The sequence below is a fragment of the Alligator mississippiensis genome, chromosome 7 (genome assembly GCF_030867095.1).
Source record: "Alligator mississippiensis isolate rAllMis1 chromosome 7, rAllMis1, whole genome shotgun sequence".
Classification (NCBI taxonomy): Eukaryota; Metazoa; Chordata; order Crocodylia; family Alligatoridae; genus Alligator; species Alligator mississippiensis.
The window spans coordinates 41,060,802-41,201,984 of NC_081830.1; the positions used below are offsets into that span (position 1 = coordinate 41,060,802).

The window sequence follows — 141,183 nt, forward strand, 5'->3', positions numbered from 1 at the left end:
CTGCTGCTTTTTTGTTGCTTAGTCTGAAGGTGAAGACGAAGTTGCATTACAAAGTGTTGACATGTGGAGGGTTTTGCAGGGACTCAAGCAGAGTGAAACAGGATCACACTAAGGTGCCTTAGAGGTGAAGCTGTGTTTGGTCCTGAGTGAACAGCTCACAATGAATAATTTAGATCTGAGCTATCACGTGTCTCTTGTTTGTTAAAAATCATATCAGGTTTATTGTTTAATTAAGTATATTCCAGAATACCAGTTTTTGTCTGAAGGCTTCTGATAAGCAGTTAATTTTGAGTATTTATGATTTGAAATACTTGATGCATTGGGCCATGTGTAGACAAAATGAGAGGCGTGTGTGCACGACACTTTAAAGTGGACTAAATGCTTTTGCCCCACTTTAATGGTGTTGGTGTTTGCACTCCTCAGCAGTGTATTGTGCATTAATTCCAGCCACCGTAGGAAATTCGGTGGCGTAATGTGCCTTAAATGACTTGGGGCGCAGCAAACTAAAACTCCTTAGAGTAGTTTTAGTTTGCTGCCCCTATAGCCGCGGAGTAAAGCGCCAAGCTCCGTGCAGCTCAGGGGCTCTGCAGGCAGCCCTGCAGGCAGCCTGGCAACAGCCCAGGAAAACAGCCTTGCCCAAGAAAAGCAGAAAGCTTGATCCCCACTGCCCTGCCAACCCTGCCCAAACTGTGCGGGGACCTGCTGCTTCCTTCCACGGCTGCAGTGCCCCCCTGGGACCACCTGAGCTGGGTGCCTGCAGGCAGGTGCTGTTTGGGGGGCCCTACAGCTGCCACGGAGGGAAGCACCAGGCTCCCTACCCCCGGAGTCCAGGGACTAGTTTGCCCGCCAGCAGCTTGCCCTCCCCTCCCTGCCAGAGAGGCAGGTAAGTCAGTGCGGTGCATGACTCAGCTGTTTAATCAGCCCTAAATCGAAGCAGTGGTTGTTTTTTTTAAACCCACTGCTTCAATTTAGGGCCCCCGTATCATCTACACATGCCTTTGGTTGTTTCTGTAGGTCATGTGGTATTTTTTTCTCTTCTTTGATAAAATGTTGTGCTGCAATTTGAAATTGCATGTAATATTTCTCATTTGTGCTGCGTTGACTGATTGTATGTCAGCTAGTCAGCAAGATGAAACTACGCCACGTGACATATATAAGCAACAAGGCCTGAAATAGGAATTTTGCATTTGGATTTATTTATTATTTTGTATCATAGAAATGCTAAGAACAACACAAGTCAGTATATTTAATCCAATATGGTTTCATTTGGTTTGTATTTAAATCAACTAATGCACTGTAAGGCACGCCAACAGTGTCTCAAATCAATTTATTTGCTCCTCATCATTATCTCAAACAAGCTACTTTTCAAAACGCTTTGATGATTTTTGAGGGTGTCAATTGCTTCAACTATGGTTTTGCCCTTGCAAGCTTTTCTGATGAAGAAGAAGAGCAAGACAGATCTTATAAAGTAACACTTGCGCTTTGGAGTGAAAACACTTACCTATAAGCCATAAGCAGAAAGTTCACTTATCTGTTCCTTTTCCTATGCTTTCTGGCTTTCTTCAGGATCAGAGTTGAAGTTCCGAGTCCTGTGGAGGGGAGAGTGAAATACAAATTAAATTATCTTCAGCTTCTATAATTCAGTGCATCTCCATTTTCTTCACTAGAGCTACTCCAGTTGGGGATGTAGCTCTTTAAAAGTAAAGTATATCTGACTCAAACAGAAACTGTTGTGTCTCAGAATTAGAGATAAGCATTTTCTCACAACATCTCTTTACCAATTTCTTCACTGAAGAGTTTCAGAGAAATTCTGATAAATGTAGGAGTGGATGAACTTTAAAAAATATGTTGTCTATCCAGAGCTTAACCAGAAATGCCCCTGAAGCCATACTCTAAATCCTAATATCTACAAACAGGAGAGTGGAGAATGAAGATTGGAGAGTGCTCTTATAAATGACCTCTTCCTTCCTTATGGTATCTGAGTGCCCTCCAGAGTTTAAAAAATGAAATCACTAATGAGACCGATATCTATTAAGGGATGTTTACTTTTCCATTATCTCCTCCAAGAGAACAACAATGACATATCTGGAAACATTTAATAATATGAGTAGGAGTTAATGAATAACTGCGGAGAGGAGAAGGGGGTTGTTTTGAGGTGATGGTCGGGTGTTTGGTATGGTCAAATAAAACAAGAAACAAAAAATTGATTTCAGGTCAACTAACACTGAAAATTTTTTGGATTTTTTAGCAAATCAAAAATGAAAGTGTTGAACCAAAACAGTTGGTTTCTACACATTTTTCACAGCAAAGGACTAGATTCACAACAGGTTTATGGGGCTAGTCATAACTCCCCCGCTCCCAGAGTGAGGAGGCAATAGTAGTGACATAGCCCAAATTACCCCACCGCCCAGTAGTTAGATGCTCCCCAGAGATTTAGGAGACTGGGGTTCATAAACCCTTTCTTCCTGAAAGAGAAGTTGCCCATCTCCCAAGACTTATCACAAGGCTATTGTGTATGTTGAGACAGCTCACTCACCCACCCTTTTCTACTGAAGCTGTTCCAGTTGTACAAAGTACTTGGCATTCATTGGAACAGAGTGTGAGAATGACTATCTAGTTGGATATCAACAGCACTACAAATTGTCCTCCATTTTGTCAATCCAGCATGAAAACCTGAATGCTTCAGAATTAGCCAAACAACCCTTTAAATATTTTAAAAGTGGTTTTATTGTTGCTTTTTTAAAAAAATTCAGCCAAAGTAATTCACCAGATTCAACCCAATTACACAGATGCTCTTCCATGGCCCCAATCTGCATTTTTTCAGCAAACAAACTGTTTACTAAGACAAAATTTGTGCAACTCTGGGCATGCTAGCGTCCTAGATGCCTTTAAAGCTAGATGTAGCATGTGCTACATGCTTTTAAAGCAAGGTAAAATGAGTACATTTTGTGCGTGGATTGGGATTTGCTGAACCCTTTCAAACTATTTTCCTTTTGGAGAGAATTGCAGTTTTTCACTGGCCAACAAGAACACCCATTCCCCTGTATTTACAAATTTCCATCTAGCAGCAAATTGTTCCATTTTTCTTGGGCTTTAAAGCCCAGTACCTCTACAGTTCACTGAACCTTTTTTGGACTGCACCTACCAAAATCCATTCAGATTACTAAATTCATACAGAGAAGTGAAACTATGGCATGTTGTGAGGAAGTCTGCATGCTAACACATAACACACCAAATCTGGCAGGAGATATATTAACTATAAGACCTGACAGAAGAGTTTGTTTTACAGTACCAACAGTTACAAGTTACTGTACCCAATTTAATTAGAGACACAATACTGTATTACATAAAGATTCAGAAGAACACAGCTTGTTACACCATACCGCCAACTACAAGTTAGTAAAACAAATAAAAAATGATGTCGCTATTTGGATAAGAGAGCATTCAGATATTGAACAACCCCCCCACCCCCCACCCCCTCACCGGGTGCTGCCAGGCAGAGGGATGATCCCCGCTGCCTCCCACTGCCCAATGCTGCATGGGGGGCTCTGCCATGAGCCCCCTGACCCCCGCCTGCTCTCCTAGCCCCCCCATGGCTGCCCCGCCCGTCCCAGCTCCCGACCTTTAAAAAACAAAACAAAAAACAAACGACTCTGACTCACCAGCTCCTACCTGGCTGGGGGGGAGGTGATCCCCACTACCCCACATTGCATAGGGGGCTCTTCCATGAGCTCCCCAGAAGTCCCAAGGCCACTGCACCAGCTGGTCAGTCGAGGGTATTTTTGTTGGTTTTTTTTTTAAAGGGCCAGGAGCTAGACCAGGCGGAGCAGCCACGGGGGGGGGGGCGGGGGGGGCTGGGACAATGGGCAGGGGGTGGGGTGCACTTGGGGGGGCTGGAGGAGAAGGCAGAGGATGGGGCCTGGCAGGGGTCCCCCCATGGTCCCTTCCCCCTCTCGTCCCACTTCCCCTCCCCCAGCCCTACTTACCAGCATGGAGTCCGGGTCCAGCTCCATGCTGCAGCCAGCGGATACTGCCTGAATCACTGAAGCTCTCTGAATCTTTTCCAAATCAATTTGGAGAGCTTCAAATCAATTCGGACCTTTTAACTGATCCCCTGTTTCAATCCAGTTTTGGAGATTCAGCCACCGAATCGGGCTGAATCTCCTCTGAACTGAATCAGCACCTGAAGCTTCTCACAGCCCTATAGCAGAGATGTAAGAAGCAGAGTTGGCAACCTTGGAAAATTCTGCAGGAGAATACAGGGTGTGCTTCTGAGAGGGTGGGGTTGAACACAAGCTCCAGGGTTTTGGGGAAGGTGCCACACAAATCTTACCCATTGTCAGGAACTCCTAAACAGCTGCCAACTAGGCTGCTCTGCCTGCTAGCTTTTGCTCTTAAAGCAATAGCAGAAGCTGAGGATAGTTTTGGAGTTCACAGCATGGGTAGGTCATGGGGCTGCTCTTGCTGGGGCATGGACTCTGTGAGGGTGGGTATGATTGTAGTACCCCTCCTAACTTGGCACCCAGGGCAGGTGCTTCTCTTGCCCACCCCTAGTTATACTACTGGTGGCTAGGCCTACATGTTGTAGACTGTGGGCCTTGTTGCACATTATACACAGGACATGTTTTATTTGGATTGTAGAAAGCATTATTACAAGTTAGGAAATGTTCTGAGCAGCTGCAGGATAGTGCTTACTACCAGGGGTGTCTCCAGAGGGCAGTGCGCTGGTGCACTTGCACTCCCCTTTGATTTGTGGTCCACCCAAATTTTAAAACCAACTGCCTGACTTCATGGCTCATGATAATCTAACTGTTCCTTCTAAACTCATCATTCTACAGGTGTTAACAAACCTCTTTTCTTTTTAATGGTCTTGATGTTCTACCAGTGAAGCTATTCCTTTGTTCTGCAATTCTGCTGTATGTTAGTGGCTCTTGGTAATGAAGCTCCTATTTCACAGCCCTGCAGATTGTTTTTAAGTCATTCCAATAAAGTTATACTTGTTTTTGCGTCAACCTAAAACTGAATAATATAGTCCTGGACCCCCATGTATTAGTAAAGGTCTTAGTTTATTTTTAACTAGACAAAAATATGTTGTTTTTCTGGTGTAGTGCCAGGTTTGTCCATCCTAGTACCACCACCACACTAGAATCTCCTGATTGTATTACCTCCACGGAGCAGTTGGACATTAGGGCTAAGTACAGATATTCTGGGGCATTAGGGGGAGGTTAAATTGATTCAGAATGGCTGCCCAATATCAGGTAAGTCATGATGAGGGGGTACCTTGGGGGGCTGGGGGTCCAGCAGGCTGGAGGGCATTAGGGGTCCACCAGGGGATGGGAGAGAAGGTGGAACCAATGGGTGGGGGGGGTGTAGACACAATTCACTAGGGGTAAAGGGAGCAGGCATGACCCACAGGTGGGGTAGGGGGAGCAACACAACCTGTGAGGGGTAAGGAGAGCAGGCAAAACTCATGGGTTGGGGAGGGGGCAGGCATGACCCATGAGGGGTAGGGAGAGCAGGTGCAACCCACAGTTGGGATTGAGGGCGGCAGGTGCAACCCACAGATGAGGTAGGGGAGGTGGGATTGGGTCCCCCAATGAACCAACACCCCCCCCCCCCGATAAACCTACACCCTCATCCACCCTCCCTCCCCCGGGACTGACTTACTCTGCTTCAGTAGTGGCAAATGCTGATAAAAGTGGCTGCACCTGGAGTAGCTTGTGGGATGAGGGTTGGAGTGCTGGCAGGGGAGGTGGGGCAGAGGGACTGGGGTGGGGAGCTGTGGGGGAAGGGGGGAATGATAAGGGTTGACCCGGGGCTGGGGCCAGTGACTGGGTTTTCTGAGCCCTGGGGCTGCACAGTGAAAGTGGACAGAAGTTCCATGCACTAGTTTGACCTAAATCACTCGAGTCTGATACTACAAAAATCCAGGTTTATCTTAAAACGGGTTCTGCAATTTTTAAACTGGTTTGTGTGCATGGAACTTCTTCACAATTACAGGTAAATATAAGGTAAGTAAGTAAGTGAGTGTAAGGTCAGCACTGGGATGAGATAAGTTTAAATTGGGCAGCCATTTAAAACCTAATCTAACCTCCTGAATGCCTGTATTTAGCCCAGCTTGACACATATTCAGTAACACAATCTGGAGATACTCTTCACCAGAAAAATTCTAACTTTGCTCTATGATGATGGCACATATTGGAGTGTTAAGAAATTGTGTTAATGCCTTTATTAACAAACAGAGCAAGATGTAAGAAACACAGAAAAAATAACAAACTGATAAAAATTCTTCTACAGTCATTAGTTTTCCATTAGGTACTACACAATCTAGATGAAATGTGCTCAGGCTGCAGTGTGGACAACATCTTCAGTGTTTTCAAAAGTGTCTTAAAGGAACACATGGATTTACTAGGCAATTCTTATTTATGGTTAGTTGTGTTTTTTGTTATACTTGATATCAGTGTGGTTTTACAGAGGGTTAAAAAAGGACTAATAACTATTATCACCAGGCTACAGACAGGCGATGATATCCCAGTTAGATGGTTGAAGCACGAAGTGTAACAGGTAACCAAGCAACCTTCTGATGGTTTGTATTCTTATAATGCATTAATCCTTTGTGAGGAGAACCTTAATGTATTGTGACTTTTAAAAAATTATCTTTGGTTTTATACAATATTCAATTTCTGTATCGTCCTTCGTACTGTCACACCTTTCAGTTCATTGGGGAAGGCTGTGTGCAACTCCCAACCTACAGCGGTTTCACTGGTGTCCTCTGACTGGTAGCAGTGTCCTGAAGCTTCTGTCACTTTGAAAGATCACCTATCCTTCTTCAAGTGAAAGGAGCACTTATTCATGTCCATAACACATAGGCTTTAGTAAAGCTTGAGCCAGTTGTCTAAGCAGAAGGTCAGATTCTACCTTCCTCATGTGACTGAACCTTCTGGTAAACTACAGACATCCCCTCGCTCATATTCACAACAGAAAAATCCCACTTGCTTTTTTGTGTGTGTAAACCTAGGAAATACCAGATTCTGCTCCTTGCAGAAACAATTGCATAATTCCCAAAGAAGCATGATCAGTCTCATATTTCTTAAGGTCTTCACAAAGAGCTGTAGAATATGACATGAAGAATGAATAAATAGTTGTTGCAAATAAACTCTCCCTCTGCTGTGTATAAGATGTGCATATAGGGTAATATATCAATTTGCTTTATTATCATTAGTGTCATTCTATCATATCTTGTACATTAACAGTACCAAGCCACAATCCTAAGGATGAAAACCTTACTCTCAGCCATGTCTCTTGTTTCAACAGGAAAGCTTACTCAAGGAGGACTAATGAAAATTATAGCTATTTATCCACCACAGCTATGAAATCATACATTATTATTCCCAAAGTGCTGGGTTACTGTACTGTGACAAATAGAATAGTTTCCTAAGTACCCTTGAATGAGAACAAACACGCAAAAGGAAACTAAGACTAAGATTTATTTTTTTTTAAACCACTTAGTTGCCAATAGGAGGAGTTATAAACAAAGTTTAAAAATATTTGTTAGGTTTTTTCTTGTAGTGTTGTTGTAGTTGGTCCAGGGATATGGAGAAGCAAGGTTTGTGAGGGAAGTAATATCTTATTTTGGCACGGGTAAAGTAAAGATTGTTAAATATTGGCAGAACAATTAAATTCCACACACAGTTGGAAAAATAAACAGGAACTGATTAGACTTTATTGGGGTTTAATGAGGGAAAGAAAAATGATATCTCCTTCCAACTGCAGTTTGGAATAATTACGTATACAACTGTAGATACAAACAGTGGGACTTCCCCTGTGAACAATGGGCTCCTATACACGTACAGGGAGGCTGCTCCTATGCGCTGTAATTACAACGCATTGGAGCAGACTCGATTAATTGAGTCTGCTGGAGCATAGTAATTACCATAGTCCAGCAGACTCCAGCATCACATGTATCAGTGTCCCTGCACTAAAAAATGGTGGTGGGGGTGCCTTAACTAAAGTTAATTCAATGAGCTTTAGTTAAAGCACCCCTGCTGCCATTTTTCAGTGCAGGGACACTGATATGCGTGACATTCCAGGTGCTTTAATTAAAGCACTCCCCATCCCCCTGTCTCCTGGAGTACGTCTATAAACGTCCAGTGACACTAGAATTCCCACTGACCTGCGTGGGGGAAAGATCACACCTGCAGTGACTGTCACTGCCTTGGCTGCTGAATTCCTGTCACTTTGCTGACCACCATGACTACAGAGTTAAGAAAATGTCCTGTTGTTACTGTTGTTCATTTTCCAATGTCATCTCTTTATTTATCCTGCCCCTGCATCTTGTCAGACTCCTAGACTGCACTGGGAGCCATCTTTGTTATATGTGGATCTGTCCCTGAGGCCTTTAGATGTCACTGCTTTGACAGGTGTCCCTATAGATCGAGGGCTTAACACCCACCCCATTATACAATTTTGTACTAACTGCCACAGGGCTGTCCAACTCAGAGCCTGGGAGCTGCATGTGGTCCATGAGGGGTTAATTTGTGACCCCAGGTTCCCACCCAGATGCTGCTCCCTCATTGCTTTGGCTGCAGCAGCAGTTAGGAGCTCTGGGCTCCCTGTCCCTCCTCCAGCTCCTCCTTCCTATTGTCCACCCCAGGGGGCATGGTATGGTGCAGTCTGCAGTGCAGGGGTAGCACGCAGCTTGTGGCTGTGCAATTCATGCAGTGCAATGCATGCAGTGGGCAGGGAGGGGCTGTGGCCAGGGAGCTAAGGGCTGGGGGCATGGGCATGTGCATGGCACAGTGCAGCAGGGACGGGGTGCCTGCCTGGCATGCAGCCTGGGAGTTCCATGGCTCCCGCTGCTGTAGCCCATGTGGAATGCAGCCTTGTAGCCCCATGCAGCCCCAAGCCACTTACAAGTTGAGCAGTCCTATACTAGCATAAATCCTCTTAAGCCAAGTCAATCCAGTACAACCTAGAGCAGGGATGTGGAATCTGAGGCCTCTCTTGTTTTGTACTCAGTTCATTTAAGTTGTCAAACTCAACCCATGGGGCCAGCAGCAGGTATAGTGGATCCAGCTGCAGTGACAGTGAGGGTCCAGTGGCTGCAAGATGACTAGGGGCTGTATCTGCATAACGCTCATTCATCTCCTGCAACAAAGGCCCCAGGGCCCAGAATTCTGCAGCAGTTTGAGTTGCCCATCAGGCCAAATAGAATGGCTCTGTGGGCCATATATTTGATGCCCTTAATTTAGGCTAATAAACAATTCCTGGTACATTTCTGTAGCTTTCACATAAAATGTCACCTTCAAATAGGTTCTAAGGCGGGGTGGGCAAAATGCAGCCCAGAGACTGGATGCAGCCTGCCAGGCCATTCTATCTGGCCCACGGGCCCCTAAAAAATTTAGAAAATTAATATTTATCTGCCACTGGCTGCTTATCATGTGGTCCTCGATGGCTTGCCAAAACTCAGTAAGCATCCCCCTGCCCAAATAATTGTCCACCCCTGCTCTAAGGTCTTTCTTAAAGCAGGAATCTTACTTGTGAGATCTTCCTAAAGAGAGAGCTTACTAAAACAAGATTTCCAGTCTTCATAGCAGTGTAGGAGAGAAGTATATCTTGTTATAAAGAATTTTCAAACCATTAATTCATAAAGCAAATTACCTCTGCTGTGATTCTTAGAAAACACTTGAAAAGGCCTTGACAGCTGCTATAGTGAGACTGCTGATTACATTAATCTTGTTTATGTGACTGTTACCTTCTCTTCTCCCCACCTGGTATTTCATCATATGTTAAGATATTGTACGTGCTTAGAGGCAGAGACTTGGGAAGGAGGAGGAGGGAGGATTATAACGTGAATATGGTGCTTAGTATAGCTCAGTACTGATGTCAGATTGGGTGCCTCTAGAAATTACCGCAATGCAAATAAATATAATGAAAACCAGTTTAATAAGGAGAATGAAATACTGCATCTGCAGTGCATAGGGAATAAGAATTTCAGCACATTGCTGTTAGGCAAATCAAAGGAATAGGCCTTCTTCAACATCTTGCCTTAATAGCATTTATAAATAAGGTCCTAGTTAAAAGCAGTGGGGAAGGAAAACAAATACTTGTAAGACTGTTACTTCTGGTTCTCTGTCTCTAGTGCAAGACACCCACCCACTGGTCACGATAAAATTATGTTATACTTGTTGCCAGTGCAATTGTAGCTGACAATGAGTTATGGTGTTTGCGTCTTGTGCAGACAGGCTGTAAGCTACAAACAATGTGATTCATAGAAAAGAAACATGTTCTATTGGCTAAGCATAAAAATGGAACTCAAGCTATGGGTCTTATCTCTAGACTATGAGTTCTCTAGGGGCATCAACGGTCTTTGTGATGGCTACTAGTATACAATGGCTAGTAAAATGGGGCTCAGTTCCGTTTATGGTCCTTCCTAATACAAATAAGCAGTATTCCTGGCTTTGCTATGGATTTTTTGCATTGCTGTATGCAATTTATTTAAAATCAGTACAAGGCAACCTTCAGCCAGAGCAAGCTACCATACTAGTTTGCTGCCACCACCTGCATGATGGATACTTTTGCTAATATTCTTGAACCATTTTAATGCTGTGTTTTGTTTTTTTGTTGCAGTTGTTCATTGAGCAGGTGATCTCATTGAGCTGTCCACAGTGGTATCTTTGATGTTTTCCCACGGTTGTTTCAGTTAATTTGTAACCTGTCAAACTGTCTACATAGTTCAGCTTGTTCCTTGCTGTGTGTGTTACCTTCCAAAAACAAGAAGCAAAATCAGTTGACAGATTAAAAGATGCTCAGAGAAGGGAACCTGTGAAGGACATTGATAATTGTACTTTGAACTTGGATTTCTAGTTATCACCTCACCTCCTTTGCGATGTCTGCAAAATGTGTAACAGCAATTTGGTAAGTGGTGTGTTGTGGCTGCTACTCATTTGTTAACCATAGTCTCATCCTTATACTGTTGTTTTTGTTTGTTGTGCCCCTTTTGTTCACATCTTATACTTACTTAGTCTTCTTTTTGTGAACTCTGCTGTCCAGCCCAATGGCGATCTGGTTCTTGTTTGAATTACAATGAAAAGCAATAATAATAATTTGAGAATCACACTGTAGTTCAGCAAACATTAAATGGTGGCTTTGGTCATAATTCAGTGCCACACACTGAAGGAGCTTTAGCGAAATAACGGAGCTCAATCTACTATATTCTTTTGCATACAGCATACGCCAAATAAGGCCTTGTTTTTGAAAGGCAGAATGAGGCGGAAAAAGGTCTTTCCTTGAACTTTCTGGTAAGTAGCAGTAAGTAAGTGAGTGAGCAGCTTTTGTACCAGGAGCCTCTACCAGAGGGAAAGAAAAAATGTCCAGAGCCAGAAGGTAGGGAGCTCCACATGCAGGCACAGCAGCTTTACTTTTGCTTTCTCATAGCAAAGGCAAAACTTAATATAAATGTGCACTGTAATTTCCACTGACTAAATTTGTCAGGGAAATGTGCATCCTGTATGCAGGAAAGTTTGGTATTTAGCATAAACAGTTTAGAGATTATTTTACTGCAGTCTACAAGTACCTACATCTTAGAGAATTTCTGGCAGAGGCATTTGTCACGGCGGGGTCCTCGCGGAGGGCCGTGATCTCCTTGAGGCCCTCTCACCGCGCTACTCCGGCCCGAGGGCACCCTCCATTCTCGCCCACCACGTCTTGATGGAATATATGTAATAGGGAGGCTGCCTTGTGTTTCCTCGGGCCTGTCAGCTCCTGGACCCCTCGTGGGTCTCCCCGTATAATGGGCGCTGCCCAAGCGCCCTAGCCTTATGGGCTATGCGTGGCTCCTACCTCCCCTGATACCACGCCCCAAGCCTCGCAGATGTAATTGACGTTGTTCGGTCTTTACGCCCGCTTCCCGGGCCTCCTCTCTAATGTGGCCCACTCTGGGCTCCCTCTCATGCCCAGCCTCTTGCTGGGACTCTCGTCTGGCCCACTCTGGGCCTCCCCTGCCGGTGTGGTTCCGCCTCGGGACTCTCTAGTGGGCCTCCGGTCCTATGGGCCAACTGCACGGATACCCTCCCTGACTCTGGCTCCCCGCACTGCTACTCCCTGTCTTCTCAGGGGCAACCGCAGCGCCCTGCCTTGGTCTGAGGGGGATTGCCGCACTAGCCTGCGGCTGGGCTCGCTATGCCCGTGCGCCCACACTGGGCTACTCCACAAAGCACAATGGCGTTCCCCCTTTCTGGGGCTCGCCGCGCCCACACTGGGCTACTCAATAACGTACAAGGGCGTTCCCCTTCTCTGGGGGCTCGCCGCGCCCACACTGGGCTACTCAATAAAACACAATGGCGTTCCCCCTCTCTGGGGCTCGCCGCGCCCACACTGGGCTACCCAATAACGTACAAGGGCGTTCCCCCTCTCTGGGGGCTCGCCGCGCCCACACTGGGCTACTCAGTATGGCCCCGCTCTCTAGGGCTGCTCAGTATGGCGCTCCCCCCTTCTCTGGGGCTCGCCGTGCCCACACTGGGCTACTCAGTAACACCGCCCCTTTCCTGGGGCCGGGGGCTATGTTCCCCCCACACTCAATCTGGGGTCTCGGTCCCCATCCACAACCTACGGGTTGCGCCCGCGACCCACTGGCCGCGCTTCTCGCCGCCAGTTGCTCACGCACTGGCGTGCGAGTAATTGAGGCCTCCTCCAACCCCTACAGCCTCACCCAAGCCTCCAGGTGTAATAACACAAACACAAAGCAAAACCACAAGCCCCTAGGCTGTAACACAAATGCAAGCCGCATGGCCATAACTCATCATCATAGCTCAAGCCTCCAGGGCTATCATGAGCTGTACTTGCTACTTAGGCTCCTTCCCATATTTCAGCCAAGGGAGCTCCTGCCTCTCCGGCTGCTGGCAGAGAACTGCCAGCCTGGCCTCAGCCCTGAGCTTTATAAGGGCCAGGCCCTGCCCCCTACAGGCAGCTGGCTCCGCTTGGTTGCTCCGGCAACCCACAGCTGCGCTCATTACCTGAGCCAGCCTCAGCTGGGCTCATCATGTCAGGCCAGGGCGCGCTCACTCGCTCCCTGGTAGTTTTTCCTCTATAGGAGCAGGGGTACTGAGGTGCCCTGCGACAGCATTTATCGTACAAAATAAAATGGCTGGAAATTAAAGCAAGTAAAGTCAAACTGGAAATAAGATGCAAGGTTTTCATAATAAAGAAATCAGTAAAAGAAAATATTTAGTGTTAAGGCAGGTAAAATAATCACTTTAATACCAGAGGGTTTTCTAAGAGGCACAGGCGACTGGTACATGCCTCCCCAATATTGGCCTTCGACTCGGCACTGCTCAGGATGGGGCAGTTTTTTTGCCAAGTGGGCCAGCAGCATGTTGCGGGAGGTGGGGAGGGGGGAGGGCACTAAGCCAGTGGCACAGAAATATAGGAGTGGATGTGGGGCTTTTGGCCTGCCCCCAAGCCCGCCCCCAAAATGTGCCCCTCCAGACTCAGGAGGCACCAGTCACCCCTGCTAAGAGGGATGCTCTAAATCAGTTACTGGACTTGATGTAGAAATACGTGCTGAAATTGTTATGCAGTGTAACACAGCAGTCACCTTCTGACCTTAAAATCTGGAAGTGAAAGCCTGTCTCCATTGAAGTCAATGGAAAATCTTCCATTGTCTTCAGTGAAGCCAATATTTCACCTTATAAATCAGTGATGGGTTTATCAGAACAAAGACCAGCAAAAAGACTGAGATTAGGGTATTTGATAATGAATGTCTCCTTTGTCTAACTTTTCCCTGTATGTAACTTTGATGATTAATAGCCGTGACATATAGCCCGAGTTTTCATTCTTACTAAAATTAAGAAAACAATTATGCATTAATTTTGGGTTATGAATGTTGCTCCAAGTTTAAAATGAAACCAACAGTTTGCTAGTGAACCTGCCTGATACAAAGTCATTTTAGGAGAAAAAAAGTATTCATTGCAACAATGTGGTGATAAATTATATGTTAAACTGTGAAGCAGTTCCCATGGTATTGCATACTTCATCCTCTTTAATGACTAAAGAGTTCATCATGATTAATGTTATTAAAATAAGTACCCAAGGAATTAAATGTAATGCACTGCTTCCTGAACTGAGTGACTTCAGATTGCTTCAATTCTCTTAACTCTTGCTGCATTACCTTTTCCATGGTCACTGTTCACTTACACTTTTTAAAAGGGAGTTAAAAAAATAAATTTTGTCTGAAGAAAGATTACATAATTAACAAATAGAGAAATGAGTGGCATTCAAAGCTTCCTAGTGACTATAAAATGAATGTTGCTTTTACACAAGTGGCGTTATTTTGAAATGTCAGATCTGGATTTATTTTTTCCCCTTTTAGCATAAATGTCAGTGGCATTTTGCTGGAAAACCTTTTTATTTTTATTTTCCACTCTGATGAATTCAGAGTAGCTTTCAATCTTCCCATCTACCCTCATATATCAATAACTCAGGTAGCCAGAGTACTATATTAATTCCTTCCCAGGAGCCATGAATAAAACACAAGATTAAGAAGAGGAGAAGACTGTTTTCCTTGAGATGAGGTAGTGAGGAGCAAAAAACCCAAACCCAAGTTGAGGTGATCATTCAGTACTGAGGTCATTGATTGATTGGATTATGCAGAGGTGCATGGTTTGTGAATGGATTACAGATAACTCCCACTGCAATTCTGTTAGGACACAGGATAAAGAAGTAATAAGCAAAGTTATACCACAGGGAACCAAGAAATCTGGAATGGTAAAAACTACCCCTCTGCCTTAGCCCTCCTGGAAACTTGTAGGCATTCAAGAGAATCACTGTGGGCATCAAAAAAATCTTATCATGATAAGATTTATATTTTATATTTACACTTCCAGATACTGTTCACCCCCCCCCCCCCTTAAATTGTCACCTTCGCCCATCCTTAATGCCTTATTTTTCCCTGGTTGTATGGAATTGCTTATGGGCTTTGTTACTCTGCCTTCCTCTTTCCCCTGTTTTGTTCATTTGTTTTTTTCTCCATGTACAACATATTATCATATGGCTGGACTCTACATGCATGGATCCCTATGTCCATGTAGTAGCCAATACTTTTGAGGCTGATACTGCCTCTTTAATGTGAGCATTACAGCACTTAATACAGTGATGCCCTAACTCCAGTAGGCACCTCTGAGCATCACTCTAATACAAATAATTAACAACAGCTTGATACATCCAGCACTACCCTGCACTATGACGGTGATACATTCAATAGAAATTGTGCATCTAAATCCCTTAGGTGCCTTTTTAAATCAGAGTTAGAAAAGCATCACTTCATCACAGTCAGTACAAATACATTCATACATAGCATAACAGAAATTAAATCCTTAGCTACTGATAGTTAGCCTCACTGTAAAAATCCAGCAGGAAAATCATGACAAAGGGCTGCAGTTACCATAGCAAAAATATCTGCGCATCCCTGATAATATCAACTTGCTCACACTCAGAGACATCTGATCCTTCCTGATATCACCTGAAACATCCCTAAATGTTACCCAAACTTCCCAAAGCTTTTGCATTTCATTTTTCTTCACATAGTTGGCTACCAGCAAGTCTAGATGAAAGTACAGCTTTTTGAAACTTTAAGTAGCAGAACATCAGCTGCAATGATGCATAAACTAATATGCGACTTCCTAAGAACTTGGATAAAGAACTGTGTTCATGGTATATTATATCTGAATTACAAGAGCTATTATAAGATTTTTAAGTATATTTAAACATGCCATTCCCAGGGCAGTACATCAGAGTAATTTTGGCATGTAAAACCACTCTGGTTTTCCATATTCCAGATAACCCATCACTCCACAATTCAAAAAGGATGTGGAGAAGCTTGAGAGAGTCCAGAGAAGAGCCACGCGCATGATCAGAGGTCAGGGAAGCAGACCCTATGATGACAGGCTGAGAGCCCTGGGGCTCTTTAGCCTGGAAAAGCGCAGGCTCAGGGGTGATCTGATGGCCACCTATAAGTTTATCAGGGGTGACCACCAGTATCTGGGGGAACGTTTGTTCACCAGAGCACCCCTAGGGATGGTGACTAGGTCGAACGGTCATAAACTACTACAAGACCGTTTCAGGCTGGACATAAATAAGGAAGAATTTTTTTACTGTCTGAGCCCCCAAGGTCTGGAACAGCCTGCCACCAGAGGTGGTTCAAGCGCCTACATTGAACACCTTCAAGAGCAAACTGGATGCTTATCTTGCTGGGATCCTATGACCCCAGCTGACTTCCTGCCCTTTGGGCAGGGGGCTGGACTCGATGATCTTCCAAGGTCCCTTCCAGCCCTAATGTCTATGAAATCTATGAAATCCTGGAGAGTCATTTTTATTCCTAAATCCATAGGCTGTTCATGACAATATTTGGCTTACTATTGTTTGAAGTATAATTATTATAACTCTGATGCCAGCATTTTCAAAATGGAAGACTAGCTGTGGTATAGTGGGGCTTTTACATTAGGGACAGACATTCAAAAGCCTGAGCCTAAATTGATTCAATCTTTGCAGGTTGGTCTAACCTGGCTAGGCTAAATCAGTTTTGTAACCAGACAGACATCCCAGAAATGCAGACACATGCTTGCAGTGGCTCAGGCTAGAAGCTGGCGGGGCGGCGCTAGAGCAGTCCCTTCCTTTGCACAGCAGTGAGCTGCGGGGAGAGGGGGCATGGCCAGGCCCCATCAGGACACTCTGATTAGCTCAGCAGGGAATTGATAACAGTGTTTATCACCCCCTAACTCAGTGTTTATCACCACATTAAGAAAACAAGGGACATTACCAGCTACCTGTTGATTCTGCCTGGTGATTCAGCACAAACCATAGCCAGCATGTGGTCTGCTACCTAATACACAAACACCTCCTCAGCAAAACAGAGAGGAGGGGGAAACTCCTACTTAGCAGGGAGTGGTGAGGAGGAGAAGGGGAGCAGCCTACAGTCTTGCTGGAGCTGCAGCTAGAGAGCAGGGGGGAAGGGGCCAGCCCTGCTGTGGAGCAGAGAGCCACATCCAGCCCAGAGAGCATGCCAGGATGCTGAGGGAGTCTGATTTATCTTAAACCAGCAAGGGGTCTGGGACAGACATTGCATAAACTGGTTTGAGCCAAATCAGTTAAGTCTGATAGTACATTCAACCAGGTTTATCTCAAACTGGTTTCAGCCATTTTCAAACTGCTTTACGTGCACTGAACATCTGTTCTCTTACAGATGTTTTAAACCAGTTTCTGATCACTTAAACTGGTGTATGTGCAATGTCTGTCCCTAGCTTTACTGGTAGTGAAACCTCTCAGGTGGTTGGCTGGTGGGTCTTGCTCATTTGCTTAGGGTAAAACAGATCACCACATTTAGAGTCGGGGGAAATTGCCTGCAGATTAGCCTTGCAAAGACTACTTTGAAGTTTTCTTGCCTTTCTCTATCTTTCTACTTGCAGCTTTGTCTCTCCTGTGCATGTTAAGGCATTATTTTGCACATAAGATCCTAAATGTATTATGAGGTGCTTTGTGACTGGCATGTGTGGATGTCATCTTGTGGACTCTTTTGGATGTGTTTGTGACATAGTTGTCATTGCAGGGGTACTGGACTCTTTGAACCAGTTTAGCCCTTCAAGTTCCTCTGGTCCCAGTCCAGCAAAGCAGAGTCATAAACATGTAACTTTAAAGCATGTGAACACACTGAGCATGTCCAGACCTTATGCCACTGCTACTTGTCTCCAGGGAACGCCCATGCCACGCATGCTCTGGTACATGACAGGTTACCCTAGGTGGGGTAGGGAAGGCTGGGGCAAGCAACTGTGCTGGCCCCAGCAGCCATGCTGGCTCCAGGAGTCTTACCCGGAATCCTGGGGTCACAACAGGCTCCAGTTTTGGCCAGCACACATTTCTGACATATGTGCTGCCCTGCATGTTTTTGGTGTGGGTGTTTTTTCTCTTGGGGTCAACCCTCTCCTTCCCCCTCCCCCCCCCATGTCGTAGATGGGTCTGTGGCGCCACATACCAGACATCTGCATTCATCTGGACACAGACACTGAAACTACTTGGATGTTTAAATTTAGGTTGAATCGGCGCATGTAGCCATTACAATTGGCCTACTGGATTCTGTGAGATATTTATGCTAGATTCTGAAACCTCTACTCTCATTGAGTAACACTTTGCTCTGCGACCAATCCCACTGGTTTAATTGGGGCTGCTTTTGATAGTAAGGTACCAGTGAACCTGAGTAAAGCTAAATACAGAGAGTCAAAAAGCCTGAGGCAGAATTGATTAAATCTTTGCAAGTTAGTCTAAAATGCAGAGATTAAACTGAGAAACAACTGGACACGCATTTACCTTTGATTCAGAAAATGCAGCCACATGCCTGCAGTGGTTCAAGCCAGAAGCCAGGGGGTGCTAGAGTGTGGCGCTCTGGCACTTTCTCTTCCTGCTGCCCCAAAGGACTCTGGGACTTGCAGTCCAGCATCACAGAAGCAGGACTCTGCAGAGTTGCTCATCAATTCCTCTTCCTGCTTCCAGGTGCCTCTGGGATTTGTAGCCCACTGTCGCAGCCAGAAGTAACTTTCAGTAAGTTTAACAAGGCACGGCAGCTCTGTACTCAGGGGAAACTGGGGGTTAACCCCTCTCCCTGCCCCCAGACCCCAGCCAGGGTTTGCCTGGAGGGGGCAGTCCCTGCCTCTCTCCCTCTCCCCACCTCCCCACAATCCTTCTCTGCTGGAGCAGACAGCCCAGCCCAGCAAAGCATATTGGGATGCTGGGGGACTGTGTTTTAACTTGAACCAGGAAGGGGTCTGGGACAGAAGTGTCACAATTGGTTTGACCCAAATCAGTTAAGTCTGATACCACATTTAACCAGGTTTATCTTAAACCAGTTTAAGCCATTTTGAAACTGGTTTACATGCACTGAACTTCTGTTCTGTTACAGGTTTAAACCAGTTTCTGATCATTTAAACTGGTTTATATGTAACTATTGTCCCTAGCCTAATAAGAGACTAAATTTGCAGTTCCTTGAGAGGAGGACTGGAGATTATAAAGGCCTTGGAATAGCACTTATTTTTGGCCTGTAGATTAGATTGTACTTTACCAAATCACTTTACCAACAATGATTAGTTTCTTAGAGTCTTGCAATAAACCCAGTTCCCAAAATCCTTGCAAAGATGTCATTAATATGGTAGGTTCTCATTTAAAGGGCAAGGCAAGGGTCCTCAAACTGGCAAAAAACCTGACTCACATACAAACTTTAATTTTACCCAGCAAAGAACCTGAAAAAAATGTATTTCCTGTAATCCTAGTCTTAATGAAAAAATTATTTGATTCTCATTTAACTATTTCTTAAAGCAACTGTATTCTCCATCTTTAAATATTTCTGCAATAACTTTTCTTCCAACCTTTGAAAGAAACATTTATCTCAGAAGCAGAGAATAGAACTGGCAAGCCTTTTTAAGCATATGATCTTTTTATTAACTTAAGTTTGTTCAATGCTTTTGAAGGCTCTTATTTCAGACTAAAAGGGAAATATCATACCAATACAGCTGTGTGTTCCACTTCCTCCAATGAGGCTCCACATCCACACGAGTTCCTGAAAGCCGAGGTCAGTACCTACCACAACTCCTTTTTTTTCCCTTACTGAATCCTTTGGCATATATTCTAACACATTTCTTGCACACACCATCCACCACAATGCATCCTTTATCTCTACTGGTTCTCCCTTCCCCATTGCCTCTGATTTAAAACTTCTAGCCATCACTGCTTATTCCCCCTCTTAACCTTGTTTCTCACTCTTCCAGTGATGCCAGTCTAAATGACCCTTTTTCTGATGCCTCACTCAGATATTATTATGCTATTTCATTATTATGCTGGCTGCTGTCCATAAAACACCCTGCTTACTCGTGACCTGAAAAAGTTAGAGCTAAGTAGAAATTACTTCCAAGGGGAAAAGGTAACTGTGTACATTAAAAAGTTTTTAAAACAATAAGTGCTAAAGTTATGTAATAACATCTTACATTGTTTTCAGCTAAACTATAAAATCCCAAACTTTAATGCCATCAGCACACCACACAGGCAGGCTGGCATCTTACATATTAAATTGTGACTAGCACAAAACTGGTGAGATGAACTGGCTGAGACTAGTTGGCGGGGCTGGAGCTACTCTTGAAGTTGGTAATGAAACAGAGAGCACTCCTCAAAAAAATTTAAAAGAATCCTGCACAAAAACATCTGTATGCAACCACTTATATTAACTGTTTTCCCTGCCCTTCCTTCCTAAAGAAGTATCCCCATAAGGCTACAGTGACAGTAGATTACCAGTTGGTGTGTTCCTGTTGTTTGTTCATACTACTCTGTGTAAATCTCACTTCTAAACACACTGTCTGGGATTTTCAAAGAAGCCTAAGGGTTTGGGGTTCATAGTCACCTGCTGAATTTCAGTGAGACTTATTGCTTAACACTGTTATGAGAGATACCATTTGAATCAAAACCATAGATCCAGATAACCCCAGACCTACCCCTATATAGAGAAGCTGAGGATTGTACTAAAGTAGGAAATAAATTCTATTAACCAGAACAGTGACTTCATGCAAGATTTGCCATTTATGAGGCTTGCAAGAGTGCTGCCAAGTAAATGAGGTGTAGGTGTCAGCTTTGCTCAGAAAGATGAGATGGGGCAAGTGCTGGAAGGACCAACTGGGGCTCATATAAGAGTAAGGAAGGTAAAGCTGGAGTGAACTGTTTCTTCATAAAAGTGATCCCAAAAAACGGGTGTGACAAATCTCCAAAGTTTGGAGCAGGTAGTTTAACTTATGCTTTGCCCATCAGCATGGCCCAAGATTTGGGATGGAGAGCAAAGATGGAGGGGATCCACCTATTCCCTCTTTTAGCACTGATTCCACTGTCCCTGAGGATTCATATTACAAAACCAAACTAGGAAAAGCCCAAGATTAGAGACAAAAGAAAATAAAGGATTCTTAAACCCTAGCGAGCGAGCAGCAGAAAGCGGAGCTGAGCAGCCATGTTTGATTTTCTCTGACCAGTGAAATGCGAAAAGCTATTTAACAGAAAAGTAAATGTGATTTATAAAATACTTTGTAAGGAGTTATTAGTAACCCAGGAAACCATTTTATTTTTAAGTACTTAGACCTTGGTCCACCAAATACTTACACATGCTTGGCTTTAATGTTGTAAGGAGTCCCATGTGCTTAAAGTTAAGAAGATAAATGCCTGTGGGCATAGGGCTTACAAACCAATGATATAGGTGCCTTAGAAACTTTGTAGATTTTATGGATACATAAATCAAAGAAGTGTGCATCAAGATAAAAATAAAGGTTCATAAATTATGAAAGAACAAAATAAATGTATCCCACACAACTCTCCTCTGAATGTATACAACTGCTACGTACCAGCCAACTCCCATTACCTGGACCATCAATGGAAATTTGAAATTAACATGTGTGGGATAGAAAACTCGAACCACTGCTGCATTACCAATTGCAGTTTTCCTTTTTCTACTGACTTCTGCTGCTAATATCCACCTGATGTTGCATATTTAATTAGATCATGGTGTCATAAAGTACAATTATCCTTCCACCTCTCCAGATGACTTTGATTTTTTTTTTAAAGGAAAAAACTTCACCTGAAGCAATCTTTGATGCTCCCACTGAATACGTTAAACAAAATTTAACTTTCTACTCTATTTTGTTGGAGCTGGCAAATGAATCACAATTTGATTGTTGCAGGATAACAAGTGCAAGGGGCTAGAAACTCCTGCTCTGGGGACAAAGGGGCAGCAAAGGAATGCCAGAGGTCTGGGCAAGTGGCCCAGGGAGAGCCAGAATCTGAGAGAATTTACCTGCCACAGGTGCAGCAGCTGGAAGCATGGAGCAGTGGCCAGCATTGCCCATGTGGTTTTTGAGCACATTGTTGATGCAGCTGGGACGGCGCAGAGATGTGATGTCATTAGCCCGCGTCAGAGACTGACTACAAGAGCTAGCACAGAGCAGCAAAAAGGAGGGGAGCAGTGAGGCAGCTGCAAGCTCTCAGGTGGCACTCCCAGGCTCACACTGCACTGGTTCCACAGAGGAGATACCCGGAGAGGTATGTCTCCTATCCTGACACCGATGCCACCCCAGAGGAGGAAGCACCGAGGATTTGAAGGCGCAGTGACCTACGGGAACATGTGAGTGGGAGGAACATTGCAACCCCCCTGTTTATATTTTATATTTTACTTTCATTTTGTTTTCCTTTCACCATTGTGGGACATTATCACTGCCAGCCAAGCATGGCAGGACCAAGGGGATTGAGAGCTCCTAGAGGGCCTGGGGTGAATGACAGGACCTTTAATTAATCTAATTGATGATCCAATCTGAATATGCAGTCCCAGGGGGACAGACTATGACCTAAGAATGAAACAGCCTACAGGTGAGATATAAATTTCCGTTCATCATTTGTTCATTGAGTCGAGTCAAGAAATAACCCTGTCTGTTCCTGAGTGGCCCAGGAGCTGTTCAGTGCTAACCAAACAGTTTCCTCTTAGGAAAGCAGTTGACTAGACCAGGGTTACAGGACTGACATAGCCGGATAAAAGTCTAGGCCATTAACAGCACACTGCAAGGCACCAAAGGTTGGCGTTTGGATGGAGTGCAGGGGAGGAGGAGTCCCAAGAAATGTCCATACAGAGCACACCTAAGGGGGTCCAGACAACACAAACAACCTCCCTTATCTTAACACCAAGGTGTGGCAGGAAAGCAAGGGGAGAGTCCCTTAGGAGAAAGTGCCCATCAGGCAATAGTGTTAAAAATCGCAAAAGCCCAAGCTTGGGTCACCAGATCCTGAGTCATCTGGGAGCGACTGATCTGGCATAGATGGGCACATAGATCCAGAGCAGGGCAAGGATGCTCAGTGGCTAAGTCATGAGACCAATGGAAGTTATATCTCAGGAACAAAATCAATGCTGGTCAGCCTGGAGTACAACAGGCTCCATTTCCCTCTCCATGGAGCCTTTCCAGTGTGCTGCATTAGTTATGGTTTCTGGGAATAACCTCATTCAACTCCTGTGATTTTTTTGAAAGGCAATTTCTCTATTTAAATTTCATACATTCAAAATTAATACAGATTCTGCCAGGGATTGCTTCTACATTTGAGTGACTGACTTCACATAGAAAGGCTTTTTTTAAATTAACCACTTCTATGCTAGACTTGTAGCTTCTAGAACAACGTACAGGCAAGAAGCATACTTTCCTGTTGCTGGATACTATTTATGCTAGCTTAGCAAAAGTTTGCTCTGTTTTGGCCAGATAATCAGGGATCCAGGTTTTCTGTTTCCCGCGGAAAAATGGAGAAAAAGATGGATTTCTCCCTTTACCAAAGGCAAATATGGATTTCTCATTTTAATGGAGAAACCTGTGGATTTTGCAGTTTTGTGCATCCAGGTCTGTGCACAGGGTGAGGGCAGGTGTGGGCTGCCCACTGTGGGCTCAGGCTTCCCACCCTGCTGCCCTCCTCCAGGGCCTCCACAGCCCAGCAGGCGTGATCTGACACTGCAGGGCACAGTGGGGCCACACAGGGAAGCTGGTTCATGCTCCGTGCTTCCCTGGTGAGGAATCCCCTGCCTGCACAGCAGCAGCGAAGGGCACAACCCTGTGCTGCTGCCCCCTTGGCAGCTGCATGGGCAGGGGACACCTTTCCAGGGCAGTGCAGAGTTTGTAGTAGCAAGTAACTTCCCCGCATGGCTCTGCTGTGCCCTGCATCACTGGGTCACACCTGCTGGGCTGCAGATGCCCCAGGGGAGGGCAGCAGGGCTGGGAGCCTGAGTCTGTAGCAGGCATCCTACCCACCCTGTCCACAGATCTGGGGGGCACAAGTTTCTCCTGCCCCTCCATGACTGCACAGAGCAGTGAGGGGCTGGCCCCATCTCTGCCCAAGCCCACAATAGGCAGGCAGCAGGGGTGGGTAGGTGGGGGGAGATGGGCTTTGTGCTCTGCTCCACTGCAGCAGCTGCCACCTGCCTACAGGGGGCAGGAAGCAGGTGGCTGCAGACCCAGTTCCCTGGCCCTATAGTCCTGGCAGCTGGGGGACCCCACTGGCAGCGCTGGCGGGGCAAGGGGTGGTGGGTGGGGGCAAGGGGCACCAGCAGGCCTGGAGGGGTGTTCTGGGAGGGATTCAGGGGCACCAGCGGGGCCAAGGGGCTATGAGTAGGTAGTGAAGGCACCAGCAAGGCTCAGGGGCTGTGGCTTAGGAGTGAAGGCCTGGACTGTGTTCTGTGAGCTAAGGGGGCAGAAGGAGCTCTGATTTTCCATGATAAAAAACCCAAAATCAAAAACCAAACTGTGTAGGTATCTAGAATTTATTTTATTGTAGTGATTGAGGCACAGTAGATTTCCACATTGTTTTAAAACTGTAAATGTATCAAGAAAACATTGTGTTCAACTGATACCTATTGTCACTGAGCCTCTGCCACCTCAGAAGGAAATGTTCACAGGGCTTGGTGTCTGGGTACTTTGAAGTCTCTTGCTGGGGTTAGTGGGTTTGACTCTCTTGTCCCCTAGGAAAGACTGCTTCTGCCCTTACTCAGCCTTTCCTGACACGGCTTTGATGTAACATGAAAAGGAGGTGATATTCTAGTGTCAGAAACAGTTCCCCTCAGGATGAGGCAGGCTTTCCCACACCAGTTACAGTTTGTCTAATGTCAAGTCTCTTGTCCTGGCCTTAAGAGCCAAGTTTGGGAGCTCCTCCACCCCTACACTCCTGCCTCATACCTCCAGAATTCAAATTAGTCCCAGTTAGGTCTGTTCCCGGCGTCATGGCTGAGGGCACCAGATTTGGCTCCTGGTATCCCCAAGACTTTGTTCCTTATTAATACCAAAAAAAAGGTGAGCAGACAGGCTGCTCCTCGCCCGTCCATTGTTCAGCGTGCTCTTGTCAGCTCACCACTGAGTCTCACTTTCTGGGGGCTTTTGAGGCTTCCAGCCAGTTCCCAGAGCCAATCACTGGCTGCATCCACCACACAGCTGTTTGGTTATCCAGGGTTTGGTTATAAACCAACTATTTGCTGCAGAAAACAGCTAACCAAACCCCAGTTTCTGGGGTGGCCTCGGTCGCTGCCCCCTGGGCTATCCCTGCTTGTCCAGGGGGGAAAGTCCCTCTAGCCTACTCCCGGCCTGTGCCCCACAGAGCATGCCTGTTTGGTGGGAGGAGTTGTAGATATGCTGGAGGGTAGGGCTAGGATTCAGAGTGACTTAGATAAATTGAAGGATTGGGCCAAAACAAATCTCACGAGGTTCAACAAGCACAAGTGCAAAGTCCTGCACTTAGGAAGGCTGGGGGCTGACTGGTTGGGCAGAAGCTTTTGCAGAAAAGGACCTGGGGTTTACAGTGGTCAATAAGCAGAATATGAGCCAGCAGTGTGCCCTTGTTACCAAGAAGGCTAATGGCATCCTGGGCTGCATTGGTAGGTGTGTTGCCAGTAGGTCAAGGACAGTGATTATTCCCCTCTATTCAGCACTGGTGAGGCCACATCTGGAGTACTGTGTTCAGTTTTGGGGCCCCCACTACAGAAAGGATGTGGACAAATTGGAGAGTCCAGCGGAGGGTGACAAAAATGGTGAGGGGGCTGGGGGACGTGACTTACAAGGAAAGAATAAGGAAACTGGGCTTATTTAGTCTAGAGAACAGAAGAATGAGAAGGGACTTAATAGCAGCCTTCAACTACCTGAAGAGGAGTTCGAAAGATGGTGGAGCTAGACTGTTCTCAGTGGTGAGAGATGACAGAACAAGGAGCAATTGTCTCAAGTTGCAGCAAGAGAAGTTTAGGTTAGATATTAGGAAGAATTTTCTCATTAGGAGGGTAGTAAAACACTAGAACAGGTTACCCAGGGAGGTGGTGGAAGCTCCATCCTTGGAGGTTTTCAAAACCCAGCTAGACAAAGCTTTGACTCGGATGATCTAGTTGGAGATGGTCCTGCTTTGAGCAGGCAGTTCAATTAGATGACCTCCTGGGGTCCCTTCCAACCCTAACTTTCTATGATTCTACTATGTCCAGTTTTGAGCCCCACACTACAGAAAGGATCTGGCCAAATTGGAGAGAATCCAATGGAGGGCATTGAAACTAGTTAGGGGACTGGGGCACATAATTTATGAGGAGAGGCTGAGGGAACTGGGCTTATTTAGTCTAGAGAAGAGAAGTCTGCAAATGGACTTAATAACAGCCTTCAACTACCTGAAGTGGGGTTCCAACAGGGATGGAGCTAGACTGTTTTCAGTGGTGGCAGATGACAGAACAAGGATCAGTGGTCTCAGGTTTTAGCAAGGGAAGTTTAGGTTTGCTATTAGGAAAAACTTTCTCACTAGGAGGGTAGTAAAATACTGGAACAGGTTACCCAGAGAGGTTGTGGAATTTCCATCCCTGGAGGTTTTTAAGACCCAGCTAGACAGAGCTTTGGCTGGGATAATCTAGTTGAGAATTGTCCTGCTTTGAGCAGGGGGTTGGACTAGTTGACCTCCTGAGGTCCCTTCAAACCCTAATTTTCTATAAGTCTATGATTATATGCCACACAAGGATGAAGCAAATAATTTGGGTCCAGGTGCAGGAAGGAAAAATGAAGTTTCAGTAACAGTTGCTTGGTTCATGGGCCACATAGCACTTCTGAATATCCATGTGTACTTACTTCTTGTACATGCTGCTCTACAAGGAGCCTCTACACAAAGCCCAATAGGAGCTCCTAGACCTGATCCACAGCGTAGTAAAGTTAAATGGAAGACTACGCTGACTTCAAGGTGCTTTTGGATAAGGCCCTAAATGGTTCTTTAGAGGAAGCAACCTTTGGACAGACAAACTCCATCATGCATGCCTGTTAATTCTACCATAGCCTCACTGGCATTTGCATTTACATTACAGGGCCTTGACTTCATTTCTAAAGCACAGAATGGTGGCAGAAATAATCTGTTGGCATAACCCAGTGGTTCTTAACCTGAGACACCTCTCAGAAAATGCCCGCTTTTGGTTTTCACTCTTTTTTTCATTCAGGAAAATAATAGAATATTTTTTCTATTGCAAAGAACTTGGAGAAACCACAACAGGACAGGATGGTTTTAACACTGTGGATTCCTATTTGAAATCTCTGGGTTTATGTTGTGAACCACGTTTGCATACCTAACAGTGCTAACATTGTGTGGCACCCTGCAGCACCCTTGAGATAATCTGAAGGCATCTCAGGGTGCCTTGGTACCCTGGATGAAAAATCACTGGCATAAACTAAGAGCAGGGCACTTTACTTTCTGTGGCACATGAAGCAGACAGAAAATGATTTGCAACCCTCTGTGACACATATTCTTCCCAAGTCTACTCAGGGGGTAGAGGAGTAACTAATGCTTTTTCTGAGAAGAGTGTTAAATCACAGTGTAGGCATACACAGGATGAAGGCATCCTGTGCACTACAGCATAACATTGTAGTATTGTACTGAAATGCTTCCCAGCCACTGGAATATCAGCGTTTCAAATCAGAATCCCATGGAGCACTGAGAAGCAGTCAGAGAAGTTAACATATAGCTTGCACTTCCTGCATTTCTCTTTTCCTTCAGTTTAACATGTGAACAAGAAGCCAGGCTCACTTTTCTTGACTTCTCCCTTTCTGGAAATGTCAGAGCCATCATGTCATCCTGACTTGAAAAAAGATGCCAGAGTATTGATTTATTGATGTTTTCTAATTAAAAATGGAAACAAAAAACCTGTTATGATTCCATACAGAATAAGTTAATAATAATTACCATTTTTCTTGCAAAATACCAAAATCCATCTGTCTGCTGTCATTAAATTTCCTGTGATAATGGATGCCACTGAAGGATGGCATAAGAACAGCATTAATATAGTCAAGGTCTATGAGAAGGCATCGGTCTAACTTGTGATGGACTATGCTGCGCTCAGATCAGGTACACATGCTAAAATGAGAGCATATTTTTGGTTTAAAATGGACTAATATTTTAATAATACATTCACTGATTTTTTTACAAGTCACAAACTTTAAGTAGCAAAATAAAATATCTTTAAAGAGTCAGTAAATCAAGTAGTTCAGTTTAGAAAGGGAAACCTTTATCCCTAGGATATAAAATAAATGCACATGAGTGTGTCCAGCTATGACCTGTAATAATTGTCCTCCATTTGTATCAGGGGTAGGCTCATTTGACTGCAAAAGCTACATATTAGCACTATAAGATTTAGGTCTTAAGTCAGGGAACAGGAGCCTTTCTACTTCAAAGATTTTTTTTTTTTTTTTTATAACCCTACCGCTTATATTGTGACTTTATTATGCACACACTAGTATGTTCAGAATTGGGCCCTTAAACTGAATCTAATGCCTCCCTGCCTATTGAACTGGGAATGGATGAGGAGGGATATTAAATGGTTACGTAGTCATGCCCTCAGTGAGGAGCTCATGAGTTGCATGCAGGAGTGGCTTAGGATCACATTTTGCAAGGAATTTGTTGATTGTTGATCCTCTCTGTTTCAAAGGAGCATCCAGGCCTAGCTTTGCCTCTGCTTCAAAAAGAATTGACATAAACATCAGAGATGCAGAAATTATTCGCAATGGGACTTATCACATTTAATACTTGTTGTAATCCAAAATACTACCCACAATCAGAATTGTCTTTCTGCAATTGTTATCCTGAAATACTCCGTCAAATCCCTATCACTTCCGGTTTTTCTCTTTAAGAAAAGGGACAGATGCTATTTAATGGTATTTCAACCTTCAGCCCAAGCATTTATTTTTTACAACCTGTAGCCAAACCTTTGCCTCTGATAATACTCAGAGGAAAGCCAATTTATCTTTGTCTTTCTTCTTGTAGGTACAAAGGCCCCTCACTTTCCCAGAATAAAAGCTAATTCTTCCTTTGCAGTTTAATGACTTGGTTAATTACCTCTCTTCTGAACCGTCCACATCAGCAGTTGCCATTTTTATCTGCTATTTTCCAAAAAGCACTTAAATAAAGTCTGTTAATTTAATCTCTGCACACTAATAATCTGCTGTGCATGTGGCAATACAAAGAACTAAAGACAGATTCTAGTGTTGGGCACCGTAATGAAGAAATATTTTAATCTCAATAGCCAGGATTCTACTGGCTCTTATAGCATTGTTTTCCTATAGTAACTAAAGGCACTAGTTCAGTAACATTGGATAATATTACAATAATTACACAACAACTAGAGGTAAAATTGTAATGAGGAAGCCACCATGTATTCCCTGCTTAGCAGTATACCACATCTTTTTCTTATACAATATATCTCTATTGGCTTTTTTAATTGTGCTAATATTATGCTGCCATAAGGAATATGTTCCTGTGAGAAGATTAGTTAAGAAAGGAAAATGATTTTATGTATCACTACTACAGTAGTGGGTAGCTATTTCTTCAGAGATCAAGATTACAGCCTCACTGTGTTAGACACTGTTCATGTCTACACGAGACTCTGTCTGCACTGTAGCTCATTATTACTGTGCAGTAGCATTGCATGGCACAAAGTTTGACAGGCTGCTACTGTGCAGTAGTAATGAGCTACTTTGCAGTCAGCATCACCTAAAAACTGTTCAGCAATACTACTGTGCAGTAACTCCAGTTATCATGCCATCATTTAGTACTTGGTTGGTAGTCACTGTAGTGGGGCTCAGCAGATGCTGCAGCATCCATGCCCTGCCTGGGCAACTAGCCTGAGCAATTTAAGTTTGGTTCCCTTTTTCTGTTACAATCCTTTGAAGTGAAGGCAGAGGCAGCATCATGAGCAAGCTCAAACCACATGTAGCACCTACAAGAAGAATCATGTGGAGACCAGACTTACCATTGAGGCCCAACAGCAACACCTGGGCAGAAAGGGATGGGGTATATGGGGAAGAGGAGCCCCACAGAAAACCAACACAGGCTCCCCTACACTAAGACCACCAAGTGACCACAGGTACCACCTCTCCATATTTAACCATTCATCTTATGGAAACAACAAGTCATAGCAAGAAAGAGGAGGGAGGTGTGCATCACAACCAGGTGAACAGGGCATGCACACCAACCATCGGCGGCTTCTCCAGACATGTACTTGTCTCATACCCTCATAAAACTAGTTGTCCATTCCCCAACGAATATAGGACTGGAAGGGGCCTCCCAGGTCATTAGTTCAGTTCCAAAGGAACCATATATTCAAAAGATCCATGAGTTTGTCTACTCTGACCCCTGTCATACACTTCAACCCCAAAACAGCTATGTAAGTACCCAAAAAACCTGCCACCATTAAAGAGCAGGGGAGACGAGAGCACTGTCAATGTCCTCCCACTGCAATGGCAGGGAATTTTTTTAGAATTCCTAAGCAAGATGACACTACCCTACCACAGAGGAAAGCAACCTCCCCACTCCTCCCCTCCGCAGTCTTTGCCTATCAAACACAGGGAAAAGTTCCCTCTTGACTCCAAATATAGTAATTGGTATCACCTCAAGTTCAAGAACAGGACCCTTCAGCCAGGTACCTGACAGGTTTGTAAGTACAGGAAACAGTACAACCGTATTTCAGCCAAACTCCCACCTAAACCCATGATCAGTAAGGTGGTCTCATTTGCGACTTATACAATGGCCTTTAATACTTACCTCTCTTTATGGGAAATACTCCACTTGATACATCCTAGGATCATATTTGCCTTATCCATGGCTGTATCAGATTGTTGCCTTTTATTCATCCTTTGACCCTCTCATGCAGCCAGACCCCTATCCTCCCCTATCAGTTCCAAATGAAAAGCTCAAAGTCTCTCATTTTGTAATATTACATATCACCTCTGCATTTCCCCCAGTCCTCAAGTGGGACTTTTTCTTTCTTTTTCTTTTTTTGTGAACAGTACATGTGCTGAAAAATGAGGTTAAGATCATAGCTATTTAACTGGTACAAACTGGCTATAACACAACAGTGTGACAATTAGTGTCACAAAATTCTCAGGGAAGGGGTGATGTTGTCTTCTCTTACCCAGGAGCTTGGTGACTTAGGGCTTTTACCCAGAAGGTGGGAGACCTGGATTCAGGACTCTCAACTGATCAAAGGGATTTGAACCCTGACCTGACACATCCTAACATGAGTCCTACCCACCAGGCCATGAGTATTCTGGGGTGAAGGGTCTTTTATCTCTTCTGTTGACATTTTGTACAAATAACGCACATTAAAATAGAGCAGCTATTGGAACCCAGTTGTTTCCTCTTACTGGTGAGCATCCATCCATCCAGCTAGAGCAGTGATTCTCATCCAGGGTACCATGAAATCCTTTTAAGGTCTCCGGGTCTGATAGGTTGCTGTACAATGTTAACACTGCTAGGTATGCCAATACCTACACATGATTCACAAGACAAAGCCAGAGATTTCAAGTCGGAATCCATACTATCAAAAATGTTCTGACCTGTTGTGGTTTTTCTGAGTTCTTTACAACAGAGGAACTTCTCTAATATTCTTATGTAGTCAAAAAAAATGAGTGAAAGCTAAGATTTGGCATTTTCGGGGGGGTGGTTTAAATCTAACAAGGGTTGAGAACCACTGAGCTAGAGAGTCATTTCCTCTCTCCTCCTCTTAGCCTGTGAGTATTAAAGTATTTTATATACAGCTCCAACCATAGAGACAGAAGAGACCCATCCCTGAACACGCTGTATCCCAGTGGTTAAGATACTTTCTTCAGAGGCAAATGAGAGATGTAGTATTTAGGGCCACCACAACTGATGGTTGATGAATTTAGCCTTTCATTTCCTATGCGTGTCTTTACAAGTACCTAAACTGAAGCCTTTGTTTGAATACTCTGCATTGAACAAAATGAAATGTGTTTTATTTCAGTAAGAAAACCTAAATATTTCCATTTTGATGCAATCTGAACTGATTTTTTTTTTTTAATTTTTGGTTCAGTTGCCTGAACCATGTGGTGGCCTGATGCCATTCTTCTTGAATAAACAAGTACTAATGAAGAAGGAGCAGAGCTTCAACATTCAGGCAGCAGAGTGGATTACAATTTGTTAAAGGGATATTACTGGGTTAAATACAAATGACTAGAGTTAGCAGATGTGGCTCACATTCTGGTCTTACACTCCTTACTGCAGTATGCTCAATGTACTATTTTCTCCAAAATTGATTTTATGACAACTGCGTGACCCCATTGTTCAGCTTGATTGGCAGGAGGGCCAGGAACCTTTGAAAAAATATTCAATTTTTCTGTCATTTTTAGAAGTCACATGTTCCCCCACAAAGTTAGCAGCAGAGAAAGTAATAGCACAAGGTCAGCATTGAACTTATTATAAGAAAATTATACTTGGTAATGATCTGAACTTTAAAAAAATCTATTTTCTATTTCAGAAACATTTTATTTGTTTCAGGGCAGAGACTGGAAATGGTATCAATTTTCCACCAGCATATTAAAACCTTTTTTATTAACAAGTAATTGTGCCAAGCCTTGCAAACCAGCATCAAATGCTTCTAGAAAGCTGGAAAATATATGTCAGATTTCTCTAAATAAACGTGAAAATTGCCCCAGCATGGTTTCCCATGTTTTATACAAGATAGAAGATCCTTTACAAAAGTCTGCAGCTGAAAGCTATTCCATATCTCTTTTGAACTTAGATGATTTATGAGTAATGTTTATTAGGGTGAAAAGTGACCTATGGATCCCTTCCCTAGGCCAAGGGAAAACTCTTTTCTAGAACAACAAACTTTAATCATATTCATAAGGGTTTATGCCTGAGCCATGCAGGACTGGTCTATTTACAGGTCTTGTCTGAATATAAACCAGTCATAATTTTTTACTGATGTTGTTAGAAATATCTATACTTTTGCAGAGGTGCCAAAGGCCTGGAGAAATCACCTTTCAGAGAAATATTTAAGAAACTCAATCTGTTCATTTTATCACAAAGAAAAAAGGGAGGTTCTTCAATTATGAGGTGTTAATATGTTGACAGGAAGAAAAAATGAGCAGAGAAAGACATAACAGGAATTAATGGTTGGAAGCTGAATCCAGACAAATTCAAGTAAGGAATAAAGCAAAAAAAATTTCCAATGAGGATGACTGGAATAAACTACCAAAAGAAGGAGTGCCTATCCAACCTCCTAAGGTCTTGCAGGAAATAACTTGGAAAATCTGGATTTTTCTAGGCGATATATACAGGCACCCTTGGGTTTGGCCAAAACATGTGCTCTGACATGTTCTAATTAGAACACTCTGTCATCACTATAGTGTCACAAGTATAAGCTCCTGCGGGTTTAAAAATGGCTGCTGGGGCACTTTAAAGCTCATCAAATAAACTTTAGTTAAAACATCCCATAGCCATTTTTAAATGTACGGGGGCTTAATACACATGACACTGCAGTGTTTTAATTACAGCAGTTCTCTGGGAATCACTCTAATTAAAATGGTCCCCACATCCCCTACCCCCAGCCTTAAGCACATGTGTAGGCACCCCAAGTTACTGGGCTTGACGCTGGCATAAACAAATGATGCATATGATACATTGGAAACAAATGAAATAATCTGATGGTCTCTGGCGTAGACGCCGACATTTATTTTTGCTGTGGAGGCCTAAGACGATGGTCATGTGGAATGTTTTACACATTTCAAGTGACAGCTCCCTTCCTGAGGGGGTCCAGGGTCCTCAGGCCCCCATATACTCAACACCTCTTCTCTCTGGCCTTAAACTCTGAATCTATATAGTTCATTTCCCTTCCCATACAGAAATAAACTAGACAATCATAAGCATCTTTATTTGGTAGAACTAGAGGATGTACTACCTTCACTACACTGGTGAAGTTAAAGAAATACAGTTTGTATAGACAAGGCCACGATTGCAGTCCTTGAATTCCTGAGAAACTGTTGTGTAAAATTGTGTTAATAAAACACAAGTTGTGGATTATAGATATAAGTAGTTAATAGACATGCTTAAACATAGAGCTGAGTTTTTCTTTTTTTCTAAAGAACACACAGGCCATAGTAGCTATTTAAGTACTGCATCAGAGCCAATGCACATGTTTGCATGCACAAGGAGTATTAGGGAGATGTATTGAGTTGCTCCCAAATTTATCTGGGAGCCAAGCCCTCAAAGAGAGCAAGGTTGGGGTATGGTAAAGGCTCACAATGACACTCAGAGCTCAGAGGAGATTGCTGTATATGCCTCAGCCAGGAACTAATCTTGTCATGTTGAAGGCAGCACTGGGCCAGGAGGAATGTTAATGCTTTCAAAGGGACCGGAGAGTTTTATGGAGGGTACTGCAGTTCAGAGCCAAGGGCCATATCACCTACTGATTAGAGCACAGTAACTGATCCAGTGAGGGGAAACTTTATGAGAAAACAGGAAAGGATGGCAGTAGCAAAAAGGACCCTGGTCAGAGGTGGAGGAGAGCCCCTTACCTTCCAGACAGGGAAAATTGATTCAGTAAGGTACAGATCATCCAATGTCCCAATCCTTAGATACTACTGTGCACCTATAAGACAACTGCAAGAAGGAACTAGAGAGAGTAATGCACAGGAGATGCCCCCTTGGTGTCATAGCAGATACCACTGGAATCCCTCTGCTCTTCTTCACTCCCTGGAGGTTATCTACCTGAAGGAACAAGCTATTCAGTTGCTTTGAAAAAAAGAATCTAAGGGCACAGACAGAAGTTGCATTTTTCATACAACTGGGCACCTGGAAGCTCTCTATAGCCATGCCGTGACACATGTGCATGGCTGCAGAGCATTTTTTAAGTAGCCAACTGCATGAAAAATTGGCTCCCTCCTTCTATGAGGTAGTAGATGAAGGCACTCTGCTTTAGAGCACCTTGGGAAATTTGTGTTCCTTAGGGTTAGTTTTTTGTGTGATGAGGACTGTCATCAGGGAGGGAGTGGGGAGGAGGGAGGGGCACGCCAGCAATAACAAGCTGCTTCTTTCACTAGCTGCCACCTTGCCTGATCTGAGTTGTGGGGGAGAGGGAAGGATCAGAGCCCCCCCCACACACACACCTTGCAGCCTTCCCCCAAGCCTCCTGGCTGGGGTACTGAGGGGAGCCAGACTGGGCCCGGGAGGTGCGGGGGGGCTCCAATCCATCCCCCTTCCAGCTCAGGACAAGCAAGCCAGCAGCTCATGAAAGGAGCAGCATGAGCTGCTGACTTTCCCAGCCTGAGCTGGGGGCGGGGGGCTGGAGAGTGGATCAGAGTCTCCCTGACTCATGGCCCCCCAACTGGGGTACAGGCTGGGCCCACAAGGTGATGGGTTCTGATCCACACCCCCCACCAACAGCTGAGGCCAGGCAAGCTGGCAGCTCATGAAAGGAACAGCTCACTTAGCTGCCTTGTCCCTCCCTACTGATGGCCATGGAGCTGGGAGGGCAGGGGACAGGGCTGGGGAGAGGGGTGGCTCCTTGACTTGCTAGGCAGGCTCGATCCCAATTCTTGCCCCCCCCCCCCCCCCCCAAGACCCAACAGGTGAACCTCTGTTAAATCGGGGGGGACGCTAACTTATGGTACTTTATGTAAAACGCCATGAGTTAGAGCAGGGACCTGACCATCTGTCAGTGCCCTAAAAGAGAATTTTCCTATCAAGTTTGTTTGGTGACCACTTTCTGCAAATAAAAGGTCTAGTGACTTAAATTCAAGTCCTTGTCACATTGAAATCAGTGGCAAAGTTCCCGTTGATTTCAGTGGGGCCAAGTTTTCATGCTTTATTTTTAAAAGGAAAAAAAAAGTTTGGTCTAGCAATTCCCAGTTAGAAATGAGACATTAGCCAACCCAATTCTAGTGTCATGCGTTAGAGCCCACCTAGATGACTCCACAAAAACAAAATTTAATTTCTCTTCAGCTTTCATTCTTTTGCTACAAATTGGAAATTTTTTTTTAATGTTGGTCAACTCCTCCATTTCTAGTAACATCTTCTCCAGTTGCAGCCTTAATTCTGAGCCAAAAGCCATATAGCCCTCCTTTCTGGGTGCATCTACACAAGATGCTACATCTCCATAGCAATGACCTATGGTGAAATAGTTTGTCGGTATGGCAACATAGCGTGAGCAGGGACTGTGATGCCACCACTACTGCACAACAGCAACAAACTACTGCACAGTAAGGTCAAAAACAAGCTGTGCGCCACTGGGACTTTTCAGGTTTGGTGAGTATTGTGCAGTCATTTAGACAACTACTCAGTCAGGGGTATAAGTAAGCATGCCCTTTCAAAACATAATGTTTACTGCTGACTATGTGGAACAAATATGTATATCTGCTTCTGGTTTCGAACAACATCAGGAATAATTGTCTGTGAAAATAAATTCTAAACTTGGCATTACTTAACTCAATATTTATCTTTCAGATCAATAATTATTGATGTTGCCCCAAAACAGAAGTCAATATCTGCTTAATCTTTACCCCTGTTGATTGCTTGTGTTGACATTGGAGGTCAACAAGGAGTGCCATTGTTCACCTATAATGTGTTGTTTAATCTGTTAGTAACAATTTTTTCATGGACAAAACTTAACCTGAGGCTTGCATGATATCTTGGTTTGATAAAAGGTGGAGCTAGTCACTTTTGGCATCAAATGCCTTTGTAACCAATTAGAACATTAGGAATAGGAAGGAAGTGATAGAATACAGTGTGCTGCTTAGGACCTGCACTGATTTCCTCCACCACTCTAAAAATGGCTCTCACCTCAATATGGTTTCCATGGCACTATCATATGGGTTTAGTAATATATATATATATATTCCTTACTAATCTACTGACTGTTTTGGTCGATAATGTATTCTGTTTTCCCTTTGGTATAAACTATTTATCTTTTTGGTTCCCTAAATCCAGATGAGCGAGAAAGAGAGGTAGAGGGGAAAAAGAGTCTGGGCACGTCTCCATGAAACGCTACTGCAGAGTGGTTTCTGCACGTTTATTTAGTACTTGTATAAGCAAGTACTATTTAAATGCACAGTAACCAGAGTTACTGCACAGCAGTGCCAGTAGCATCTCAGCGTGGTTTTTGTCATGTGACTACTGTGCAGTAGTATCAGGCTACTGAGCAGTCAATGTCCCATGTAGTCATGCCCATTCATTACTGCTTAGCTGTGCCATTACCAAACCAGAGATATTAATTTTAACAAATATGCCTGGCACCACTAAGCTTCTTTAATGTCCTGATCTGGCCTGGTCCTAGATGTACACAACTCCAATTTGTTTTCATGTAGACCCCAGTTCAGTAATACACACGTTGAACTTTTAGCATGTATTTACCAAAGGCCACTCCAGATCACCAAAGCACTGGAGCTACAATTTTAGGATCTGGGCTCCTCATTCCCCTTAGACTTCTTTGAGAATCTGAGCTGTAAGTATGTGTTCAAACTGGTTGCTTTAAACATGAGTTGCGTTGTATTTGCTGACCTCATTTCCATTGCATTGACTATGCTACAGGTTCTCATATTAATAGCCTGGTTAAGTTTATATTGTGAGACAGAGAGAGAGAAAGACATGTAATCAAAATGTAGGTTGTAGTCTGCCTCCCTTGGAGAGGCTATCCAACCTTTATTATTGTCCCCCTGGTATTGGTTTCTGGTCCTCTAGTGGGTGTTGTCACCAAGGGGCACATCCAGATGAGCACCATCATGTGGTATGTGGGGCCGCAGACTCATCTGGGGTGCCGCATACCACATGCGCCACACATACAGTTGTTCCCTGCACTGCTAATTTGCAGCACTGGGGACGTGGGGGAGGGGGATTGACATCGGGAGATCCTAGTGTCAAAAAACACCATGCCTGAAAAGCACGGGACGGCTCACATAGTGACAGTGCGCACCTCTCAGAATTGGAGCCTGGCCAGCTGAAGCCCTAGTTTGGCTGCTGGCCAGGCTCCCTGCTGTAAGATTGCTGCAGCTGCAGCCCCTGAAGTCCCCCAGGACTCCAGGTAATGCTGCTGGGGCCAGCCCAGGTGCTGGCCCCAGCCTCCCCTACTCCACCCTGGGCAATTTGCCACGCACAAGAGCGTACATGCATGGCGGTTCCCCCAGGGACAAGTAGCAGCAACACACATTGTGCTACTGTTCTTTGTCCCCAGGGAAATGCACCTCCCTGCCTGTGGGGACATGTCCCAGGACTTTATGATTGCTCCACACAGTTACAGTGAAAAGGTTCCAATCTAATGAAATAACCAAAAATTTTACTGCACCCCAAACAGCACATTTGAGACATTCACCTTTCCTCTAGTCACTTTCCCTATCAAAAGACGTTACTGTTGGCTGCTATAGAGGTTTTATGATTTGAGGATAGGATAAAAGCTAACTTTTTCTTCAGAAACAAATAATTTCCATATGTCGTGATGATGGAAACCTCACTATGTGCCAAAGGCCTGGATGAGATAAATCTAGATTTAAATTTTTATCCCCTAAATATCCTAAGACTACAAAGTGGTTTGAAATCTTGAAAAAATAGGGTGCAGAGGCCCTTCAGGGAACAACCATCCCATTTGCCCACCCACTCAATATCCCTGTCAACCCTAACTCTAGTGGTCCCTTCAGTGATGAGCCCTTTCTCCAGAAAGCCCTTGTAGACAGTACCTCACAAAAAGCATCCCTCTCTATTAATGAATTAAGGCCCCCTCCAATGCAGCTACCAGAAGCAAGAAGTACTGCAGCTGAGAAGAGTAATCACCAAGTTTAGAAAAGTTGGCATCATAAAGGATAATTTCAGCCCCTGACCAGTTTATCTGCCACCAGAGGATGAATTCAAAACCTTCTGGGACTTCCTCCAAAGAATGGCAGTCTGGACATCTCAGTAGATGTAAGGACTAGGAAACCAAGTTGGCATGTATCCTACATGTAGTGATATCAAGCAGAATCATAATGCCTATCAGTGAAGGCCTTCTGGTGGTCTGGCACACTTTGGCATCGATCCTTCTGACCACACAAAGAGAGAAAGAGAAAGTATTGAGTCCCAGAAAAGGGAGTCAAATACTTCCAGTATCCAACTCCTGACTCCCTTGTAGCTCAAGCAGCTTGGGACAAGTCTAAACAGAAGAGAACCTGCAAGATCACCTGTCAAGAAAAAGAGCCAAAAAGACTGGATCTTTTAAGCTACAAGGTTTATTTATCTGCCAGTATGCAAATGATGATAGCCAACTATCAAGTTGTGCTCTCTGCATACAACTTTTGTTTTATGGGATATATTATCCAACATCATGGACATGCTACCCAGAGAGTAAGAGAAGGAACTAAAGCCTATAATGGCAAAAATCTAACTTATAGCCAGGACTTCCTTACAAAAACCTCCCTTGATGCCTCAGATACAACTAAAAGAGCCAAGACAATGAGATACTCATCCTCATTTCAAGGCTCTAGTATTCCCTAGATGGTCCAGAAGGCTGTAGAGGACCTTTCTCTATCAACAGTGAGATTGTTCATGGTCTTGAGAATATCATGGTGACACTGCAATACAGAACATAACTTTTCATGTTCCTTTATCGCTAAGGAAACCACAACAGAGACCGGATTCATATCAGAAGCAAAGATTCAACCTTATTCCCATTAGCAGCAACACTCCCTGAATTCCTATATAAAAATCAGAGGATCCACAAGTAGTGTCTTTCCATTTTGTTTTCCATCCTACCTCCTGGATCTCCCATGAATGGACAGTCTTGTTGCTATTGTCTTGATTTGGCTAGAACCGCCGATGAATTCCTTTTGCCCTCCTCTCCATTTGGAGACTGCCTTTCACTTTTCAAAAGATAGCCCTTCCAGCTCTACTCTGTAACAACAACTCCATCTCTCATGGAAAGTGTTTTAAGGAGGAAGCAAACTCCTTAATAAAGCTTTGTGGTTTTAAAAAAGGTGTCCTCAGAATTCAAGGGGGAAAGAGATTTTGTTACCACTACTTCCTGGTTCCAAAGGAAGAAGGGGTCTTGAGACCCATTCTCCAACATTGGCTTCACAACACATTTCTCTAGCTACTATATTACCTACCCTGGATACTTTTAACTGATTCATACCTTTTGACTTCTAGGATGCTTAGTTTCATGTTTTCTTTCATATAGTTAATAGCCAATACCTCAAGGTTCTGATAAAGACATCACACTAGCATTAAGAGTGCTTTCCTTTGCTCTTCCAGTGTGTAATAGGTAACTTTATTTTCATTATACTCACCAGTGTTTGAGCATATATTTAAAAGTACCATGCAGGGATACCTTCTTTTGGATATTTGTGTCCCAAACCCAATGTCATGGAACAACTTAGTCCCAAGAACTGACTGTTTGGAGAGAGTAAGGCAGAAAGCCAACTCTTGCTGTTTGCCACAGCTCCAACATAAACTGTTATGCCATCAAAGCAAAAAAAAGCATCTTCACATACTAAGAAAAAGAAGTTTGGGATTATGTATATATAACTGCAGCATCTCCTGACCTCTGCCAGAATGCTATTGGCTCCAGGTGTCCATTCATTCCTGATTTTCTTTAAATGATAGCACACAAACCATAAGCCAATAATATGGAAAACCCAGGGCTTGAATCTCACTGGTATTAAATCCCCTCTGGCCTGCTGTGGCAAGGTAACATCTAGGCTCCTTTTAGGACCAGAATAATAGAAAACAAATTTTATAAAAATTAATACTAGTTCAGTAAAATGTTCAAAGCTGAAAGTCTTTACAAAATATTCCTGTCCTAGTTCAGGTTGCTTACATCTTCAGCACTCTGGTCACTTAAATGACCCAGATTTGAAAACTGGGCCCTTTAGCAGAATTGATACTATGCAATTTCTAAAAATTAGCTATAGCATATCACTTATTTATTGATACCCATGTATACACATTCTCATGGCCAACACATGCTGACAAGGAATGTAAGAGTGATAGAAAGCATGAAGATTGGCCAGAAGATGACATCAATTTATGACAGACGGGTGGAAATTTTCATTCATTAACAACAGACATTTGTTTTGTACAAAACAGGCTGTTCACTGTATTTGTTGTCATTTTTAGACAATAACATTTTTGATGAAAGAACATTCCTGATAATGAATGACATTTGAAGTGAGGTTAAATCATTGAAAAGGGGAGACAGAACAATGGCAGGTACTTATTAAGACAAGTTTTGATGACAGATGCAGCAAATGCTAGCACCAAAACTGGTTAACAAGCAGCTACTGGAAAAAAAATTAAATGAGCTGAAAAATTCTAACGAAAAGTTCAAACATTCAGTGTCCAACTGTGATTTGACTTTTTAAATTTCTTTAAAGAAAAAAAAAAGATGTGGTCTCATCAGAGCTACAAAGGTTTGGTGAGTATCGATGCCAGCAGACTGTGACCAATGGAGAACTGTAGTCCAGTTCTCCCAGGAGAACTCAAAGAGGATGTGGATAAGACATAGATGAGGCACAGGGGTGATGCCTATGACTTATGCTGTCTGTTGTGAATGGGTGATTTTTGTTCTCAGGTGAAAACTTATGCAGCCTCCAAGCCAGACCTGCCTGATAGCAAGATTATAGCCCTAAAGGGAAACATTTTCTTTGATACCTCATTAAAATGATGGGAATTGCAATGAAGTCCATATCCTGTCAGACACACCCCTTCTCCATCTTCATATCACTGAGTACAAAGGATCACTTGGCAATACAAGGCAGTTGAGCATCACACACTCCACCCCACTTTCACTGGAATGCAGCAACCTATCCCATAGAACAGAATATGTTAAAGATAAAGGGCGCAAATGGTGAAAAATTAAATATTATATAAATTGCCAACACAAAACTAATGAATTACTCACATCCCACCTAAGAAGATTTCAGTGGTTCACAAAACTTGCAGTTGCCCCCTACCCAGAAATGAATTTTATCCTGTCATTCAATCTCAAATTCCATTAGAACTTTATGGGTTCTCCTATACAGTAGTTTATGACAGCATTTTGGAGGCCCCATACAGGTTTGTAAAGATTTCTACGAAATGTAAACCTCCTATATGCTTATTATCAGAGAACCTTCCCTTTGGTGATGTCATGCAGCTTTCTCTTATCTCTGCCGCCAGAGGTGGTTCATGCACCTACATTGAACACCTTCAAGAGAAATTTGGATGTTTATCTTGCTGGGATCCTATGACTTCTGCTGACTTCCTGCCCCTGGGGAAGGGGGCTGGACCCGATGATTTTCCAAGGTCCCTTCCAGCCCTAATATCTATGAAATCTATGAAATCTTTCATTGCTACAAAGTCTCTTTAACAACTCTCACACCTTACAGTTAAATCAGTGACCAGCAATTGGAAAATATGGTGAAGTTGCTGTGGGGTTTTAGCAACAGAAGTCATGGCACAAAAGTTGAATAAAAAGATGCTTCAGTGCTTCAGGGAAAAGTAAATCAATTAATGGCCTCTTGGATTTTATAGCTTCTCATAATGTGAATGTTCTGTAGCAAGGCCAGTAAAACCCTGTTATTAACCATCAAGGATTTTTAAGCCTCATTTTTAAGACTGTGCCTTTTAGCTATTGGGACAAACCAATACATACGCAATTTAAGTAAAAAAACCTCAAAATATACTACAAAAAAAAATCACCATAAAAATAAACATAAAAAGAGACATTAGATTCCCACCACTAAGCATATCCATCTGAGAAGATAGCCCTCTCATTACTCAATGCTTTGAGATGGTTGCATTTGCTTTATTTTAGGTTGTTCAGGTTCCCCCTTTCTCAGAGTGGAGACAGGGGAAATCATTCAAACAGAAACTGCAGCACTAGTAATAATCAAAGAGCTATTTATTTGTTCTTCATAATCAAGAAAAACCATTACTGTCCTTACTCCTCTTCATGGTTGTTGATGTGATGTATTATGCCAACCTTTTCTATTTCATGCTTTGGACAATGCATTTGTTTGAGGGCTTACAAGTTTCCTTTCAATGTCTTTGTAGGCTACCTGGATATTGGGCCCAGGTGAACTAATATAGACAGAAAGTGGGTACTGTCTTGACTTTATACACAATGTATCAGCACAGCTAAGCTACCCTGAGGGTGAAGCATCACAGTCTAGCTGCTATTCCAGGCCAGGAGGGTATTATGTGTCACAGGACTGGTTTCTCTGACAAACATCTTCCTATGGTAAGTCATGTGTTAGTACAGTTGAGGCCTCATCTCTTTTTTCAGGGTTCTGACTAAAGGCAGGATTCAACTTTTAATTACTCTTACCATGCAAAATATCTTATTACTCAAGGGAATAACTAAGATCCATTTCTAGAACAAGATTTATTTTGGGGAAACTTCCACTGAATGTCCAAGATGATAAATATTCACTAACCAAGTTGACATAGGATATGGTTATGTGTTCACTAAACCATTACTCTGATGTGCAGTGGTGTTGGGGAGGGAGGGCAGATGGAAACTGGGCTTGTGTTCTCCCCCACACTCCCCTTCTTAACTTTTTGAGGATGTACAAAGAGGTTTTATTGCTTGTTTTTCTCAGCCTACATCACCTTGTCACAAAATTGTTCTGCTGGGTCTTTTCTTTTTCCTTGGAAGTATCAAGGTCAAGAACAGCATACTGTTCTTCCAGGTTATTTTTTGACTCTACTCCTGGTTAATAGTAGCCTATATTAAATGGGTTCATGACAATGGTTGTGGAAGGCAGGGTTGATTCTTTTAGTTTTAATACAGCTCCCCCTGTGGCAAAATTGAAAACAAAGCACTAGAATATGGAAGTAACGTTGCATGGCTGGGGGAAACTCAGAGGATATGCTTCAGCTAAGCCAAAAAACCAGATGTTCCCTCAATCACATTCAAACCACTCTAGGTTTCTATACTTCTTTATTTTTTTCCCTTCTTGGTTCACCTCACTATCTTCCACCCTTCTCTAAGTCCCACAAAGGTCATTTATCATCTGCCCTACAGTTTCTTCTCCTTGCCCTTCCTCTTCTTCCTTTCTCTCTCACAAAGTGCTTCCTGAAGTTAAGACCAGGTCCCTCGTGATTTCACGCATGTAATAGTGTTTGTTTCTTGTACCTCATTTGCTAGCATTGAAGCAGTGACCCTGTGTTAATATCTGTGTTCCAGTGGTTCCCTCAGCCAGATGTGCCCCAGAAGGGACTACTCTCCCTCTAATTCTGTACAAGCCGCACGCAGATTGAATGAAATTTTAAAACAGCCAGTAGCAAATTGTGTTAAAATTGCTAAGGTGCATAGACAAAATGAGAGGCGTGTGTGCATGACATTTTAAAGCAACCTGAATGCTTTTGTGCCACGTTAATGGTGTCAGTGTTTGCACGCCTCAGCGGTGTATTGTGCATTAATTCCAGCCGCTGAAAGAAATTTGGCGCCGTAATGCGCCTTAAATGACTTGGGGTACAGCAAAATAAAACTCCTTTGAGGAATTTTAGTTTGCTGCCCCTACAGCCACGGAGTGAAGCACTGGGCTCCATGGCTCTGTAGGTAGGCCTGCAGGCAGCCTGACAGCAGCCCAGGAAAGCAGCTCCACCCAAAAAAAGCAGCAAGCCTCTGATCTTTTTTTTTTCTTTCCCCCCTGGAGCCTGCCTACTTGCCTGAGCTGCACAGGGGCCCGGTGCTTTCCTCTACGGCTGCGGTGAAGGACCACCTGAGCTGGGTGCCTGCGGGAGGGTGCCGCTGCCGTGAAGGGAAGCACCACACCCCCACCCAGGGACTGCTCCGCCCACCAGAAGTTCTCCCTCCCTTCCCCACTGGAGAGGCAGGTAAGTCAGCAGTGTGTGTGTATGACACGGGGGATTAATCAGCCCTAAATTGAAGCAGTATTTTTTTAAACGCACCACTTCAATTTAGAGCCCCCATTTAGTGTACACATGCCCTAAGTCTCCTCTTTTCTTGCTGATGCTTTTGCAGAGGTAAGGGGTCTATTGTGATTTGTGGTAAGGCTGAAGAGACACCCTTGCAAACTTTATTAACCTAATGAGTTTTTGGAGCATAATTCAGTCCAATGCTAAGGCTAAGTTTCAGGCTCCAGGCACATTCATTCCCTCTACCCTAAGCTCCTCTCTACTTTACTGTTGTATTTGCATTTATAGACTCCCAGCAACTCCACCTTGGAGGTCCCCAGAAATTAAAGTAAATCATCATGTTTTGGTTCACAGCTCCTTGTAGTAGTTAACAACTTATGTACTCAATTATGTAATAAACTTGTTAGTGCATTTCATCAACTGTAGCAATTAGTGTGTTACTCCCAGCATCTAATTTGTTGTTTGCTCTTTGTCTTTAGTAAAAAGATAGAAATTATTAAAGGGCAAACTCATGTGAGAGAAAAGCACGTAGACACCCCAAACACCCACTACTAGCACTAACAGTGATATTATTGGCATCAATGGGATTATCATCTTTTCGTTCTCTGCGTCTGCTTGTGATTATAATGCTCTCCAGGAAAGGCAGCTAATCACCGGTGTTCAAATCCAGCAGGCTCTTATGCGGGTTATAAATTGTCCACTGATGTATTTAGCTTATTTATCATTTGGTTCCAAACCCCTGTTTACATCACAGGGCTTTATCATTATTGATATTTTCAGTACTGTCCATAAACCCCCAGCTGAGACTGGAGCCCAGTGGCATGCATACTGCCATGACTAGGGTTGGTTAAGAATGAAACAACTTTTCATCAGAAAGTGCCTATTTGCTGAAATTAAACCATTTTGTGGAAGTATATCTGTCTCGGTGAATTGCCAGTGAAGTGCAGACAGATGTCCTGACAGAACTCCACCTGGGTTCCTAGCCAACGTGCCTGTCAAAGACCCTAGGGTTTCCAAACCTCTGATAACTCAGCCATGTAGATTTCCCTGGGAGTGGAGACCCCTGAGCTTAAAGAGCTAGGCTTTTAGACTTTCCCAGGGCTTTTAGACTTTCAGGCTAGCTGACTCCCTAAACTGCCTGATTACTGTAATGAACCTGGCTACCTTAGAGTCCCCAACTGCAGAGCAGAGTAACTGGATAACATGGAAACCCCAGCTCCAGCCAGGACTGTCAGGGAACTCCCAGCTCCAAAGGAAGCCTGGAAGTCTTGGATGTTTTTAAGGTTTCCAGGCTGTGCAGCACAGAGAGAGCAGCTGGGAAGCTCTGCCTCTACCAGGGATTCAGCTCTGCAGTTGCGGCAGGGTGGCGAGTGGACATCATGAAAATGCTGACTTCTGCTGGAACAGCAAAGCTATTGAGTCCCTTGGCTCTCATGCACCTGGCACAGCTGTTCCCCATCAGTCCTGCAGGACCGATGAGCTTGGGCTAATGCTACCAACCATCCTGAATTCCCCAGGTGAATCCTGAATTCTGGAGCTGTGTCCTGTTGTCTCCAGGGATGCTCTGAAATGGAATTTTTTTCCCCGGCAGTGATTCAGGACCAATTTTTCAAATTCAGGACAAAGTCCTGCATTGAAGAGGATACAGTACTATGCTGCTTCCAGACTAATTTGTTCTGTTGCTTAGATGCTGAACTATTTGAATGCAGCTACTCAAGTTAGCTCTGTTGAGTAGACAATTTAGGAATGGCTGTATGAATATAGCTAAATGGCTCACAACTTAGAAAGCGACCACAAACTATGACAGGATAAGCATGGGGGTCATGAGATGCTGCCTCTGGGGTTTACCTCACAGCAAAGCTAGTTATCCCATCTGCAGCAGCACTACTATAAGGCAGCTATTATAATGACTGGAACTGGAAGTAGTTTGGCTGGCTTCCAGTTCAAAAGTCTGCAGAGCTTTTGGGACTGTGACCTGGATTATGGGTAGTAAAGAAAGTAAGAAGGGTGTGGAAGGGCCAGAAGTCAAAACATGGGGTGGTAGGATTGTTTTTGGAAGACTCCAGTACACTACAAGGAGGGAGTGAACAAGAAGTAGGCTTGTCTTCAGACCCTGAGGTTCAGCAGGATTTTTGAGGTCAGGTTGAGCTTCTTCCTGGGACTAAACTGGGACTAAAGAGTCCAGAGAAGAGCCACATGCATGATCAGAGGTCAGGGAAGCAGACCCTACAATGACAGGCTGAGAGCCCTGGGGCTCTTTAGCCTGGAAAAGCGCAGGCTCAGGGGTGATCTGATGGCCACCTACAAGTTTATCAGGGGTGACCACCAGTATCTGGGGGAATGTTTGTTCACCAGAGCGCCCCAAGGGATGACGAGGTCGAATGGTCACAAACTACTACAAGATCGTTTCAGGCTGGACATAAGTAAGAATTTCTTTACTGTCCAAGCCCCCAAGGTCTGGAACAGCCTGCCACCGGAGGTGGTTCAAGCGCCTTCATTGAACACCTTCAAGATGAAACTGGATGCTTATCTTGCTGGGATCCTATGACCCCAGCTGACTTCCTGCCCTTTGGGCGGGGGGCTGGACTCGATGATCTTCTGAGGTCCCTTCCAGCCCTAATGTCTATGAAATCTATGAAAATAAACCTAGGGGTTTTAAGCATACATGGCCTCAGGTATGGACTTGAGGGCATCCTTAAGGTCCACTCTAGCTAGCCATATAGCCATATCCTAGAAAGCAACTGCCTTGTCACTGTATCGTATGCAATTGGAGGTCTTTGGCCTTTTCCTTCTCTCTGTTCTCATTAAGTCATTCTGTCATCTAAGCCCTGCCTATGAATGCAGCTAAAGAAATAACAACAGGACCTATAGGATCTATAGGCTATAACTAGATGATACCAAATTAAATGGACCAGATATACCATGATGTGTCATGGCAGAGCTGATCCACTTTGTTGGACAAAACACATATCACCCCTTGTCCTGCCCTTGATGGTGCAGAACAAGAGGTGATGTGATCTCCTCACTTTCCCCGCTTAGCCAAACCCCTCCCCAGAAATCACCAGGAATGGGTCTGAATGAGCTGAGAAAGTGAAGCTTTTCCACAACCACCCAGGCCTGAGATCCCCCTGTAAGCAAGGAAAGTGGGCAGGTGCTCTGGGGATCTGAGGGGCCCTCAAGCCCCCAGAGCATCTGCCTGGGGTGGTGGCAGAGTACAAGCAGCTCAGGCTACTTATACTCTTCATCACAAAAGTAATAGGCATCCACCGGATCTTAAATAGGGGAAGTGACTGGCCAAGTGTTGTGAGCCAGCCAACTAGGTCCCAGGGAGGGGGCAGAGCCTGAAATATTGACAACCATTCTGGGCATTCCCTGTCCAGCCTCGGGGAGTTGTAGTGCAAGTGCCAGGTTAGGACAAGCCACAGTGTTGGTTTGGGCAAAGGCTCTGAGAGCAAAGCTGCAGGATTGACACAGGACAGCAAGACCACAGGAATTGCTAGACTAGATCAGACTGAATATCCATCTGGTCCACTGGCACTCAACCTTTTGGCCCCATGGGCCAGGCAAGTGGCATGTCCCTGTCCCTGTCTGCAGGCTGGAGTGGACATTGCATGCCAGGATCAGGCCCTCTCCCAGATGGGCCCCTGAGCTGTTGCCAGGCCCCAGGGTCCTGCACTTCCTCACTGTCCCAGGAGAGACCAGGGGGAAGGACCCCGAACTAAAAGGGGAGAACCCTGGGAACAAAATCCACAAAAGGAAGGGAAAATAAACATAAAATTAAAACAAAAAAAACACTTACCTGCAGCAGGAACCGCAGCACAGCTGGAACAGGGAAAGAAACCCGCGCGGCTCATCAGCCGTGTCTTCATTCAGCTGAAGCTGGCTGGTGACGTTGCTGACAATCACCAGCCGGTGGGAATAAAACAAACTTCTAGTGAAGACAGAAAAGAGGGAGCAGACCCACAGGGTGCCTCTCAGGAATCCCTCAGTGAGGCAGGAAGACAGCCCAAAGAGCCAGAGGAGGCTTCTGGCACCGACCCTGGCAGCGGCGGCGAGGAACAGCTCGTCGGAGTGGAGGATGAGCCAGAAGAAGCCGCTGCAGCCAGCAAAGGCAGCAACAGTAAAGGGAGCAGAGGGGTGGACGTGACGACCAACACCACAACAGATGTGAGCATCGGGCACATTTGGGAGGCAGAGGAAACTCCCACTTCGGGAGACTCCAGGCAGGAGCAGCGTGAAGGGCTGCAAAGAGACAGGATGCCAATCCTGGATGTGGGGAGCAACAGGCTTAAACAGAGGGGCTACGAAGCACCCGAATAGTGACACCACTGAAGAGAGAGAAGTGGGGCAGGACCATACCCTGGGAAGAGCCGGATAAAGTGGGAGAGATGACCTGAGCGAGAGGCCATGGGTACACGGCCCCATGTAGGGGTCATCCCATGGAAGGTCTTAGGGAGTAAGGCACCCAGTACCCTGACATAAGGGGCCAGGAAGGGGGCTGTACAGATTCCCCACAACATAGTAGAGTGTTATTTTGTATTTTCCTTTGTGTTTCCCCATTTGGAGGGGTTGAGAGGTAGGAGTAGACGACACGGCTGAGGTAGCCGTTGCAGGTTTCAAGGCTGGGATTACCGACTGCAAGCAACCCTAAGCTGACTAAGCAAATCAGCCACAGGAACCTGTGCCCTGGATGGGAGGGGGCTAGCAAGGATGCTGTAACTCAACAAGAACAGGAGAGATTGGGGGAGGCCACTCTGGGAGCAAACACCTACTCAATGGCATAGTGGAAATTGTGGGGCGAACACCACCAGCTACTCGGGCCAAGGCCTCACGTGATTGGATGTTTGAGGCTCAGTGGTCACACTCGCCCAGTGCCTTGTGCTAGGATCGGGCCCCGTGCTGCCCTGTGTGCCCAATCTAGCATGTAGGGCCACAGACCCATAGGGAGCCCCACAGGCTGAACAACATGGCCTGGGGGCTGGATCTGGTCCACAGATCTGGGGTTGAGCACTCCTAATCTAGCCTAGTATCCTGTCACTAATAGTGGTTTTAGAGAAAGTGCTAACCCAGTGCTTTAGAGAAAGGTATAAGAAACCGTTGGGAAAGTTGCAGAATAACTCTGAATATAAACATCATTTTATCTTTGAATCTTGCTGTGTTCTTGGCCTCAGCTATATCCTCTGGCAGTAAAAAAGTGTTGACAAAAATTGGTTGGCATCCAGCCAGTTAGATCATAGCAACAAGGTGAAAAAGAACCGTGGAACTGCCATGACGCACTGCGCCGTAGGAATCTGATGACCAGAGCTCAAAAGGAATCCTCCTGAAGCAGGTTGAAAGGCAAAATTCACAGTGAAAGGACCTCCCAGGCCTTTTCTGACAGTTCTTTATGCAGTACATAAAAGCTGCACCCAAACCAAGTCTATAAGCTGAAGTTCTGTGGAGTGACTAAGCAGATGTTCCATTATAGATCTACCAATATAAGCAGTTTGCACAGTTCTAGCTGAATTAAGTAGATAAGAAAACAAGTGCAGTCCCATGTGTGAAGTGACAGTATTTTAAGTTTTCACTCCCTCCTGGTGATGCTTGGAAATGAGTCATTCATGATAACAACAATCTAGTCAGCCAAATATCAATTTCAGTGGTACTGCTATGCAGCTCCCTAAATTACCAGAATGTACTAACAGTGGGCCAGTTTGTCTCTTCTGCATCGCCCAGGTGTGTTCCCTCATGTTATTAGACCCTTGTAATTTATCTTGTCCTGATCCCTTCATAACGGATCAGACAATGTCATAAACCAAACTAGAATCTCCTATGGTCTAGTGAGAGTTTAATGTCATTCAGTCATGAAAACACCTTAAAAGGATTTTTTAAAATATAATCAAATGTCAGTAGTGTTTTCTAAAGTAAATAGTTTTAATGGAGCTGCTTAAGAATTGGGATTGATAGAGGGCAGATTGCCCTCTAAGCAAGGCTACCTGGCCTTAGAGCAGCATCAACCGGAAACATCAAGCTGATTGGCTGCAGAGCTAGCTGGGGAGAATATACAAGGTGGCATGGGTGGCAGCTCTGGCTCCACCCTCTGCTGGCACCATGGGGGACACTAGCCCTGACTGCCTGCCTGGCACCACATGGCAGGCCCTGAGCGAGGCACACGTGGGCCCCAGCAGTTCTGCTGGTGCCATGGGGGATGCTGTGCAAAAGCAGCTACTCACACCTGACACCACATAGCAGATCCTGAGTGAGCCACGCTCAGACTCTGGTGGTTATGGCTCTGGCTCTGGCTCTGGCTTCTGCTGGCACCACAGGGATGCTAGGTGGAAGCAGCCCCACCTGGCCACCTGCCTGACACTGTGCACATACTTGGGCCCTGGCAGCTCTAGCTCCAGCTCTGGCCTCTGCTGGAGGTGGAGGCCATCCTCCCTTGGCTCCAGCTCTGGCTTCTGCTGGCATCATGGAGGATACTGGGCAGAAGCAGCCCTGACCACCTGGCTCCACATGGCAGGCCCTGGGTGAGCTATCCAGGGGTCCCAGCACCTCTCCTGTCTGCAGCTCAGAGCTGGAAGGAGCCACCCCAGGTGCTAGGACTGTGCCATGGGTGATCCACACCTGTGTCCAGAGATGGCAGAGTTTCACCAGTGCATCCCAGCAAGTGAAGCCCCTGTCTATACAGGTAAGGCTGTCCCTAGTGCCCTGGGCTCTAGGTAGGTGCAGCCTGCATGGCCCTGGTTGGGAACTAGGGCAGGCTGGAGTGAGATGCTGGGCTTCCCTATGTTTTGTGGGAGCAAGTGTAAATAGGAGGGGGTGGGGGGCAGGCAGGTTTGGGGTGCAGGCAGCTCTTGAGGGGCCCGTCAGGGTGCATACTGAGGCAGTAACTCCCTTGTGTCTGTGTGGTGTCAGGATAGGCTGGGGGTGAAGTCATCCTCCCTTGGCCAAGTGTCCTGCTGGCTGGTTCTGGTTCCCCTGGGACAGAGACTTTATTTTGAGCTGCCTCTATATACACAACTCAAAAAAACAAACAAACCATAAATCAGGACAAAAATAGTTTTTGAAATAAGAATATTTTATAGTGGATGTTTGATTTTTAGCATATGGGGATTTTTTAATCTTTAATTTGTTAAAATAGCTTCACTGTTATTTTTATGTGTGCAGCCCCTGACAGTTCACCAAAACATGTTAAGTGGCCCTTGAGCCAAAATAATTTCCCACCTCTGGATTAGACATATGACTCTATATGACTTTGACCCCTGTGACACTGTGGATCTGGATTCCCCAGAGACTCGAGTACTTGGCAAGCGCCATACTCCACAAGACTGCTTCTGCCCCCGTCCTCACAGGGATGCTTATAAATGTTCTGCCTGTGACAAGAAAATGGGTTTTGGTTTATCTGGAAGGCACAAGCTGTGACATTCCCCCAAGGCACATTAAATGGGACACACAGGTCTCTGAGGCAGGAAGAAATAAAACAGAACAAAACCAAAACAAAAAAAAGCTCCACACTGGAACTAGTTTATTAAGTCTGAAATATTCTGTTTAAAATAAAATGCCTCCTCCTCAGTGTATACTTTTTTAAAAATTTATTTGATGTAATCTGTTACAAATCCATTTCATTCTAGGTATGATTCAGTCAAATAATATGCTGTTCCAGTAATTGCTGTCAGAAATGGAAGCAACATTCATGATTTACCTGCTCTGCAGGGAATGGCATACACTTGTGATACTGGGACAAATTTCCTGTGGGTGTAATCTGCAGCTCCAGTCAGCCAGAGAGAACATGAGCCCATTTAGTTAGCCTCTAATGGCTGCTTTTTCACAAGCTTTTTTACCCAAAGAACCTTGTCTGCCTATGTCCTTAGACCAACACGGCTACAACCTACATCCCTTTTCACATACTTTACATTTACTTTAAAATTAGCACTGTACATGGACTAGTGCTTGCCCTTGTGAAGAATCTTATTAGTAAAGTTGACTTCCAATGCAGAGAACCAGTCCCAGGCATTTGTGCCATTTAAACTTTTAGCACAGTGCTCAGGAGGGACCTTAGCAATGTATATAACTTACGCTGAGCGTCTGCACAAAGGTTGGATGTCCCCTAGGCCTGTGCAAAGCAGCAAATATTTGATTCAGTTTTGGCTAATTCAAGGGACAGTGATTCGATTCGGTGATTCGAATCGCTGTCCCAATTCAATTTGGCCGATTTGGATTTGGAGATTTGGCTGCCAAATCAGCTACCAAAGCTTCGGACAGCCCTAACAGACAGGGATACATTCCCAGGTGATGAGGGAGGGAGGAAGGCTGGGACTAGGGAAGGGGCAGGGGGAGGGGTGCTATTCCTGGGGCTGCACCATGCTCCACCTGTCCCCCTGCACCTGGGCTCCTCTTGTCCCCACTCACCCCAGCTCTTGGGCTGCACCATGCTGTGGGCAGCTGGCATTGGCTGCTCCCAGGGCTGCTACAGAAGAGGCTGGGGAAAGTGGCAGCAAGTGGAGCTCTTGGCGGTGCAGGACGTGGCGTAGCTTGTCCACCCTCACCCTAGCCCCTGCTGCAGCGGCGCTGGGAGTGACCAGCACCAGCTGCAATGAGAACTGTCAGTGGGTTCAGGGGGGCGGGGTGCACCTCTTGCTGTTCTGCACCCCCCAGGAGACTGTGGGCAGGGGAGCTGTGTCAGGTTCTTCCCAGGGGCACATGTCTCCAGATCTGCACGCGAGATGACAGCAGGCTGCCGCTGCTGCTGGGGCCAGTGATGGCACCAGGCTGATTCTTCCCGGTGCTCGGGGCAGGCATGCCAAGCACCAGGAACAGCCCAGTGCCTCCGGATCTGGATGTGGGATAACAGCAGGCTGCTGCTGCAGGCTGGGGCTGGTGGCGGCACTGGGCTGTTTCTGGCACTTGGCATGCCTGCCCCGAGCACTGGGAAGAATCAGCCTGGTGCCACGGCCAGTCCGAGCCTGCAGCGGCAGCCTGCTGTCATCCCATGTGCAGGTCTGGGGGCATGCACTCTTGGCAAGAGCCCGACACAGCCCACCGGCCCGTAGCCCCCCAGGGGCTGTGGTGCAGCAAGAGGCACACCCCGCCCACCCCTCCGTACCCACTGACAGTTCTCATTGCAGCCGGCGCCAGTCGCTCCCAGAGCCACAGCAGCAGGGGCTAGGGTGAGTGTGGACAACTGTGCCATGTCTCACACCACCCAGGGCTCTACTTGCTTCCACTCCCCGCAGCCCCTGGTGCAGCAGCCCCATGAGCAGCTGACACCAACTGCCTGCACCATGACATGGCACAGCGCAGCCCAGGAGCTGGGGTGAGTGGGGACAGGCAGAGCCCAGGCGTGGGGGGGTGGAGGGGGACAGGACAGGCAAAGCACGGTGCAGCCCCAAAAACAGCACCCTTCCTCCCCACCCCTTCCCTTGTCCCAACCTCCCTCCCTCCCTCACCGCCTCGGGAACCTATCCCTATTTATTGCATTATAAAGTGGGTTTGCTTTATGTGAGGGGAAACCTGTATAGCCTATGACCAAATCTCCGAATCGACCCCGAATCTCTCCAAATCGATTTGAAGGATTCGGATTCAATTCAGACCTATTAGTGGGTCTCCAAATTTGATTCAGATTTGGAGATTTAGCCGCCGAATCGGGCCAAATCTCCTCCAAATTGAATCGGCCACCGAAGGCTCTGATGTCCTGCTACTGGATAAAGTTTTGTCAGTCCTAGCTAGAAAGCACTCAAGTATGTGTAGAAATCCCTCCCTAAATATCAAACAAGATGCTTCCCTAAACCAGGGACCTCCATGTGGAAGAATTTGTGTACAAAAAATGTCTTGCTTCCCTTCTTTCCCACTCCCACCTTTCCTGTTTTATATTTGATATTCTTAGATGACTCAGAGCTAGGCACTGAGAATCACCTCAGTGTACATTTTATTATATCTCCCTTTGTTAGTTGAGTTCTCTCCCTTGGCATTAAACATTCATGTTATTTGTAATGAATGTTGCATGCCTTGTACTGTTGAAAAACAACAAGCAAACTTTCTTGGAGAAGTAATTAGGATGTGGGTCACAGGTTTTTATATAACAAATCACACATTATTTAACGTCTCAGAATTCCTATGTTAGGCTTTTATCAAGAAATTCCATTTGTTTTAAAAAAAAATCCCTAATCAATAATTCCTAATTAAAATCATATGTCAGATAACTAGTAGTCCTTAAGATTTTGGTTTTATCCCCAGGAGGGTTCTAGTTTACTGATGACATAAGTGTATTTGCTGACTAGATCAATACTCTGCCCAATAACTGTTTTTTTTGCTGAGGTTACAAGCACTTAGCTGGAAATAATTACAAGTATTTGAGATGATTGATTTTTCTGAAATTTGCTATAATATCTAGAGAAATTCCTGCCAGGCTGTTTTGGGGCATGTGGCACGGCCACATTAAGCTCAATATGTGGGATACTGCTCATAACCCCATGTTAACTGAAGGACAACATATTTTTGAAAGTGGGGGGAGGGAGTTGCAGATTATGTTGTGCATTATCCCATAAACATCACATATACATCACCACACATTTTTCTCCAGTTAAAGAGAAACTACAAGTTTTAATAAAGTGCTAGAGGTCTAGCACTATATTATTCAGTTTAAAATAAAAGCAAAAACAACTTTCTTGGAAAGTGCACTAGTTTGCTAGATTATAAAATTTAAAAACACAATAAACTAGGCAAAAAAAGTCAAAATACTCAAAAGATACTGTTTAATTGGTTCTGTAGTTATTGTAGTTAAATGTACATCTCTTATTCAGATTTGTAAAACAAAATTTAGTCTTTTAAAGCATTTTGATACTGTCTCTGATATTTCACTGACCGTCAGTCATTTCTACAGCTCAGTTAATATTACCACCCATGAATTAAGGTTTTTAACTAAAGCTAGACAAAGTCTACAGGGCTGTGAAATAGAAAATAGACGTTACCAGGAATGGCTGACAGAAAAAAATTCAAGAAGAAAGAATAGTTTGAATAGTGGAACATCAAGACCATTAAACAGGAGAAAGGGTTGTTAACACCTGTGGAGTGAAGAGAGATTAGCAGGATTCATGGACATTGTAAGTAGTCATTAAGTCAAATGATTTAGTAGTCTAAAAAGAAATTCTGCTGCCCTTCCTAGGCAGTTGGCTTTAGTCTGGGTGGAGTATATCAAAGGGCAGTGTAACTGCACCACTACATTTACCCCCACCCCCAACCCCTGGATCTTCCCCCTGGATCTTTTCAAAGGTGCCATGGGGTGACACACAATGTTAGCACTGTTACATGTTCAAACGTGATTCACAAGATAAATCCAAAGATTCCAAGTAGGAAGCCATAGTGTTAGAAACATTCTTATTGTGATCTTTCTGAGTTCTTTGCAACAGAAAAATTGCTCTATTATTCACAAAAAAAGTGAAAACTAAGAGCTGGCATTTTCTGAGGGGTATGCTGAGTCTGCAGAGGAGTGCCTGGTGTCTAGAAAGGTTGAGAACAACTGCAGTAACTTGTTGTCTGTGGCCAGATTGAGACCAGCCCTATATGGCCATGCAGGGGAGAAAGTGGGAGAGGGGCAATTCATACCACTGTACTCCTGCAACACATTTCTTCATACCTGGGGAGATAGTATCTACTATATACCTTCTAATTTCCCATCCCTTGAGCACATGAACAGGGTGGCCGAGACAAAGAAAAAGTAGGCATTGTTTTGGCTTTCCACACACCTCTCTGAGCCAGTCAATGCATCTGAATTAGCACAGACAACTTGGAGCTAGGAAGGGTTGATCACAGAGTGCTGCAAATCTGCTGCAAGGAGTGGAACAAGGAAAGAATTCTATCCCTGAGGCCCCTGCATAGCTGGCACAATAATTAATGAGGCTCAAGGAAATTTTGGAAGCCTTTTTTGCTGGATCCAGAACTAATTCTACAGTTCCCTGTAACAGAAAGCAACTTGCACTTATTGTAGGACCTCCTTCCTTTACCCATACAGTGTTCAGGGTCACTGAGGTTCCCCTTACCTAGCCTGCAGCACACATGCCACAAATAGCATGCTCTGTGTGTGTGGCATGTGCTAGATTGGGTAGGGGTCAGATAGAACAGCGCTGATACTGCAGGGAGCAGAAAGCAGAGCAGCAGGTCTGGCAGGGGAAGGGGATCAAAGTGGCTCTCAGTCAGGGTGCATAGTTAATTTTTTCCCTCCCTCCCCACCTTCCTGTCTCACACCTCTTGTCTCCCATGACCTGTGATCCTTACTGCCATGCATTTGCATTTTCACAGACCTGCATTTTGCATATTGGCTTCTATTCCACCATGCAGAACACAACTCCAGCAGACTATCTCTATGCTTGAAGAAGGGTGTTTATGCCCAAAAGCTTGCAAAGAACATTTTTCCAACTATTTAGTTAGTCTAATAAAAAAAAATCACATTTATACATAGAACCTTGTCTGTCTAGTTAATTTGTGGCACAACTTTTAAAAACATTGGCCCCCACTGTCATAAGCGATCACTGGATGCATCTACATGTGCATGTTAATGCAACAGAGTTTATTGCTCCTGGCTTCTGTGTTTACACATGCACCTGGGACCACAGCATGTTGAGCTGGGTCAGAGTAGCCCCAGATGGCAGGGAGCCAGGGGGCCAGCCTGCCAGCCTGGGGCTGCTCTGACCTGGCTCAGTGTGCTGCAGAAGGCCTTCCTGGGGCATGAGGATGCTCCAGTGTGGGGCTAGCTAGAAGGCAGCTCTGCACTGAAACATCTTCATGCCCCAGCCAGCTGCATCAGTGTCTCTATGTGCGCTGCTGTAGAGTAAAAATTTCTGCATCAGGATAGTTCTTGTACTTACAAGTACTATCCTGCTGCAGAGTTTATAAGTTTTCTGTAGCCTAATAGGGCTGCACATGTATATACGGAGACATTTACTGTGGAGTTAATTAGGCAACTCCACAGTAAACATCTTGGATAGACATGCCCACTGTGCAGTACATCTCCACTAGTTAAGGATACATACATATCAGGACACACCTTCATTTAGCAGCTAGTTAAATAATGTATACATATGATTTCTGTATCGTATTCTTTTCCCAGGACATCTGTCCACCTTATTGCATAGAAGACAGGCATACCTATTTATTATTGGTGTGAACATTAATTAAGGAATTCTTCTTTTGAATTTTACTTTTATTCTGATGTCTGAAGTTGTGCACAAATATGCTGAAGAGAAAAAATAACCTGTGTAAAAAAAAAATCACTTTTCAACAGGAATTTAAATTTAAGGTCTTTACATTGATTATGATTATATACTATCATGCTGTTTCTTCAGCCTTTTTCCTAACAGGTTCACTCTCAAGTTATTGATGCAGGATCCCAGAAAACATTTCAGCTTATTCCCATATGACTTCCTCAGTTGTGTATTTGTTGCCGCTTCTACAATAAATTACAGAGAAAGCTTACAGGAGCATAAAATATCCTCAGTAAAACCTAAAACCTTTGCCTTGTAAGCTTGCTCATGACAAACATCCCAGCCACGTAGAAACTGGAGCATGTCCTCAGAGAACAGAGGTTTTCAGTCTACATAATAATTTGCGAGGGACAAAGATGCTATGAAAGAAACACTCACTTATCTGAATTTTACTAGATTGTTGCAGTTAACTTGCACAATAATAACCAGCAGGTTTTGTGAAGCCTTTGAGAGTAAGGCATTAATTTTATTTTTTTTTAAATTACTTGCCCAGAGTGATTTACCCTAAAATATACTTTTTCAAATTGAGCCAAAAGACACATTATTCAAGGACAGTTTGCTTAAATTAAGGTTACTTCCTGTCCTTGCCCTGAACTCAATGTCATATTATCCCACTAAATTCAATTGGACTGCTCACATGAGTACCATGTCACCATTGAAAGTGAGGAGGGGGTAAAATAAATCCAGCCATAGTTAAAAGACATGTAAACTCACAAGTCTATTCAGCTTTCAGTAGAAAGCAAAGTTAATGTGACAAGACGTTTTACAGGAGTGGAAGTGAGGAAAAGATTGGTCCACAGAGGAAGCAAATTAGGAATCATAAAAGGCACTATAAACAAGATACCACTTCCAATTCTGGTCATTTTGACCCAACATCTATCTGTTTGGAAGAGAATATGACCTTCCCTCCATATACATCAGCATTTCTGAGCCATCTCCATCTCAGAGTATCATATTAAAAATGCTGTTTGTGCCTATTCAAAGAAAAGGCTATCTCCTAAGGAATTCTCATTTGATGGGTGCTGAAATAACCCCCATAAACCTTGCAACATACCAGGGATAAGAAGGGACACTTGCTTTTTGCCTTTTCTAACTTATCACAGTAAACGCAGTTAGCGTATCTTAATATTTATTGAATATTCATGAAGTCAGTAAATGAATAATTGGGATACATTTACAGTTTATAACTGTTATGGGATAGCCAGAGCACTTTAATAAAATGCTAATGATTCATTTTGACACGATGGTAAGAGGATGCAGAGGGAATTTGTCAGTAATACTTGCTAATGCAAAAATAATTGTTCCATTTTCCAACTTTAATGTCAAGAAAGTCACTGTAATATTTAAGAGTGAATATGCCTAATAGTACTTTTTACTATGCATTAGCAATGTGTGCACTGTCAGTATTCTGCATCTTGCTGTTTCTATTTCTGGAAGTAAAGGGAGTAACTCAAAAATAGCTATAAGTACTCTTTTATGTTGCAGATTGACTTTGATGTGCTCAATACATTGGATAATCAATCAGATAACCCAAATGGAATGAAACAGCAATAGAGGGAGTTTTTTGTCACTTCATGACTGCCATCTTGGAGACTAAGGATTTTAAAGGTCAGTTGAACTAAAGTGGGTGTGTTTGTGGTCTGGTAGATAAGTAGTGGAGTTAAAATGTTGTTGTAGCTGTGATGGTCCAGGAAATAACCCTTGCTTCTTGTAGAAATGAAAATCTTTACTTGGATACCTATACAGTGGCTGTGTCTATACGAAATGGTAACTGTACAGTAGCTCATTACTACTGTGTGGTAGTGTCACATGGCATGAAGCATGACGTGATGCAACTGTGAAGTAATAACGAGCTGCTGCGTAGTCAGCATCACCAAAAAGCCGTTTGGGGATGCTACTGTGCAGTAACTAACGCTGGTTACTGCAGTCATTTAGTACTTGTGCATTAGGGCTGTGCGAAACATCACCATTTCGTTTTGACTTCCATTTTGCCGTTTCAACGGGACAGCGTTTCATTTCAAGTTTCATTTAGTTTTGAAAACACTGTTCCATTTCATTTCGTCAAAACTGTTTCATTGTTTCGACGTTGTTTCCACGTTTTGCCCATAGACTACAATGGTGAATCACAAAATTGCCTATAACTTTGTCATTTTGTGCCTGATTCGATTGAAAGCAGCAGTAAGGGTAGCCCCTGCTGAGCCCACAAAGCCTGTCATGTTTCAAGGAGATACGTGCAGGGGGTTCTGGGAAACTGCACCTCAAACTGTTCAGAGCAAAAGTTGTGACATGTGACTCTGTGTGTGTGTGTGTGTGTGTAGGCGTTGCTGTTTTTCCGTCCCTCCCCCAGAGCACTGGGATTGGAAGGGACCTCAGGAAAGGATCACAGTCACTTGCCAGCTACACAGTCAATATCAGAGCAGTCCTTTCTCCCTCTTCCCCCTCCCTCTCCTTACTTTCTATATCCCTGCAAGCAAGCCCAGCTTCAAAACTCGAAACGCTTTGAAACGTTCAAAATGTTTCGAGTGCCCTTGTTTCATTTCAAGGCTGTTTTGAAGCCTTCGTTTTGTTTTGATTTCACTGTTTCAAACTCAAAATTAGTCAAAACAGCATCAAAACGAAACACCCAGCAAAATTTCACACAGCCCTATTGTGTATGCAAGTGCTAAATGACTGTGCAGTAACAACTGCACAGTCAGCATCTCATGTAGAAACGGCCTGTGTGTTCACTACAGTGCCCTTAGAGATATTTCAATGAAAATGATAAGTTTCAACATGTTCTTAGTCAAGTACTCTCATACCGTAACACAACTCCCACTGAGATCTTTTCTGTTTATCTGACTGGATATTGGATTCGGTCCAGGGAGGAGAATGGTAGTGATACCAGTAGCAATTTTTGTTTGCATTGCATAGGCCAGCATTCTCCAACACCTAGGCTAGGGACAGACATTCAAAAAGCCCAAGTCTGAATTGATTTAATCTTTTCAGGTTAATCTAACCTGCAGAGATTGAAATGGTTTGCAAATGGATAAATGTTCCCTTTTCATTCTGGAAATGCAGGGAGGTAGGCCCTGTTCAGTGCTGGGGGGGCTCTTCCCTGCCTCCTCCCCGCCATGGCTGCGGGATGGGGAGGGGGGCTCTGCAGAGCTGCCCAGCCCCGGAGGGGGATTCTTCCCCCTCATCCTCCTACCCTCGCTCCCTGCTGCCATGCTCTGTGTATCACTGGCTGGGGTGCAGGCAGCAGCTGTAAATGTCCCCATCACTGAGCAGCAGCTGCTGGGGGTGGCCTCGCCCCCATGGCCTGGCCCAGCCCCAACATGCAGCTGCCTCTGCTGGGCCTGAGTGAGGCCAGTCCAGGCTATGGGGGCAGGGCCACCCCCAGCAGCTGTGGCTCAGTTACAGCTGCTCCTGGCACACTGGCTGGGATGGGCTGGGCCAGGCCAGGCAGCACCACACAGAGCCCCACTTCCCTGCTCTGAGGCAGCAGGGGATGCAGGGAGGAGGAGGAGGGGGAAGAGCCCCCCTCTGGGGCCAGGCAGCCTGGCATAGAGCCTCCTGCCTCACCCCACAGCAGTGGGGGAGGAGAAGGGGAAAGATTCCCCCTCTGGGGTCTGGGCAGCCTCACAGAGGCCCCCTCTCCCCCCCACAGTGGTGCAGGGGAAGGGGGAGGAGGCACAGGAGTCCCCATCGAGCACCACACAGAGCCCTCCCCTCCTCCCACCCTGGAGGTGAAGGAGGAGAGGGAAGCATCCCCCTCAGCATGGAAGAGAGCCTCGGCATGGCCCCATTAAGGTGAAGGCAGGGAGAAGGGTTAATTCCTCCCTCCATTCCTTCTGTCCTGCAGCCAGGTTCTACCAGCCCCAGGGGCCACCACCGCAGACCCCTCCCCTCTGCTTCCCAGCAAAAAGGCAAACCCCAGCTGCGGTAGGCGAGGAGGGGAGAATTAACCCCCTCCCTGCCCATTTTGCCTTAATGGGGCCATGCTGCCCAGTTTCTCACCACAGCCTGTCCCTATTCAGGCTAGAGAGCAGAGGGGCAGGGCCAGCCCTGCTCTGGAGCAGAGAGTAGAGTCCCACCCAGAGAGCATGCTAGGATGCTGTAGGACTCTAGTTTAACTTAAACCAGGAAGGGGTCTGGGACAGACATTGCATAAACCAGTTTCAGCTCAAGCAGTTAAGTCTGATACTACATTCAACCAGGTTTATCTCAAACCACTTTCAGCCATTTTGAAACTGGTTTTTGTGCACTGAATGTCTGTTCTGTTACAGGTTTAAACCAGTTTCTGATCACTTAAACTGGTTTGTATGTAACTTCTGTTCCCAGCCCTAAAGTGCATAGCACAGATTAATTTGTCCTGCTCTCTGTCCCAGCCTCAGAATCATGCTCAGGCAGCTTGCAGTACATCTGTTTGTCCCAGGCTGTGGGGCTAAGTCCCGAATGTACAAGGTGTGGGGGCCGAGGGGGGAATCGAGGATCAGGAGTCCTTGGGAACGCTAGCTGGGGTTGCGGCTGCGATCCCGTGAGGGGAAGATGGGTACTCTCTATCACCGGAGCGGAATTAGGCACAGACGAGACACGTATCAATTGGAAAACAGAGGTAGCTTTACTTACACTGTAGAGTCGTATACAGCGCAGGCAATCGTAGTTGCAACAATTCTATTCTCTAATCGGTAATCAAGGAGCTCTTGTAGACCGGGTAGCTCGGGTCTAACTCGGGCATGCAACACGGAAGATACGTCGCAAGGCTTCGCCGACGGGGAGTCGTTGGCAGGTGATCAAGCTGCTGGAGTTCCACTCCAGGGGGAATCGCGGAGTTCTCCAACTAGGGCGGAAACGCCCCTAACCTTTTATACGGCTAGCGAGCCAATTGCCAGCCGCCACGTGGGAATAATTTAACATCGGCCGATCGTATTATGCAAAATCTGCATTTCCTCGGCGGGAACTCTATCCACGCCGGAACTCTTCACCATGCTGAGACTTCCCCTGCTTTACCGTGCCTTGTGCTAGAAAGTTCCACTGTGTCGAGGCACTGATTCAAATCAGCTCTGACACGAGGATGCAGAAACATTAACAGAAGAAAAAATGGTCTTGGCTCCGATTGCTTTATTAAGTTCTGCCTTTTGGCAGGAAGAGAAGTACCTAGTTAAATCAGAGAATCATAGAAAGTTAGCGGTGGAAGGGACCTCGGGAGGTCATATAGTCCAACCCCCTGCTCAAAGTAGGATAATCCCAGCCAAAGCTTTATCTACCTGGGTTTTAAAAACCTCCAAGGATGGAGATTCCACAACCTTTCTGGGTAACCTGTTCCAGTGCTATACTACCCTCCTAGTAAGAAAGTTTTTGCTAATAGCTAACCTAAACTTCCCTTGCTGCAACTTGAGACCGCTTCTCCTTGTTCTGTCATCTGCCACCACTGAAAACAGCCTAGCTTCATCCTCTTTGGAGCCCCTCTTCATGTAGTTCAAGACATAGAGGAAGAATTAAATCCCCTCTCCATCTTCTCTTCTTTAGACTGAATAAGCCCAGTTCCCTCACCATGTGCCTCATAACTAGGCCTGTGCGAAACAGCTAGTATTCGCTTTGGATTCAGATTCAGCTGATTTGGGGGACAATGATTCAATTCAGGAATTTGAATCACTGTCCCAAATCAATTCTTCCAAATCTGATTTGGAGATTTGGCTGCTGCTGAATCACTCAGGCCAAGCCCATCCCCTGCCCTGCCCGCCCCAGCTCCCAGCACTTGGGGGAAAAAAAAGCCCCGACTCAGCAGGTGCTGCTGGGTGTGGGGGAGATCCCCACTGCCCCATGCTGTGTGGGGGGCTCTGCATGAGCTCCCCAACCCCTCCTCCCCCACTGTCCCAGCTCCCCCCCCCCCCCAATGGCTGCCCTGCCTGCCATGGCTCCGGCTCTTTAAGAGAAAAAAACTGAGAAAACCCCCCATACTCACCATTCCTGCCAGCAGAGGAGCGATCCCCACTGCCCTGCGCTGCATGGAGGACTCTGTATGAGCCCCCCCTTCCCCCTGAAGCTCCAAGGCCTCTGCAGGAACAGTGAGTCCCGGGTTTTTCTCAGGTTTTTTTTCTTAAAGGGCTGGAGCTGGGGTGGGTGGGGTAGCCATGGCAGGGTGGGTAGCAAGGTGGGGGTGGGAGGCTCATGGCAGAGCCCGCCATACAGCATGGGGAGCGGGGATCACCCCCCTGCCAAGCAGCACCCAGTGAGTGGGTCTTTTTTTAAAGCACTGGGAGCTGGAGCAGGCAGGGCAGCCATGAGGTGGGGGGGCTGGAGGAGCAGGCAGGGGATGGGGTCTGACAGGAGTCCCCCCATGGTCCCCTGCCCGCTTGCCCAGGTCCCCCTCCCCCACCCGCTACTTACCAGCTCCAACTCTGGCTGCAGCTCCCTGTGGCAGCCACCCGGGACTGTCCAAATTGATTTGAAGCTCTCCGAATCTTTTCTAAAGATTCAGAGAGCTTTGAATCAATTCAGACCTTTTAACTGGTCCCCTGATTTGATTCAGATTTGGCGATTTGGCCACCGAATCGGGCCGAATCTCCTCCAAATCAAATCAGCACCCGAAGCTTCGCGGAGCCCTACTCATAACCATTGTGGTTAAAGAGCTGGGGCACGTGACTGACATGATACAAATAGAAGCAGGTACTGTATCCTTCAGATTCACCTTGTGTGTGAGAACATTCAAGGCTGTTCACATCATAAGTCTTTGATAAATAGCTCTTATTAAAGAGTTCAAATTTTTTTCTTCCTCCCAAAAGCTGAGTTATGTACATTTTTCAATCTTTAAACAAAATGAACCATTTTAATGAAAAGTCCCCATTCAGCCCCATCTCTGATGAGCCTGCAGTCAAGATTTTCTTGAAGTATATAAATTCTTAATTTGCTTTAGATAATGTCTACCAGATGATAGGACCAGGAGCACAAGTGGAAATTAAAGAACAGCAGACTCAGAACAGACATTATTGAGTACTTTCTCATGCAGAGAAACATTAATGTGTTGTCTTCAGGCAAGATTGTCAAAGCAAAAAAAAAAAAAAGAAAAGAAAGGAAAAACCCCATCTTAGGTCATTCCAAAAACTATTAGGTGGCTGCCTTCTGGAGCCGGTCAGTCATGAAGATGTATATAGAGCCAGATGAAGGACTCACTTCTACTCAGGCCTGAAATGTATTATTCAGTGCAGTTAAATGTCCTGCCATGCAGTGAAAGCACACATTGGTTGTATTGTATCTTCAAAGAAACACCATTGTTTTCAGAAAGAGGCAGTTAGACGTTAGACATTCTTGGCTCCCCATGGAAAGCCAGTGTAGCAAGCATAACTTAATCACAGTGTGAATTGCTCGTGAGATGGTACCAGGGATACAGAATGGTAGCTGCACATTTAATTAGCCTAGCTAAAGCCTAAAACACAGGTTCTTGTCTGCTTCCTCTAACTTTCATTGTACCTTCCCTATTATTTGCAGAGCCCATGTACCAGATAATGTGCTCCATGGAGTTCTGCATAATCCAGCAATGATTAAATCCAAGTTTTTGGAAGAAGCCTCTAATTTTTATTCTATTTATTTATTTTAGTAATGCATGACATCTTAGAATAATTAAGATGTTGTATTTTTCATGAGCCTTAAGGTAGAGTAAAAAAGGAAAAAAATAAAATATTATTATAGTTGTTAAAAAGATTATATTGTTGTCAATAATAAATAGTCTGGAATGTATATATTGTCAGTCTTATATCTCAGAGAGCTTTGCAAATAAGCATTACAGCCATTTTACAGATGGAAAAACTGAGACATGGAGAATGAAAGAGGCTTGCTCAAGGTAACAATGCAGGTCAGTGGCAGAGCCAGAAGTAGAATCCAGATCTTCAAAACCCCAGTCCCGGACCATACTGTCTCACACTATAGATAGTAATTAGCCTTTTGACCATTGTGTGATTTAACATGTTTAAGTCTTTTTTTTTTTTTTTTTTTTTGTAGTTCCTAATACATAAGCTATTTTTCAGTCTGGACTTTTTTATGACATATGACTTTTTCAGAAAAACAAGGTTAAAAATGAAAAATGTCCTGGGAGTAGGAAATTTGTTAGAAAAAAAATTGGGCTTCTTCATAGTTTAGCCACATCACATAGCCTTTCTCGCTTTCACCAACAAATTCTACCTTTCTGTAGGTAAATGCTATGTACTGCTAGCCTTTCCTGTAGCACAATAAAACACTGTAGCCCAATCTTGTCTCCCTACTAGTGTTGCCCTAAGAAAAGAATGTATCTTGCAGATTGCAAGAGCTCTGAAGGCCTGGACATATCTGTTAATGCAACTGAGATGGGTTAAGGTTTTGTGTGCTACCTAAAATGGGATACATATCAGCTGAACTTTTTACTGCTCAATCTGCCCCCTCCTCTGGTGAATTGACAAGAGTCAGTCTTGCTGCCTTGTGCTGGACTTTTAAATATAATGCAAGATAATTATTCTTCCTACCAGGCTAACAGTGCTGCCCCTTCAACACCTGCCTCCTATTATATCTTTCCATTGGCCTTTTATTAAATTTCATAGTGATTTTAAAATTTAGCATTAGCAAACTCTCCTGCTCCTCAAATGGTTGCTACTTTCTTGCAGATAACCTATCACAGAAACTGTGCATAAACAAAAACTAGCCCTAGCAGGGACATCTTACCAAAAATCAAAACTTACTCATGAATTAAGAAAAAACTTACAAAGCTATTTGTAATGGTGCCATGTAGTGACCCCTGCCAATTTTAAAAACTGTAGACTCCAGCACCTTTCCTGAAATAGAGAAGAAGAATTAATTATTGGGAAAGGAAGGCCTGAACCTGTGGCCCCAGCAGTCAAGGGCAATACTATCATCAGGCTCCCTGTCTCATCTACACTGGGGACTGAAAAACAGCCTTTGGCTGCTGTCACAGCCGCAGTATAGTCTGCCTATCCCAGCTGCTGCTCTTACAAAACCAGTGCTGTGTTCATGTATGCACCTGGCTGTTGCTATAAGAGCAACACTGTGGGGCTACTTCTGCTGAGCCACAGACTCCACAGGGTGGGGAGCAGTTTTGGTGCTCTTACTAAGTTGGTGTACAGGGCTGGTGCACTGCTTGCCCAACCTAAGTTACGTTACAGAATGTGAAATGAGACTGGAGCCAAAAAAAGTCTCTGTGTTTCCAATTAGAATGGAATTCTATTTTCCTTTGATAACCTAGCGTCTCTTGGTTATTTTCCCTATTGTGCTGCCTTCCTTTGTTGCTCAGCTTCAGAAGGAGAGCGGGAGAAGGGCCTGGATAATGCCTAACTTGTGGTGTGTTGGTCAGAGTGTTGTTCTAGGAAGTCAGAGAAGTAGTTATCCATATTAGTTTGAAATTAAGTAGAAGGCACATTGGAGGTGTTTTATCTTGCTATGTGCCAAAGTCAGGCAAGAGTGACATGTGTGATTTGTGGCACCTTAAAGCTGTCTGAGGTGCTGCAAGCTGCACATGGTGCCCAGGTACACATGGTGCATGTGCACCTGGACACCATGCTGCTAATTTGCAGGATAGTGGGGTTTTTTGACCCCTGGAGATCCCAGTGTCAAAAAAAACCACCGCTAAAAAAGTGGTATTGCACACACATACTATGAAACTATGAAACACATGGCAGCAGTGTGCATAGGCAGAAACTGGAGTCTATCCAACCAGAGCCATGCTTTGGCTGCTAGCCAGGCTCTGAGCGGCCGGATCACTGCCTCTGCTGCCCCAGGAGGCTCCCAGGACACCAGGTAAGGCACCGGTGACAGCTCCAGCCTCGTCTACCCCACCCAGGACACTTTGCCCTCACCACCCCTACATGCAAGGGCATGCGCAGCAGCAAAAAGCAGAGGCACAAATTTGTGCTGCTGCTAATTTTTACCATGGTAACCGCATGCCTCTACATGTGGGAATGTGCCCTTAGGCTGATTGTACACGCCGCACAGGGTTAATTCAGTTTAGTTCTCCCTAAATTGAAACGGTGGGTTTTTAAAAACACCACTTCAATTTAGGGAGAGTTAAACTGAACTAAACCCATATGGCATATACACAAGGGTGGGGGCCTGATCCTTACTTGCCTCTTCAGCAGCGGGCGAGCTGCCAACAGGCCGAGCAGTCCTTGAGCACCTGCCTCCTGGCACCCAGCCCAAGCTGTCCCAGAGGGCGCCACAGCTGCGGAGGGAAGTACCAGCCCCCCCCTCCCCCAGCTGCAGAGGGAAGCACCAGGCCCCCATACAGCTCAGGCAGGTAGGCAGGCTCCAGGGATCAAAAAAAAGAAAAAGATCAGGCTCGCCACTTTTTTTTCTTTCTTTCTTCAGTGGAGCCTGCCTGCACAGGCTGCCACCAGGTCCCAGAGCCCCTGAGCTGCAGGGGGGGGGGGGAGGGGAGGGGGGGGTCTGCCAAGCCCTGAGCACATCAGCTTCCAGCACCCCATGCACTGTTGTACTTTGTTAGGTGGCAAACTAGAACACCTTGGAGGTGTTTTATCTTGCTATGCGCCAAAGTCATTTAAAGCAGAATACGCCATCGAGCGTGCAAACATCAATGCCATTAAAGCAGACTACGTTGCTGAATGTGTGAACAGAAATGCCATTAAAGTGGTGCAAAAGGGCATTTAAGCTGCTTTAAAGGCCAATTTTGTGGTGTGTACAAGGGCCTTTAGAGACTAACTGGTTCAGAGAAGCATAAACTTCTGTAGAGCACAGTCTATTTTGTCAGATGCTGTCTGTTGCCGATGTAAACTTATGCATCTCTGAGTCAGTCAATCTCTGAAGGCTTCTATTTTAAACTTTAAAATACTAGCACTTGTTTATGGGGTAAGGAAGGGAAAAGCAGATTATGCAGGTCAAACAGGGCAGAGTTGGGAGGGGAATTGTGGCCTTCATTTCTTTCCTGTCTTACATATGTGAGAAACAAGGAAGGAAATATCTTTTATTGGACCAAAAGTATAGTTCGGAGAGATGTTAGACAAGCTTGCAGGTACAAAATGTCTTTCTTCAGGACTCTTTGTGCCAAAAGTTTGTCATAACGCACCCTGGACCAACAACTCAACCCTACCACTGTCCTACAAAAGTACTCAGATGATTCCTACTACCGTAGCCTCCAAGTACTTCAGAAACAGGTTTAAAAAACAAGCAAACAAACAAAAAAAAACCCCAATGTGATGTATTTAACAGGAATTTGTGACACATACCTGCATTTCTTTGTCAGAAAAAAAGTGTTGACTGGCATATTAAACCCCATTCTACTCACAATGCAGAATATTTCCTTGCAAAAGCAAGAGCACATTTGCTTTTTTTTGACAGGGAGATGATGAACAGAGTAAATGGCTTACCAGGAGTCACACCAGAAGTGTGCATCTGTACCAGGAACTGAGCCCAAGTCTCTGACATCACAGCTGAGTGCTTTGCCTTATCTATCAGACCATCTGGCCTACCCTGCTACTTAATGTCAAAGCATTCCCTGTACTTTCCAATTTAAAATAATATCTTTGTATTCTATAAATGGTATTGATTGATCTGGTTATATACAATTAAATGAATTCTCAACAAAGCAGTAAAGCTTACTAAAAAAATACATTGTCAATGCAACAGTGATTATACAATCAAAAAAATATTCACTCAAACAGATCTGTTGTATACATACTTTTTTTTCCTTACAAAACCTAGAGAGCCAGCTTTTGTTCAAACAATACCATTTTCTACAGTAAGCTGTTTAGCATGTTTCTAGTGTAGCTTCTACTAACATTTTTTCTTGTAAGACTAATAGTGTTTCTACTAGAAGTTTATCAAGAGGCTAGGAGCTAGTATGCTAGAAAAATCAGTGAAAAGCTCAACTTTAAGTTGATTGTCCAAAAAATGTAGCTTTGCAAGCAATATCTTTATATTTTCAGAGGGAGTTTTCCACTTTAAAAATGCATTTCCCTCATCTTGAAATTTCAAGTAAAATATTCATAAAGCTACATAATTATAAAAAGAAAAATAGCCTGTAAATTCTAAAGTAATATATACTCCTATCTCATTAAAGGACAGAAATCTAGCTTGGATCTTGCATGCTCTTCCTCATTACAAGACTATTTATATAAAAGTCAAATAGCCATTGGCTCTGCTTATACTTACAGTTATTGAAAACCGTATAAAATACTTCCCTCACAATTTTAGCATATATCTAACTTTTCATTATTTATGACATACAACAGCTCAACTCTCAAGGTCACACTCCAAAGAAGTCAAATCTCCCCTCCCTTTTTTTGGAGGAGGGGGGCTAGAAGGGGGAGTTATTTTACCTCAGAATTTCAATCAGCTGAGGAAAGAATATCAGAGAATATATAGTGTAGGCAATCAAGAACCTAATATAGTTTCAGCAAATGCCTTCAAGGGTGGAAAGCTGCTGAGGAGCTTTTTAGCTAACACTTCATTTTAATGGCACATTTAACTAATGCCAAATTTCAGTGGGGTTATGATAAGAGTCCATATGACATGCATATAACTACCAAACAAATTCATTTTGACAGGTGTTATTACAAAAAATGCTAAAAGACAAAAGGACAAATTTAAATTCTTGTTTTTTATTCCAATGCCTGCTTTCCCCATACACTGTAGTTCACTGTAGTATTCAATCCAGGAAAGATTCCATTCTAAGTATGTCTAGTAAACCTAGTTTCTGATCCCCTAAACTCTCGTTGACCGTGTCTACACGAAACTCTTTACTGCACAGTACACTAGTCAACTGCACAGTAAAGCATCACCATCTACAGATGCAGGTGCTTACTGCACAATAAATTAATCTACTGCGCTGTAAAGCCAAATTGCATTAATTGCATGTGTAGCTGTACCCACTGACTAGTGCACTGATTTGATTGGCACTATTTGTAGACTGAGCTACTGCAATTAATCTGTATTCTCAAATGCATTGCAGGGATGAACCAAATCTTATTAAAAGAAAAAGCCTCATAGATGACTCTTTTCCCTTTGGTCCTTGCGTTACATTGCTGTGACATCTACAGCACTGCAATATGGAGAAAAAATGTTAGGAAAGTAATTAAAGTATTTGAATTGATTTTTAGTATAGTTTATGTGCTGGAAATTAGGTGAAGGAACAAAAAACAGAAGAAACATCAGCTTTCTGAAGACCGTTATTCTCAAGAGCTGTTTAAGAACCTTCAATGCATATCCAAAAATAATATGAAAAGAAATATATAACAGCTTTTGTTTTTCAAAAAGTACATTGCTTAATGTTTACTGAGCTTATGAGCCCTTTGGGGTAGAGACTGGTTTTTGTTCTTCTTTATACAACTTTTAATGCAACGGAGTCTTGGTCTGTGACTGGCATTCTGAGGTGGCACTCCAGTACAAATAAAGAAAAAATAATATTTGGAAGGCCTAAACACTAAACATTTTCACAGGAACTAGCCGTCATGTTTAGTGTTGTTTCCAACAGTAGCTACTAAGTTCAGAAGAATGTGCAAACAATCTTGAAACAGGGAGATATGAGATAACCTGCCCCAGCATAAAGGTCTTGTCCTGACCCTAATAGAGCATTGATTTTCAATCAAGGTACTGGGGCATCCTGGGGTGCCATGAGATCCTTTGAAGGATGTGGCATCATCCAGCCTGGCTACTTGGCCACTGTCCTGACCCCAATGTCTGGCCCTTCTGCAAGGAGGTAAGCACCATAGTATATAAATTCATTTTTTAAATGGGGTGCTGCTCAATTCATCAAAGTTATGGAGGGGTTGCCTTGAGTCTAAAAAGGTTGACAACCACTGAATTGGGGATTTGCTGCAGCCTGAAACCCAATACCCTTTCTACAACTATAAGCCTCAGTTGTAAATATTTTAAGTAGACATTCCTGTTATCAGTATTAACACTGCTTTTCATCAGTATAATATATTAAAATATATATCATGCAGACTGATGGAGGAGGTCCAAATGGCTAAGTTAGCTGATTCCACATGTGTGGCCCTTTATGCTGTATGTTTCAGGGACTTACTGTTCCTCCCTGGATAGAAGTTCTTCAAAGACTTCACCATTTTTTCACTCTAATGTTGGTCTGGAAAGCCCCAAGAAATGGTACTATAAAATGCTGATGAACTTTCTTGATCTCAGAAGGATCCATTTGCCAGAGTTCAGAAATTATTATTGGGCCAGATTCTGCCCTCACTGAAGTATGGTTCTGAAGTAATGCTAATGATTTTAATGGCACTGTGTTAGATGCACACCAACATATAAGCAAGTTCATTGCATCCCCATAACTTCCAACTGTTCAGATTTAGTTGTTGCTGTTGAGATATGGACATGTATTGGAAGTCTGCAGCTTATCATGGAAGAGATTTCCAACATACTTTCACCATACTGTAGTTACATGCTGCTGGCCAGAGCTAACATATATCCTATGAAATGCAAAGAGATAGGATTGCTTTCCCTTTAAATTTGAAACAGGCCCCTCACCTCTACCTCCATCAGAAAAAAAACCCCTCTGATTTTCAACCCACCCAATGGTAAAAATGAAATGTTTCTTATCTGGGAAAAACAAGGCATATGTTGCCAGAATTATTTTATAGGAACATCAAGTTCAATGACTTTTCAGCAACTGATTTCTAGATACAAATTGCTGGATACTTTCCTGTGTGTATGCTCAGATTATTCTCCTTTTATGAGCTCTTTTTGGAAAGGAAGTGGCATCTCACACCCAATACATCATTGACTCCATTTATTAGAGATTTAGACCAAACCTAATCCTTGATTTTAATACTTTATACATCAGAATGTCCCAGTTGGGAATCCCTCAGATTAGGTTGGAGAAGATTTACAATGTAATATGTAACTTAAAGTCCGGAAAGGATAGTTTTCATTCTAAATTGCATTTATATCATAGATGTGTGAAATCTCATATTTATATCTTCCTGAAGCATTCATTTCCTATGATAAATGCTTTATATTGGATGTCAAACTACATCCCATATTTCTATCTCAGGATAAAATTTGCTGTCATTGTTCCTGAGGTTGGCTTCTCATTTTTGAACACTGATTCCAGAGGTGTCACTTTCTTACCGAAGGGCAAATCCTGATCCTGTTGAGCATCCACCGTGTTTGAAACAGCAGAGTAATGTCTTCTGTTCTCTACAACGGACAAAACATCTTCCTTGCTGTGAGTACAAGCATTGTTGACCATATGGCTGTTGAGGCTACCCACAAAAATACCTTCTGTATGACTTTGATTCTCCTTTCCCCAGTGACGTAGGCTGGCAAAAAAGAACTGATTTGTGCTCAATTTTGCACAGCCAGCTCCTGTCAAGTTTGTCATTCACAATCATTTTGCACATCTCAACGAGTCAAATACTGCTTAGCTTCTGGCATAAAAAACCTAGTCACTACAACCCTTGATAATCAGGCAAATGAGCAAGACACTCTCTAAAAAATAAACATAATAGCTTATAACTGTAAAATTACAGTGACGATGATATTATTGGCAATATATCCATGCACCACATGCTCATGGATACTGATAAACCAAATCCATTTAACTTCAGGCACTTATGAATTGCTTAGACTTGTATCATCTGCATATGTTGCTGGGAGAAATCAGAAGGCAGACCTGCTCACTGTTTCTGAATCCAGCACATTTTTAAAGACAAAATGGACTTCCTTGTTGAAGCATGTTGCTCATGTCATCCTGACAGCTTACATTTGCAGCATAGTTTGCTCTGCATATGCAGGCATTTGCTGTGCTGCTAATTTGCAGCGGAGCAGGGGTTTTTGACACCAGGAAAAAAAAAATCTGTGCCTGAAAAAGCAGGGCAGCACACATGGCAGCACCATGCACTGCCCAAAACTGGAGCCTAGCTGGCCAGAGCCACACTCCAGTTGCTGGCTAGGCTCTGTGTGCCAAATTGCCACTGCTGGAGCCCCATGAAACTCCCAGGGCCCCAGGTAAGGCTGCTGAGGCCAGCCCAGGTGCTGGCCGCAGCCTCCTCTACCCCACCCAGTGCAACTTGCTACATGCCAGACTGTGCCATACAGTTATGTGCCACTGCCAAGTGTGTGTGGGGAAACACACATGGGTGCTCATCTGGACACACCCCTAAGTGCCATTTAGCACAAGATGGACTTACTAATTTTCCTGTTGTTGCAGAGAACGATTGCCCTCCAAAAGCTGCTTTCCCTTAATTTTTCCCAAATAATAATACTTTGTGGTCTATTTTGTGCCTTCCATCTGAGAATTTCAAGGCATTTTTGCCAACGTGATTTAACTAAGAAGAATAGGTAAAGATAAATATTTTATGGATGGCAAAACCAAGGCCTTTGTAGCTTAATCAGCTTGCCTTGGTCAAACAGGAAATCAATGCCAGAACTGAAATTGGAATCTAGGTTTCTCACTACTAGGGTGCAGTATAACTGCTACCATAATGTGCCATGGACATCTAAAATTCCTTGTTCTAACAGTTATCTTACCTTGATACTCATCAGCTTAAATACTTTCCCAGCTATGCTCTGGAAGGGATAATTGCTGCTTCAGAAGGAATAGTCAGATAAAGGAACAGCAAGTCATATCAGTGCCAGTTCAGTCTCCAGTGCAACCTTCTGTTTGCCCTGGCAGAATATTAGCCCACAGTTGGCCAACCCACCTGAGTTGCCATTGACTGAAGCCCAAGCAACTTAGAAGGGACAGGAAATGGAGAACTGAGAGACATTTTGTTAAATAATATTTTTAAAAGAACATAGAAAGCTGTGATTTGTGATGAGAGCTCTGACAGGGAAGAACCAGTAAGGTTACCCTGAAAAATTTAAGAACTTCAAAGCAGGTTTTAATTTGTGCAAAAGGCTCTGCAGTGTACCTTGAGGCAATGGAGTTGTAAATCATCCCTTGTCGGGGCTCATTTATCACTGCAACTTGCCCCTGGATATGGGAAAGGAGATATAAGCATTCCAGCTGCTTCGCTCAGGAACATGGCATTGATAAATGCAAATCTCCAAAGTAAACAATAAAATAGCATTTATAAATGATGCAAGGTGTAGCCTGAGACAATAAAAATAACACAATGGCAAAGGGATAACGGAATTGGGTTTGTTTTGCATTGCAAATTATTTAGATCACCCCACTGAGAATTTGGCACAAGTTTCTGCCCTGTTTGTTCCCTCTTTACTCAGGCATTGAGCTCTATGGGAATTGGTTTGAGTGAGGAATGAATGGAGCTCAAGAGTCAGATTGCAAGCTGAGCAGATTAGTGAGACCCCCTTACATCCCTGAGCAGGCTCCCTAGACCTTGTATTCATTTACTCCCCTTGGAGCAGACAGATAGGGAGGAGGTGGACAGGAGCAAGTAATGGACAGTGCATATATTTTGTCCTCCCAATACACCCGGCAGCATATCTGAGCCAACATGGTAATTTGTTGCTGGCACAGCCCCCCTCCTTTGGTGCATAATATCTTCAGGGCTACTTACTGTCCCATGTCAACATATGTAAAATGAATGGCATTGAAGTGGATTCAAGACAAACTCTTAATAAAAACCATCCACAAGCCTTAGTAGGCCTAACACTATGCATCTGCCTAAATGTCACAGCTGCAAAGTCCGCTACGTTGATAGAGTTTGACTCAGTCCGAACTGTAAAGACCATCCTGGGGTGACAATAGAAGATTTCACATTCATCCCTGGTATAAATTTACAGAGCTCAGTGGACGCTATGAGGGATGGAAGTAGCCCCATGTGATTATGCTACCATATGCTTCTGTGAACCACCTGTTATCTGTTGATCATGTTGCCTGACAATCAGCCATTAATCACTCTCATTGCTGTTGCTGATTACCCTTACAGTAGTCATGGTGAGAGCAAAAGAGCATTTTGAAGTCATTTAGTTGCAATACAATAATTAATAAAAATAAAATATCCCCACAAGGGTAAATTTTCACTGAAATGTATAGGGATTTGACTGCATAACGAATACCACTGATGTTAATTGGATCTCATGGAGCTAAATTGTATCACAGTACCCTTTAATTTATATGTGACAGAACAATTTACGGGCCAAAGTCTCTGACAGTAGAATTCTATTGAAGTCACTGTGTTTGTACAGCACCTGGCACATGGACTCCTCGATATAAATAACTAGTAATAATATTATCAGAATATAAACTCTATCACTACAGCTTGTGGCATCTCCTTCTGGGAGAACCTATTATGATCCAACGGGCATTAGCTAGTGATACTGCTTGAAAATTCCTGTGACGTGTTTAATTTTTTAAGGTTATATAATGGGCAGTCATTTATATCAGAACAGAGTGCCTGGAAATGATTATGGCTCTGACTGGATGCCACTTTAAACTTATGGGGAGGTTGTTCTCAAACATGCCCCATCTACCTGCAGCACCGTCTCAGGATCTCATCTCCCATTTGCAGGTCTCAGACTTGGTTCCCCATGAAAAGCCAAAGGAAGTTCTGTGCCCAGCTGGGTGAATAATAGATTTTTTTGGTGCCAAATCGTAAAAATACTATGAACAGGCCAAACCAAACTAAAAACCTGTAAGCTTGCCTGGCAAAAGCAAACTTTTCTTTTAGGTTGAGCAAAGAGCTGTCCGTTTTGATCCATGGCCTGAAGTCAGACCTTAGGGTTCAGGTGATCTGGAATCTTGAGGAATTCTAAAAATGAGACATGAACACATACATCTGCATTGAATATCCAAAATATTTCTTTTCCCCTCTTTTGAAGAGAGAGAGTTCCACTCTGCCCTTTCCCCTTCCTCCCCCCAAACCCTCCCTTCTGCAAACACACACACTGATGCAGATCCAAAATAACTTCACTGAGGTCAGGACCGGGAAAACAGAGGATAGTCTCTTGTATGACACAGAGACTTCAGAACAAGAAAGTACCCAACATCAAAGTCAGTTAAGTCAAATAAGAGTAACTTTTTTATCAGTATGAGATAACAGTGTGCTGTAGACTTGGTTCTGTATCTATGTGCTCTTAGGGAAGTCAGACCTCAAATTACAGATGATTTTTTAATTACACAGATTTATGATTTAAAAATTACAGTAGTTTCGCTTTAATTGCTTGCAACAATTCATGATTATTGTTAACTGAAGTCATTTTCCAAAACACTTCAGGGCATTATTTCTATTAGTAATTTGTATGGGAGGGCTATTTACATTTTGCAAGCAATCAAGCAACAGCATTATTAGTGAACTCCATTAGGATAAGCTATTCATGTCTGCAGTCTATCCTAGGGAGGATTTTTCTGCCATCACAGAAATACCTAAACTATACTGTCTTAACTGAGTTTATGTAGGTCATTACCTGGTGGCCAGATAATCCGCAAACATAGTTTTTCCTATTTTTGTGGCACATGTTTACTGTGCTTCTGAAAACATTGGGGAAAAAACATATTAATTAATTGTATCATTTAAATTTTCCAGCAGTATATAGGTAGAAAATTAGAGCTAGATCCTGCAAATATTAAGAATCATTTGCAATATGGTAATGCTGAACTGTGCTGGTGGAGATCAGTTCCACTGTGCCAGAAATTTTGTGTACACATAATAAAAGTTTAGAGTTTTAAATAGACAAGACAGACAAAGGGCAAGAGTGTGATCAGAGATGAGATAGGTAAAAAGCCTGAGTCTGGATTCTTTATTTGACAGCATTAAATACGCCCTATGTCAGGAGTGTCAAACATATGCCCTGCAGAACTGTTCCATCTGGCCCAACTGTAGTCTGACGGACTACTGGAATTTGGAGGGCATGGCCACTGTAGAGTGCCCCACCACAGAAATCAGGGTCCCACCTTGCCATCAGTGGCAGGGAGGTGAGCGATGGCTGTGCAGTTATGGCCCTCACTTGCCCCACTGCCACCCAGCCCTAGATCTGTGCTGCTATGCATTCCCCCACCGGCACTGCTGCCTGTTCCCCCACAGGCTCCCCTACCTGCAGTGCCACTCAGTATCCAACCAGTGCTTTTGGCCATTCTCAGACCCATGCCACTGGCCCCAGACTTGGACCCGCTACAACTGCTGCTCACTCCATGGATCCAGCTTGGGAAGAGCCCCTGCAGTTCAGATCTGGCTTGGGATGTTTGACACCCCTGCCCTATGTTGTTGTATAGAAAATCAGACTAGATGATCACTGTAGCTTCTTGCCTCCCTAATCTACAAATTAATAACTCTTTACAGATAACTGAATGGATCTGTGCTTTCAAAGACAAACATGTCTGACACAGAAGCCTAATGCAGACATGCTAGGTCAGATCCTCAGATGGCTTAAATTAGCTAGAGTAAATTAGCTCTTTTAAACCAACTGAAGTTTTAACCCATCAATTGATTCTTATGAATTTCAAACAACCGTTGTTGTTCAAACTGATTAAATTTAGGACATGTATGATTTTTCAAGCACCTGTTAAACCTGTAGTGAAGTGCATTGCTGGTGTTTTAGTAATTTTTCAACCTTTCTGGGAAATAAGTCTTATTTTAAGTAGTCATCAGTCCTTCTCTTAGAAACACTCACGATCTGTAACCATACTGCAAAGCTAACCAGAGTAAATAATAAATGAACCCTGAACCAGTTAATAATTTAAAACACTAAACAAATAGAGGATTAGATCATTTCAGGGAAATCAGCTTGACTGGAGTGAATTAAGCACCTTGATTACTAGTGCCCTGCAGTGCATGTTTTGGGACATGGGGTCTACATGTCCTGAGACAGCGCATGCAAGCTCTGAGCTCATTTATAGGGTCTCATCTATGATTGATGTAGGCTGCACAAAGTTTTAAACTTGCTTCCTGATTAGACTTGTGTGGTTTTTTTCTGGTCTTACCCTTAGTTTTGTTGGGGGGGGGGGGTTAATTGATTGTATTGACTATTTCTTGAGAATCTGTATCTGAGGTATCAACTAATCAAATTTTACTTACCACTCTTCAGGTTTTCATTTAGTTTTGCAATTGAGCAATTACAGCTAGTGGGTCAAATTCAACCCTGATTGAAACCTCAGAGCTAGTGCATCATCAGCTATTTGTATCAGCCAGCACCTCTGATCTCATCACTCTGCCAGACTCAGTCCCATTAGTATTATTTATTGATTAGACTGTCACTGCTTGTTAAGTCAGAAGCTTTTGAAATCTCAGATGAGGGTGTATCTATCACAGCTCCTTTGTTGAATCATAGCCAAATAATTGAGTGCATTTTCTTACTGTGTGTGATCAAGAATGGATAGTATCAGAGATGACAACAAATTGTTAAAATAATTTTAGCACATTGCATCGTGCCATCTTAAATGAATTATATGGCCCAAGTAGTGAAGGATCCATTCGTGCTTAGGCTGGCTGATTCAAGCACTCCATTCCACCCTTATCTGCTATGATCCCATAATTCTTCATTCCCAGTGATAATCAAGTATAGTCAGATTATATCAGACCAGCAGCTGGTCTCAGGGAGGATGGAACTGAGCAGGTCCTTCCCACTTGAATCTACTGATATGCTTCAGAGCCAGATGGTCCCCAGTAAGATTGCTCTAGGTTTATCCTCAGTGCCTACTCTAACAGTCTAGACAAGCTCTAAATTATGTTATGCCATTGAAAAGCCAGATTCAAGGCCTGCAACACTACTACATTACATATCTTGATCCTTCCTACCACTTTTATAATGCCTTATTGCACAATGGTCAAATGTTTCTAAGGTAACTAGGGATTTTGGGACACGCTACCAGTGGGCACCTAAAAATTGATGGATATAACATAGCTAGTTGCTTTTTCAAAATCTTGGCCATAAAGGATCTGCCTATCATCAGTGTTAGGCAAGGAGTTTATTGTTATGCAACATTTTCAGTGGCCTGCCAAGGTCTTGACAACACGAACCTTGATCCTGTCTCATTTCTAGCAGAGGTTATGGTCTATGGACTAGCTTCCATGTGATCAGCCCCTGCCTTGTGCCTTCTACAATTTCAGCTTCATTCATTACAACTGAATGGGCACTGTAAACATGAGTCCAATATATAGAGAGCTCATCATCCATTAAAACAAAATTGCATGTTTTTTGGACAAAGCATTGTGCATTTTCTTTTTTTTTAAATGACTTACGTGCTTTTAAATGGTGACTTTCAGAATATATCCCACAAATCATAGCAGAGATCTTGGATGTTTGACAAATAATTCCAAGATTAATACAGATATATATCCCTGAGTGCAAGGACTTTAATCAATCCCTAATCTTCCAGAGAAGCAGTTTAACTTTACCTGACAGAATGGTGAGAGATGATCCACAGTTATGTGACCAGTATAGCAAGAGCAAAAACTGCCTCCTTTTATAAACAACTTGCAGCCATATAGGGCATGTGTAGACAAAACAGGGACCCTAAATTGAAGCAGTGGGTTTTAAAAAACAGTGCTTCAATTTAGGGCTGATGAAATCCCTGTGTGCTGCATACACCTCACCTGCCTCTCCGGCAGGGAGGGGAGAACAAGCTGCCGGCAGATGGAGCAGTCCCTGAGCTGTGTCAGTGGGCCCCCCCACAGCAGCACCTGCCCTCAGGCACCTGGATTGAGTGGTCCCGGGGGGCACTGCAACGGTGGAGGGAAGCACCAGGCCCGCATGCAACTCAGGCAGGCAGGCTCCAGTGGAGGATCAGGCTCACCACTTTTGTTGGGCGAAGCTGCCTGCAGAGCCATGGAGCTACACAGAACCCGGTGCTTTGCTCCGTGGCTGTAGGGGCAGCAAACTACAACTCCTTGAAGGAGTTGTAGTTTGCTGCACCCCAAGTCATTTAAGGTGCATTATGCTGCCAAATTTCCTACAGCGGCTGGAATTAATGCGCAATACTTTGCTGACACATGCAAACACCAACACCATTAAAGCAGTGCAAAAGCATTTAGCCTGCTTTAAAGTGTCACGCACACAAGCCTCTCATTTCATCTACACGCGGCCTTAGGGCCTGATCCAAAACCCACTGAGATCAGTGGAAAGGCTCGCATCAAGTACAGGTGGCTTTGAATCAGGAGTTTTTAAACTTTCCTACTTAGAGATTAGCCAGAAGTGAATTGGAAGTAGCACACAAGTAAGTCCAGTGATGAAGTGCTCTATTCAAAGGAGAACTTCAAGGGAGCTGATATAGAACTTAAAATGCACACAAGGGGAAAAGAATAATGGCAGCAACAGCCCTCTTCTTTTATCCTTTTCTAAATGATCTCTGGTAGCTCATGGTATTTAATTAGCTCCCTGCAACTTTTGTTTCCTGCCAATATCCAGGTTAAAATAAAACATATTTTTCTCATACAGCCAGCTTATGTAGTGCCCAAAGAAGATTTGCAGTCCTTATTGGAATATAACAGTGAACACATATATCCAAACACAGTTTTCCAGCCTAAAGCCTGAGACCTGCATCAGTAACCACATAGTTAGAAGGGGCATTGTCAGTGCAGGCATTTGTTTTACTGATCAATTATCAGAGCAGGATTAGGCCCAAAATAGTAGCTGTCTCATGGACTAAACCATAAATTGTTTGCCCACATGAGTGTCATTGAGTTCACGTACCAGACCATGCGTTTCCCTCCCCATCTGGCTGAACATCCCCTTCCAGTCAACGTGTGATTGGGTAGTGAATGACAACTGCTTTTCCTGTTTGGCACAGTTTTGCTGTGGAGCTGCCCCACAGCAAACTGTTAATCTGGTTATCTACCCAATTAAAATAGAGCTTAAAATAGAGTAAACAAAGGTTACTTAAAATTCCAGCATATGCTACCTGGTGGGCATCATTAATACAAACACACAGAGAGACTAAATATTTCCTATTATGAGGCACACCGATGATAATTAGGAGGATCAGAGTAAAAAACAAATAAAATAGCATATTAATAAAAACTTCTGCAGTGAAGATAATTAGGAGGATGAGAATAGCTATCTATAAATAAAAACCATCATTCTGTTTGTGCTATCTCCCACTCTCTGGACTTGGTGGTAAAATGAGAGCTGGGGCCCACAGAGTCCCAAGCTGAGTTAATGGATGGTTTTTCTTAGCAAAATCCTGTATATTTGTCATGATACATGCTGCATGGTCTTCCACTGCATGTGCTACCTAAAAGTGTGCTTATATGATATCGGGTGATGGTGTTCTGAGACACATAGGGGAAGTTCCAGAGGGGGTGCGGTTGTACATGCCTCTTTGATCACACCATGGAAACAGGAGCCAGGGATTTAAGGCCCTGAAGCAGGTAAGTAGGGCTGTGCAAAACGGCTATGTTTTGATTAGGTTTTGGATTCGGCCATTTTGGAGGGACAGTGATTCATTTTGGTGTTTCAGATCACTGTTCCATTTCTATTCGGATTAATCTGTTTTGGAGTTTCGACACTGTTTCAGTGATTTGGCCATAGGCTGTAATGGGAAATCACTAAAATGCCTTTAACTTTGTCATTTCTTGCCTGATTCAGATGATGACTACAGGTATGGTAGCTCCTTCTGTGGGCATGAAGCCTGCCAAGTTTCAGTGAGATAGGTGCAGGGTTTTTGTGAAAATGCACCTCAAACTGTTCAAAGCAAAACTTGTGTCACGTGTGCGTGTTAAGGCAGAACAGGATGAAAACAGTGGGGATGATAGCCCCTTCTCAAGGCATGAAGCCTGCCATGTTTCAAGGAGATAGGTGCAGGAGTTTCTGTGAAATTACACCTCAAACTGTTCAAAGCAAAACTCATGACATGTGACTTTTTGTGTGTTAAGGTGCAGCGGGATGAAAACAGCAGGCATGGTAGCCCCTTCTGAGGCCATGAAGCCTGCCACATTTCAGGGAGATAGGTGCAGGGGTTTCTGTGAAACTGCACCTCAAGCTTCTGAAAGCAAAACTCATGTCACTTGTGTGTGTGTAGGCAGAGCGGGATGAAACCAGCAGGGATGGTAGCCTATAACAGAGGGCCTTCCCAGTGCCAGTTAGATCTCTGCTTGCCCACCTGTTTCTGGGCCAACTGCCCGTCTCTCTTTTCCTGCCATGCCTTGATGGAAAACTGAGTCCTGGCCCCAGCACAGACCAGTCAAGGGAACCTTTGATATCTTTTATTAGACCAACTGAATAGTTGGAGAAATATATCTTAGCAAGTTTTGGGGTTTAAAAACCCTTCATCAGGCTGAGGAAGCACCTACAGTTGGTGTGTCTACGTGCTGTTCCTGGATGGAAGGAATAGTAAAGAAGCCCGAGGCTGGCATGCAATGCAGGCAAGAATGTCAGTCATTGAAAATGTAAACTGATGTGTGAGGGGGTGAGGGACAGGCTGGGAGGGGGAGGGGGAAAAGGGGATGTAGCAGGTAAAAGTAGAGAGTACCTGGGGAGTTAGATGTCAGGCAGGTTATAGTTTGTCATAAATCCAGTGTCTGTCTGGAGTCCACGAGTTTTTGTATCCAGGAGATTGATGAAATGAAGTTCATAGGCCGGTCTGTGAAAAGTGTTTTGTAAATTCCGTTTGAGGATCAGGGCTGAGAGATTGGAGAGAGGGTGGTTTTCTTTCGAGAAATGTTCCCCCACTGGTAATTGGGTGTTCTTGTCTTTAATAGATGTCTGGTATGTATTCATTCTGGTGCGGAGTTGTTGTTTGGTTGTTGATGAGACGCTGCCAGGTAAAGCACATCTTTCTTTTTGTTTGGGGTGAAAAAAAATAACAAGAATAAATATCAGGATTTTGGGGAAATAAATATTTGAAAGGGATTAACAATAGGGATGGTAGGTAAGTGGTAAAGGAATGGTTAATGGCTGGCTACAACTTGGTAGCAACAGACTACCTACTGCTACCAGCCTAGACCCTTCAGATACTGTGCTCTGCTTCTCATGCTGCAAGACACAGATCTCAAAAAAGACAGAGAGCGGTTCACCAACAGCCTTATATGTTCTTTCTCCATCCCTCCCCCAGAGCACTGGGATTGGAAGGGACCTCAAGGACAAATCACAGACGCTGGCCAGCTACAGATGTCAATATCAGAGCAGTCCTTTGTCATATTGAATGAAATACTTTGAATGTTTGTAAAGGTTGCCCATTAGCCAGTTTCAGGAAGAAGATAAGATTTATCTCCTTATCTAAGTCATTGTTTTTGAACTACGTGCAAAAGGTCCTGACTTTGCTCAAAGTCTTAATTTGAATTTTATCTTTAGAAGTCTTTTACAAAGAGAGCAAATATCCTGAGTTCCGAGAGATCAAACCCTAAGGCCTTTTGACCAGATTGGTAAGAAAAGGGCATTTGCAGTGATATGGAAGTTTCCCAAAGGTAATTTAAAATGATTAACAAAAGAATCTGTTGAGTAAGATCCGAGCCCAAATTTGGGGGTAATAACAGGTTGAGTAGGAGGAGCCCACTGACGGCAGCACGCTCAATAAAAGATGTAACTTACTGTCCCAATTTGGAGGTGACTATACTTGCAGAACAACGAAGGAAGAATCGCAAGTGTAGGCCGGATCAGACTGATCACCTGAACCACCCTCTCCGTGAACACGAATCTCTTAGTTCACGCTGAAGCCACGGAGCACCTGAAAGGGACTGAAGGAAGGGGACTTAGTCCTATCACTGCTGAAGCCAGCCTATTGAATTGTATTGCTGAGGCAAGCCCGTTGAACTGTACTACTGAGGCCAACCCATTAAATTGTACTACTGAGGAATGAAACCATATTTTGGTATTTGGCTTCTCGGAATTCTAGGATTGTAAGTATAATATGAAAAATAATAGTATTGATTCAAATTTAACTTTTAGTTGTAATTGTAGTTGTTTTTGTAACACTAATTCCTATAGCATTGTTTGGGAAGGAAGTGCATTCGGAGCATTGTTTCTGATATATGTAATTATTGTGTTCTTAATGTTTGTGGTGTTTCTTAAAGCTAAGCAGTGTTATATACGTAGCAAAGAGTTTTAAAATAAAATTGTGTTGTATGAATTAAGTGTGTAATCATTGTGAAATCGTGCAATCAGCTAACTACTCCCCCAGCCAGTGCATCAAAATGAATCAGTAAATTGTGTGGGATTTTCTATATTCCATAACCCACTAGAAACATCCTTCACCCACTCTTCCTCTTCCCTATTCTGAGCTTCTGTTTCCCCGCAAGTCCACCTCAGAAGTATTCCGAGACATTCCAAAATGTTTGGATAGTTCCATTTCATTTTGGAGATGTTTCAGAGCCTTCTATTTCATTTCAGATTCGGTGTTTCGGGCACCGAAATGGGCCAAAACAGCTCTGAAATGAAATGACTGCTGAAGTTTCACGCAGCCCTACAGGTAAGTACCTCACCACTCTCTCTACCTCTGCTCAGCAACATGTCCCCTCCCTCCCCCACCTGCTTCTGCTACTGCTCCCACTACCCTGGGGGCGAGGGAGTCCCAGAACCACTCCTGCCCACTCCAGCCAGCGTGCACGGGCTGCCAGACTTTGCCAGAGACACTGACCACACTAGCAATGGGTGGGTTCCTCCTCCCTGCCTCATCCTCCCCTGGGTGTTCCCTGCCAGCCTGAGAGCAGGTTCAGGAAGCGGGAACCCACCCATTGCTTGCTGCCACTGCTGCTGTCACCCACTCAACCCGGCTCCCCATGCAGGCCAGCTGGAGCAGGGAAGGAGCAGTTCTGGAGATCCTCCCCCTGCCCCGCCCCCGATTAGCCAGGACTAATAGCTGGGCCAGGCAGGGGAGGGGGGGAATGCGGGGGAGGGAATGTGCCTCAGAACGGAGGAGAAGGGAGTGGGTGCTGAGAGCCACAGGAGCAGGATTCTTACCTGATTCAGAAACTTTAAAAAGTCCCCTGCTACTGTTCCTGTGGCATGGTCTGCTTGCCCTGGAGGTAGGGAAGCTGGTAATGGGGGTGCAGCCACCCCTGTACCACCAATTGCTGCTCCCACACCCCCCTTAACAAAATCCTGGCTCTGCCCATGGAGATATACCTTACACACTCTGCAAGTGCTGTATCCGGCACTGTGAGGCTGTGGTCAAAAGGTGTCATACATATGCCAGTAAGCTGAGAGGCAGAGTTTACTGGCAAGCATACAGTGCCATATTTAACATGCTGTACAGTTTCTGGTTTAGGAGAAGGTGAGGTATGTCTAGGCATGGTGCCGCTTTGCACCATACAGATATGACCCTACAGGGAGTAAATCGGACATATATGTCCATCTTTACAGAGTCCAAGCTTCAGAATGCAAGCTCTTATAAATTACCATGTTTATTATGGTAGCATTTAGGGAACAACCCTGTTGTCTTAGGCATTGTCCACAGGATAAGAGAGTCCCTTCTCCATAAGGTTTACAAACCAAGTAGACAATTGGCCAATGATATGGAAAAGGCAGCAGCTGAAGTAAGCACAGTAAATGCAGAAAGCAGTTCAAGATGCATAGGAAAGCGGGACTAAGGAAGAGAAGGGAAGAGGGGCACCCAGCTGTGGCCATACCAGGGGTATTTTAGGGCCAAGGTATCTTTTTATGTACCGTGATTACAGCCCCAGACATAACGGGGTCCCAAGTGTGACTTTCACTATACTTTTTAGGTGCTACTGCAGTACAAATAATTATAATTGTATAGATATTATAAAATATATTTGTATAAATATTATAAAATAATAATTTAAAATATATTCTTTAAAGAAGGCAACAAAAGGTATACAGTCTTTCACTTGGATATAGGTTGTTTGTTGTCTTGCACATAAAATAAGCCTTATTTCTGTCATTTAACTGGGATTGCCTACATAAAGGTACATGATCTTTAACCACAGTTTGATTAAAACAAGACTCTTTTAAATTAAAAGCTAATATTTGGCATTTAGAAGAACATCATTAGCCCCAAAATTTAGGCCCTGTGGAAAAAAATAGATTTTATAAAAACTTAGATTAACAGATTTTTTTTCTGTTTTACACTTAAAAGTCTAAACTCTGGGTTGGAGCATAAACATGGAGAAGTTTATCTCCTGAGAAAGTTTTTAATGACCAAAAGTAGGGTTTTCAAATGAAAGTGCCCAGATGTCAAGCTTAATTGTTGCATGATCTCCATGCAATGAGAACACAACTGCGACACTAAGATTATGGAGGCAGATTTTCAGCAGATCTGTAATTGGTACAACCCAACTACAAACCTGTGAAATAAGTGTAACAAGGAGTCAAACCCAGTTGCAGCCACTGTGACCGGAGCAGAGCAGTTCTAAAAATAAAAACCTACCATGTCTCAACCTTTTCTAGCCAATGTTTACATTTGACAACCTCTGCTCCATTACATTACAAAACCATCTCTGGTGAGAAGCATGAGTGAATAAATCTTCTTATCCCTGTGCCTTCATGACATCAAATGATGTAATAATATGAAAATTCTCTCCTCCTTTCTCCTCTTTCAATATTTATTCCTGGGATTTATGGTTTGTCCTCTTTTGGGCGGGGTTCCAAGGTTTCTCTCTGATAAATTGTGTAACACTGGCACATTTGTCATATACATTGCTTTTCAGGTTATTATTTCAAACTGTAGTTGGAGCTTTTTAATCCTAAACAATGTGCAAAGCTCTTCATATTTCTTTTGTCTCACACCAAAACTTTCATGGGTGTCTTTTCTGAGGATCCAAAACCATTTCTAAATTAATGATTTTCAGTATTTTTAAGTGAGCGGCAAGGATTTTTAAGGGTGATATTGTTTGTTGGATCTACTTTATGGTTGGGATAGATGAGCTTTGAAATGCATTGCAATGCATTAGAAAGCTTGTCTAAATCAATTCTGGATTTAGAAAAGCAGTCTTGGATACCCTCAGGGAACTGATGGGCAGCATCCCCTGGGAGGCCAGTCTGAAGGGGAAAAGAGCCCAGGAGTGCTTGTTGTATTTTAAAGAAGCCTTACTGAGGGCACAGGAACAAACCATCCTGGGCCACATCCATGTGTGTACATTTGGTTCCCTGGGGGCAACTAGCAGCGCCTCACCTTGCACTGCTGCTAGTTTTCCCCGGGGAATGCCCATGCTACGCACACTCTGGCACATGACAAGTTACACCAGGTGGGGTAGAGGAGGCCGGGGCCAGCATTAGGGTCTTGGGGGCCTCCCAAGGCTGCAGCAGCTGCAATTCTGCTGCGCAGAGCCTGGCTGGCAGCCACAGCACAACTCGAGGCTGCCTGACTCTGCTTTTGAGCAGTGCGTGCTGCTCATGCATGTGCTGCTCTGCTTTTTTTCTTCTCAGGTTTTTTGTCCCCTAGATATTCAGGGGTCAAAAAAAACCCCTCTGCACTGCTCCTTTGCAGTGCAGAGAACACCTGAACATGTGGTGCCACCGATGTGTCTGCCGTGCCACATGCCTCATGGCTGCGCTCATCTGGAAGCTTACAAAAAGGAAGCTTACAATAAGTGGAAACTTGGACAAACAACTTGGGAAGAGTATTGCTTGGGCCTGCAGGGATGAAGTAAGGAAGGCCAAAGTACAACTGGAGTTGCAGCTAGCAAGGGACGTGATTGGTAACAAGATGGGTTTCTACAAGTATGTTACAACAAAAGGGAGTTCAGGGAAAGTGTGGGTGGGTCCTTTACTGAATGGGGAAGGCAACCTAGTGACAGATGATGAGGAAAAGGCTGAAGTACTCAATGCCTTTTTGCCTCAGTCTTCACAGGCAAGGTCAACTCCCAGATTACTGCACCAGGCAGCATAGTTCGGGGAGAAGGTAAGCAGCTCTCACTGGTGACAGAACAGGTTAGGGACTATTTACAAAAGCTTGTCATATACAAGTCCATGGGGCTGGATCCAGTGCATTCATGGGTACCAAGTTTCATAGATTTCATAGACATTAGGGCTGGAAGGGACCTTGGAAGATCATCGAGTCCAGCCCCCTGCCCAAAGGGCAGGAAGTCAGCTGGGGTCATAGGATCCCAGCAAGATAAGCATCCAGTTTGCTCTTGAAGGTGTTCAATGTAGGCGCTTGAACCACCTCTGGTGGCAGGCTGTTCCAGACCTTGGGGACTCAGACAGTAAAGAAATTCTTCCTTATGTCCAGCCTGAAACGGTCTTGTAGTAGTTTATGACTGTTCGACCTAGTCGTCATCCCTTGGGGCGCTCTGGTGAACAAACGTTCCCCCAGATACTGGTGGTCACCCCTGATAAACTTATAGGTGGCCATCAGATCACCCCTGAGCCTGTGCTTTTCCAGGCTAAAGAGCCCCAGGGCTCTCAGCCTGTCATTGTAGGGTCTGCTTCCCTGACCTCTGATCATGCACATGGCTCTCCTCTGGACTCTCTCAAGCTTCTCCACATCCTTTTTGAATTGTGGAGCCCAAAACTGGACGCAGTACTCCAGCTGCGGCCTCACTAAGGCCGAGTACAAGGGGAGAATGACATCCCGGGATTTGCTTCAGAAGCATCTATGGATGCAAGCCAGCGTTTTGGTCGCTTTACTAGCCGCAGCATCGCATTGCAGGCTCATGTTCATCTTGTGGTCAATGATGACCCCCAAGTCTCTTTCTTGCATAGTGTTGGCCAACATAGCACTGCCGAGCCTATAAGGATGCTGCGGGTTTTTCTTCCCAAGGTGGAGAACCTTGCATTTATCGGCGCTGAACATCATCAGATGCTCATCCGCCCACTTGCTGAGCCTGTCCAGGTCAGCCTGGATCACCCGCCTGTCTTCTGGTGTGGATACTTTGCCCCAAAGTTTGGTGTCATCTGCGAACTTGGCCAGTCCGCTTCTGAGTCAGGTGTCCACATCATTAATGAAGATGTTGAACAGTATGGGTCCAAGGACAGAGCCTTGGGGGACCCCACTGGTCACAGGACACCATGATGAGTGACTTCCATCTACTACTACCCTCTGGGTCCGACCCCGGAGCCAATTTTCCAGCCAGTGGATTGTGGAGGACCCAAGGTGACAATTGGCCAGTTTCTCCAAGAGGCGATCATGGGGAACCAGATGGAAGGCTTTTTTGAAGTCAAGATATATGACATCAATCTCTTCTCCCTTGTCCAGGTGATAGGTCACCTGATCGTAGAAGGAAATGAGATTGGTCAAGCAAGACCTACCCGCAACAAACCCGTGCTGGCTATGCCTTAAGATGTTGGTGTTGGCCAGTCCATTCAGGATGGCCTCTTTAATAAACTTTTCTAAGATCTTCCCCGGAATAGAAGTCAGGCTAATGGGCCTATAGTTAGCTGGATCCACTTTCCTCCCTTTCTTGAAGATAGGCACCACATTGGCCTTCTTCCAGTCTTCGGGCACTACACCAGAGCGCCAAGAGTTTTCAAAGATCCGCGCTAGAGGCTGGGCTATGATGCTCGCCAGCTCCTTGAGTACCCTGGGGTGAAGATTGTCAGGGCCAGCTGACTTGAAGGTATCCAGCTTCTCAAGATGTTCCTTCATGAAGTCAGCATTAATGGAAGGCAGGGGATCACCCTCACCCAGACTTCCCTGTCCTGTAGCGGGCATGGGCGTCCCATGGGACTGATGAAATACCGACTCAAAGTACCTATTTAATAGGTTGGCTTTTTCCTGGGCGTCAGTTGTCAGTTGCCCCATCTGGTTCAGCAGGGGTCCAATGTTGCCCCTGCTTTTACTCCGGCTCCCCACATATCTGAAAAAGGACTTTTTATTGTACTTGATGCTCAAAGCTAGTTGGAGTTCAGTTGCAGCCTTGGCTTTCCTGGTCTGCTCCCTACAGGACCGGACCAGTGCAGAATAATCCTCCTTGGAGGTGACTCCCATCCTCCATCCTTTGTAGGCCTTTCTTTTTAGCCTCAGGAGGTCTGCTAGGTCCCTGGAGAGCCAGGGGGGCTGCTGTGCCCTCTTGCTGCCTTTCCTCCGAGATGGAATAGACTTAGTTTGTGCTTTGAGGATCGCTCCCTTGAGGAGCAACCACTCTTCTTGAACTCCCCTCTCCCCATGGTCATGGTCCCTTAGGGCCTCACTGACAAGCCTCCTGAGCTTGTCAAAGTCGCCTTTCCTGAAGTCAAGGACTTCCGTGTTGCTGACTGACTTGCCAGCTTTTCGGCAGATGGTGAAGGTGATCAGCTCGTGGTCGCTGTCACCCAGCTTCCCATCGATCACTAGGTCACCGACTAGGTCATCCCCAGTAGCCAGTACCAGGTCGAGCAGCGCTTTGCCTCTCATTGGCCCATAGACTTCTTGAGTCAGGTAGAGGTCATCCACGCACGAGAGGAAGTTTTGCGACCGCTCAGATTTTGCTGAGTGATCCTCCCATGAGATGTCCAAGTAATTGAAGTCACCCATGACAACCATGGTCCTGGAGCATGCAAGTTGGTTGATGTGCTTGCATTGCTGCTGGCCATTATCTTTGAAAACTTGTGGCTATCAAGGGAGGTCCCAGACTATTGGAAAAGGGCAAATACAGTACCCATCATTAAGAATGGGAAGAAGGCCCCTGCAGGCCCGAGCAGGACACCAAGTTGATTTCAAGATGAACATGGGCTGCCAATGTGGCGACATGGTCAGGAAGGCTAACCATATCTTGTCATGCATCCACAGATGCATCACAAGCAGGTCCAAGGAGGTGATCTTCCCCCTGTATGCGATACTGGTCAGGCCGCAGTTGGAGTACTGCGTCCAATTCTGGGCACCGCACTTCAGGAGGGATGTGGCCAGCATCGAGAGGGTCCAGAGGAGGGCCACTCGCATGATCGGGGGCAGCAGGGTAGGCCCTATGAGGAGAGGCTATGGGACCTGAACCTGTTCAGCCTCCACAAAAGAAGGCTAAGAGGGGATCTGGTGGTCGCTTATAAACTTGCCAAAGGGGACAAGCAGGCAAAGGGAGAGTCCCTGTTCCCCCGAGCACTATCAGGGGTAACAAGGAACAACAGCCATAAGTTGACTGAGGGTAGATTCAGGCTAGATATCAGGAGGCACTACTTCACAGTCAGGGTGACTAGGAGCTGAAACCAACTTCCAAGAGAAGTGGTGCTTGCCCCTACCCTGAGGGTCTTCAAAAGGAGGCTGGACAGCCACCCAGCTGGGGTCATTTGACCCCAGCAGCCTTTCCTGCCCATGGCAGGGGGTCGGACTTGACAATTTGCTTGGGTCCCTTCCGACCCTACCGACTATGAAACTATAAAGGAGAATCCAGGTAACTAGAGACCAGTCAGGATCACCTAAATCCCCAGAAAAATCATGGAGCAGGTCTTCAAAGAATCCATTTCTAAGCATTTGGAGGAGAAAAAGGAGATTAGGAACAGTCAGCATGGATTCACCAAGGCCAAGTCATGCCTGATCAACCTGATTGCCTTCTATGATGGGATAAATGGCCCTGTGGAAGTAGGGAAAACAGCGGACATACTACACCTTGACTTTAGCAAGGCTTTTGATATGGTCTCCCACCGGATTCTTGCAAGCAAACTGAAAAAGTATGGGTTGGATTAATGGGCTGTAAGGTAGATAGAAAGTTGGCTGGATTGTTGGGCTCAACAAATAGTAATCAATGGCTTGATGTCTAGCTGGCATCTGGTATCAAGTGGAGTGCCCCAGGGGTCAGTCCCAGGGCTGGTTTTGTTCAATATCTTTAACAATCTGGAAGATGGGATGGATTGCACCCTCAGCAAGTTCACTGATGACACCGAACTGGGGGGTGTAGTAGATACACTGGAGGGTAGGGCTAAGATTCAGAGTGACCTAGACAAATTGGAGGATTGGGCCAAAAGAAATGTAATGCAGTTCAACAAAGAGAAGTTCAAAGTCCTGCACTTAGGATGGAACAAGCCCATGCACCAGTACAGGCTGGGGGCAGACTGGCTGATCAGCAGCTTGGCAGAAAAGGACCTGGGGGTTACAGTGGGCAGTAAGCTGGATATGAGTCAGCAGTGCATCCTTGTTGCCCAGAAGGCTGACAGCATCCTGGACTGCATTAGTAGGAGCATTGCCAGCAGATCTAGGGAAGTCATTATTCCATTCTATTCTGCACTAGTGAGGCCACATCTGGAGTACTGTGTCCAGTTTTGAGCCCCCCGCTATAGAAAGGTTGTGGGCAAGTTCAAGAGAGTACAGCAGAGAGCAACAAAAATGGGGCTGGGCACGTGATTTATGAGGAGAGGCTGAGGGTACTGGGTTTATTTAATTTGGAGAAGAGAAGACTCAGAGGAGATTTGATAGCAGCCTCAACTCCCTGAAAGGGGGGGGAGTCCAAAGAGGATGGAGTTAGACTGTTCTTGGTGGTGACAGATGACAGAACAAGGAGAAATGGTCTCAAGCTACAGCAAGGGAAGTTTAGGTTGAATATTAGGAAAATCTTTCTCACTAGGAGGGTGGTGAAGCACTGGAACAAGTTACCTAGAGGGGTGATAGAATCTCCATGCTTGGAATTTTTTAAGCCCTGGCTGGGATGATCTAGTTGGGGATGGTCCTGCTTTGTGCAGGGGGTTGGACTAGATGACCTCCTGAGGTCCCTTCCAACCCTAATTTTCTGTCAATCTATGAATCCCAACCATCCAGTAAAAAATATCACCCACAAAATTCCTTGCCTCTCACATATTTCCTGGATCATCATGGCTATACAACCAGCCTCAACATTGTAAGGCTATTTAACTTCATCCAATAAGTACCTAAATATTAAAAACATTTAAAACAGATATTAAAAACCAGTTGTTTAAGAGAAAGCAGTATTTCTCTGTTCTGATCCAAAATGTACAACTATATACTGGTGGATTGTCATGGATATACACAGCTCTATAGCCCCTGAACTTCCAGTTTAAATTTTCTACTAGTTCAAAGCTGATAGTGGGTAAAACACACAAGGGTTAAGAAAACTAATGTCTGTTACAAGTCACATGACCAATAATTAAATTGATACATAGTCCTTCAAAATTACTGTATTTTGAAATGTTGCCAGGTGTTGGAACACTTGCATTTCAAATAGTCATATTGCAATCAGCAATTAAAAACCTCAGAAATCTGTTCTCTTCAGGAATAAATCACAGATGAATTTGGTCATGAGCACTACTCCAAAGTTTTTATTTCTAACTCACAAAGAAAGTTAGAGTATGAACATTACCTGTTAGCATACAAATTGAGATGATTTCTCCAAAAAAAACCCCAAACTGCTGTACATTTCATTTGCTTAGTCAAGTTTCAGGTGTGTGAGATGTGGAGAATTCAGTTCTCCACAGCAAATATCTAAAGATACTGTACTATACATTACTATACTCAAGAGGCTGACACAAAGCATTAGTGTTCGCATTTTGGCAATCAGACATTAATCTCTCTGTGTGTATTTCAGATATAATATGTATTCACATGTGCATAATTGTATACACTCCTATAACTCCCATTTCAGCAAAAACCACTGATGTGTGACCTTCTAGATAGTTTCTGACATATTATTCTATCTCTGATTTATAACTTTTTTTTACATCATTCACCTAAGAAATATTACTATCAGCTCTAAACTGCTGGTCTAAACTAGCTGTTCATTCTATTGTAACATCACTTTCCCCTAAGAGAACTGAGTCCTCCTAGTGTAATTCCCACAAGAACCTTAGATAACACCTTGACATGAGAGACAAAATACAGTGACAGGAATAATTTTGTTTGAACTGCATTTCCAGGTTTGATGCTTTCCACTGGGGGTGAGTGATCTTCTAACACTAGGTTTCTTTTTCAGAATAGCTTGGTGCTGCTAGAAAGGTTCACTAAGCTGGTTCCCAGGTAGCCCAAGGGTGTCGTGAAGAGCCAGTTCCTCAGGTGATGTAAATTGGTATGGCTCCCTTGAAGTCAACAGAGCTATCTTGATATGCACCAACTGTAGCTGGGCCTATTGATTCAAACCTGAATTTTGAATAAGATACATGTTTTTGTGACTAAGCAAGGCAACTTAAAAATTGCTCTTGTTTTTCTGCTCCATAGATCTTAGTCCTTCAGGAGAAGCAATACCTAACTAAAGCCAGATTAGAAGCATTTAGTAGGCTAATTCAGCAAGAGGTGGGAGAATCTGCTTGAAAATAGGAGTCAGTTTTTACCTTAGGGCATCTCTGTTCCTTAATGGAAGATCTGTTACATTTCTAAACCCTTATGGACCATGTTCCAACAGAATAGTTAAAAGCAGGCTTGATGTGGGTCATTTATTTTGTACTAGGAATTTCACTTCCATTTTTTCAGGGAATATTTGTGATGACTTAGGTGCAAATAGATTTTCAAATAATTGAGATGATGAGGGAAGTCAATGACAAGGCTGGACATCAGCCTGTTTCCTTTTTGTGTGTTGGAAAAGATAATCTTTTTAACATTCCCACCTGATACTAATAGCACAAGTCTCTCTCATCATTGACTTTGGTTTATATGTTCTTGGCTTTGATTCTGATGATATCATTCTATCCTAGGATTCTGGAAATCCCATCATTGTTATATGGCAAAAGAACTCATAACAACCTAGAATGTAAAACAACTAAAACATAGCATTTAAACATGCAACTTTTTTATTATATAGTACTAAGGAAGAGAAAGACAGGTAAAAAGCAGTCCTGCCAACATCTCTCTCTTTCATATGGCATCAGATATCAATTTCCAAATCTATGAGCCACTGTCCAGTATTATATGATTTTGAACATGCTCTTGGCTCAACAGTTATCCAGGTGGAAGAGTAATTGATACTGGTTTATTGATGCTCAACTTTAAGCATCACTTGTGGAGATAGTTAGTAATGAGTTCCATGTCAAATACTCAGTATCTTTTCCAGGTCTCTCACATCAGTTCCTTGGGCTACTGTGGCAAGATTGTCAGCGTACATGTATTGCTTAGATCTTGCATGAGGAATGTCTGAGATATAAGCATTGAAAAATATTGGTGCTAGCACTGACACTTGGGGGACTCCATTCTTCAGAGTTTGTACTCTGATTTTTTTTTGTACTGTGGTACTGAGTTTAAATGAGATCATGATGAAAGCGTATGGTCAGGTATCATAGATTTTTCTAACTTCTTCCCATTTTTTCCAATTTCCAATTTTTTCTAATTTCTGCCAACATGTAGAAAAAGGAAAGGAGATCTAAAGGTATATGAGAGTGACTGAAGCTATGGGGCCTGACACAGAGACCACTGCAGTCAATGGGAATCTATCAGTTGCTAATGGATTAAGCCCATAAAGAACCACAACTGACTTTTGGTGTGACACTCTAGTGAGTTGCTTTACACAATTTTCATTATAATACTGTGTTGGTCTATAATAAGGGGCCAAGATAATGCAGTATCCTAACAGAATAAAATGCAGTCATGCCACCATTATTTGCAGTTATTTGTTGTCAAGCTGGGGTCCCAGTGGTTTCAGCAAGAGTTATGTTTGAGAATCATTCTTCATGTCATGTTTGAGAGTCATTCTTTGTCTCATTAAGATTGAATGTCACTTAATGCACTTGGCAAATGAGCCTTAGTGGCTACTTTTGGTCTGATAGGATACTGACAAAACTGACAAGCAGGATGAAACACAAAAATAAAGAGCAGGTTGTTCACAAGTGCTCAGCATGTCTTAATTCCCCTTGCTCTCCCATCAGTTATTCAAGTCTTGCCATCCAACTCTAGAGAGAATAGAGAGAGAATTATGTAAAATTCAACTCCAGGTCCTTTTTATTTACATGCAGTTACATAAATCATGCATTCCCACTTTAACAGCAATAGATACAAATTTTTTCCTTTTACACAAATCTTTTCATTTTGTGACACACTGCAGTATTATCGTTTTCAAGTTGTTTCCCCCACTATTTGTAAATCTAAGCCTTAAACTGTAGTGTCTTATTGAATACGGCAACAAATAGGGATGAACTGTATTCTCCCTTATGGTAATAAAATTGATTTAATATTTCAATTAATCTTTGCTACAGCTTCCTCAAAAATGTATGTGCATCCTTTCCAAGTAAGTCATTTTCAGGACTTAAGCAAACAGTAACATAAACATCATTTAATTTATTTGCTCTCGTTCCCTTCTATCACTGGTTATCAAATGTATGACTTTTTCCAGTATCCAAAACACAGATGCATCATTTCTGAGTATGTAGTCAATGAGGGCATTTGTAAGTACTTGTGTCAACCACAATTCTGGTTCCCTTATCGCAGCAAATGAAATAACATGCCTGTGCAGCAGATGGCAATTATATTATATATTAATATATAAAACAATTCAAAATACAAATGAAAAATTAAATATAAAACTTTTTTCAAAGAATGTCTAAATGGGACATGGACAATGTCATAACTTCTTTTGTTTTATTCTGAAGCAAACTTGCCATAAGACCAATGCAATTTCACAAAGGAATTAGATTAAACTGGATTTTCTGATGGCATATGAGTCTAGTGAAGTTTTTCCACCTAGTTTAAATAGTTATTGTTTAATGGAGATGAAACATGAGGTTACAAAGAGGTGCTCAAATATCCCAAATGGGAGACATGAGTGAAGCAAGCCCCCAAAAATGTAACGCTCAGCATGAGCAAAAACCAATGAAGTTAAATTAATTCTCCTCAAAATATTGGACAGACTTTCATTCAGCATGGCTTTAATCATGCCTCCTGTCATGACTTACCACTACTTGAATTAAAAATTAGATCTGTAGTGTTTTATGCAATTTAAGCTTTCAGCTTGAAAAATTGTCCCTAATAACAATGTTTTTTTAAAAACAAAGCAAGGAAAGCTTCAATATCTATAGCTAATCTCCTGAATGTCCTGTCAGCACCATTTTGTATCCGAGTGACCATTTTCTCTTTCAACTGAAAATATTAAATTAGACCCCACAATCCTGCAGGGACATACACATGAGCATTGATGTCCATTTGCATGGAGGTCATTGGAAGAGTCTTTGGAACTCAATTTAATTCTGTAAAAGAAAGGAAGCAGAAGTGGTCTCTGGGTTATAAGCTGCAAGGTCAAGTTGCTTCGACTCTTTCCCTAGGGTTTTAAAGAGAAAGTCAAAGGGATGCATGTGGCCATAACACATTGCCAATCATGGTGTAATGTAGCACTTGCAATTCCATCTGGGTTTTTCAAATACAGTTTGCAATGTTTTTTTCCATCTCTATGCCTAGCATATAGGTTGAGGCATATTTTAAACAGAAAGAAAAAAAGAAACAAAGTTTCTAAAAGGATGTGGTAAGGGAGGTAGGGATTTTTCTCTTTGCCCCTTATCTCTCCACAATTTGCCCCTCCTCAACTTTCCAGCTTATGAAATGGAATTAGCAGCATTAAACTCACTCTCAGTTCAGCCTTTTGAGCTAAATATTAATTGAAAAGCTGGCTGCTTAGCTTGGCTGGAAGCAGAAGCAGAAAATGCTTATGGATGTGCCAGAGTGGAAGGAGAGGCAACATGGCAAATGGACAGAAACACCCAGAAGAGATGGTGAAAGTTACATCTTTCTTCTTGATGGAGAGAGCATGCTTGCTGATTATTATTCTCCTACAGATCTTACAACAGGGACAGACAAAATTTGGTCCACAGGCCATATCCAGCCCACCACGCAATTTCATCCAGCCCATGGGCGCCCACCACCTAATTGCCCCCCTCTACTTCTGGCAAAGTCCCAGATTCTGCACATAAGGGGGCAGAAAAGGAAGCTGGCTCCACTGTGTGGAGCTTCTCAACCCCGGTGACATGCAAGTGCTGGGAGCTACACATGTGCTGCAGGGAGCCCTGCATGATAGAGGTGAGCCAGTCTGGCTGCACTCCATGCTACCATGTGCAGCTCTGCCTAGAGCCACACACCATCATGCAGCAATGCGTGCATGGGCCTCCAGCACCTCGAGTACCTACTGCTTGCTGCTGCTGCTTCTGCTGCTGCTGCTGGCAGTGGAGGCTGTACACCCACCCTCCCTCACACCACAAAAACCCCACACACCCACACCCTGCCCCCACAATCCACCCACATATACATCCCAACATACCCTACCCCCCACACACATAGCTGCACTCCCTCACAACCCCCCCACACATACACACCCAACACCCCACCACACACACACCCATCCCGCCAACCATACCCCATACACCTGCACCACATAATATACAAGAATAAGACTTTTTTGAGTTATTATGTAATCATCTCTATATACTGTATGCAAACCAAATCATGACAAAAATATTTTTGTAATAAAATTAAAATATGTTATAGCAGGTGTTTGACTTTTAGTATATGATTTGTGGGGGCGGTTTCTGGTTCCAAGATGGCAACCCTCCCTCACAAAAGGAGTACTTCTGTTGGAAAGGGTAGGGACTTCTGGTGGGAAAGGGTAGGGACTTCTGGTGGCAAAGGGCAGGGGTTAGGGGCCAGACTTCCAATCCCAAAATGGTGACCAGTGGGCAGGGCACCTGTCAAGAGGCGGGGCTACCCTTGCAGCCCTCAACAGCTCACCAAAATTCAGTAAGCGGCCCTCCAGCCGAAATAATTGCCCACCCCTGCCTTAGAGACATATCAGATCCTAAGTGGCTCAAAGAAATAGTAAGCAGGTGCAGCCAAGACAGTTTTTGTCATGTAGGTTAGATGAGAAATATGCAATTTTTTTTGTTCAGAGGCAGCTATGGTAAGCTGTGCCTTTGATGCCTTTGGACTCATCAGATGACTACATGGGCTCTAGAAAGGGACCATCTGCAAACTGCAGTTTATGCAAAGTGTGGCTGCCTCTTTATGAAGTGAGGCTAATATACTTGCTGATTCAATATTTGTACTTGCTGATCTGTACTTGCTGTCTGCTATTTTCCAGATTAAATTTGGGGTTTGCTTTGTTAATTATTGAATGGCTTGGGCCATTGTTGCTTCTCTCTGTATGACATCATCAAAGATAGAGCCAAGAGAGGAATCTGAGATATTGCCATGATTAAAAAGAGATGGGGTTGATTGCAGTGTTTCCCTTGAGAAGTCCTTAATACTCTCTTCCATCCTAACATTGAGTGTAACTTGGTTGGACATAATGAAATGCCCAACCCTTTTTACAGGCATGTGATGAGGCCATGTTGAGGGAGGTCATGGATGAATGGATTTGATTCTTGCCTCTCAGGGAGATCTGGCAAAAGGTTAGTGAGGCACTGGTATAGTGGGAGGTACCTTTATATCTAGAGGATTTGTCTCTTTTATTTAGTGTATTAAACTGCACAAGAAGTATCTTGAGAACAGAGAGAAATGCGAAGAGGCAAAAGATTAGTGTCTCCAAGGACATTAATACTGATATTCAAAACCCTAAAATGTATTGAAAATTGAGATTGTAACCTGATATTGATGTAATATCAACCTAACAAAGCAGATGATTATTGCACTGCACTGCTGCTATCAGGCTCTATGCACAAATTATAGTGATCTGGCATACTTAGCATCAGGTAAATTAGGTTAAAAATCAGTAGGAGACAGTGGTTCTGTATGTCAGTTTAGATCACTGAGATTTTTTAAAAAATAAATCTCACTGGAGCAGAAAAATAGTCAAGTCTTTTCCTTCTTTGGTTCATGCAGTGATGGGCACAGATGTCTGGCTTGCTGTCAGTTTTTGTTTTGTGTGGCACCCCATTGCCACATTAAGCAGTGCCAAGCCAGCACTCTGGTATTTCTCTCTCCCAACACTCCAGGGCTATTGTACTAGATGAAGTACTCACTGTTTCTTTTTCTCAGCTGTCAGCACATGCCAGCAGGGGGAAAGTTGTAATAAGCCTATGAAAATAGAGTAAAATTTGTTTATACCTTTCTTCTGTAAACAGAATTGGAGTATGTGATGAACTTGGGGCTTCTGTTTAAATACATAGGGCCAAATCCTGCTCTGGCTTAGGCCCCATGCAAGCCTGTTGACTACAGGGGCATGTTTACTCATGGGTTGTAAGGCAGAATACAGATCTAGTCCCTAGTGTTCACTGTAATCTGCAGGTCTAGATGACTGTGTCTTTACTGGAAGCTCTGCTAGCCTCCTTTGAGCTAAATCAGGTTCGACTGCACCCCATGGTGGTGTGACATGTATGATCAAGAGATCATGGAACCAAAGTTAGAATCCAGACCATAACATGTACAGTACAGAGGATCTGAAGCTGTCATAGGGAGATCTGTCTCAGGGAGAGCTGGCAAAAGGTATGCCAGGGAATGGACCTCTTGTATGCAAGGGGAAAGTGATGTTATTTGTTATCTGCCAGTATCTGGTCTCTAGTCATCACTCTGGGCTAGGTGCTCCCTAAGACTGAGTAAGGGGTGATGTATAATTGTCTTGCCTTGTAAAGAAATTCTGACCCCAGGGGGAAGTAACCGCAGATTTCAAGTGCACTGCTTTGTCCCTTCGCCCTTAGCTATTACAGGAAGCAAGTAGGCAAGACAGCTTAGAGAGAAGGAGTTTCTATAAAATAAAAGGTGTACTTTGCACCAGACTTGGACCTGGTGTCTGGTTGGTTTGTGAGAGGAAGGGAGCTCACTGCTGTTGAGGTCCAAAATTATCTAACAAAATACAATCCCAGGTCTGTGTACTATGCCTACTCCCCTTACTTTCCTGCTTGGCCATATAAGACAGGGGCACAATCTCTCTCATAATTATCATGCACTCCTAATAAAGGTTGAGAAGGAAAGCAGGGAGAGATACTGAATGTGAGGAGGGTTGTCAATACCTGAAAACCACAGCTATTGTATTATTTTCCTGACTTTACAAATAAATAATATATTTCCTTGCCCTTCTTCTGCTTTGCCCTTCCTCTGCCCAGACAAGGGTTAGCCACAGTCTGTCCCTGAGTACTAAGGGTATAGCCAGCTTCTCTTGCAATTTGTTAATTTTTTTTCAGTAATTACATTCTGTGTTAGGTTTGGTAATTAGTTTTGTAAGACTGATCTCCTTTCTATGGGCATGCCCTTGGCAGTGGCAATGCAATTTTCCTTACCCTCCTCTCTGCAGGAAGAAACATATTCTACTTCTGTGGCTGAGAAAATAATCAATTCTCCATGAGCCAGTGAGCTCTTTTCTTCTTCTCTGAAGCTGCCAACATAGGAGCCAATTAGTTCCAATAGCAATGGTGCTTTATGTGATGGCCACTAGGATCCTACCCTCCAGGAACTGGACTGTGACCACAGGCTTATGTCAGAAGCTACTGAACAGCTGTCATGTGAGCAAACCCATTTTTAACCCACTGCATCTGCATAACAAGATGTAGTAGCAGGGTTACTCTCTCTATATCTCCTACTTTCCTACTGAACCTTCTGAACCCCCTCTCCCTACCCCCCAACTGATTTTAGTGGTGGACAATAAAAACACACAGGTCTCGTAATTGTAAATTAATACATTTCCTTCTAAAGCATTTTACATTTTAAAGATTAAATATGGCTTAAAATCACTAGGTCAATGCCCTTTAAGGCTCACTACTAGCATTCTGCTTTTTCTTGTCATGCAGCCAGCACCTTGCGTTCCTTATGCAAATTAAAGTCTGCATAAAAGTGAGGGTTTCACTAATGTAGCTCAGGATAGAGGTCGGCTACCCTATTAGAGGGATCATAGAGTGAGACTGCTGGGTGTCAGTCAATGGCAATATAGGACCTGGAGTCAGATATGCTGCCAATGATCAACATAGTAGAAAGAAACTAGGGGGCCCACTGGGTTTGACTTTGGGATTTTCATAGGGCCATGGTATCAGCAGCAGAAACACAGGCTCCTGCACATTTCAGGTGGGCCCATGAAGGAAAAGGGATTACTGCATTGAATATGTCCTCCCTAATTCCGCTCTATCTCCTAGAGTTGAAGTTCCCCCCAACTGTACCTCTCTACGGGGAAAAAGGCCATAGGCCCTTGAAGAACAAAACATTTAGTGCTCAGGCTTTGCTTTACATATTCATACAAACTTGGACAAGGTAAACCTTTACTCCAAGTGCACAGTAATCAATGCCGTCACAGTAGAGTATCCATACAAGTAGCATGACAACTTGCAATCCCTTTATAAATCTCTTCATATATGGACCTCATCCCCCACAAAAGCATTTTCTAGACCTCAGGGCTTGGTTGTGAGCCCAGGTATACCATAGCTGGATTTGAGTGCAAGATGCTGTTTCAGCCCTTGGTAAAGACAAAGGGTGATAGGTCACCAGCAGTTATAGATAATATTAACCAAAATGTCTCCTGACTGGTATAGTCAGAGATCTCAGATTAGTAGGGTGCCCGACTAGCAATTTTTTTAGTAATTAATGTAATTGTATGCAAGCGTTTGGATCTTGGTCCAAAGGATATTTAGTGAAAAAAAGACTTTTGTTGATTGTAGAGAGTTTCAGATCAGGTCCAACTTCAGCAAGCAAATCACAGTTAAATAATCTGAAGTTTGGGACATATGTTATGTGCACAGCAGCAAATAAACCTACATATTTTCCTGACAGAAAAACAGCTTTCACATTTCTGTACTGAAGTGTCCAATCTTCCATACTGATTCTGACAGCTTGCCCAAAGACTTGGAAGCAGGAGAAGCAAAACTGTCCTTGTTTTTACAGATGTGGTAAAATGTAGCAATATTTCCCTTCAGACTGTATTTCTTTTCTTGTGATTAAACCATGTTGCAGCTACAAAATCATTCCAGTTCCAAATACTTTACAATTATTCATGAAAGGATTAAATGAATCATTAATTTAACATTAAGATTTTTTTTCTTTTGCAGTGTATTCTCCTGCCAACTTACGTTACACATAGCTATTCAGAAAAGAGTAAAATAATAGATTAAGTCCATCTGTTTTAGAATATGTACATCATATCCTGTGAATATCAATACATACACCAAAATCCCACCTGCTAATTTTGCATTCTAGCTGATAGTACATCTAGAGGTGGAGATTTTCAAAAGAAAATTATGAAGAATTTGGTTTCCCTGACTAGTCATTTTATATATAATTGATATTTGCATATGTATTTGCATATTTTAGGGGGGAAATTAACATAGAGTGGGATGAATAAGTGGGCAAGGGAAGGAGGTGCTACCTGGACTCCTTTGAAATATTTTTCATAATAGTTCTTTTTCAGGGTTTTTTTGTTTGTTTGGAAGGCTATAAATATACATGTTCCCAAAGAACTGCTATTCATGATTTACTCTGTAGGATACAGTGCCCTAGATAAAACCAATTGAGGTTTTACTGTATGTTTCCTTCTACACTCAATAAACAACTATTAATAATTTGTAGGTAACCTTTCATCACAAAGGACACTCAAAGCACTTCACAAGTTCTAGATAATAACATGAAGGTTGTAAAGTCAAGCACTCAAAAGTTAAGCAATGTCAGATGTAAGGTTGCTTGGGCAATCTTAATTCATCCTCCTTGTGCCTATATACTATGATATAATCTTTAATTATATTATCACATACTTTTCTTGTCTTTTTTCCACAGAACCCCAGCCTCATTCCTATGGTAAAAATAGTATGTAGTCATGTAATTGAAGGTAGAATTATAATGAATTGCCTAAGGATGAAGTAAGGCTTCATATGCAATTTTAACTGGTATTTTCAAACTTTCTCATGTTTGACTTTGCAACCTCAATGTTCTTTTACCATAAAAAGATATTATTATTAATGCTAGCATTTTGAAGCACAAAAAATGGTTTAAAGGCTAACCAGACCTGTGCTTCATTGCACTCTGGAAGCATCTGAAAATGACATTCTTTTTCCTTAAAGCAGGGACTCTGATATAACATTTGGTTGAGGTGAACAAGTGGACCAAGGGAGACAGGATAACAAAAATATTAGGACATGCGCCTTCAGTTTCAGACAGTTGAATAAGCACTTGTATTTTTGTTGCTTGCTTAAATCAAAGAAAACTTTCAACACTCTGGAGACTTGTTTTATCGTCTTAGGAGCCAATATGTACTGTGTTGTTCCATAACATGTGATAGTCAATGATGGTGTCTTTAAGCACAAAAAAGTCCTACTTATGTTAATGACTGTACTTAGTTAGGGGTGTGCTTTAAGTACCGTGCTGAATCAGATCCCATTATAGCAATTTTCCTCAATAGCTATAGCTCAGATGTGACCCTCAAGGGCTCTTTTGGGGAGCTTCCGTCTGACTCTCACCAGCTCACCCTCTCAAGAATAATGCTGTAACAACAACAGTCAGGCAACACCATCTAACTTTTCACATTATTTTGTGCTTTCAGCCACTCCATTGGCTCTCAGCTGGCAGAGGTTTAATATTGGCTGATTCTACATGACACACCAGAAAGAAAAAAATCTGCTGTTGATGAATTAATTACCCTGTTTGGCACCTATCAACCTATCTAATTTTTTTAAGTCATCCACGGGTAAGTAAAACAGTCTGACCTATAAAAATGTAAAAAAATGGGGAAAAAATATAAATATATCCATAAATCTGTATAAACAGAATCAGTAATGGATGAGTACCTTTACATTTTGGAACCATATGTTTGCTGACTGATTGGAAGCAGCATCCCGTAATTCACTGGAGAATCTGCCTCTTGTGAGTTATTGTCTCCTTAATCATTTAAAGAATATTTCATCCGCTGCAGATGAACTCCAGCCACTGTAACCTGTGTCTGGCATTTTGCTATTTTTCTTTTTATCTGTCTTATACCATTTGATTTTGTATGGTTCAGTCTTGCAAGTTACAATCCCTGGCATCTATATTGTTCAATTTTAGTGTATGAGAAAACCAATCCAGCAGTATGTCCAGTGTTAATTCTATGCCTGTTTCCTAGGCATAGTTACTAATTAATTGGTTTTGGCAGTGCTGTACATATTCATTGCCCAGAACTATATACTGTAGTATGTAATAAATTTATATCAGATCACTAACTTAGTTGTATAATTTACTGTAATGCAGGCATTCTGGTGTACCTAAGCATTTTATGTTAAAAACACTTAAAATCTCTTGAAAAGATATGTAGTTCCATTGGTTTGGGACTTGAGTTCAATTCCCAGCCCTGCCACAAATGTCTTGCATCATTTTTGGTCATACTGCTTAATCTTTTTGTGCCCCAGGTCCTCAAATGAGATATAAGGACAATGTCTCCCATCCTTTATCTGTTCATACTGTTAGCTCTTCAAGAAAAGTGTATTATATCACATGAATGGCATCTAGTGTTATGGGGCCCTTACCTCAGCTGTGGCTGCCAGTGCAATTGGAAGTTGAACAATAGCAATGTTCTCAGTGGGTGTGTCTATATGTGCATTTACACCAGCTTAAATTTACTGTGCAGTAATTTACTGCACAGCAAGCAGGAATAGGTCAGCTTCTACATGTGCAGGCATGAAAGCACATGAATGCCATGTGTGGACTGACTTGAGACTAACCTTAGTCCCAAATCAGTCCACACACACAGTGTTACTGCTCAGTAAGGCATCTACATGTACATTACTGCTCAGTAACTAATCAGGTATAAAATTGATACCTGCATGATGCAGGTATCAAATTTATGCTCAAGTTGCTGTAAGTCACCATATTTACTACACAGTATGGGTGTGCACAGACGTGTGCCCGTACTGCACAGTATTTTCGGTTACCGCACAGTAAATGCACACATGTAGATGAACCCAGTGATGGGATTCTTTGCAGGAAGAAGGAATAAAACTTTGCAGTACACATAGATAAGATTTTGTTTGTGTCCTTTACGTGTTTTCAAAAAGGCCTATAATTTTGGACAAGCAGTTTTGGAAATAGACAAAGAACTTTACCAACAAGAGTTATAAAGGTTGGGATGAAAGAAAGTTAAGCTTTTCTTCCATATTGTACAAGTGAAAAAATAGGCATCTTTAGCATTATATTTTAAAATATGCTGGGCAAAATATGCATTAATCAGGCCCTACCTGGTATATCATTTTCCTTGGAATAGCTCCTCCTTGAAGGAACAGTGCGGTCTCAAGGAGTGAGTGGTAAAGAAGTACTGAAACCCAGTGTCAGCTCTTATAGTGGTTTGCACTGTGAACTTGGGCAGACTGAGTCTTCTCACTGCTTCAGTCCCTTTTTCTGGAAAATGGGGATAATATCATTTAACAGTGTACATACACTTTTTGTAAAGGTCAATTAATATTTGTACAGTTGTAGCAGGCTTACCTTTCAGAGCTTGGGTTGAGTCCCAGCCTTGAGATCCTGCTGTTTTGATTGGTGGAGCCCATCCACGAATCAGAAGACAGCAGAAGAAATGAAGTCATGCCCCTTTCCTGAGCATGGGGGAAAAGAGCTCCCTCGGACATGATTGAAGACTGTAAACTGTCAGGTCCAGAAGACTTCAGGAGCAGAGCCCTGGAGCGTATAAAAGGAGCTGTGCGCCCAGCATGAGGGGCAGATGCTGCAAGGGACTCAAGACGAGCAGAGCCAACAAAAGCTGGGGAGCTCTCTCCCAGCAGGCAACAGGCCCAAGGCTCCTGAAGCTGCCACTGGAGGAGCAGCCTTGGGAGCAGTGTGAGACCGCTCGGGCTGTTGACAACGCACAGGGACGATGCACGGAGACCTGGCCCTGGGAGCGGGGTGAGACTGCTTGGGCCCATCACGATGCACAGTTCGGTGCACGAAGCCCAGGCTTTGGGAGCCGCAAGCGGCGACTTGAGCATGTAACTCCGGCAGGGCCTTGGGGGCCGCAGTGAGGCGGCTCAGGCCCCATCTCCCATCAAGTAGCCAGGTCCCATGGTGCGCAGGGCGAAGCATGGGCCCGAGCCTTGGGAGCCAGGGAGCTGCGGAGGCTGCTTGGGTTAGACACTAGGCGTGAGGATGGCTGGCCGGAGCCTGAAGGGCCCGGCCTGTGCCAAGAGAGCCCTCAGTGCCAAGCCAGGGCACAGGGAAATAGTAATGCTACAGCATGAGGCTCAGCACCCAGGAGCCAGCAGTGGTGGTGCAGCAGCTGAGAGGAGCTGAGCCCTCGGTGCCCAAAGCAGGGCACAGGGTGGAGAGGAGCCCAGCAGTGCGGGAGAGGCCTGGAGAGGTGCTCCAGCAGAGGAGACCCCATCAAGCTGCACCCTGACCACCGCCACCTGTGGGAGCGTGAGTCATTGGGCCCTTGGGTCCCATAAGGGGAAGACATTTGGGGCGGGCAAACCCAGGGAAGGGGCTAGTGGAGGCCCTAAGGGGAGGGGCCCCTGGTGCTTCCTGGACACTCCTCAAGGGACCCCATTGGAAGGAGGACTATCTCTTGCCATGGGTCAGGGACTAGATTAAGGAATAGATGTTATTAAAATTGTTCATGTTTGCACCTTATATTTTGTAATTGAAATGTTGTATTGTGATTTAGGTTAGTGTTGTGTGTGTGTGTGTGTGTATCTATATATATGATATTTAGTTTTATGTTTATGTATATTATAGCTTAATAAATTGTATATAGTTAAGAACTTTGGGCTTGGGTTAACTCTATAGAGGAAAGAGGGATCTGCTTGAAATTCTGGCATCCCTCTCACAGCACCCACTCCTGCCTACCCATTGTATTCAATTGAGAATAGGGCACACCCTTGGGTGTACCCGGGTTACACAGTGCTTTGGCCATGTGGAGTACTAAGATCTTAACATAATCTCTAATCACTATACTTCATAGATTGTAAGCGGCTGGAAGGGACCTCACAAAATCATTGGGTCCAGCCCCCTGGCACTAGGCAGGAAAGACAACTGGGGTCAGGTGACCCCGGCGAGGTGACCATTCAGTCTCCTCTTGTAAATTTCCAGGGTAAGTGATTGTATCACATCTGGAGGGAGTTTATTCCACAGTCTGGATGCTGTAACCATGAAGAAGTTTTTCCTAGTGTTAAGCCTGGAACGGTGTTCCAGGAGTTTGTTTACCCCAAGGGTGCCGGGGTGAACAGTTGTTCACTGAGCCCTTGATGTATTCCCCTGATGTAGCGGTCAGCTGCTACCAAGTCCTCTCTCAGCCTTCTCTTTTTTAGGCTGAAGAGACCCAAGTCCCTCAGCCTTTCGTTATATGTCTTGCTTTGCAAGCTTCTATTATTTTGTGAATGAATTGGTTCAAATAAAATAAGAAGCATTGGTTCAAATAAAATAAGAAGCATCTCATATTTTTCTCAGGCTAATAGTCAAAATGAAACTAAACACTTCTGTTACCTACTGGTAGAGGCTGAACTCCAGGAAAGTTGGATTATTTCAGGATGACCTAAAATCCTTTGACTTTTTCACTCTATGTTTGAAAGCTTTGGATCAGGTCACAGATATTTGCAATGGAGATGTGTACACTGGGCAAGACAGAATAGGAATCACAATATAGTTCTTTACCAGTCATAGTAAACATTTCCTGATCAATAAATAAATAAATCAAATTCAATCTATGTATAATTTCTCATTTCTCACTTTCTGTTCCCTTCTGATAATGGAAGTGGAAGTCCCAAAGGAGGTGGCTCTGACATGATTGCCAAATTGGTCAGTTGGGTTAAGCATCCAAACCTTGAGGTCAGATCCAACCCAAATGTCAAATCCATTGTTTGAAATTTTTCCATCAGTAGGAGGCATCATTGGGGTTTTCAATCCAGGTAAAGCTCACTAATGGGGGTCTAATCTCTTTTTACAAGCTGCCCCTGTCTGAAATTGCTCAGGTGTTTGAAAAGCTTTGAATCTAATCAGAAGTCAATCCATTGGAGATGGATTAATGGAGAGACTGAGACAGCTTTAATATTTTGATGGACACCAGGGGCAGGATTGGCTATGCACGTGGAATACAGTAATGCAGGAAAGATTACACTAGATGTATCCCTGCTAAATTTCTGGGCATTTCCAAATAAAACAGAAGTGTACCAATGCATCTGACTAAGCATCTGACCTGAGCATCTCTGACTAAGTTGGGTATTGTGCTGGGAATAAGAGGTTCTCCACCTTCTTGCAGAGCCTGACATCTAAGGCTTCATTAAACATCATAACTGAGATTCTCAATGCTGCCTTGGGGAACTGGGCATCTCAGTGCCTCAGAAAATTTCTGCCATCCAAAATATATACTTCTATCTAGTGGAGTACCTATTTGTTATCTTCCATGATGATAGATTACTGAAGAGCAGTAGCATTAAATGGCTGGAATGAAGAGGTACAAAGCATGGGGGTAGGGAAGAAAATGTAATATTATAGTACTCTGCTTCTGTTTCAGTTTCCTCTCTTTGCCTTGTTTTAAAAGAGTGAACTGATAGTTGAGATATATCCAGAGTAAGCTCTGAGGACCAACAACCACTGCAATTGTTCAGCCAGTTCTAAATATCATATAAGTGATCTCTGATTTATATAAACCGGAGGGCATGGTCCTAGCTTTCCTCATGATAAGACTGGACATCTGATCACCTGACAGTCCAACATTATTACTGAGTAATAACAAAATATTTTGCTTCCTTTCTCAATAAATAATTATTTTAACATGATAAATTCAAAAAGCCATCTTATATGACATTTAAACTTTAGAGCAAAATGACAGAGCAGTGAATAATGAAACTTGCCCTGTTGATGGATTGCATGTTACCTTTCTATTCTTTCTCTCTCCATCATTGTCAGCACCAGCATTTCTCTCCTCTCTTTGGTGATTCACCTCACCCCCAGTAGAAGTACAGATTATTTGAAAATGTTTCATATTGAAAGCAGCTTTGATGCATAAGGAAACTTTAAAGCCAATGGGACTTAAATCATGAATCCATTTATATTCCCCTTTCTATGTTATGGTTTGTCTTAGATTTATTTGTTGACAATACATATTTTTAAACTAGGTTTTTCTCTCCTTCCCAGCATCCTCATTTCTCCTTATGTTCAGCAGATGTCAAAAAAATTGCTGTAGTTCTGAAGGGCTATCTCAGTTTCTCTATTGCTTTCATTCAAACCTCAAAAGCTTTGATTTTCTATATTGTCCAGTTGACCTGGAAGCTTGTTTTATGTTTCCAGACTTCCATGACTGGCACATGAACACACTGCTCTCATGTGTGCTTCATATAGCAACACTTTTATCTACTGTTTACCTCTGAACAGCCCCGGTAGTATCCTACACGCCAGCTGGTTCTCAGATGAAGTCAGAACTGTCTCAACCAGTGAGCAAACAGTCCCAGCTGCCACCCAACGGTGTCCCTTTAAGCCTAGATTAGGAGCATCCACTTCACAGTGTAAGAAAGGGCGCCTGGGCAATGCAGAGGGGATGTGGCATGGAGTCTGAGAGAGAAAGGAAGGACTCATATCGATCACTTTTCAGTTCCTGTTGCAGTGAACACTGTCTTAACTAGGGACCATCTCTCCGTTTGACTATTCAGAACTCAGCCCAAATACCTGACCAAAACCCAAAATCTTCCTGATCTAAAGCTCTTCTCATTACTTGTTAAAGCATTGCTTCCTTTCTACAAACCTTTCTTCGACATTCACTGTGTTTCTGATATACACTGCATATCACATCTCAATGCCGTTATCTTGAACCAAAGAAAACTGAGGAAACAAAGGTCTGATATTGGTAGCTATTCTCTTTGAAGTTCTTTTATGGGTTTTTTTCCCCTTCATTTGGGCACTGAGCATAGTATCCATGATCAAAGAAACATTTAGCCTATTGCCAACTTCCAGGAACACCAGTCACTAAAGAAAGCTTTTGAGCTTGGAGATGATCCAAACCTCTACAGATTTCAGCCAATCAGCTTTCTCCCTGCCTCTAGGAAATTTCAAGGGGAAACTGCAGCAATGCCTCCAATACTGTGCTGGATGCCTACCACCAGGTGGGGTTGCATGAGGCCCTCTTATATGACCCAGAAGGGAATCTGTCTGCAGGTAACTAAGATGATGGTTACTTTGAGTTCAATAATATTGCTAAAAGCTTTGTTCTAACATAAGAATTCTCAGGAGTCTACATCTTAATTTAGGGATCATTAAAAAGTGGAAAGAAGCAAATACCTGTGCAGTGGTGGTCTCCTTCTCTACATCTCTCTTGAGACTTTGCATATATCTCAATATGGGGTTTTAATGCAAATAACATGTATTTTTAATTAATTCTTTCACAGAAACCTCCTATGGGTATCTGCACTCTGCTGTCGAGATTGGTACCTCTACCTCCATTTTGTTCCATGATTCAATATATTCCTGCCATGGATGCAACATTCTTCTTCTACAAACACTCATGGTTGGAAATCTTTGCAAACAACAAATGGAAAAGGTATGGATATGCACAGTTTGTACCTTCTCTGAGACCGTTGCTCTGTAGGTCTTTTTAACTGTGAGCACTTCCCCCCTTAAAAACAGCTGTGGGTGCTTGATATATGGTATAAAAGATGGTTTTTGACTGACTGATATTGATATTGATATTTAATATTGATGAAAAATAGTAAGAGAGAGCTGAATTTAGCAGCCTTTCACCTTAAAAGCTTGCTTGCATATGCTGATAAGGTGACAGGCTAACCATGGGACTTATGAATGTATGTTCCACACTTAAAAATCACTTAAAATAACAATTGAATGTTGTTACATCATAACATTCAAATGAACTTTCCAGACAGTAGTTTTTTAACAGCTCCTCAAAAGTACTGCTCTGGGTTGAATCATGCTCCCCCTCCCAGTTGTCCCTCAAACCTTAGCAAACTTTGCAGTTACCTGAAAGGCAATAGATTTAAAATATTTTGGCTTATGGATGTCTCCTCTCCACTTCCCTCCTCTCCCTTTTTCACACATCAGCATCCTTAACCACTCAGTTTTGGGGCTCCTCACAGCCTTGTTGCTTGGTGCTTTTCTGTGTTGTTTAGGATCTTCTTGACTCCAACATTTCTGATTTCCTCTCACATGAAATATTTATCCTTAGCCTTCTTATAAACCTCACAGACTTCTTTTCCATCTTCATTCTGTATTCAAAATATCTCCTGGATGGAGAATTATTCTCCTGGCTGGGAAACTCTCAGGGGACTCACTCCATGTTATCCCTCTTATCAACGGTTAGTCTACAGTGGGCACATCTACAGGTACACCTCAGTGCATAGCAAGTACTAAATGACTGTGCAGTAACTGTGCATGGATCATTTCCAACCCTCTCGCGCAGTAGCAATAAACTACTGCGCAGTAGCAGTGGCATCACAGTTAGTGCCTGCCAGCGCTACGTCACCATAGCAATGAGCTACATCGTTGTACCTCGTTGCTATAGCGATGTAGCACCTCCTGTAGACGTATCCACTGTTGCACCACTGGCTTGATCAGTCCTCAAACCATAGCCTCCACTCTGCTAACTCCAAACAGAGTGATAGCCAGGGGCACCTCTTCATCCAAAAGTTTTGAGTTTGGTTCTATTAAGTGCTCCAGTGCTTGGAGCACTTTCTCATATGGGTAAACCTAGAGGAGGTGTGTCCTCCAGAAAAGACTGCTTCCTGCTCCCAAATAAGCTGAAAATACTGTAAGAAGAGCTTTTCTAGTGGTAATTTAGTACTTTGGTTTCCTGTTCCAGTAAAGCCAGAATATAGAAAGTATAAAGGAGGGAAGAAAAAGCTTATCTAAAGATCTTTGACTAAGGTCTGGAAAGGAAGTTGGTTAGCTGTACCAGCAGCAGTAAGAATCATACTTTCACTTGTGTTGCTTCATTCTTCTGGAACTTATTTAGCTTTCTCCTAGGATGCCTCCTGTCTGGCTTCAAAACCTTCCTTAGCTGTTTATCATAAAATTCAGCACAGGAACATTTTTGTAGTGCTTCTCATGAAGGACTTAGCTAAATCCTAGAAGTGAGACCTCTATAGTAGAAGGGTTGATAACACTGGAGGAATATTCCAAGTTCAGCAAAGCACTTGAATATTTGCTTAACTTAGGCACCTAATTAAACACTTCGCTGACTTCAGTTGGGTTATTCACTTACTTAAATGCTTCGCAAAATCAGGGCCTAAAACTCACAAATTTTTAATATGTTTCTTCAAATATTAATTGATCTATTTTATACAACTTTTAATGCATTAATTATAGTTGAAGGGCTTCTGTGCAATGAAATGTTTCATTTTTCAGTAACAAAATCTCTGGAAATATGATTGATCAGGGATCTACAGAAACCAAATTAGCAGACAAGAAATTACCCTTCGATTAATTTACTTTATGTATATGCAAATCCTAGAATTGTACTGAGATGAGCTATGCCACACTCCATAAAATTACCAGCAGCAAGAAAGAACTAGATTTCTGGAGAGTCGTATAGAGAGTGTTCAGATTTCCCATTCCATACATGATAAACCAGGTGTGAAATATAGAGGGTTGTATAAGAGGTCATGTGGGTCCCTTGTATGAGCCAACATGTTGTAAATGGTAGCTATAAGACAGGACAAGAATCTGTTTGTAGCCATTTGATCCTGTGCTGGTATATTTCCACCTATAAAGCTGTTCTTCCTCCCTGATATTCACCCCATGAACATACCTGTAAAAAATGATCATATCTCCTTTCAATCTCCATTTTGCTAACCTGAAAAGCCAAATTTACATTTTGAACGATGCTGTGTAAGTGGTTGAAAAGCTCCTGAGAAGCACAGTTCCATAGATCCCCAGTCCTAGCTCCCCAAACCTAAGCTTCATGAGCCCTAAAGCTCCCTGTATTTTTGTGTAACATGGAAATATAATTGACATAGATGATCTCCAATATGGTAGTGAGAAAATTGCTGCAAGCAAAGTTGAATGCACGGTATGCTTTTTTGCATACCAATCCTTAGAATGATTTTCCAGTTCATTTAATTCACAGTGGACCTGGGAAATGATTGAGCCTGGGCAAAATACACTGCACAATTTGGTTAGGTTTGCATTTGTACTGAGTACTTGTCTGTATGCTGACCCAGGCAGTGATTTAAACCTAATGTTGAGAATGAAATGGAGGGCTTAAATCTTAATCTTTTTTGCTTCTCATTCAGATCATGGAGATCAGGTCACCTAGTTCATCCTGTAGTTCATGCTAAAATGAGCCATATAGATAGATAGACAGATAAATAAATAGATAGATATCGATCTCAATATATGCATATGTGTGTGTGTGTGTGTGTATGTATATATGCATGTGTACACACACACACACATACACACAAATCATTACTAAAATATCTGCTCGATAAATTCTTACAAAACACCAGACTGGGGAAATATGTCAGATAGCTTTGCTTTGTCATAATACCTACTGATAGCCATCAGGTCCCTGCCATAACAGCAGCACCACCAATATGCATTTGGAGTGAAAGACCTGGCAGTGCATTTTTCAGGGGCAGTATTTCCAGGCTATATTTGGTAGCCTCGACCACCCAACAGAAGGGCTTTAGGACAATCAAAATGCCCATGTTGCTTAAAGGCTTTCCTATTATTTCTGTGCCCAAAGGTCCTCATACCTTCACAGTTCATCAGAATGGTTCTAATTTCTATTAAACTATTTATCTTTTCTATTATGATGTTAGTAGGTATGATATTAATAAAAATCTGTATTTTATAACCAACCCCAACAGTAAAATTGTGAGACTGTCCCAACAGAGCTAAGAAAAAAAGGTTACAACCACATGATAAATTTACCATGCTCCAGAGCAAGGGCTTCAGGCCCCCTGTTCTGCTCGGCTGCTCTGCTTCTTAAACTGGAAGCCACACCTACATAGGGCTGCAAGCAGATTAATTAGCATGGGGGCAAGCTACTTGCACTGTCAGTCAGCAGTTCAAATTAGCTCACCGAAAGCATTGTGTGGACACATCTATACTGCATCCAGCTTAAGTGGCAGCCTGCCTGGAGCAACCTACCGTGCTTGAGGGTGACACTCTGGACGATAATAATTTACTCTATAGATGTGGCCAAACTCTTTTAGCCTATGGCAATAGCAGACTCATAAACTTCCTCTAAGGGAGGGTTTTATTTTAAGATCAATGCAATATATTATCAAATGTTAGGCATAAAGAATAACCTAATGGCAAATAAACAATCCTCTCCCACATCCAGCTGAAGTGATATATGCATTCACACTCCCAGGCATATTCAGGGGAAAATGGTATTCATGCATGGTATCAGCTTGCAGTTACATCAAAGTTGATTTTGACCCATTTTGACTGCTGATAGTTGCTTTGAAATACCTGTATCTTTGCCATAGGTGATGGCAGCACTTGTCCATCATTTTTCATTTACTTCAGTCAAGCTTTTAATTTGAACACGGTTTGGCTGACGAAGTATATAAGGCCTTTCTCAATTCAGATAAAAACTTAAAAGCGTGCCTAACTCCATCCCTTTTGTGACAACATTTAAGCGCTTGCTTTGTTTTAAGCTATAATATTATCCTGAACAGCAATCATTTCCTGAATCAGGGCTCAATTGTACAGAGTATTTTTTGCTTTGGATGTAGAATAATACTTTCATATTCATTTTACCCAGATGAACAATTATCTACTTTCAGTTTCATATGGCAGTTTTGGGGGGTTTGTTTTTTGGGAGGTTGGGGGGGGGTTGATTTTCTTTTTAATAAAAGTTCCAACATTAAGTTTTCAGCACAGCAGCAGCCATGGCTGGGTGTATAAGCAAGACTTGCCAGTGCATGTAAACATTAAATACAGATATTCGTGCAGTCAGATGTTGCATGGGGTTGTCTTCATTAAAGCGGTGTATTAGCATCCACCATTATACTGCTCTCCCATGGTGAAAACATTCTGGATCAGAGGAGGCCTGCCATTTCACACACACTCCAGCTGTTCCCTTCACCCACCACTGTCAAGCCAAGTTTTAATGAGTTGTGTGTATAGAAAACAAAATAAGAAATTCAGAGTAAGATTGTTAGTTTCTTTCCAGTGTTCAGAAGCAAGATCAGAGAATTTCCAGAGAAAGTTTTTGTTTCCAGCCTTGTGAAACAAGTTGCTGGAGGGCAGTGTTTCATTTCTAGAGCACGGTGTGTGACTTACTAGCCACTGGGTCCCTGCCTTCAGTCATCAACCCTTTGCCTCCTACTGCAGTGCCACCTTCTCGACTTCCTGCCTCATTTGTTATCCTTCTTTTGTTCTTTTCTCCTCTGCTCTCTTTTTCATGTTCTTTCCTTGCTTGTGTTTTGAATTATTTTTTGGAGGGGAGGTTTTTTGTTTTCCTCCCCAAGTGGTTCCTTTTTTAATTTTGTTGTGTTTTCCCATCTTCTTCCATCTTTTGAATGAAAGATTTTCTCCCGCTCATGTGTTCTACTGATGGCTCCCAAAGAGCCCAGTGGAGAAAAATAGAACCTCTGGCTGGAAGTTACACCCCAGGAACGCAGCAGAATCTCTGGATGTATTCACATCCCAGTGAGCTCCCACAGCTCAGGGGAGCCCGGAGGGTATGCACAATCCTGTGATATCAGTACATTTTACTTTGAACACTGTCATACTTTAGTGACTGGAATGGGTACAACTCAAAGTGCCATCATGAGGGATGCTTTTTTTGTCTGAGGGATGTATTTGGTAGCCGTGTCGGTCTAGGACAAAAAGAAATGCAAAACTCTAGAACTCTTGGTTCAGAGATTATACCTGTTATTAGACCAACTAAGAAATCGCAAAAAAAAAATAAATCATTTTCTGCAAGCTTCCAGGCACACACGCCCTTCCTCAGACTCAGGGAAAATTAAAGATGGTGAAAAATCCCCATAGGTAGAAAATAAACTTCATTTTTGCACAGAGGAAGCTGAAAGTAGAAGCCTGTTCCTCTCAGTCCATGAACAGACCAGTATCTTTTGCCATGGACCCAAAAGAACAGACTTCCACCTTCAGCTTCCTCTGTGCAAAAATGAAGTTTATTTCCTACCTAAGGGTTTTTTTTTACCATCTTTAATTTTCCCTGAGCCTGAGGAAGGTTGTGTGTGCCCGAAAGCTTGCAGAAAAAGATTTTTTTTTTTTGTTGCAATTTCTTAGTTGTTCTAATAAAAGATATCATCTCTGATCCAAGAGTTCTAGAGAGTTTTGCTTTCTTTTTTTTTTTTTTTTTTTTTTTGTCTGACTGTTTAAAGCTGAAGTCAAAAGGGCCTGTCTGGAAAACTAACAAGACACCAAACAACACCTAGGCAGGAGATGCTTCCAGGCAGCAAGCTTCAGGATATAAACTGAAACAGCCTGCCGGCCTTGCTCTCAAAAAGGCAGAGGACTTATTTTGCTGGGTCTTGAAGCTTAAAAAGTGTGGTTGCACTTGAGCCCTCCAGGGATCTGAGTACCTGACAACTTCTGTCTGCCAGTGGCTGCATACTGGGTTGCGGACAGAAGAAGGCTCCCTTTCCTCACCCCACCACATTAGAGTACTTTGACCTTGAAGTGCCATCTCTGACAGTGAAAGGGTCAATCAATCTTTGGCCTCTTCTGACAGGACCAATTAGTACATATTGATCTGGTGGGATTTTTTTGGACGCTTGTCTGCAAGGAGCTAGACTGCAGGGCTGTGTGAAACAGCACCATTCCATTTCGACTTGTGTTTTGACAGAACAGCATTTCATTTCGAATTTCATTTTGAATTTCATTTCGATTCGAAACCTCTGTTCTGTTTGATTTCATGGAAACAGTTTCACTGTTTTGACGCTGTTTCAACATTTCACCCATAGGCTATAATGGGGAAGCTTGAAACAGCCTATAACTTTGTCATTTCTGGCCTACTTTGGATGAATCTTGCAGGAATGGTACCCCTTCTGAGAGCATGAAGCCTGCCAAGTTTCAAGGAGGTAGGTGCAGGGGTTTCAGGGAAACTGTATCTCAAAGTCTTGAAAGCAAAACTCATGTCACATGTATGTGTTAAGCCACAGCAGGATCAAAACTGCAGGTATGGTAGCCCCTACTGATGCCACAAAACCTGACAGGTTTCAAGGGGATAGGTGCAGGGGTTTGGGGGAAACTGTTCCTCAAGCTGAGGACAAGCAAAACTTGTGACATGGGTGACACTGTGTGTGTTAAGGTGCAGCAGGGTGAAAGCTGCAGGCATGCTAGCCCCTGCTTCACAGTGCCATAGTTTCATAGTTGGTAGGGTCGGATGGGACCTGAGCAGATCATCAAGTCCGACCCCCTGCCATGGCAGGAAAGAGCACCAGGGTCAAACGACCCCAGCAAGGTGTTCGTCTAACCTCCTCTTAAAGACCCCCAGGGTAGGAGCCAGCACCACTTCTCTCGGAAGTTGGTTCCAGATCCTAGCCGCCTTGACAGTGAAGTAGCGCCTCCTGATGTCTAGCCTAAATCTACCCTCTGCCAGCTTGTGACCGTTATTTCTCGTCACTCCTGGTAGTGCTCGGGAGAACAGGAACTTCCCCCAATGCCTGCTGGTCCCCTCTGACTAGTTTGTAACAGGCCACTAGATCCTCCCTCAGCCTTCTCTTGTGGAGTCTGAACAGGTTCAGGTCCCCTAGCCTCTCCTCGTAGGGCCTGCCCTGCTGCCCCCTGATCATGCGGGTGGCCCTCCTCTGGACCCTCTCAATGCTGTCCACATCCCTCCTGAAGTGCGGTGCCCAGAACTGGACGCAGTAGTCCAACTGCAGCCTGACCAGTGCCGCATAGAGGAGGAGGATCACCTCCTTGGACCTGCTCGAGATGCATCTGTGGATGCAGGACGAGGTACGGTTGGCCTTCCTGACCACGTCCCCACACTGTCGGCCCATGTTCATTTTGGCATCAATAATGACTCCAAGAACCTTTTCTGCCTCTGCACTAACACGAAGGGAGTTCCCCAGCCTGTAGGTATGCTGCTGGTTCTTCCCCCCCAGGTGCAGCACCTTGCACTTGTCAGTGTTGAAACCCATCCTGTTCTCATCCGCCCACCTCTGTAACCTGTCTAGGTCTGACTGCAGCCTATTCCTCCCTTCTAGCGTGCCCACTTCCCCCCCACAACTTAGTGTCGTCTGTGAATTTGAACAGGGTGCTTTTTACACCCTCATCCAAGTCGCTGATGAAGATGTTGAACAGCGCAAGCCCGAAGACCAAGCCGTGGGGAACCCCACTGCCCACATCCCTCCAGGTCGAAAATAACCCATCTACCATCACTCTCTGGGTGCAGCCCTCCAGCCAGTTAGCGACCCATTTGACTATGTAGGTGTCGACGCCACAGCCCCCTAGTTTTTTAATGAGAATGGGGTGAGAGACAGTGTCGAAGGCTTTCCTAAAGTCCAGAAAGACTACGTCCACTGCTACACCTGCATCCAAGGATTTTGTAACCTGGTTATAGAAGGCCACCAGGTTGGTCTGACAGGACCTGCCTCTAATGAATCCATGTTGGTTGCCCCTGAGCATAATCTCCCCTTCTGGCCCTTCGTGGACATGCACCAGGATAACTCTGTCAAAAAGCTTACCCAGGATGGAGGTAAGACTAACTGGCCTATAGTTTCCTGGGTCCTCCTTCCTCCCTTTTTTGAAAATGGGAACCACATTGGCCCTTTTCCAGCCCTCTGGCACCACACCAGAGCACCATGAGTGCTCGTAAAGCCATGCCAGGGGTCCTGCAATGACCTCTGCCAATTCCCTCAGCACTTGGGTGGAGATCGTCAGGACCAGCTGATTTAAATACATCCAGTCCCTCCAGAAGTTCCCTGACTAGGTCCTCATTGACCCTAGGCCTGGGTGCACCTCCCCTGGGGCTTATGGGGGTCCCAGTGGGGGGGGGGGGGAACCCAATCCCTGCTCAGGAAAATGGAGGCAAAGAAATTGTTAAATAGGTTAGCTTTGTCATCTGGTGTGACGACCAGATTTCCTAGCGTGTCTTGCAACAGCCTCACGTTGCCCGATACCTTCTTTTTACCCCCTATGTATTTAAAAAAGGGCTTCTTGTTGTCCTTGATCCAGGTAGCTGGTCCCAGTTCCATCTGCCAGCTTTCAAGGAGATAGGTGCAGGGGCTTCTGGGGCCTTGCTCCTCTGGCTGCTGACAGGCAAAATTCATGACATGGGTGCTTGTGCAACTGACTGTGTCTGTTTTGGGGGCCCAGTGGGGTGAAAACTGCAGGTCTGCTAGGCCCTGCTGTGGCCTCAAAGCCTGCCAGCTGTCAAGGAGATCGGTGCAGGGGTTCTGGGTTCTGGGGCCCTGCACCTCTAGCTGCTGACAGGCAAAACTCGCAACATGGGTGGGTAACACTGTGGGTGTGTTAAGGTTCCCCCTCACTCAACTGACACCTAATCAGGGCAGTTCAAACAATGCTGCCTTTTATGCACATTTTCCATCCCTCCTCCAGAGCACTGGGATTGGAAGGGACCTCAGGAAACGGTGACAGTCACTGGCCAGCTACACAGTCAATAATGAAAGCAGTCCTCCCCTCCTCCCCCCCCACCTTAGTTTCTGTTTCCTTGCAGGCAAGCCTAGCTTGAGCTTCAAAACTCAAAATGTTTCAAACATTTTGAAATGTTTTGACTTGCCTCGTTTCATTTCAAGGCTGTTTCAAAGCTCTCTGTTCTGTTAGTTTCAATTTCACTGTTTCGAGCTCAAAACAAATCAAAACAGTGTCAAAATGAAACTGCTGGCGAAATTTCATACAGCCTTACTAGACTGACACTAACAATTCATCTTATATAATCAGGCTGACAGTCTTTGGATGTTTTTGACTTGTAGTGGCTACCAGCCTGGGCCACATTTGAACCAGGGATTTAGAAACAACTTACATTGTTTTGTAGCTTCACTAATTCTTACAGGGTTCCAGAACATAAGTAGTTGCAACTACAATGCCAGGGTTGTCACTTATTTCCTATTTAATCACTTGTAACTGTTGCAAAACAGCTTCCAAAAAGCCTTACAATAATACATGTTTGGATAGTGTTGGAGTGATGTAGCCATGATGGTTCAGGAATTATGTAAAGAGACATGAATTTTTTGAGTGATATCTTTTATTGGACCAACTGCATGATTGGGATGCCTGATGCAAAATGCTGTCTGTTTGAAAGCTTGTCTAACTTTATCCCAACCATGCTCCTTACAATAATACAAATATTTGCTGGCCTGAGCCCAGGATCACTCCAAACTTGAGCATACCAACCACATAGTATGTAAGTTTGTTTTTCTTTGAAACTATACACTGCTTCAAATAAACTTGATAGGAAATAATTCAAAGAATCTGTATTGAAGTCTTCTACCCAGCAGTTACAAACAGCTGTAGAAATAAGCAAGCTCTTCATAATAGCATAGCTGGAGTCGATTTATGACACTGTATTTGTTAGCCTGTTGTGGCCATCTCACCTATTCTGTTTTTAAAATGAGAATGATGCCTGTGAAAATAAGCAGGATCAAAGAGATTAGTATTATCTGTAGTCAATAAATGTATAGCACCAGTTTCTGATGTGATGAACTGGGTCGGCAAGGGAATATGCAGCTATAATGGATTCTGGTTGGTGGTAACCTGTTGTGGCTGAAAATGTAGAGGAAAATACTGGTCCTTCCCTTGTTTTACCACCACCTTTTATTGGCTGGAGACTTCAGGGTATTTGCAGAGAGCAGGAAGGAGTAGATGGACAGCTGCCATGCCATGGGGTCTGTTCTGTTGCCAATTCAGTAGCATGGACTGGAGCTGGTAAATGCATCTGGAGCATCCCTTATCTTTGCCTACAGCCTGGCCACATGACAGCAGCTAGAGTCTTGCAGGAGCAGTTCATATGGAAGAGTTCCAAGCCCTGTGGTGTCACCATCTGACTTTGACACACTGTGCTCTTGAAAAGCACTCTGGTAAGGCAATTGGAGCCAAAGAGTGAGGGCAGGAAAGGAGTAAAGGGAGTCAGCATGAGGGAAGCTACCATGGTGAAGTGTGTATTTCTGCTGCTCTCTCCTGCTTCCCCCCTCCCCCCCCCCCAACTAGAGAGTAAGAATTACTCTGCTGAGTACTAGGTGGGACTCTGGTGTATCTAAGTTGTTATCTGGTGCCAACCATGGCTAGTGCTGGATGCTTCAGAGGAAGATGCAACAACCCCTTTATGTCGACATAGGATAAACTGCCCCAGGAGACTTATCTTGGACCCCAAGGTTTGAAAGCAGACCAAACAATGCATAAAATCAGAGACTGTCATACAGCACAAAGCCCATTGTACCTTGTGCTAAATTCATACTCTTGCCTAAAGTCCTGCCAGACTGTAATTTATGCCTCAGGAATCCATCTGTTTCCATTTCTTTCCATTTACTGCACACAGCACAACTCTACTACAGCCACTGTGTAACAAGTAGCAGTTCTGTGTTCAGACTAAAATTCTGTTGTGTTTACAAATATCATAACTATTGATACAGAACTGGAACATGGAGCAAAATCCAGGACACAATCCTGGATGCTCCACAGATCTGTCAACCAGATATAGGGTCTGCACTGCTCTTGCTTCTGGTTCTTGTAGCCCTCACATACAGTGCTGTGTGCTCTGCAGTGCCATGTGAGCAAAGCTAAGCTACTTCCCACTCAGAAGGAACCCTTCAGCTTTGTTCTGTGCTAGAGACTTCTGTTCAAAGAGCAACTCTGAACTTTGAACAGATTTGGGATGTGGTGCCATCCCCCCTCAGTTGGATAAGAGATGCTACCAGCCTTTGAGCGCATTTTGCAGGTATCAGAGCATTTTATACCATTATGAGTTGCATACCTTAAGGGACCACATGAGTTCACCCACCAACAAAATACTATAACCTCAGAAATAAGTTTTAGGTGTTTCAGCTAGGGAAGTTTTGTGCCATGGTGCCCATCATGAGAATATCTGAGCAGCCTGAAGGCTTTAGTGATTTGGGGCTCCTAATGCCATTTACAGTGAGGAAAAATTTCACATTTTAAAATGGGAGAGGAACTGAGCCAGAGGGAATTCAAATGACTTATCCCCAGCTATGTAAGTGAACCTGACCAACCTAATTGTCTTCTTTGATGAGATGACTGGCTCTGTGGATGTGGGGAAAGCAGTGGATGTAATATAGTATGATTTAGCAAGGCTTTTGATACCATCTCCCACAGCATTCTTGCAAGCAAGCTGAGGAAGTATGGGTTGGATGAATGGACTGTGTTGGATAGAAAGCTGGCTGGATTGTTGGGCTCAGCAGATAATAATCAATGGCTCAATGTCTAGCTGGCAGCCGGTATCAAATGGAGTGCCCCAGGGGTCGGTTCTGGGGCCAGTTTTGTTCAATATCTTCATTAACAATCGGAAGATGGGATGGATTGCACCCTCAGCAAATTCAAGGATGACAGCAATCTGTCCTGGATTTTGCTCTATGTTCCAGTCTGTATCAATAGTTATGACATTTGTAAACACAACAGAATTTTAGTCTGAACACAGAACTACTTGTTACACAGCAGCTGTAGTAGATACACTGGCAGGTAGAGCTAGGATTTAGAGTGACCTAGACAAATAGGAGGATTGGGCCAAAAGAAATCTCTTGAGGTTCAACAAGGACAAGTGCAGAGTCCTGCACTTAGGACAGAACAATCCCATGCACCAGGACTGGCTGGGCAGCAACTCTGCAGAAAAGGACTTGGGGATTACAATTGGACAATAAGCTGCATGAGTCAGCTGTGTGCCCTTGTTGCCAAAAAGGCTAACAGCATACTGAGCTGCATTAGTAGAAGTGTTGCCAGCAGATCAAGGGAAGCAATTATTCCACGCTATTCTGCAATGGTGAGGCCACATTTGGAGTACTTTGTCCAGTTTTGGGGCCCCCACTATAGAAAGGATGTGGACTAGTTGAACAGAGTCCAGCAGAGAGCAACAAAAATGGTTTAGGGGCTTGGGCACGTGATTTATGAGGCGAGGCTGAGGAAACTGGGCTTATTTAGTTTGGAGAAGAGAAGACTGAGAAGGGATTTGATAGCAGCCTTTAACTTCCTGAAGGGGCATAGGTGACTGGTAGGTGGTGCATGGGGGTGCACGTGCCCCCCCGAAAGGGCCAGTGCCCCACCTGAAGGCCAACACTGATGCTGTTGGTAGAGCTGGTGCTCCTGCTGGCAGGGCCACCGCCATCAGCGGCTTCTGTTGCTGCGCCCTCCCCCCCCCCAATTCAGGAGACACCAGTCACTCATGTGAAGGTGGGTTCGAAAGAGGATGAAGCTAGACTGTTCTCAGTGGTGACAAATGACAGAACAAGGAGCAATGGTCTCAAGTTACAGCAAGGGAGGATTCGGTTGGATGTTAGGAAAATCTTTCTCACTAGGAGGGTAGTAAAGCACTGGAACAAGTTACCTAGAGAGGTGGTGGAATCTCCATCCTTGGAGGTTTTTAAGGCCTGGCTTGACAGAGCCCTGGCTGGAGTGATCTCACTGGGGATAGTTCTGTTTTGAGCAGGGGGTTGGACTAAATGACCTCCTGAGGTCCCTTCCAACCCTATGATTCTATGATTCTAACCCATGAATTCTTTATAACGGTGCCAGAATGACTGTACAACTGTTATAAGAAATCAGGAAATCAATACTGGTTCCCCTTAAAACAGCAATAGAATTCAGGTGGATTAAGTATTAATTCCGTAAAATAGAAGCTGACCAAGATTCCAGTAAAGGTAAAAAGAGCTGTGGGATATTTGATGACCCTAAGCAGTCCAACCCTAAACTTTGTCTCTTTTAAAGGAGGTCACTCCATACAATATCACACATTTCTATTATACTTTAAAGGCATTAGTCCAACATGAGTAAGTGTAACATCTTCTAAATAAATGCAGTGTCTTAAAAAATGCTGGTTATTACCTAGAGGTTTCCCAGCCAAGTAGCTACCTAATATGACTGTGTTTTCTTTGAGATCATGAGTCAAGGTTGCATGGTTGCAGACTGTCAGTTTCTAAAATGATAGTCTAACCTCCACAGACATGAGAGTTTTCTCACATTTGTTATATAACCACAAACTAAAACAGCTACTTTTCTTAGCATCATGGCACTTACTCTGTAATTGATATCATATCACATATAGTAGTTTTCTCCATTTCCTTTCTTTATTTGAATGGTACATGTAATTGCAGTTTTGCAAGCCATGGTCTTGTGTCTGTGCATTCATTTCTCTGCCTAGTAAATGGGTTATTGTTATTCACATCATATTATAGTCAGACCTAGATAATGTCAAAAGCAAGCACAGATCACAAAAGTGAATTATTTTTTTGAGGTGTATCATGAAAGGTGCAAATGCTAAGATGGCCCTTGAAGAGCAGACCTACAGTATTAAAAATCCTTTTGTACTTGAACTGCAGTTCTATTCCACGTACAAAAATTGCTGCAATAGTAACTCAGTTATCTGAGTTTGAAGAGAGATAGGGAAAGTAACATAACTTCACACTAAGCTGGAGGTCTGCAGAGAGTAAGTGGTAGGTGAAAATACTAAATGTATTCAGTAGTTTTGCTGAAAATTTACAGCCAGTAAGAGAATCTAAGTGCAGAGCTTGGAGGCCAGCATTGTAAGTCTGATTGCAGAGCATTTGGGACATCCAAAGAATCACCAGAAGACACTCACCTTTGTAAAAACCAGTTCCAGCAAGGTTGTCTTAGAATCCCACCAGTGCCAATGTGGCTTTATCTGCTTGTGCTTCAGTGTCACATGGGTTGAATGACTAGTGAGCAAGGACACGTGGGTACAGAGTAAAGGAAATTGATTTTACTGCATAGTAAAAGTTGAGGGGAGCTATGTGGAGCCTTACACTACTGTTAGTCATGCTGCTTAGGATAGTTACCTACAGAAAGTGAGGAATGACATACACCCATATAAGGGGTATGCATCCACAACCCCAGTTAACTTCATTGTACAGTTTCAGCTTGTTCAATGCAAACTGACTCCTCTGCCAAGTAGTGTCCAGGTGCCAGCTTGGAACAGCTGCTTATGTGTCCTTTCCTTACTATAGAGTAAATTTATTATGGAGTAATGTCTGGGGTAGTTAACTCCATCACAGTTGCATCATGCCTTCACCCTATCTCATACTCATGGTGCTCTGTGGATAGCTTGGGCCCTCTAGGATATCTGCTCCTATCAAAATTCTGGCTGGGGCATGGAGTAGGTTACTCCCCTCAAGCCAGTTGCTGTTACCTTTACTCCCTCCACAGATATATACCCCAGTCCTCAACACAGTCCCATTTTATGCCCCCTGTCTTGGCAGTAATATGGGGTAGAAATGAACCAGCTCCATGATTATTTGAACTCGATATATCAAGTATGAATTAAACTTGATAAATAGATTGTGTTCATTCGTGCACTGAGGTGAAGACTCTCTTTCAGCCTCCATTGCAGGATCTGTTCACATTTTCAAAATGGATTTTTTCAAGGAATTTTTTCCACCAAAACATTTATTTAGGTTTGTATAATTCTAGTATATGATTATGAATCCTTGCCCTGGCAGGCTCACTGTTTCATAAAGAGATGGTGCCCATCCCAACACAGGCCAGGGGAACTTGGGAAAAAATAGCTTAATACTCTACAGTTCATAGTTCCATTGTGGGATTCTTTGTTCTCTGTTAAAATAAGCGTTGAAAACAACTTCCCAGTGCAAGTGTTGGATAAGCCAACTAGGGGCCGTGTTCCTTTTGACCTGCTGCTCACAAGCAAGGAAGAATTGGTGGGGAATGTAGTGATGTAGTGGCGCAACTTAGGCAGCAGTGACCATGAGATGATTGAGTTCAGGATCCCAAGGAAGGAAAGAAGGAGAGCAGCAGAGTGAGGACCTTGGACTTCAGAAAAGCAGACTTTGAATCTCTCAGGGAACTGTTGGGTAGGATCCCCTGAGAAGCCAGTTTGTGGGGGAAAGAAGTCCAGGTGAGCTGGTCATACTTCAAAGAAACCTTACTGAGGGCACAGGAATGAACCATCCTGATGCACAGGAAGACTAGCAAGTATTGCAGAAGACCAGCTTGGCTTAGCAGGGAGCTCTGCAGTGAGCTAAAAGACAAAAAGGAAGCTTACAAGAAATGGAAATTTGGGGCTCCTATACACATGCAGGGATGCTGCTCCGATGCACTGTACTTATAGCACATCAGAGCAGACTCAATCATTCGAGTCTGCTGGTGCGTGATAATTATCGCGCTCCAGCAGACTCCAGCATCACATGTATCAGTATCCCCACACTGAAAAATGGCAGCAGGGCACTTTAAACTAAAGCTTGTTGGATGAGCTTTAGTTCAAAGTGCCCCACTGCCATTTTTCACCATAGCAACACTGATGCACATGATGCTCCAGGCATTTTAATTAGCACAGCTCTTGGAGCTGCCCTAATTAAAGCACCCCCACCTCCTGGAGTAAGTTTATGAACGCCCTTGGAGAAACAACTGGAGACATGTATAAGAGTGTTGCTCAGACATGCAGAGATGAAATCAGGAAGGCCAAAGCACAATTGGAGCTGCAGCTAGCTGGGGACATAAAAGGTAACAAGAAGGATTTCTATGAGTATGTCAGAACAAGAGGAGGAGCAGGGAAAGTGTGGGTCCTTTACTGAATAGGGGAGGCAACCTAGTGACAGATGATGAAGAAAAGGCTGAACTAATTAATGCCTTTTTCACCTCAGTCTTCACAAGCAAGGTCAGCTCCCAGACTATTGCACCTGGCAGCACAGTTTGGGGAGGAGGTGAGCAGCCAACAGTGGCAAGAGAACAGGTTAGGGACTAATTTAGAAAAGCTAGACGTGTTCAAGTCCATGGGGCCAGGTGCAATGAACCCAAGAGAGTTGAGGGAGTTGGCTGATGATTGCAGAGCTGCTGGTCATTATCTTTGAAAACTCATGGCAATTAGGAGAGGTCCCGGATGATTGGAAGAGGGCAAATATAGTGCCTATCTCTAAGAAAGGGAAGAAGGGTTTTAAAAGCAGCCTTCAATTACCTGAAGGTGGTTCCAAAGAGGATGGAGCTAGGCTGTTCTCAGTGGTGGCAGATGACGGAACAAGGAGCAATGATCCCAAGCTGCAACAAGGGAAGTTTAGGTTACATAATAGAAAAAACTTGCTCACTAGGAGCATTTATAGTCAAACAAGCTTTAGTTAAAGCACCCCCACTACCATTTTTCAGCACAGGGACACTGATACACGTGACACTGGAGTCTGGTGGAGCACGGTAATTACCATGCTCCAGCAGACTCAATTAATCGAGCCTGCTCCAATTACAGCATATGGGAGCAGCTTTGATTCATGTGTATAGGTACCCATAGGAGGGTAGTAAAGCACTGGGACAGGTTATCAAGAGATGTTGTGGAATCTCCATCCTTTGAGGTTAAGACCTGGCTAGACACAGCCTCAGCTGGGATGATCTAGTTGGGGATGGTCCGGCTTTGAGCAGGGGGTTGGACTAGATGCCTTTCTGAGGTTTCTTCTAACCCTAATATTTTATTATTCTATGATTTCCATTTCCTATCATCCCCTTGAATGGCAAAGCAAAATAATATTGAATGATGGAAAAGAAGAACAGTGTATGAAGGGTCTCTGAAATGCACTGAATTCCTTGAACAATTTTTAATCAGCACTGTTTGGAAAAATTGGAATTTTCCCATGGAAAATTAAAACAAAAGAAATCATGTTATTTCTTCTAGTTGTACAGGAAAACTTGAATTTTGGTGTGGGGAGGAAGGTGGAAACCTGATACATTTCTGCTCCTGCTTTTGCAGCTGTAAAGTGAAAATTCCAGTTTGGGCAGGCCTGTGTGATTCCTCAGGGAATTTTCCCTTCTGTGAGTGCCTCGTCCCCATCCTTCTCTATTGAAAATCTTCAACTAGCTCAGGCTTTAATATCAATGGCAATGCAGATACACACATCTGCAAACTAGACCCTGACAAAAATCTGCACCTGCTTATTCCATAGGTATATCTGGCCCAGTAATTTTAACCACCTCACGCTCACAGACAGGGGCTGATATACAATGTCTTCATTCTCTGGAATAGCCTCAATGTGTCTCACTAACTCTGTGGTTTTGTTCAAATCCTATTACCCATATTTCCTCTGCTGACATATGACTCCTGTCTCTTCAATAAAAATAATCCAACTTTGTTCTCTGAGTTTCCCATTCTCCCCATACAGCACTAAAATACTGTACAACACACTGCAACATCTGTAGATGATTCCATGCTTGAAAGAATATATTGATGCCTCTGCACAACAATAGATTAGGGTCACTTCTGAAGCATTTGGGATGAAAGACAAAGCAGACTGTATTGTTTATGGCATAAGAATTCCCTTAATGAGAGTGGATTTTTAAAGCCACCAGATAAAGCTGGCATATGAATTCAGTAGATTAGTGCTAATCTGTAGGTAGCAGTGCCAGAGTGCATAAGGCAGATCCAGACATGCAAGTCGGAGCCTTGGTCCAGACTCATGAGGAAAGCTGTCATGAGCTGACTCTCTCTGTAAGGAAGTACCTGGTCATTTGGGCTGGGGAGTCACTGGCAACCCTGTGCAATGCTACACCATTTCCTTGTGTGCAAATGGCTTCAGAAACTCATATGCTTTAACTCAGGGTCTGCCTAGGCTTGAATATACCTTTGACTCATGTTGCTTTAGTCTAACTCAGAATTGGGCCTACAGACTTTTTTGCACAGTGTGCAGGCAGACTTCTACAGACTTGTGTCTTGCCCAAACACCAACTTGGCGTGCTCCTGGGGCCTTACCTAGTTACAGAAATCCTGCCCAGCAAAACACTTAGGCATGTATATGAAGTTATGAGCAGTGTAAGCCAGCCATGTTCTTCTACTTTGGAACTGTGTCAGGCTATCCTGACCACAGTTTCTCTTTCCCACTCGCCTGCCATGTCTTGATGGAAAATGTGAGCTGGGGAGGAAGAATGTTTTGACTTGCCAATCTGTCTGACCCCATCATGGATCTTCTGCAGGGCTCCACCACCCCTACATCCTGCCTCTTTCCTCTGGGGTGGATGATCCCTATTCTCCATGGGTGTTGTGTGAAAACCATTCTGGCCTCTCTCATTCTCCGGTCCTCAACTCACAGTGTCTTGTTCTGTTTCTTCATCAGCTCAGTTGCTATATGACTACTCTCATCAAATCAAATAAGAATTATCTCCAAGAAATCCTTTGCCGTTCTTCATCTCCCTCCCCCCCCCCCCCCCCGGTGGGTTTCAGGCCCTCGGACTTAGGCCTTCCCAATTATCTTTTTCAGGGGACTAGATATGGCTTCACTCTTAATTTAAATAAAATCTTCAGGCGAGGGGTTCCCCCCCCACACACAATTTTTTTCTGATTTTCCCCCAGAGTTTCTCCTCAGTGCAGAGGGGTTTAAATCAAAGATAGTGCTTTTAAACCATGGGCCTCTCTTCCCCCTATTCCTGTATAACTCAAAATGTATGAGTAACTCCTCTGGATCTCTTATTCCTTCTCTGGACGCACACTGCCACAGGCAACATGTCTCTGCTTGCTTCTCCCCTCAACAGCAGGATGGGTATAACCTGCTTTTTTGCTGGTAAGCTCAGGTTTCTCCTCTGTACTCCCTCCTCCGGCTGGCCAGCTCACTTTCATTCTCTCCCTCCCCTCCTTCCTCAGCTGGTTTACTCCAGCTACTTTCCATGGGAATTCTTCCCCTGGGGTATCAGCTTGGGATTCTGCAAGGGAGAATCTCTCTGTCCATCCCATTGACCATGGTTACTTATCTTTCTAGGAGAATGAGTGGGTCCCATGTCAGGGCTTGTCCTCATCTCTGCAGCTTCCGAGAGTCTGGTATGCCAGTCCTTTTCTTTAGGGGTTTTCTACCCTCAAGCCACCTTCTGCAAGATTTTCCTGCTGGAGACACTGAACACTGAGCTCCCCTCAGTATCCTTCCTTTAAATCATCTGCTTCTCACTGTGGGCCAATAAGGGCTGCTTCCCCAGAGCGTGTGTTCTTGTGCTCCTGGGATTGCCAGCAGTTGCATTGCCCCAGGCTCCAGAGCCATACCGCATGACCGGAACTGGACAGGTGAGTTCCCGGCCAGTGTGGCCATTTCTGTGGGAGCATGGCAGAGATGGGGACCCTGTCCCTGCCACAAGCAGTCTCATGGAAGCCAATTGGACGGACTACTTGCACACTTGAAATCAGGCACATACTGTACTGTCATGGGGTCAGCGTTGTGACTGATACTGAGTAACAAGTGGTTCCACCTCCCTTGCTTTAGTTGAGGAAGTGGCAAAGTTTTTGCTCCATTAAACTAGTGCCTGTCCCTGGAAGTGAGCTAGTGACACCTGGCATGAGTGAAATTGAATTGAAACCATGCCATACTGCTTACATAAGGAAAAAAAAATCTCAGCCTTGCTGATCTAATGGGCATGGCTTCAACAACAATTAGTTCCACTGATAGCTTATCTGTACAGCTGCCATGAGGTATTGATCAAAACAAAAAGCTATTCAGAATAGTGACATCTGAAACAAGAGGTTTTAAAACAGTCAGAAATATAGCTATCGATTGATTTGTGGATTGTTTTGTCCTTTCGACGTACTCGTTTGCTTTCTTAACCTGTCAGGAATTTCCACACTCTGTGGACTTTGAGGACGAGCTTTAAAAAAAGGTTCATAGATTCATAGATGTTAGGGTCGGAAGGGACCTCAATAGATCATCAAGTCCGACCCCTTGCATAAGCAGGAAAGAGTGCTGGGTCTAGATGACCCCAGCTAGATACTCGTCTAACCTCCTCTTGAAGACCCCCAGGGTAGGGGAGAGCACCACCTCCCTTGGGAGCCCGTTCCAGACCTTGGCCACTCGAACTGTGAAGAAGTTCTTCCTAATGTCCAGTCTAAATCTGCTCTCTGCTAGCTTGTGGCCATTGTTTCTTGTAACCCCCGGGGGCGCCTTGGTGAATAAATCCTCACCAATTCCCTTCTGTGCCCCTGTGATGAACTTATAGGCAGCCACAAGGTCGCCTCTCAACCTTCTCTTGCGGAAGCTGAAAAGGTCCAGTTTCTCTAGTCTCTCCTCGTAGGGCTTGGTCTGCAGGCCCTTGACCATACGAGTTGCCCTTCTCTGTACCCTCTCCAGGTTATCCGCATCCTTCCTGAAGTGTGGCGCCCAGAATTGCACGCAGTACTCCAACTGCGGTCTGACCAGCGCCCTATAGAGGGGAAGTATCACCTCCCTGGACCTATTCGTCATGCATCTGCTGATGCACAATAAAGTGCCATTGGCTTTTCTGATGGCTTCGTCACACTGCCGGCTCATGTTCATCTTGGAGTCCACTAGGACTCCAAGATCCCTTTCCACCTCTGTGCCACCCAGCAGGTCATTCCCTAGGCTGTAGGTGTGCTGGACATTTTTCCTCCCTAGGTGCAGCACTTTGCATTTCTCCTTGTTGAACTGCATCCTGTTGTTTTCTGCCCACTTGTCCAACCTATCCAGGTCTGCCTGCAGCTGTTCCCTGCCCTCCGGCGTGTCCACATCTCCCCATAGCTTTGCGTCATCTGCAAACTTGGACAGAGTACATTTGACTCCCTCGTCCAAGTCGCTGATGAAGACATTAAAGAGTATCGGTCCAAGGACCGAGCCCTGCGGGACCCCACTGCCCACACCCTTCCAGGTTGAGACCGACCCATCTACCACGACTCTTTGGGTGTGACCCTCTAGCCAATTCGCCACCCACCGGACTGTGCAGTCATCCACATCACAGCCTCTTAGCTTGTTCACCAGTATGGGGTGGGATACCGTATCGAAGGCCTTCCTGAAGTCTAAGTATATGACATCCACCCTTCCTCCTGTGTCCAGGCGTTTCGTAACCTGGTCATAGAAAGAGACTAGGTTGGTCAGGCACGATCTGCCCGCCACAAACCCACGCTGGTTTCCCCTCAGCATAATTTGCCCTGCCAGGCTCTCACAAATGTGAGCCTTGATAATTTTTTCAAAGACTTTACCAAGGATGGAGGTGAGACTGACTGGCCTATAGTTGCCCGGGTCCTCCTTCCTCCCCTTTTTGAAAATGGGGACCACGTTAGCCCTTTTCTAGTCTTCTGGGACTTGGCCCGTGCACCACGAGCGTTTGAATATTCCCGCCAGTGGCTCTGCAATGATGTCAGCCAGTGCCTTCAGCACCCTCGGATGGAGCCCATCCGGGCCTGCCGGTTTAAAGGCATCCAGTTCTTCCAAATGACTCTGCACCACCTCAGGATCTACGTATGGAAGTCCGGCGCCTTGCTGCTGCCTCTCTGCAACCCCAGTGAGAGACTTGTCGTGCCCCTCACTTAGGAACACTGAGGCAAAGAACTCGTTGAGGAGTTCAGCCTTGTCCCCCCTATCTGTCACCAATTGTTTCTGCCCATTTAGCAGCGGTCCTATTCCTCCCTGGGCCTTCCTTTTACTCCCAATATATCTAAAAAACAATTTTCTTGTTGTCTTTTACTTGGGTTGCCATCCTCAGCTCCATGGTAGCTTTGGCCCGCCTAACTGCCTCCCTACAAGCACGAGCAGAGGAGGTATATTCATCTTTAGTGATCTCACCCTGTTTCCACTTTTTATGTGCTCCCCTTTTGGCCCTTAGGCTGCCCTGGATTTCTCTGGTCAGCCATGGAAGCCTCCTGGCCCCTTTCCCTCTTTTGCCTCGCTTGGGGATCGTCTTGCTTTGTGCCCGAAGGATCATTTCCTTTAGGCACAGCCACCCTTCTTGGGCTCCCATCCCATCAAAACTCCTACTCTGCAGTGCTTCCTTGACTAATCGCCTGAGTGCATTGAGATCAGCTTTCCTAAAGTCTAGCACTTTCACCCTACTAGTTACCTTACCCACTCGCCGTCTTATGTTGAATTCTATTATAAGGTGATCACTGTCTCCCAAATGGCTACCAATCTGGAGGTCCCCTATCATGTCATCTCCCATTGCCAATACCAGATCCAGTATGGCATTCCCCCTAGTGGGACCATGCACCTCCTGTGTCAGGTGGAGGTCCTGTACACAGGTTAGAAACCTGCGTGAGCGATGGGACCTTGCTGTCTGCGTCTCCCAGCAGATGTCCGGGTAGTTTAGGTCCCCCATGACTACCGCCTCTTTAGCTTTTATGGTCTCTGAGAGTTGCCTCAGGAGCCCCGCATCTATTTCTTCTCCTTGGTGTGGGGGTCTGTAGCAGACCCCTACCACCAAATCCCTTTGGTTTAAAAGAGGAGGTTAAAATAGAAAGCAGCAGCAGTAACATTTCAATAGTATTGCAGAAGCAATTGCATGTTTTCTGGGGAAGGTGGCATGTTATACACGTTAAGGACAGTATTGCAATTGCCACCATACATGATAGAAGCCCATTTCTAAGGTTCAAAGGGATACTCAAGTTTGTTGGGTGAGGCTCATGTTGTGGATATATTGGTCTACAGGCAAAATTTGCAAGCTTTTGGCATGCTCACCCTTCTTCAGGCCCACTCACCCTGAAGAAGGGTAAGTGTGCCCAAAAGCTTGCAAATAAAGAACTTTTTTTGCAAATATCTAGTTGTTCTAATAAAAGATATCACCTCTACCCAGAGTTCTGATTCCTTTTAGGCAGGAGTGACTGGTGCTTCCTGAATCTGAGGGTCACAATTTGGGGGTGGGCCTGGGAGCAGGCCAAAAGCCCCATATCAACTCCTATACTTCTGTGCCATGGCTTAGTGCCCCCCCCCCCCCCCCCAACACACTGGTGGCCTGTGCCACAAAAAAACTGCCCCATCCTGAGCAGGGCCGAGTTGGGGCCAATTGTGGACGGGGGGCACATGCCCCCTGTATCCCTCCTACCAGTCACCTGTGCTTTTGGGTGAGGTACAGCATTTAGGATTTGTTCTAGTTAACACACACATGCTCACATGTGTTTGCTGCCATTCCAAACTTTGACTGGAAATAGAGCAAAACCAGCCTGCCATAGCATTTCAGTTATTTTGGTTCTAGGTACAATGGAGGTCCATTGAAACAAAAAATAAAAGTGGGGAAGGGACATTTAGCCAAATGAGAACTTTCATTTCAGTTTTGTTTCTAGAAAGGAGCAAAAAAATCGTAGGCCAGGGAGTAAATTTTTTATTCTATTTTTCTCAGACTAATTCACCAGCCCCACATTATAGTGGGTGATATTCTTTCCTGTGCAGAGGGACAGTTTGGGGTATTGTGCTGACCTTATTCGTTAGACTGAACTGTACTCTAAGACATAGAAATGGTTTACTTCAATTTTTTTCTGAGTAGATAAAGGGCAAGTATCCCCCAGCAAACAGTCTCCCTTCTTTGACAACCAGTTGGTGCAGTGGTAAAGATGCATCAAACAAAATTTGTGAGGACTTATGCTTCAGGCATTAAATTCATGCACAGAAAGTCCCTCTGTTGTTATGCATGGTCTGTTATGTATTTCACACTCATGTCTCCATCTGCTGCTGCACACACTGATTTGAAAAAAGGACAAACATTGTGATGTTTGTACCTGCCAGGAGAAATACCTACAATGAACACTGGGAAGGCAGCCCCCAGCTAAAATTCAGCACCATTAAAGTAAATAAGCTATGAGCATCCCTTTCTTAAATCATTATTGTGACAACATAGCCATCCCATTCCCTGGAGTGCATGAACAGTAGGGGCATCTTTACATGTGCTGGGGGAGGGGAGGTGGCTTTAATTTGAGCTGCAAGAGAGAGCAACTTAAATTAAAGCTCCTGCAGCATCATGTATATTCAGTGTCCTGCACTTCAAAATGGTGGCAGGGGCACTTTAATTAAAGCTCGTTCGGAGCTTTAGTTAAAGCACCTCTGCCACTATTCTGAAGCATGGGGGCACTGAATACACATGACACAGAGGCTGCTGGAGTGTGCTAATTAGCCTGCTTCAGCAGACTCAATTAATCGAGCCTGCTCTGATGCTGCAAATCCAGTGATCCAAATCTTAGATACCTTGCAACTTATTACTGTTGTTGTTGATGATCATCATCATCATCCTATACTAATAGAAATGCCTAGAAGCTTCAGGCAAAATCAAGGCCCTGTACACACAGATACACACATACAATGCAGTCACCCTCCTAAAGAGCTTGCAATCTGAATAAGTGAGACAGAGGAAGGGTGTATTATTATCTTGTTTTTGCACTGATAAATGCACTCAGAATGCCAAAGTCTCAATCCAGAGCCATAATATCAATCTACCTCCTTAAAGAGCTATTTGGGAAGATACCATTCCATGAGAACTGCTAGGCATATCATGTATGCTGATTATGAGTTTATAGTAAACACAGCCAACAACTATTGTTCAGGCTGCACAATGGTTTCCTTGCTCAGCTTTCCTAGGCTTGCTATGTGCCCAAAGAGTAGTTTATTTTGTTTGTTTGTTTGTTTGTTTGGAGCAAAACTGTTTAGCCAGGCTTGGAGTACAAGGAAAATGTGAATGAATTAGGGTTGCCAACTCTGACAAGCTATTTCTGGAGATTTTTTTTTCCAACGTGACATAATGTGCTGTTAAACCTGTTCACAATATCTATCTCCCAGATTGCTTTCAATAGTCACTGGGAGATTGATACTGATTCCAGTAGACTCCTGGCCAATCTGGGAGGGTTGGCAACCCTAGAATGAAGATACTTCCCCATTGCAAAACAATACACATGAACTTCATTACAACAGCTTTGCAGCTGAACGTTTGAAATTTGGCAGGAAAATAGTTCATTAATAAAGATGCCTGTCTCCGAGAGTTCCAGTGAAAATTGATTTTGATGAGTAACAGTAGTGCTTGGGACCCCAGTCATGGCTATTGGCTAGGGCACTATACAAGGGAGAAGAAAAAGATAGTTCCAGCCCCAAAGAATTTTGCTGCCTCATTTAACCCTCCATCTAAAAAAAAAAAAAAAGTAGCAACGATGTACATGGGTGTTGAACAAAGGACTCCACATTGTGTGATACAAAGGAATCAGAGAAGTAGCTGTATATTTTGCAAGGTTTCCAAGAAGCAGCTTTAAGTATATTTAACCACAATAGGATGTAGGAACCTTCCTATGGGCCTCATGAGCTGTGATTCAAATGGGTTGTATACTAAAGAGATCTTAATGTGGGATGGAGTTGTCCACTGTTGTCCTGTCAAATAGGCTCATGTCATGGATTTGACACACTACTGTCACATTTTCCGAGCAGCAGACCTTTAAAGACCTAAAACAGAGGAGCTTCTTTATGCTTTTTAAAGCTTTTCTCCTTAAACAATAAAATCTAGGACAAGACAACAAAAGTTTTACAGGGAAGAACAATTCTCATTTTATGGATAAGGAACTGAGGCCCAGAGAGTTTAAGTACCTTTGTCCAGGCCATCAAAGTGAGCCTGCAGGAGAGCCGTGCATTACAACTAGATCTCCCAGTAGCCAGTTCAGATAACCATCTTTCCTCTTCTTTCTCTAACCATTTCTCTCTGTTTCTTCACAATCAAGCTTCTTTTGTCACCACAGTCTTCAGTTTTGCTGCTCCTCTTTTTTCTGCAGTGGGCTTTCTGGAGAGCTTCACTGCATTGGCTTGCCCTTTTACCTAAATATCTGTTCTTCCTTGCCAGTGTCTCCCAATTATTGTTTTCCATAGCTCTCATCGTTTTTGCTTTCTAAGCACATTTTCTAACTATGTAAAGTGCTCTGGGATTAGGGTGGCCATCATAGAGAACAGTCCAGTTGTCCTGTGTCCTCTATTGATATGAAACCAGACGCCTTTATGACCTTAATTTTTCTCTTGAAGAGAAAAATAGAGGACATAAAGGCATGAGGGTTTCAGATCAATAGAGAGCAGAATAGCAGAAAACCAGAATGTCCTCTATGATGGCTATCTATTTGGGATACAGTTTGTATGAAAGGCACTGTAGAAAATTAAGTTGCATTGTATTTTGTTTTGTTCTATACAAGTTAAACATAAGTGCTGTAACCAAACATTGCAATCCAGAAGGCATACATGGAGGAAATTCATACTGAATACCATTGCATGCCAAAAACATTGCTTGTGTTTGCTCACCATCTAGTGGCTCAAATTTGGAAAGCAAAGGATTTGTGGCTCCCACACAGGCCTGAAATATGTACAAAAACGCTGCTGCAGAAAGCTGCCTGCATATCAGTTACCAAAGCAGTTTCTTAAGCATTTTTCTTTTCTTGCAGTTATAATGATGGGTGGGTGATCATTTGCAAACTGCTGACTTTTGCAAATTAGCAAGTGAAAATCAAAACATACCCCAAAAAAGCCAGATCAGTTTTACAGAATGCCTTGTGCCCTTTTTGACAAATAAATTTATTTTCCATCATAGTAATGAATTGAAGACAATCTACCCATAGTAAGGAAATTGCAGTAGTCACTTCTGTTGATAGCTGGTTTATTGAGAGTTGGGGAAAGTCCACTGGTTTGGTATGGAAATGACTGGTAGTGCTGACTAGTAGTATCCCACTGGAATCATGAAGAAACAGCAGATACCTGTTAGGCTCAGTTACAGTTCAGCTGAGATTGTGCCTCCCACCCCACATGCACACACTGCACAGGGTTCATTCAGGAGACAAAGACTACATACTCTAATCCTGAGCAATACAATTGATACACTTGATTAGATTTTTAAGAAATGAAGAAATGTGCATCCTGTGGGTCTGATTCTAATCTGATATCTCAGTCCCCGATTTCTTAATATCCCTGATTTCATGAGTTGCTCCAGCTTTACCATGGTATAAAAGAAACCAGAATCAGACTGTATGCTTTCAGCCTGGAGCACATAATCCAGAGACAAAAGTCCACCCAGCTCTAAACAATGTTGACTCCATTATTTTTGCTCTGTTGTCCTGCATAAATCAAAGTGCTACTTTGATAATTGTTCTGGAAAGTTTGTAGCAGCAGAAAATTCAGGTACACCCTGTGGATTTTTCTGGTAAAGTGAAACATATTTGGTACGTGCTTGGTACATGTTTGAAAGTAAATGCCTGCCTGCTGAAACAAAAGACAGACTGAAAAGACCAGCAAATGTATCAAGACGCCAGCTTGCAGTTTAACAAGCATTTTATTGATAAGAATATTTTCACTATAAATTTAGAACTGCAGAAGGGTGAATGGGGACAAATGGAAACAGCAGCAGTTAGGATACAGAGCATAAGAATAGAACATAGAACACAAAGTATCCATCCAGGAAGGGCACACACCAACTGCTGAAACTTCCTTAGCCTGATGAAGGGTTTTTGAACCTGAAAGCTTGCTAAATAACTATTCTCCAACTATTCGGGTTGGTCTAATAAAAGATATCAGATTCACCCACAGAACCTTGCCTGCCTAGAAATGTAAGACATTTATGATGTATGCTACCTTGATCTATACAACGTATTCAAAATGAGGAGGGGGAAGAGGACACTTGGCTTAAAAAATTCTATTGGGGAATTTTCTGTCTTGCTTCCTTGTTCAACTTTTTTAGCCAGCTGTATAAGCAAAGGCCCAAGATGCAAAGGAAAATCAAAATAGTTTTGCTACCCAGCTCAGCACTGGTTAGATAGAGTATGCTCCAAAACTACCAAAGGAAACATCATCTTAACAACCTCACTCTTTCTCTTCCCATAAGTATGCCAACCCCCAGCCCACTGACACATATGCCTCTACAATCAAGTCATCACCCTGACTTTCAGAGTGTTCTATTTAAATTAAAGCCTTTGGTCTAAAATTTGGAGAATAAATAGAAGTGGGGAGAGGGGTAGTTTGCCACCTTATAAAGTATGTTTACTCCAGTATGTTACTGAGGAAATAAGCTATGAACCACCTGTTTCCACTCTACATGCATCAGCCTCAGAAATGAGGTGATGAGGACACCTTTGGGACATTGCCAACTGCTGTCCTTGAGGATGCTGGAAATCCAGTGCAGTGCTGGGCAGCCATTAGGGTGTCATCATCCACAGCTGACAAACTTACAGCAGTAGTGGGTGAGCAAAGTGTTTCCCTGGCAGCATGACTAAACTCTTTGCTGCAGTGTATATGTGGCCTGAATGCCCACTTTCTCTAAAACTCGGGCCTTTTTCTGATGCCTCAAACTAAGTATCCTAGAAGTCACACTTAAAAATGTGGGCACATGACACTCGCAGATACTTTAGCGTAAGCTGAACCTACAATAGCCACTATAGAACCAATTCTCCCTTCCTTACATTAATAATTATCTTACTCTGCAAAATCATTGTCATTGTAGAATCCGTGTGGCTCTCAGTTTGATATTGAAAAGGTATCAGGCTGCAGGTCAGAAACACATGGGCTTGACTTCTTTGGTGAATAGAATAGGAATCAGGGTCTCAGTGGATGTTACCATTCAGAAGAAAGTGTATTTTTAGAACCAAATTTTAAGCTAGTTTGTGAAAGTATACTCACGTAACCCACCCCCAGCCACCCTTAGGCAGCATCATGAATTTTGCCTCTTCCTGATGTCATAATTTTTGCTTCCCTTTTGAGAACTGCAAGGGGAAAAAGCAAGTTTGTCCATGAGTGACATGACTTTATATGGCCTGAGCAGTACACCAAAGATGCTCAGGGTGGCTGGAGAGAAAACCGATTCTACTAACCCAGACACTGCACAGTAGCTCAATTAAGCCATTGCTTTAATCATGAGGAATTAGATGCAAGACAATACTATGGGGACATACTGCCTGGGCTTCTATATATTGCCTGTGATCAACTTCAGGTGGTTGTCCACCAAAGCCTTCTGTATCTAAAGCAGAACATCTCCACTATATTGTCTGGGCTTTCTATCATGAACAGGAAG

At 43.9% G+C, this 141,183-nt stretch overlaps 1 long non-coding RNA gene across 1 annotated transcript; it reads left to right on the forward strand.

Annotated features, from left to right (window-relative positions):
• Positions 1–20,371: 20,371 nt before the first annotated feature.
• LOC132251411 (uncharacterized) lies at positions 20,372–71,690 on the forward strand. Its single transcript, XR_009463439.1, has 4 exons — positions 20,372–22,189; positions 42,877–43,063; positions 59,430–59,552; positions 69,258–71,690. It is a non-coding gene; the product is annotated as an uncharacterized LOC132251411 (long non-coding RNA).
• The last annotated feature ends 69,493 nt before the right edge of the window (positions 71,691–141,183 follow it).